Source organism: Genypterus blacodes, unplaced genomic scaffold (assembly GCF_046128005.1).
Source record: "Genypterus blacodes isolate CSIRO-AG114 ecotype Tasmania unplaced genomic scaffold, CSIRO-AGI_Gbla_v1 ptg000438l_1, whole genome shotgun sequence".
NCBI lineage: Eukaryota > Metazoa > Chordata > Actinopteri > Ophidiiformes > Ophidiidae > Genypterus > Genypterus blacodes.
The window spans coordinates 6397620-6534393 of record NW_027467208.1 but is presented as its reverse complement, the minus strand read 5'-3'; the positions used below and the strand labels follow the sequence as shown (position 1 = coordinate 6534393).

At 45.3% G+C, this 136774-nt stretch overlaps 15 protein-coding genes and 2 long non-coding RNA genes across 21 annotated transcripts in view; 13 read left to right on the top strand and 4 right to left on the bottom strand.

Moving 5' to 3' along the window:
• The first annotated feature begins 22606 nt into the window (after window positions 1-22606).
• Window positions 22607-48560, top strand: pard6gb (par-6 family cell polarity regulator gamma b). Of its 2 annotated transcripts, none has more exons than XM_076139375.1 (3): window positions 22607-22983; window positions 27326-27548; window positions 46889-48560. In XM_076139375.1, exons 1-3 carry the CDS (start codon window positions 22912-22914, stop codon window positions 47971-47973), a joined length of 1380 nt encoding a protein of 459 aa, XP_075995490.1. In that variant the 5' UTR covers window positions 22607-22911; the 3' UTR covers window positions 47974-48560. The 2 variants fall into 2 exon arrangements, with proteins under 2 accessions (XP_075995490.1, XP_075995489.1); XM_076139374.1 differs by having other exon boundaries at window positions 22608-22983; window positions 46886-48560.
• Window positions 48561-50748: 2188 nt separating this feature from the next.
• Window positions 50749-53761, top strand: bloc1s4 (biogenesis of lysosomal organelles complex-1, subunit 4, cappuccino). Its single transcript, XM_076139329.1, has 5 exons — window positions 50749-51140; window positions 51940-52011; window positions 52134-52235; window positions 52322-52456; window positions 52569-53761. The coding sequence occupies exons 1-5, from the start codon at window positions 50820-50822 to the stop codon at window positions 52665-52667; spliced, it is 729 nt and encodes a 242-aa protein (XP_075995444.1). The 5' UTR covers window positions 50749-50819; the 3' UTR covers window positions 52668-53761.
• Window positions 53762-54109: 348 nt separating this feature from the next.
• On the top strand, window positions 54110-55871 carry LOC142989689 (nuclear transport factor 2-like). Its single transcript, XM_076139330.1, has 6 exons — window positions 54110-54224; window positions 54680-54806; window positions 54951-55022; window positions 55108-55206; window positions 55367-55485; window positions 55575-55871. Exons 2-5 carry the CDS (start codon window positions 54702-54704, stop codon window positions 55481-55483), a joined length of 393 nt encoding a protein of 130 aa, XP_075995445.1. The 5' UTR covers window positions 54110-54224; window positions 54680-54701; the 3' UTR covers window positions 55484-55485; window positions 55575-55871.
• A 474-nt stretch (window positions 55872-56345) lies between these two features.
• Window positions 56346-60147, top strand: rrm2b (ribonucleotide reductase M2 b). The gene is made up of 9 exons (XM_076139328.1): window positions 56346-56565; window positions 57184-57348; window positions 57483-57599; window positions 57860-57993; window positions 58263-58357; window positions 58468-58601; window positions 59014-59118; window positions 59229-59342; window positions 59560-60147. Exons 1-9 carry the CDS (start codon window positions 56518-56520, stop codon window positions 59710-59712), a joined length of 1065 nt encoding a protein of 354 aa, XP_075995443.1. The 5' UTR covers window positions 56346-56517; the 3' UTR covers window positions 59713-60147.
• Window positions 60148-60331: 184 nt separating this feature from the next.
• Window positions 60332-66071, top strand: mtdha (metadherin a). Of its 3 annotated transcripts, none has more exons than XM_076139142.1 (12): window positions 60332-60722; window positions 61522-61617; window positions 61779-61890; window positions 62445-62594; window positions 62713-62763; window positions 62862-63035; window positions 63122-63202; window positions 63347-63418; window positions 63542-63669; window positions 63893-64003; window positions 64124-64208; window positions 64332-66071. In XM_076139142.1, exons 1-12 carry the CDS (start codon window positions 60375-60377, stop codon window positions 64397-64399), a joined length of 1476 nt encoding a protein of 491 aa, XP_075995257.1. In that variant the 5' UTR covers window positions 60332-60374; the 3' UTR covers window positions 64400-66071. The 3 variants fall into 3 exon arrangements, with proteins under 3 accessions (XP_075995257.1, XP_075995258.1, XP_075995256.1); XM_076139143.1 differs by having other exon boundaries at window positions 60333-60722; window positions 61519-61617; window positions 62445-62585; XM_076139141.1 differs by having other exon boundaries at window positions 60333-60722; window positions 61519-61617.
• Window positions 66072-66419: 348 nt separating this feature from the next.
• On the top strand, window positions 66420-77057 carry laptm4b (lysosomal protein transmembrane 4 beta). Its single transcript, XM_076139145.1, has 7 exons — window positions 66420-68109; window positions 69206-69323; window positions 70491-70564; window positions 70661-70783; window positions 70890-70988; window positions 72518-72613; window positions 74747-77057. Exons 1-7 carry the CDS (start codon window positions 68017-68019, stop codon window positions 74819-74821), a joined length of 678 nt encoding a protein of 225 aa, XP_075995260.1. The 5' UTR covers window positions 66420-68016; the 3' UTR covers window positions 74822-77057.
• A 2992-nt stretch (window positions 77058-80049) lies between these two features.
• Window positions 80050-82568, top strand: rida (reactive intermediate imine deaminase A). Of its 2 annotated transcripts, none has more exons than XM_076139519.1 (6): window positions 80050-80211; window positions 80746-80851; window positions 80987-81041; window positions 81127-81195; window positions 81872-81927; window positions 82035-82568. In XM_076139519.1, the coding sequence occupies exons 1-6, from the start codon at window positions 80144-80146 to the stop codon at window positions 82089-82091; spliced, it is 411 nt and encodes a 136-aa protein (XP_075995634.1). In that variant the 5' UTR covers window positions 80050-80143; the 3' UTR covers window positions 82092-82568. The 2 variants fall into 2 exon arrangements, with proteins under 2 accessions (XP_075995634.1, XP_075995635.1); XM_076139520.1 differs by lacking the exon at window positions 80050-80211 and adding an exon at window positions 80326-80480.
• Window positions 82569-89370: 6802 nt separating this feature from the next.
• Window positions 89371-91442, top strand: rpl30 (ribosomal protein L30). The gene is made up of 5 exons (XM_076139623.1): window positions 89371-89431; window positions 89546-89594; window positions 90075-90220; window positions 90638-90768; window positions 91352-91442. Exons 2-5 carry the CDS (start codon window positions 89574-89576, stop codon window positions 91402-91404), a joined length of 351 nt encoding a protein of 116 aa, XP_075995738.1. The 5' UTR covers window positions 89371-89431; window positions 89546-89573; the 3' UTR covers window positions 91405-91442.
• A 2223-nt stretch (window positions 91443-93665) lies between these two features.
• On the bottom strand, window positions 93666-97899 carry stk3 (serine/threonine kinase 3 (STE20 homolog, yeast)). The gene is made up of 11 exons (XM_076139140.1): window positions 97766-97899; window positions 97065-97145; window positions 96765-96893; window positions 96489-96603; window positions 96219-96383; window positions 95911-96078; window positions 95653-95790; window positions 95391-95516; window positions 95038-95239; window positions 94755-94948; window positions 93666-94623 (listed from the first exon to the last, which is right to left on the bottom strand). Exons 1-11 carry the CDS (start codon window positions 97786-97788, stop codon window positions 94465-94467), a joined length of 1500 nt encoding a protein of 499 aa, XP_075995255.1. The 5' UTR covers window positions 97789-97899; the 3' UTR covers window positions 93666-94464.
• LOC142989579 (uncharacterized) lies at window positions 95444-96044 on the top strand. The gene is made up of 2 exons (XR_012960703.1): window positions 95444-95535; window positions 95659-96044. It is a non-coding gene; the product is annotated as an uncharacterized LOC142989579 (long non-coding RNA).
• On the top strand, window positions 96223-96945 carry LOC142989578 (uncharacterized). The gene is made up of 3 exons (XR_012960702.1): window positions 96223-96326; window positions 96470-96629; window positions 96812-96945. It is a non-coding gene; the product is annotated as an uncharacterized LOC142989578 (long non-coding RNA).
• Window positions 97900-99888: 1989 nt separating the features above from the next.
• Window positions 99889-107013, top strand: cdcp1b (CUB domain containing protein 1b). Its single transcript, XM_076139139.1, has 13 exons — window positions 99889-100141; window positions 101743-101967; window positions 102088-102438; window positions 102534-102749; window positions 102832-103182; window positions 103261-103476; window positions 103598-103954; window positions 104109-104468; window positions 104574-104771; window positions 104852-105214; window positions 105493-105849; window positions 105946-106030; window positions 106150-107013. The coding sequence occupies exons 1-13, from the start codon at window positions 100075-100077 to the stop codon at window positions 106640-106642; spliced, it is 3639 nt and encodes a 1212-aa protein (XP_075995254.1). The 5' UTR covers window positions 99889-100074; the 3' UTR covers window positions 106643-107013.
• A 369-nt stretch (window positions 107014-107382) lies between these two features.
• clec3bb (C-type lectin domain family 3, member Bb) lies at window positions 107383-109267 on the bottom strand. Its single transcript, XM_076139442.1, has 3 exons — window positions 109128-109267; window positions 108933-109031; window positions 107383-108479 (listed from the first exon to the last, which is right to left on the bottom strand). Exons 1-3 carry the CDS (start codon window positions 109222-109224, stop codon window positions 108073-108075), a joined length of 603 nt encoding a protein of 200 aa, XP_075995557.1. The 5' UTR covers window positions 109225-109267; the 3' UTR covers window positions 107383-108072.
• Window positions 109268-110247: 980 nt separating this feature from the next.
• exosc7 (exosome component 7) lies at window positions 110248-112155 on the bottom strand. Its single transcript, XM_076139424.1, has 8 exons — window positions 112033-112155; window positions 111805-111906; window positions 111616-111710; window positions 111212-111377; window positions 111040-111110; window positions 110827-110950; window positions 110590-110745; window positions 110248-110403 (listed from the first exon to the last, which is right to left on the bottom strand). The coding sequence occupies exons 1-8, from the start codon at window positions 112087-112089 to the stop codon at window positions 110299-110301; spliced, it is 876 nt and encodes a 291-aa protein (XP_075995539.1). The 5' UTR covers window positions 112090-112155; the 3' UTR covers window positions 110248-110298.
• Window positions 112156-112881: 726 nt separating this feature from the next.
• On the top strand, window positions 112882-121054 carry zdhhc3b (zDHHC palmitoyltransferase 3b). The gene is made up of 7 exons (XM_076139423.1): window positions 112882-113289; window positions 115492-115823; window positions 116629-116753; window positions 117704-117800; window positions 118040-118121; window positions 118216-118346; window positions 119432-121054. The coding sequence occupies exons 2-7, from the start codon at window positions 115521-115523 to the stop codon at window positions 119588-119590; spliced, it is 897 nt and encodes a 298-aa protein (XP_075995538.1). The 5' UTR covers window positions 112882-113289; window positions 115492-115520; the 3' UTR covers window positions 119591-121054.
• Window positions 121055-121441: 387 nt separating this feature from the next.
• tmem42b (transmembrane protein 42b) lies at window positions 121442-125049 on the bottom strand. The gene is made up of 3 exons (XM_076139072.1): window positions 124745-125049; window positions 123926-124072; window positions 121442-123644 (listed from the first exon to the last, which is right to left on the bottom strand). The coding sequence occupies exons 1-3, from the start codon at window positions 124919-124921 to the stop codon at window positions 123498-123500; spliced, it is 471 nt and encodes a 156-aa protein (XP_075995187.1). The 5' UTR covers window positions 124922-125049; the 3' UTR covers window positions 121442-123497.
• Window positions 125050-132528: 7479 nt separating this feature from the next.
• The window catches only part of osbpl10a (oxysterol binding protein-like 10a), a 44201-nt gene continuing 39955 nt past the window's right edge, over window positions 132529-136774 (top strand). The window contains exon 1 of the mRNA XM_076139636.1: window positions 132529-133131. Coding sequence (XP_075995751.1) covers window positions 132848-133131 — 284 coding nt within the window. The 5' untranslated portion in view covers window positions 132529-132847. The remainder of the gene's footprint in view (window positions 133132-136774) is intronic.

The following is a 136774-nucleotide window of genomic DNA, read 5'->3' as shown; positions in this document are numbered from 1 at the left end:
GAAGTTGCCTGTCTGAAACACTTTATGCTGTTTAGACTTGCAGAAAAATAAAACATAACCTACTACCTGCCTGCTCACACTATGAAAAGTGAGCCAAACACAACAATTAGCCAGCGGAGGACTGCTATATATTAACATTATACTGTGTGTGTGTGTGGATACAGAGAAAACACACCACACACACACACACACACACACACACACACACACACACACACACACACACACACACACACACACACACACACACACATTTTCACTCCAAATAAATTCATAGTGTGTGTGTGTGGAAACAAGATGGCCTGACCTGAATAAATATTGGACCCGGGCAAAAATGGAAATCAAGCGATTGATTTCAGTGAGAGCTGCACGCATTTATTCAGAAAAAGGCTTTTATCAGTGCCACTGAACGTCACACAGAGAAATCTAATGTCTCTGCACTGTAAATAGAATCTGAAGGCGCAAAGCAACTTGGAATCTCTGAGAGCGGGCGCAGCGGCGGCGGCGGCGGCTCCAAAACACAATATGTAACACCATTAAACCAAATTAGAATCTGAGAAAATGTGCATCTCACTGTGGAGGATCATCCAACAACCACATTGAGAATCTTTCCGACAAATTATCCTGTAGATTGTTTCACCGCCGATAGCGTTCCTTCAAACAAATGATTCTCTAACTGCAAAATGGTGTGTGTGTGTGTGTGGGGGGGCTGTTTTACCTCAATTCATATGTGCCTTGGCTGTGTGATGAGGATATAAAACCTTTTGTCAAACTAAACACATTTTGGTTATTTGCCTTGACGGAGGAAGTCTTGTTCACAACATTTCTCCTCCATGCGGCCTCTCAGCGCTCCACTTTTCATCCAGGCCTTCTAGATTTAAGTGGCACAGTTTGATTGTTTTGTAGCTCAGTTGGTAGAATCCGGAAAGTTGACCGGAGCGATGTGGTTTTGAGTCCCTGCCTGGATAAAGTTCTACTCTCACACACTCCTATACAGTAGGTGGCGCCATTAAATACAAAGATGACGAATTACAGCACATGCCTGATCTGATGACTCACCTGCAAAGTAAACTGTTCCTGCATGAGGTCCATCCTGCTGCTGTGGAGAGCTGAACCCCACGGTCATGTTTCAGCTCAAATCCCATCAGGAATTCCTCCTTCATTCCGATCAAAATTTAAAAGTCAAGTCTGACGGTGTAGAAGATCAATCATCCTGCCTGGTTAGATGTATTCCAGGAAAGTGGGTGGAGCTTGGACTGATGAGGGCACAATCAGCGATGTAAGTGGAAACACCTGGGCGAGTCTCCGCACAAACAACAACTGCAGGTTGGTGTTGAAACATTTAACATTTGAACAAAGACAAATGTGTCAAATGAACAACAATGAACAAAGGGCGATCGAATAATTTGTAATCTTTCAGAAGCTTTTCAGACATTGTGCATATATTTTCTGTCCAAATCAAATTCTTTGGCGATGTGGCGTAATGTGGTTCAGCTCTGGTTGGTTGTTGGTTGGTCGTCGCTCAGCAGCTGCATCTCGTTGAGCGATGAGCAGCTCACCTTTACTCGTTGCTGTGGCAGCAACTGGAGCTGGTTTCTGTCTGCAGCACACAGACAGACACACCGACAACTGCCGGTGTTGTGCTGCCAGTGTTATGCACCGTTGCTTTTGTATAAGAAGGTTTAATGAAGTTTGTTGTGCCCCACCCCTGTATGTTTGTGTGTGAGTGTGTGTACCTGCGGCTCCAGTCCTCCTCAAACCCATCACATACATATTTGTTTAACTATTGTCACAATGGCCGCCGTGTTCCTTTATTCCGCCTTGTTTGCGGCTCTTTGGCGCACAGCTGCTGGGCCGCAGTGCTGTCAGTGGATCCAAGCTTCTGCCTGTGGCTGCTGGGTGGTCACACACAGCTGGCAGACAGCTGAATTGTGGCCACAGTGTCCTCGTGTGCACTCCATGCCGAGGAGACATGACCATGTGACTGATGTACAGTCATATAATATTGTGGATGATGTCATATTTACAGCTAAAGAAGATATGAAAGATGTTTTATGGTTGTATGGCGAAGAACATGACTTAGTTTGTTGGTTTACGTGTGTGCAGTATGAGATGAAATGCTCCAGAAGCTCTTTGTCTCCTTTCACGCTGTGTGCAGGTGTGTAGGATTCTTATTACATCTGTGGGCGGAGTGTGTGTGTGTGTGTGTGTGTGTGTGTGTGTGTGTTTTCAAAGCAAAGTGCTAAACCACAGGAATGTTCAAACAGATCCGTCGCAGTGCTTGACGATCGCCATCAGCCGCTCGGCCTGTTGAAGACGCACTCCATGCTCCCCCCAGCATCAAACAACAATCCCCAGTGTGAGGGCCTCTCCTTCTGTGTGTGTGTGTGTGTGTGTGTGAGAGAGAGATTCATCCATCATCTATCCATCCTATATCTGCCCTTTCATCTATCTATCTATCCATTAAGCCTCTTTTCATCTGCCAATCCTCCCCACACTGCGTTTCTTTTCTACTTTCCACTCCTTTCCTTCTCCCCCGCTACACAGGAAACCCCCTTCATCCACGCTAACCCCCTTTTATGCCAAGTTTGTATTGTTGATCATTAATACCAACATAAATGCCCGTAATGACACGCAAACATGCTTTAACACACTTCCACGTGTGTCAATACTCAATACTAAACTAGGTTTATTTAGCTGGAGCTGGGGGCTAAAGGTGAGCCGCTTCCATGTCTGCCGCACCCCCACTCGCCTCCAGGGTGCAAGTCCAATAAAGCTTACACGTGTCGTTATATTAAGTAGCCAGAGTTCCGCGGCGTAATATAGGGTGCATACATACATTTTACATGAGCTCGGCTGACCGGCGACTGCACGAAGTTGCCCGCGCTCATTTAACGCACGGACAGAATTAATTAGGTAAACGTCTCAGAGGTTAATCATTTCCCCCTCGCTTTCTCTTTAAGACACATGTAATTTGTTCTAACTCAGCTCTCGTAATTTCTTTCTGGTATGTAATCCTCTCTCTTTCTCTCTCTTAAATTACATCCATTAGGCAGGTTAATTTCTTTCTTTTTTAATTATTACTCCACACAAACACTGTCCAACACATGCAATACGTCTAAGAACAGTCTCCCACACACCCACACAGATGCCCCCGCTCTCTCTCCCCCTACCCCCCTCTCTCGCTCTGATTAGAGGGTCGTCTGTACAGCCTGGGGTTAAGTTGATTAATTAAAATTGATATAGATTAATTAGCCGTAATGACACTTTGATCTTTGAAATCGCCGGCGTCGGTGCATATATGTTTTCTAACCATTCCCTGCTGCGTTCACTTCTTTGTGATCCCGCCGCAATAATCCAGACTCGGAAGCAGGAAAGACAAAAAGAGCTCAACAGTAAGAGTGAGAAAGAGAGACGGAGAGAAAGAAACATTACCAATCTATCGTAACTGTTAACAATCAATCAAAACTTTGTTGTTTGTAGCCCCATTCGTTCCTGTATAGCAGCTCCATTATTATGGCTGGATCAGAACCAAATTAGCCTTGATGACGGATGAACACTTCACACCGAACCTTCAATTGCTCCCCCCTCTGCGAAGGGTGGTAATGTAATGTAAGTCGCTTTGGATAAAAGCGTCTGCCAAATGATCGTAATGTAATGTAATGTAATGCTGTCGCTAACCTCCCATTGTAGATGAAGGCCATGTAGCTTGTAGCATAGTTAGCGTGGCCCTGGCTTCCTTCTGTCAAACTTAAAAGCGCCAAGACCTCAACATGTCTCACAATTAATGGAAATGTGTGACTTTATTTCTAAAGTACACCGTGACCACGCTAACAGGTAGCTTCGTCTTGCTACCTTGCTAGGCCAGTGCAGAGCCACAGCAATGGCACTGTTTCGTTCCTAATGTGAAATTGTTGGCCTGAGTAGAAGAGGTGGTTGTTGACGGCCTGTGGAGATTCTCCATCCTCTCGCTCTCCTCCACAGCAGAGACGGACCTCCGCTGCCTGGCATCATTAAAAATCAATATGGCTGCTGTTTGAGTTTGAATTGTGAATCGGCAAGAGGGAACCCTGACAATTCCCCGGTGCTAAGCCCTCCAAGTCACATGCGGTTTGTCAAGCTTTGTCAGAGGACAAAAAGAGTGCGAGGGAGGGAGGGAGGGAGGGAGGTGTGTGTGTGTGTGTCTGCATGTGTCAGTTTACGTTCCTCCCCCTGTGTATGTCGAGTGTGTGTGTGTGTGTGTGTGTCGACACAGTAAGGGTGAGAGTGTGGAGGATGAGTGGGGAGGCATAGCTGCCGGGGTCTCCATGGCGATGATGCTAGTTAGCTAGCTAGTGCTCAGGGGCCCTGGAGAAAAGTGACAATACAAGGGACTTAGCAGCCGCCGTGGCTCAGCAGCCGCAGTGCATTAATGAGATTTTTCACACTTATTATACACACACACTCCCAGCTAGTGGTGTGTGTGTGTGTGTGTGTGTGTGTGTGTGTGTGTGTGTGTGTGTGTGTGTGTGTGTGTGTGTGTGTGTGTGTGAGAGAGAGTACCACGTGCACACTCGGGCTGCGTTTCCACGATTGTGTGTGTTTGATGACAAAATTAGGAGCGGCCTGTGATTGTTTACGCACAGAGCGAGCAAGCGTGTTATGTTCTCTCTCTCTCTCAATCTTTCTCCATCTAACTCTCTTTCAAACCGTTGTCTACACACACACGAAGGGAAAGAGAGAGAGAGAGAGACGGAGAGGGAGAGAGAGGGAGAGAGGAAACTAAACAAATGAACAAAGACTAAATTACAGACTTGCCTTCTAGGCTGTCATTCCAAACCATTATGCTCCTTCATTATATTGTGCTGCTCCGTCTCCTGTTTGGACAGTGACTCCTCTCCTGTTTGTCCTTGCTGTCCTCTTCCAACTGCTGCTAAAGGGTACTTGTGGAGGAAAAGTGCTGCACGTACTGTAGTAACGCAGCTCGTGTGTTCGTACAGAGCGTGTATTGTGTTGGTTTTTGTAGCTTAGCGTGCTAGCCTGGCCGCCGTGTTGCCGTGTAAACAATGGCAGCTAGCAGCTTATTGAATACGTCTTTCTGCTTTTCCGCTTAACAGCCTGACACATCTTCTTGTTGGGTAGTGACAAAAGAACTGAGTGTAAATTAAAACCAAATTTCACATCTTTATTTATTGTGTCATTTTAAATGTCTTTCTTTCTTGGATGGGTTTGTCTTCATTCTTCCAACTGGCAAAATTAAATTAGAATGTTTTTGCATAACAATGGTGACGGATCAGTTCTTCCCATGATGCATTTTTTCTCTTTCTTTCATGACTCTTCTGTTGACCGCGATGGCCTTTTTTAAAACAGATGCATGATCGTGTCTATGCGTTTGTAGGAGGGGTAGCCATCTGAGCAGCTTTCCCTCCGCTGTCATCGTGCATTCTCGATCACTGTAGATAAAGGATCAAAAAGACGGCAAATGAAAGTCTGACTTCACAAGTTTGCAGCTCCCATATTTAAGCTAAAATCTTGTTTCTTGTGTGATTTATCCTCAATCAGTGTGTAAGTAAATTAACTGTGAGAGTTAGTGAAAAGAGCAACAAACTGTTCATGACGCTCAGAACGACGAGCAGAAACATTCTGGAAGGAAAAACAAAGGAAATTAAAATCCCATTCTACAAAGGAAGTGTTCCGCTGCTGCCTGGCTGCACATTAAAGCAGCTGTCAGTGATCAAATATTTGCATTTTCCTTCCCTTTTTTATTGCACGCATCTGCAATTCTGTGTGCAAGGGATGCGTACACACAGAGACACCTACATTGGAAAACAAAGGCAGAAAAGAACATGCGTGCACAGACACACACACACACACACACACACACACACACACTCCATCCATCCATTTTCATTGGTCTCTCTTGACACGGTGAGCAGGGGGTCCTCTTTGCAGCGCTGACGGCACATGCCCCCTCAAGGGTAGCAAAGGCCAGAGGCCGGAGTGCAAAGGGCGAGCCCTTATCACCGTGGCAACATCGCTCTCAGGGGGAATATTCCCACCAGTGTTATCGGGGGGGGTTACTAAATCCAACTTGTTGTGATGCAATATTGATTGAAGTGTTACACGTTTCAAACACAATATATCTGCAGAAACTGTTTTTAAACGAATTACAGCTACAGAGTCGATGCTGTGTATCAATCAATGATCAATGACGACTGACTTTAATATGAATAGCCCACCATACATCACGTCTCTGAGATGCAGCGCTTTAGTGGAAATCAAATCGGTTTACTATAAATAAAGTCTGTCAAATCATATCAGATCATTTGGAAATTCTCCCCATAATGTCAAATGATCTAAAAGTAACTAAAAGCTTTCATGATGCATTTCAGCTCATGACTGACTGAGGAATTTCATCCTTTGTTAATAATTTACCAGCACATCTGAGGAATATTTAACCAGCGTGAAACCACAAGAAGGAAACTTAAATGACGTGAAAAGATCGCACAGATTTTTCATCCATCATGTGCAGTAAAGTCGGATATAAATAGACTCTTTATAGGTCAATATGAGTCATTGATAATATAACAATTACTAATTCATACCAGTTGGATTTCAGGTGAACTCTTTAATGATTAACATTTAAATTATCTTCTTAACCATGAGGACGACCTGTGACTCTTCATTACTGATATACACCAGCAAACTGCACCTCTTGATCATACTAGGAGCTTATTATTAACAAGTAAAGCATTATTAAAAGCTTTAATTGCATTAATGAAGTCACAAGTTACAGCTTATAAACCCTGGATTGTATAGAGCATATTGGAAATTGACACTCATGCTTAATGATTATAAAGATGACAGCAGTTCTTAGACAGCTTAAGTATTCAGAATTTGTAATATGACATTTATCACAGTCTCTCTCTTTCTGTGTGAGTGTGTGTGTGTCAGCAGAGTGTGTGTGTGTGTGTGTGTGCGTGTGTTACGGCTGCTGTAAGTGTTTGCGTGCCCGTGTATGCATGTCTCACCTCCTCCTCACCCTGCTCCTCTGAGAGATGAACAGATGGACACAGTGGGGGGGAGGAGGAGGAGGAGGAGGACAGAGTCTAGCGAGGCAGAGAGAAACAAAAGGAGGGAGGAAGGAGTCTCCTCGTCTACCTCGTCTCCTCCTCTCCTACGGTAAGGCGGGCGAGGCCCCCCCGCCGTGCCGCAGACGTGTCAGACTAACAGGTGATACAAAGGTGTCCTCTGGGATGCGTTCGGGTGACGCTGGGACGACGAATGGAGCAACTTCTGCTACGAAGGTGACACCGTGTTAGAGAGATGACACCGGAAAGGAGCGCAGGTGGCAGAGGTGTGATCTGCTGTGATCACAGGTGACACCAGGAGGAGGAAACTTCAGAGTTGATGTGTGTTTATGACCTGATATTTACTGTGTTTGTGAGTAATTATATTTGCCACACACACACACACACACACTCTGTATGCAGCACTGTGTTGTTCTTTATGCTCCGTCTCTGGAGAATGACTCATTTCCATCCATAATTGAGTCATAAAAGATTTATTTTCTCACAATAAGTGATAGCCGCAAATCTATCAGTGCCAATATTACAACATGTTTTCAAAGCAAGTCGACTGATTTCAACTATTTTCTCAAATCACGGCATTTTCTTCACTCTGGAGCAGCAATCTGCCTTAATCTGTTCCACATGCTGACAATCTGTATTTACACATAAACAGATCAAATGATTTTTTTAGATTTTTGCCATATTTCCTTGAATTTTGTAACATAATCATTTTTGGGAAAGAGATCAAACCTCACAAGTGAACTTCAACCAACACTGGGCCACAGATATTCAGCCTGCAGGTTGAAAGATGAAGTTATTGTTCTTCCTCCTCCTCCTCTTCCCCCTTGCTCATCCTCCATCTGACCTGCCCCGTATTTGGGAATGTTTAAACTGAATTTCCTCATATTAAGTGTGTTTCCTGGTATGATTTAAATAACAACATATAGTTATATCAGTGTGGCTGAATGTAACCGTATGAGCGTGGCTTTGGATTAGCCGTGTGTGTGTGTGTGTGTGTGAGTGTGTGTGCGTGTGTGTGCAGCACAGCATCGCCTGGTGATCATGTTCCAACCTAAACACAGTGGAGGCTTTAATGGTTTCATGCCTGCTGACAGAGTTGTTGGTCGGAAACCAACAAAAATCTGGAATAAAAACACGATTATGCTGCAAACCTCAAACAGATCTGTCACACGTCTCGGCCCAGACTTTCACTGTTGTGTTTTACACGTTTCTGCTTCCTTAAGTCCACCTGCCTCTGCTTACCTGCACGGCACACGTCATGGATAGGAGTCACACAGGCCTTATTTGTATTTGTTTGCATGTTTTGTCACCAAATATCCATTTAGTCATCAGCATCTGTGGTCAAACGTGATGACATGAAGTAATTTGATTAACTTGTCAAATAACCGGAAATGTTGGCTGATAAAATTAAAACCTGCACACCCTGTTGTTCGCTTTCTCTCTCGCCCTCTGTGTGTGTGTGTGTGTGTGTGTGTGTGTGTGCGGCATGGCACATTCAGCTGTGCTCTCCAGGCCTTTGCTCAGCGGTGATCTGCAGACCAAGCAAATTGAATAATTGCATGGAGCGTGAGCTATGAGGGAAGGTTATGTTTTCATGTAATTGACAGCACGTGTGTGTGTATGTGTGTTAGTGTGTGTGTTTTTGCATGTATTTGTCTCTCAAAGCGCCCTAACTTTCAAAATTAGCCGCAATTTGTATTTGTTAGTATCGACGCAGCTTATTGAATCGTGACTAAATGTGAGTGTGTGTGTGTGTGTGTGTTGTGCGTCAGTGTCAGCTTTGTTAAATGGACGGACAGATCTGCTTCCTCTCTCTGCGGGGAAAGTGGATCTGATGTGTTTTCCTTGCGAGTGTGTCGGCCCCGCTTTGCTCTGACACTCTCCTCAATCCAGGCAGGAATTAGATTTACTTCCCTCTGCCGGCCGCGGCCTTTCATCAACAAACACGACGCGGCGAGATGGCGTCTGACAAGTGCAGCATAGGTAATATAAGCTCAGATCCATCATTCTAAACTTTTTCGTCTTTACGTCTGGGAATGACAAGGCATAAATCCCGAAGGAGAGTAGTAACAGTGGGAGGAAGGAGCGTGGAGTTGAAGACGTCTGAGGGACGTTGAAGGACGAGGACTTGGCCGTGGTTCAATCACCGCTGTGCCGCGTGATGAAGCTGTTTTTGACGGTGAGTATACGCTCTGTGTTTGTACAGATAAAGACGTTTCGACTCTAAAACAACGGCCGAGTTTAGCTTCGCCTACTGAGCCGAGCAGGAGGGAGAGAAAGAATGAATAAAGAGTAAAAGACAAACAGATGGACTCTGGACTTTGCAAATTAACTCATCAAATAAAGTAGATTCTTAACACAATAAGGTCATTACAGCTTCTCACTGAATTCCTTCCTTTCTATCTATTTAGTAATGATGTAATTAAACAGTGAACAGAACTGATCAGCGCCTCCTTCTGAATGTAAACGTGCTGAACTTGACTATTTGAATACTGCATTATACAAGAAGTCGTTATATTTTGGCTCTGAAATGTCTCGAAAACTAAACCTGGCGTCGTAAAAGCGAGTTGTTGGAATGTTATTATTAATATCTGACACCGAACAAACGGCTCCGAGCAGCTTCTGCACGCATCAGCGGGAAGTCTTCCCCCCTGTGGTGAGGAAGAAAAATGCTCCTCTGGGTCGTTGCAGGAGGTTTTTAGCCGCCTGGGATGCTTTTAGCTTTCACTTGTTCCTCCCTCCACGCCGTTCCTTCATCAGGGCCCCCCCTGCTTGTATCTGGGGCTCTGAATTCTTTAGCTCAGCCCCTGCAGGTCGCTTATATATCACACACACACACACACACACACACAAGCCTCCCAGGAGCTGAGCCGGATGCATTAGCCGCATCATTTCATTGATGAGTCAAATAAAAGTTTATGCGTCGCAGCCTGTCCAAGAATGGATTCTACCTGCAGGTACAGACGCCAGCATGAACGCCCATAATCCATCTGATGGGGTGCTGGGACGAGGGGCGTGGCAGCGTCGCCCCAGGATCCCTGTGAGTGTGTGTGTCTGTGGGTGTGCATGTTTGCAAGGTGACAGAGAGAAGAACACACACCTCAGCATGGATTTCCCTTATGATTATAGTCATGTGTTAACCCGTGACAATACTACAAAGCTCTACAATACTATAAACTATACTATGGATTTAAGCCCCCTTAGGCTGTATTGTGTTGATCTGAACCCCAAATCCTCATTTAAGTTCCAAACAAATCACCAATAAGCAGTGTTTAGAACATAACTGCATAATGAAGCAGAGCAACAGGATGTATTGATTATATATTGTTATTAAGTGTCCCTGTGTGGGGCTAATAATGTATTTTATCTGAGTGAGTGTGTGTGTGTGTGTGTGTGTGTGTGTGTGTAAATGCTCAGATTTTAAGCCAAATTAACGTTCTAAAGCTGATTTACTGCTCCACACAATGTATGGTGATGTAATGTAAGACGTGAAATACAGTAATCAGGCTATCCTATGTACGTGTGTGTATGTGTGTGTGCGTGTGTGTGTGTGTGTGAGAGTGTGAACATGTGCTACATTTCATTAGGCTAAGATGGAGATGTTAATAAATGCTGCCCAGGAGGCAAACATCGATTGATCACAGTTTCCGTACCGCTGTTTTGCCCTGATTTTACACACACACACCAATACACGCACACAAACACACACGCACATTTTCCAGGAACCCAAACCACACCACAACACACACATATATTCTGCTTGGCATTTGAAATGAGCGCTCATGTCTCATTGCAGTGCGGGCAAGGCTTGTTTTGCATGTGGCTTACATGGCAGACACATCACCTAAAGGGCTCGCATGCATGCATGCGTGTGTGTGCCTGTGTGTGCATGTGTGTGTATCTCTGTGTCTCACCTCTCAGTTTATTGCCTTGTGCTTGTCAAATTTGCAGAGAAACATCTTTGGGTGAGACACCACAGTGGTGTGACATACATTCTCTTACCTCACATACACACACGTACACACGCACACACACACAAGCAGGATGTGAAGAGCAGTGTGTGTAACACCAAAGGTGTTTACTCGTGTTACACAAATTGTTGTCTCTGATGTGTGTGAACGTGCAGTTTGCATTTTGAGGAGTTTCTCGCCTTTGTTGACATCTTTGCCCGTATATGGACTCGTCTTTGTCTCAGCCATCTTCCCCCCCAACCCCCCTGCCCCCCTCAACGTATAGATTTACTGAGTCCTATATGGCTTCTCACACTGTTATCATACGCCGGTTTGAAATAGGATTCTTTTTTTAACGGGCGTATTAAACGGCTAATTGAAGTGTAATGCGCTCAGGTTTTATTTCCATTGTAAGTGATGATGACACGTGAGAGTATAAACCCACAGACCATTAAATGAGCTCAATGAATTAATTTTATGCCAGTGTGTGTGTGTGTGTGTGTGTGTGTGTGTGTGCGTGTGCGTGTGTGTGTGCGTATGTGTGTGTGTGTGTAAATGATTTAATCTTTTGAGGAGATGCGTTTGTCTTTCCCTATCGAACAAGAATCTGCAGGCACTCTCAAGTCTTTGCATGACTGTGCGAATATGTATTTATCTGAATGTGTGTGTGTGTGTGTGTGTGTGTGTGTGTGTGTATGAAAGTTGTACAGCAGCAGCACCATCCCACCGCCGGTTGCTGCCTCCCCATCATCAACCCTCTAATCACTGTGATTAGTGACTCATTTCATCATTACAGGTTTCATACCACACACTGCTTACCTCCTTCCTAGAGAGAACCTCACACACACACACACACACACACACACACACAAACACACACAGAGGCCTTGCTGTTGATCACACACTCCTCCACCTTCACCCCTGCAGTCTGCCATCCATCACTGCGCCACTGGAGAGAGAAGGGAGGAGAGAAAGAGAGAGAGAGAGCAGAAGGCCACATCAGTCTTTTACCTTGAGCTGGGCCTTTCCTAATCACACAAACACACACACACACAGCACAGCACACACACACTCGCACAAACAGATATGTGAAACCATAAAGCCTTAAAAGCAACCACTAACTTGAGTGGCAGCTGGTGTGTATGTGTGTGTGTGCATGAGGTCAGGTGTGTGACGGCGCGGCACCAACATGCAAACAGGGGCAAAAAAGCACACACACACACTTTAAAAACGATGTAAGTAATGAAGTAAAATGGTTTCAGGAAACATCTCAAGTGTGTTTCCACCACAAATTCTTGCATTTTACGAGTTCAAGGAGGCGTTGCATTGTCGCCGCAACAGCAGTGAGATTGAAAATAAGACTGATTGTTTCCTGAAGGGACACGTGTTGTTTATTTAGTTGTTTTTCCAAAGAAGCAGCTGGATTACCGCAGAGATGTTTAGACAACAGGCGTCCTACGGATCTGAGGAGAGACGTGAGAGACAAGAGAGACGAGAGAGTGCAGCAGGTCGTATCCAACTGGCTCTATATATGTGTACATGCTGCCTGTGCATCTGCAGATTGCCTTTGTAGTGCTTCCTTCACTTCATGTGGTGTGTGTGTGTCTGTGCGTGTGTGTGTGTGCGTGTGCATTGCAAGCTGCAAGCCAAAACACCTCTAGTTTGCAGCCTTTGACAGCCGGACGCTGCATCTGCATTTCCCATGGCGCCTTGTCTATTGTCTTTTTACAAGGTGCAGTACCGCCTGGGCTCCACACGGGGCAGAGTGGAGCTGTGCGACAAAAACACCACAAAGCATTTTTTCAGCATTTTTGTACGTTTTAAATTCTAACGGCGGCACAAAATCCTTCACCGAGTATCTGCTGTCCGCACGTGAAATCAAAAACGGGGTTCAAAAGGAAACGTAATCGTTGCAAAGTACGGAGAGAGAGCGACAAATCCAGAGGAGGAACAGGTGTGAAGGGACGATACGGAGACAAGCAAAGCCTCCACTGTTTGGGGGGATAAGGCTGCAGTGTGGTGTGCTAATCCTGACCAGGCCTGCCTCGTCTGTCTTCAGCCAGTGACACCTCATAACACTGTGCCCTGTGTGTGTGTGTGTATGTGTGTGTGTGTGTGTAGGACTGGTCTACATCATGTTCCAAGTCCTCAAAGGAGTCGACAGTTTTCTGCCGAGTCCGCAGCCTCTCAGCTTCACCGGTGCAAGGAGAGTGTGTGTGTGTGTTTGCAGATGTGTTTGGATTTGGTGTGTGTGTGTAGGTTGTGGAGCTGCCAGCCATATGGGCTGTTTTAGCAGGTGACCCAGCGGGGGCTGCATTAGTGGGTGACAGAGATGCACGGCGAAGCCTCGCATCCGTCTCCACATCTGCGAGGCGGACATGGGCGAGCATGTGTGTGTGTGTGTGTGTGTGTGTGCCCATTCTTTCATTTTCTCACTCATTCTTTCTTTTTCAGCTTAAAAAAACTGACTTGGCAACCTGCCAAACGACAAAAAATGCAAAATTTTCTCTTGTATTTTTTGAATGAGCATTAATTGTACTGCAGGGGAAAAACACACACACACACTTACACACACACACACACACAGCCCTCAAGAGCATTTCTCCTTCCTCTTCGCTCGTCTCTCCCACGCTTACTGTTCACTCTGTCAGACTCTCTGCTCTTCCACACTGCACAAACACACGCACACACACACACACACACACATGCACACACACAACGGCTTCTTCTTGTCTTTTCCGCTCTCTAGACTTAAAGTTCTGCATCGTATTTGACTGAGCGTTGCTTTGAAATCACTGCGAGGATGAAACGTTCCGTGTTTCCATCTCCGCTGTGCAACTTTTCCAAACGTTGACCCCTTGTGTTTTCTTAACCCCTGGTCTGGTCGAATCTCTCCATTTTGTCTGTCAGCTATTGTTGTTGTTCCTGCCTTTTGTTTCTGCCATGGCAGCCATTATCTATAAACCATTTCTTGCTTGTAAACATGTAAACATCCCCGCTCCCCTTCCCCCCACCCAGATGTTTCCCTTAATGTACAAAATGGAAGCGCAAGGCCTCTGAAATTCCTCAAAAGAAAGTCTAGTAAGCAAGAAAAAGGGGGAATGTGGGGGTGAGGAGAGGGGCCGAGAGAGGGGATAGAGGGTGTGTGTGTGTGTGTGTGTGTGTGTGTGAGGGGGGGGGTATGTTCACCTCCTGGGGGAGGGGAGCGGGGGTGGGTTCTTGCTGAATAGGTTGGTGGAGACGAGGATCAGGGAGGATTTGGAAAGTGCTGGAGAAGTTGGTACGTACACCTCCACCACCTCAACACACACTCACAGACGTGACGGAGTGTTAACCACGTGCTTCCACGTCAGCCTGGGATAACATGAAGAAGAACTTCCCCTCAGCTGGATCCATTTCAGAGGAAACCCTCGACAAAGTTATTTTCTTGTTATTCATCAAACAACAAACTTCTGAGCAAGAGCAAAGCCGAGGGGGTCGTTGTGGTAGAAAAAGGTTTGATTTTAGATCAAACACACACACTTCTAATCATCATGTGTGTGTGTATGTGTGTGTGTGTGTAAGTATAGACTCAGTGCTGTGCCGCGACGCCAAGAACAGGTACGGGCACATAGCAGAGGAGTGCAAAATAGGAACTGCCTCCATCCTGCACACACTTCTGATAACCGCCACCCCCCTCTCACACTCACACTCACACACTCACACACACACACACCATAGCGCCCCCACCCCTTCCCTGCCAATAAAGGGAGGGGGCAGCAGAGGGGCGAACGAGCCAAAGAAAGAGAGAAGAAGGAAAATGCACGCTTGACTAATTCCTGCATTCAGAAATCTGTGGTCCCCTTCCCCTCCATCTCCCTGCCCGGACCGAGGGTGTGTGTGTGTGTGTGTGTGTGTGTGTGTGTGTGTGTGTGTGTGTGTGTGTGTGTGTGTGTGTGTGTGTGTGTGTGTGTGTGTGTGTGTGTGTGTGTGTGTGTGTGTGTGTGTGTGTGTGTGTGTGTGAGAGAGAGAGAGAGAGAGAGAGAGAGAATTGGCACACTCTAACCTTGACATTTTAGCATCATGGGGGCGATGAATGAAAATGACCACAATACACTCGGGTGAGGGAGGAATAGGAGGAGGAGGAGGAAGAGGAGGGGAGGGAGCCGGGCTGATAAGAGGGCGAGTGAGGCCCAAGCGGTGACGGAGAATGCAGATACGTATATCTTAATATGTATATGCGTGTGTGTGTCTGTGTGTGTTTGTGTGTGTGTGTGTGTGTGTGTGTGTGTGTGTGTGGAATGGGCTCTTGGCTCTAAACAGCCTGCCGGTTATTTAAAGGCCTTGGGGCCTGCGTGAGATTGATGTTGTTTTCTTTCAATCAAGCAGCCGTGTGGGACGCGCTCACACTCCAGACTGCTGGCATAAACACTCTTTACTGCTGCTGGAGGGAGGGACGCAGGCCCAGACGCCATGTCTTCATCCCCTCTGTCTCCGTCTACGTCTTCCAAAGATGACGGGAACTTTTCGACTCACTGTAACTGTCGTCCACTCACTACAGGGATGGAAAACGCTGACATGTGCAAGATGCCGTGCGATTATGTTTAGGATAAAAATACACCAGAGCTCCTGCAATATATCACTTTAAGATGTAGATTAATGAGTGTGTGTGTGTGCTGCCTGAATTCCTTTACATCCTCCTTACAGGAAAATTCAAGATAATGTTTTTTTTCCACAAGTATTAAATTACAGATTTTCATTTATGCTCCCAACACCAAACACGCTTTATATCCATAAAGTTGTCCAGAGATTATGCTCGTCCCTGATTGGCTCACAGCTGCCCTTTAAAGAATATATAGCACAGCACCACAAACATGTTCTACATAGGAGCACGGGGTATTAAAATCCAAGTAACCATAGCAACAATACTTTTGCTTTATTCCACATACCAAGTACCTGTGAGTGTTGGAACGGAACTCAACGTGAGACCAAAAACTCAGATAGAGAAGACACGGAAACTCCTTAGAAACCTTCATTACAGGTACAACTAATAGAATAGAATAGATATACATTCAAGGTGTGTATATACAAATCACAGGAGATTAAAAACAGAACACGGGGCCGCAGTGTGTGTGACATAACAAAGTGTGTGAGGGTGAGAAATATCTCCAGGTCCTCTAGAAAATACGTTTTTAATTTCGCCTCCATCGCGTCCAACAGCAGCTCAGTACCACGAACGCAGCGTGAATTATATCTTTAATTTCCTCCTGCAGGAGCCGCGTAGTCAAACTCCAACACCAGTTGTGTGCGTGCGTGTGTGTACAGTATATTTATATATATCTTACCTTCAAGGTACAAAAAGTATAAAACTCTCCAGCTTCTCCCACGAGTGAGAGATGAATGTTCATGCTTCTGGATAAATATTAAATACGTGTTTACCATGCTGGTGTGATATTTTACACTAAAATACACCAAAGGGAGAAAAACATATAAAGAAACAGGAAATAGAAGATACAGTATATTCACAGTAAAAAACTAATCTCTTTATATTGATACTTGTTTGCTTTTTCCTTAAGTATCATTTGAAATACTTTCCTGCAGTATTTTGTCATGATTTTTATCTTTGTAAAGTATGTTTGTAGTATTTCAGTACATATTGTACAATCTGTATTTTGTATCTGTAGTCATCAATTTGTTCTGTTCCGAGAGGCTAAAACTGTAAGTAAGTCTTTACTGGATGTTCCATTATACCCACCATCCTTTGCATCTCCATGGCAACTACTCCAACACGCACACACAAAAATCACACACACAAACAAACACGCACACACACACACACACACACACACACACACACGCGCGCACACAAACACAGAGCTCTGAAGTGCAAAAAAGGAAGTGAGTAGAACGGCCTACCTGTGCTCTGTGTGTCCCAGATGTGTGTGTGTGTGTGTGTGTGTGGACACATTATGACTTCCTTAACCAATTAGGCAGCGACTGTGTGACTAAACGAGGAAGCCGAGTCAGACCTGTTGGTGTGAGAGAGACGCCAGCGTAAACACAGGAGCATATTATGGGATGTGACCCCAGGATGGAGGAGAATGCTGGCCGAGTGCTCAGATCCTTCGCTTCATTAGTAAGACTACAAATACTCTGTTACCAATAGAGACTATGAGGAAAAGTATTAGTATTGATAACACAGAGTATCGTGAGCAAAAGTATTCACTCTAAAACGGCAAAACAGAAACCATAATCAGTGTAAACAGTGATTGACACTAAAATCTCTCCTCATTTTCAGTTTGATTAAAGCATCAATAATGAAAATCCCAAATCTTGTTCATTTGCTTGTAACGATTTCTCCCACTGTGCTTTGTGTCTCTCTGCAGTACTTTGACATTCCACCTCTGCCTGCAGGCACACACAATCACAGGCTGCATCCACACACACACACACACACACACACACACACACACACACACACACACACACACACACACACACACATACCCCTCCATCACAGTGGCCTCGGAGCCTTTTTCTATCCCATCGACCAGCACCTATTGATGCACTGAATGTTGGAAGGCTGAGTCAATAAACAAGAGGAAAAGCTTTTTGAGGAACGAGTGACTGAGAGGAAGAGTGAGTCCTCCCGCGGTCAATCTCTCTCTCTCTCTCTCTCTCTCTCTCGCTCTCTCTCTCTCTCTCTCTCTCTCTATCTCTCTCTCTCTCTGCGTCTATATACCTGCATGCCTGTGTGAGTACACGTGTGTGTGTCGTCATCTCTCTTTCTCTCTCTCTCTCTCTCTCTCAAGTGACTTTGTCTGTCCGCTGTCTCTCTCCCTCTCCTCACATTTCCTGTCCTGTCTTTTCTCTCTCTCTCTCTCTCTCTCTCTCTCTGTCTCTCTCGAGTCTGACAGAGCAGCCTCGTTAATGTTTAATGCTCACTCAGGAAGCAGACACGGTCAGTCAGGCTCACACATACACACTCACACACACACACACACACACACCCCTCCTACATCCCCCTAGCGACGCCATCCTCATTACCAGCCTGAGATTTGACCCTTCACCCCTGGACCAGATGGCTGATGTTTTCATTCTAGAGGGAGAAGAAATGAACCAGGAGAGGCTCCACGTTGTGCCGCGTCATAAGAAAGGGAGGAGGACGAGTGAGGAAGACGAAGGAGGTGTAGTTTATCTGTCAACACGGGGGCAGATTGAGCTTTTTGCTGCAGCAGGTAGAGCGACTGAACATGATTCATTTGATTTACAAAGAAACTGACTGAAACTAGCTTCTTTGATCAGAGATAAAGTAAATACATGGAAAGCTGTCAGCACTGCAATCTGAGCGTTTATACAGCAAAAACCCTTTGATCCAAACCAAATCGTAGCCGAGTACTCATTTCCTCCCAAAGACGGCACCAAACCTCAGCGGAATATTGTTCTAGTCCCACAATCCCATTTGGTGAAGTGCTTCCATTCGTCTGCACAACGTCCGTGTTGGTTTGTGGGGTTTTTGCGACACAACAAGTAGATTTTTGGAGCATCAGCTGGCACAAACACACGCCATCCTGATAGAACTTCTATTTCGACTTCTGTGGTTCCTTCGGTTTGGTTCTTATCAACATGAAAACAAATCTCCTCTGGAACCCACAGAATCTTTCACATACTATATATAAAGTTACATTTTAAGTAACAAAAGGACATAATTCGTTTTGCAGACTGTATAGATGTTATGGAATGACATCACTCTATCATAGTAGGGAGATATGGCGATGATGATATGATCGAGTTCCATCAGAAACAGAAAGCTTCAGTTTGATTTGCTCATTGGAGGATTCAGTAGAAACATTTTTGCAACTTGACCCAACCTACAGATGTTATTGTGATTTCTTGATTTGCAGCTGAAACTGACACAAACACAACATTGATGTATTTTATTATGCAAATCACTCCAGGATTTTCTTTTGCTTTTTAAACTAAACGGCCCAAAAAGAATTCAGCGGCTGAAACTGAGCAGGCGTCCGGGAGGAAATGTGAGCTGGCATTGTGTGATGGTTTGTGTGTGTGTGTGTGTGGCAATGAGAGAGAGAGGAGAGAGAGAGAGAGAGAGAGAGAGAGAGAGAGAGAGAGAGAGAGATTTTACAAGTGTGTGTTCGAGCCAAAGCACATGTTCATGTGTGACCACCACTGTGGCAATGGCACCCTCAGGTGGTGATAGACATGCTGGGGCTGAAGATGGATCCACTGTAGGGATGAGTGTGTGCGTGTGTGTGTGTGTGTGTGCAGACAGTTATTTGATAATTATAATTAGACTAGGAACTACAATATGAGGAGACAGGTTAAGGTTCAGGTCGAGGCTGGAGATGTAGTTTTCTTTCAGCAGTTTAAAAATGTATGGAGTCTGCAGATCCATGTCTTTGGTTTGCATATTCTAAGGAATAAAAAATAGGCTTGCAGGAGAGCCTACAGTGTGTGTGTGTGTGTGTGTGTGTGTGTGTGTGTGTGTGTGTGTGTGTGTGTGTATATAGTGAGGCCTCAGAGGAGGATCAGATGGTGCGTCAGGGTTCAGCCTGAGCCGGATGATTGCGTTGTAACTCTGCTTATGTTAACGCACAGCCGCAGTGTCTGTTCTCTGTGACCCAGGCGCTGAGATCATGCAGAGAAATGTGTGTGTGTGTGTGTGTGTGTGTGTGTGTGTGTGCGTGTGTGTGTGTATGTGTGTGTGTGTGTCCTCTTTCTCTTTAATCAGAGAGTGAGTGGAGCAGAACAGAGCAGAGGGTGAATCGGCTCCTTTTCTGCCCGTCTGACTCGACTCCAGACTGGCACCACTGCCGTCTGAATTCCCTTTAAAAGGTTCCGGATGTCTCTCTCTCTCTCTCTCTCTCTCTCTCTCTCTCTCTCTCTCTCTCTCTCTCTCTCTCGCTCTACCCTCTGTGCCTAGGAAAGGATTATTGCGAGCATCTCTTCATCTCGACCGTAATCTTCTCCTCTCACATTACCGCTGGGGGGACCACCTGAAGTTCAGACATATGGAGCTGGATTAAACCCACACACCACCCTGAGGTCTGAGCCTGGAGTGGCTCTCCTGTCTGGCCCTCTCCTCGTTACACAGCATCCAGCAGGGGAGTCATCATTTGATTCCTCCTCCTCCTCTCCTCTTCTGCACAGCTTATCTCTCATCAACCTCAAGCCTCTTACAGTTCTTTATTCTTCTACTTCTTCTTCTTCTTCTTCTTCTTCTTTCCTTGTCCCCCTGGAATGATACAACATATTTTTGTGTGTGGCTTAATCAAAGTAAAAGCCTCTGTATCTCATCCGTATCAGCAGTTAATAATTAATTGGTGCTTATCCTAAACTAATGACTAAACTAAAACACATCTGCTCTATAACTCTTCTATAATCTCCTTCGTGTCTATTGTGCGTCTTGTATTGGTATGTGCAGCCCTCTGTTGGTCAAATATGGAACTACTTCAATATAGGAAACTGACTGTCTCTCTTTGAAGCTTCTGTATGTAACCATATGGCATTTGAGCTGCTGATTTTTTAAAGGTCAGTAGTTTAAAGTCATTAGAGAAGCATCGTTTATTAATGTTGTTACTCCGCCCAGGCTTTACTTCCTGTTTAGCGTGTTTCAAAATGTGGTCTGGGCCCGTAAATGTCCTTAAAGGAGATCTGAAAAAGAGCAAAACACACCCAAAATTGTGGAAGCATGCAGTTCAGTCTTTCTCTCTTCAATTCAAACTGGTTTAACATGGGAGCAGTTTGTCTGTCAAGTCATGCTATAAAATAATTACAAACGATTTAGAATGATACTGAATGAGACACTGGCTTCTTTCTTCTCTTCATCTCCTGTGATCTAATTACCTTTGGCCTATTTGCTGTAATGCAATTCCACTTGTATGACCTTTATTTCATTAGAATTCCATTAATTGGGTGCAAAACAAACAGAACTTTCCATTTTCGAAATATCAGTGGGTGGAAATCTTAAAGTAAAGTCAAGTGACGCTTATTTTCTGAGCAAAACAAATGTGCAATTCTAACTAGTGGCCTTAAGTGGGCACCATCTTTTCATCACTTGTCATATACACAAGTGATTAGTTTGATATTTTGATTTCTCATGTCAGAAAGAGTTTCAAATAACTTTAGTAGATTATGTTTAGTCTATTAATGACAATGATTTTGTGTTTTGGCAATTATGAGAATCATCACATCAATATCCTTACAATCTTTATCTGCCATAGGAATTGTGACAGAGAATAATCTATTAGTTCATTTTAATTTCCCCATTAAGGAAATTGAGACAACTAAACTAAAATAGTACTTCTTCTTTATAAAGCCAAGCAGGGAACACTGGTACACCCACAGCGTATTGCTAAAGTGAAACTAGTGCCTGGCAGTGTACCTTTGCTCAGTTTGTAAGCAGGCTCCCGCATTCCTGGAGTGTGTAAACAAGCAGTAGTTTCAGATGCTGGAAGGGGCTCGTCTCTCTGCAGCTGTTGTACACAGGCAGCTTCAAGGGGCTCAGGAATGTCGTAAAGCAGGAGACCACTCAGGAAAAGTCTGCATTAACCCTGTGCTGACGTCAATCTACAGTTGGCCACAGTTTGAGGTGGATGGGAAAAGCAACACCAACTCCATCTGGGTCTGTTTGTTGACCTGCACCAGGGGTCTCAATGTGTGTGCAAATATTGATAAAAAATACACCTAGTACCTTGGAAAGTAAGGTGTAAGCTGTACTTACGCTCATTGGGCCTAAATGGTATCAAATCTATCAGAAAATGTTTAAGAACCGCGGAAAATACAACTAACTGACTGTAAAAGAAGCACCCATGAAAATATGTGTGTTTCCTAAAATTGAGTTTCAGTGATGTGAAGTAACGGAAATAAGTTACAGCTACATGAACCATTAATTTAAACACACAAAATTTATAATAAACTGGGCTGGAAATAAATGGGCTGTCGCTTGGGGAAAAACTACGCCCTCTGTTGCACGGGAGGGGTAGTGTGCCTGATGCGTCCTTCACGGGCTGTTGGAAATCTTGCAACTCAAATTCAAGCGGTCTAGAACGACCCCAATACAGAACAAGTCTGAAGCCCCCCTCTTCTGCACAGACAGGATGCAGATACTCTTCAAAGTGAAATCACCTCTTCGTCCAAAATAATCAAAACAAAGAAAGAAGAAATTGCGTCAAATTTTTATGTCTTGGATTTTGGCTTTATGAGTTTTCAATCAAAGTTATTGTCTTTATAAGGCCTTGTGAAATTTCATTTCAACACTGTGACGCTCAGCCTTACATTACACATGTGTGGAAAAGTTTAATGTTGAAATGTCTAATGTGTATTTACCCATATGCATGCTGGTAATTCGTATTTACTTAATTAAAATCTTTCATTGGTGTGTTTTATTGTTCTGACTTAAAAATCTGCCTTTTTTTTAAATACATCTTGGTTGAATGTGAAATTTATCATCTTAACCTGAAAGCATTAATGGCGACAAATACGCTATGGCTATGATTTTGCGTTTTTGAGCGCAGTCTGTTGTGGTTGTGAAAAATTCCGAGCCGCGCGTGAATGCGCCAGGATCCCATTTTAGGAGGGCTGATGTCATTTCAAAACTTAACTCACTCCTCCAAGTCAACGCGGCGGGTTGTGCATTTCTTCTCTCCCTCAGCTTCCCCTGCACGCTAAAAAACAAGAGAAAAAGGAAAAGAAAGAAGAAGAAAACTGCAGGAGGAGAAACGGACGAAAGACTCTAACGAAAACTTCTCCGCTTGTGGGCGAAGAGGGAGGATTTTACGGCAGAATCCGGAGCAGATCCCGCTCTCTCTCCCCTCCTCTCTCTCTCCCTCTTTCTCTGTGGTGGACGAACACTTCTCAACTTGTTTCAAACTGCTGCAACCGCAACAAAAATGAATCGGAGCTTTAACAAGTCGCAGCCTCTGCGATATGCGGACAGCAACGCCGTGGAAGTCAAAAGCAAGGTGAGGCTTTCATCCCCGAAATTGGAAGGCAAAAGCGGGATGGGAATTTTTGGGGGGGATTGGGAGGAAAATTGAGGAGTTCACATGGTGCTCCTGTAACGGGAGTCCGTGTGTGTGTGTGTGTGTGTAGTCCTGCTGGCCGGGAAGGAAAAACTCCCAAAGGAGACCCAAACTAACTAACCAAACTACTAATTTGTACAGTTTAGCATCATTTTCCTTCCTTACCTTCCAAATGGTGAACGCGAGTTTGTTTCTACATGTTTCTGTACTGAATTTGCCTTTTAACTCTTACAAATCGTAACGATTTAACCCGTTAATACTTTATTAAAAACGATAATTCACCTTTTAAAGTTATCTTCAAGTATTCGGGTGTTTGTATACGTTGTTGTTCAGCGTCACAGCCTCGGTAAGCTTAGTCAGAGCTTGACAGTGTAATGGCAGCATAAATCAAGTCAACCAGAGAGTAAATCACCCTAATTATCCCACAATTTTATTCTTGTGTAACTTAATTCAGTCTCATTCAAAGGCAGCACGGTGTTTGTATCTTTCTTGAACTTTTCCTCCGAATAAATCCGCATAAAGCTTAGAATTAGACTCGTATGATGATGATGATACATGAATTTGCTCTAATTCCTCCATACGCGTGTGTAAATAGTGAAGCCCTGTAACAACCTTGGAAAACCAACAATCTGTACCATAATTCCACTGAATCATTCGTGTCTGTACGCAAGTAAACGTAGTTACAAGTACAATTCACCCATTTGAAAAAGAAAAACTGGATTAAAAGTCACCTAGCTGCTTGATTTTTGTATTGAAAGTAGAATGATTTCACTTTAACACAACCTCATTCTTGTAACAGTTTGACATTTTCCTCCAAACATCACATGGTTGGTCCTGATCCTCCGTCATAAGTTTCCACCAAACCAAGTGAAAGTGTATTGTTTGGGATGAGTCATGAGGTAAACTTAATTATGGATGTAATTGACTATAAATAGCTATACATACTTCACATACTCTTCTACACCTGAGTCACAACACTCACTCAGCCTGAAGCTCTCTGTCACTTTGAGTTTTGGTCGCCCCGCTTTCAGTGGGACCGCCTGTCAGGAGGATGACAGAGAGACGCTGATGCTGATGGCGGGCTGAGTGGACGAAACGCAGGCCCCGTGAGTGTGTGGGAGTGTGGGGGGCCCAATCTGAAGCCTCTTTGCACAACTGTCAGCAGTAAAAGCCCACCGTGGCGTTAAGCAGGGCGGTATGTTGCTGACGGTGACCCATTGGCAGGGCTTGAAAGGTCTATCTGTCTGTCCTGACCGGAGATAGAAGGGTTTGGACATGTATGCACACTGGGATCGCGTTGACCCCTCAGCTGATCAGGATTTCCCCCTCCCTGTGTCTGTTGTTGTCTCTCATCTTCTTCCTCCTGGCGTGTGAGTGATGTTTAGATGTGGACAGGGGGTCCGCAGACGCCGCGGCGGCTGCCAGGCATTGTTTGTGGGTTGGGACTGACAGGCCAGGAATTGCGTGGTTAGGCTGGGCAGGTTTAACACTGTCATCACATCACTGCGTATTGTTAGCAGTGCTGAGTCATTGTCACACGTTGTACCCTTGTTTCCTATTCAGGATCAGATAATACCTCATGGTTCTTATTGTGCAACTTCAGCGTGTCATCGTGTGCGTCTTCTGCGTGTGGAGGATCGGACACAGTGACGTCTGATTAGATTGATCTCGCCTTCTTGGTGTGAGAAATAAGAGGTGTGTGTGTGTGTGAGCAGGGAAGATGGATGACATAACAACATGCCAGAGGTCAGGTGTGTTTAGTCGAGTCAGAATAGGATTCTAGAACATTTGAGATAAAGGAGAAAGCAGAATTTTGACCTTTTTATTCTCTATAACGCACAGGTTTATGCATTGTTCAGTGATGTAAGCAAGTCTGAAAATGCACAAATCATAAAGGTTGAAGAAGAAAATCTATGAAACATTTTCTGTATTAGTTTGAAACGTACATTACATTTAACATCCAGTTCTTCAATTTCCTCTTTAATAACAAATTGAATCTACAGCTTCAGTCAACGTGGCAGCAGACCTATTGAACCACATTGCTGGGGCGTTCGGAGTCGGTTGGAAATAAGTGCTTCATGCTTGTGTCTTGTGAGGGGAAACTGTCTATGTGATAAGCTTATCTGGGATCACACTGGAGGTGTCTGGCTGTCTTGTCTGCTGAGCTGCGTTCTCTCACTCCAGGCCCTTATCAGAGACGGTGTGTGTGAGGGGAGGTTGGGTGAGATGATTTTTCCACTCCCCCTGACCTTTCTTGGCTTTCCCAGATTTCCTTATGTGTTGTAATTTTCCAGTCGTTCATCAGAACGTTCCCAGTCGTGGATGGAGAACTCTCTGGTGTGCGTTTTTCCGTCACCACGTAGATCGTATAGCTTATTTATCCTGAACCTTTCCCTCTTTTCGCCCGGTCTCAGAGTCTGTCAGGTGAGTTCTCCCAGACAGACGTGCAGCGAATCAGAGCGAGGAGGACAAAGCCGCCGTTGGCTGCAGATAGAAGTCAGTTAGCCTCATTCTCCAGCGTGTCACATTCAAGTGGATCTTGTGTCTCCGGACCTGTTTGAACCTGTTGACATCACTTCGCTCCCATTGGCCGGCGGGGCGGATGATGTCACGTTTCCAGCGATGTTGTGTATTCTTAGGTTTGGATTTAGTATTTTGGCCCGTGATTAATCATCCCATGTTGAGACTTGCTCTCACCCAAGGGCCCAGTTCAGCTGTGAAAACAGATTGTTCCAAACCGTTCGCTGCGTCAGAGTGCAAAGAGTCGCACTCAAAGCAGCCTCAGCTCGTGACTGAAACGACGTGCAGGAGTATGTTTATTATCTGTTGACACTGAGTGCGACGCGTTGAATCCACCTCGTAGCTCGTTTCTCGTTCACGCTCCAACCTCGCTGCACTTTCCCCAGAAGCTAATTACACCTCCTGCCTCACACCAGACCAACCTGTTCCTCGCCTTCTTTAAGTGTCCTCCTTTAATGTAGGCCTTAGTTTTGTTAGCTGCATCCTGGAATCCATGTTAGGTGTGTGTGTTTCTGTGTGTGCCCCCTGTGAACTATTACACCTGCCATGGTCTCTTAACACGGCGTTTTAATTCGTATCATAATCATCTTCTAATTGCAGGGCAGAGCCTCCTAATGTCTCCTCCACTCTTCTCCTCTATTCAGTAAACTCCTTCTCTCCTCTCCTCTCCCCTCGTCTCCTCTGTCAGCGTCCTCTCTCCTGTGAGCCGATGATTACAGTAACAAACAGCACGGCAGTCGACAAATTACCACCGTGATTCTCACACACACACACACACACACACACACACCGGGGCTGTTGTTGTGGTTCATAGGGACGATCTTTTGTGCCGCTCTCTCCCTCCCTCTCCCTCTCTCTCTCTCTGCCTTAATCTCTCCCTCCTCTTGCCCGCGCTTGTCTACGAGTCACATGACGACCCCGCCGTGACCCTTGGCTGTGCTCTCATTGGCGGTTCAGTGACCCGGCCGGGAAAGCTGTAGCGCGATTGTTCTGGTCCGTGACCTTGTGGGTAAATGGTGGGTGGGAGGTGGGGCTCCCTGCCACTGTCATCTCTGTACGCTCAGACAGTTTACTCAACCTCTCTGTCTCTCTCTCTCTCTCTCCGTCCGTTGTTGCTCTTTTCACCACAAACCTACAAGCGATGCGCGAGCTGAATGTAGTTTTTGTAGATTTGTGACCTCAAGCTGTTGTTTTTGTTCTTTAGGCCTTCCAGGACAGCACAGTATGCAAATTCGTCGGGGAAATGAGTGCGTTGAAACCGGTTTTGCAAACTATTGCAGAACACTTTGCTCAGTTATGTAGGTTACTCAAGGGCATCACTCTGGGGCCTAAACTTCGGAACGAAGCCAGAAACCGAAAGTACCAGCCGCTGGTCCCTGGCTCACATTCCCACCATGGTTCTAAGAAGCCCGGAGCTCTACAGTGCAGCTAGGACCAACACAAAACCTCCTGATGCCAATGAAACCTTCTAAGAACACAAGCATGCTATGTTCACATTAATCACAGTACAGGCAGATGATCAGTGTGTGTTTCCTTGGTGCAAAAAATTCCTGAAAAAGTCCCTGGGGTCAGAAAAGCGGCTGTAAAATGTTTACATAAGAGTCACAGTAGCATGTAAACAAAGACCAGGACAGACCTCAGCAGGATTCCACCCCGGTTTAATGTGCACCATTCCTGTCTGAAGACTCCAGGAAGGTTCCTCTTCCTGCTTCTTGTCGTCTCACGCTCTCCCTCCCTTTCATCTCTTCCCCTCTCGACGCAGTACGGCGCCGAGTTCCGCCGCTTCGCCGTGGACCGCGTCAAGCCGGGCAAGTTCGAGGAGTTCTACAAGCTCATCATGCACGTCCACCGCATCACCAACATGGAGGTGATGATCGGCTACGCTGACATCCACGGCGACCTGCTGCCCATCAACAACGACGACAACTTCTGCAAGGCGGTTTCCACGGCGCACCCGCTGCTCAGGGTCTTCATCCAGAGACAAGGTAGGCCGTGTGGATTTAAAGAATCCCTGACCTTATATTTATACCGCTTCTTAGCTCAGGTAAATATTGGACAGATATTTTGTCCCGTAATCAAATATTCTGCTCCTGCTACTTGCTGCCACCGGAATCAATCATCTCTCCTGTAAACAAACCGCTTCTATTGACTTAACTGTTCCTGAGGCCCGGATTATTGCACTGATTCAAATCAAAAACAGAAAATTTCCTCTCTGCCCGCTTTGTTTACTGTGTGTGTGTGTGTGTGTGTGTGTGTGTGTGTGTGTGTGTGTGTGTGTGTGTGTGTGTGTGTGTGTGTGTGTGTGTGTGTGTGTGTGTGTGTGTGTGTGTGTGTGTGTGTGTGTGTGTGTGTGTGTGTGTGTGTGTGTGTGTGTGTGTGTGTGTGTGTGTGTGTGTGTGTTTCCTGCCCTCTTATTGGCTGGATCTGTCCCCCGTCTGTGTCTGTCTGCCCGGCTAAGTCCTGTGCCTTATCCGAAAGGAAGGGCTTGCAGGCAGATGAATACACACACACACAGACACACACAGATGCATACACACACAGGCCAGTGCCGTAGCGGCCTCATTGAAATCAGGTCATTGAGCAGAGCCTGTATCCCGGCATACCAGACATTACTAAGAGACAAAAGAGCTGCATGAAAAGAGAGAGACTCCTCACTGAGCTGCCCTCCGTTTTTGTGTGTGTGTGTCTGTGTGTGTGTGTGTAGTTGTTCAAAGACAACACCACGGTACCCTGAATGGGAACCAGTCTCAGTCTTTCCCTCTGTTTCTGTCTCTCTCTCTCATTAATCCCAGCTCTTGAGTGGGTTTTGATTGCCAGCCAGCAAGTGAGTGGGCGAGCGAGCATATAAATGAATCTATCACCATTCACGTCTATTCTCTCACCATTCCTTCCTGGAATGTCCCTCTGCAGAATCACGTACACTCAAGGCTATTGTTTTGGAGGTTGTTTTTTTTTTTTTGTTTCTTGTCAGGCTACAAAAGTTGCCCACAATGCGGTGAATCATCTTGTCACAGATTCCAAGCTAGAAACAAGGTTTGGGTATTAAAGAGGCCCGGCTTAGGTTCTGCCATAGCGTGACGATGCGGGCGACGGCAGAATGAAGTCATTGTGCGCCGGCGAGATGTCTGCCAGAGATGTACAAGATGGAGATAGATTGTCGGGATGGTTTCAATACGTGTTGAACAAATTTAACTTCTCCCCGGATAAAAGTTTGCATTACCGTACTCATAAATTTCCGCAGGTGATGTATCTTAGGAACGCCCAGCCCTGGCAGTATGGTCGCCAACTTGCCGGTGATGAAATGTAACCTGTGCACTTCCTGCTCCTTCCCTTCCTTTTTTCTCACCTCCCCCGCCACCGTTCCAGGTTCCGCTTTCCAACACGGCACACAAAATCCACAAAGCCGCCAACGTGACCCGACTGGCGGTTGTGCGTACGGATTGCAATGTTCTCTTGTTATGGTGTAAACACAACGCTGACACGGTGATGCGATCGAGAGGAATGTACATTGTTGCGAGTCTTCCGTGGCTGCGGCAGTCTGAGCACGCTGAGCCCTTCACTGTAGTCTATTGTTAGTGGGCGGACAAAGAGGTGTATGTGTGTGGGTGTGTGTCAGTGTGCGTACCTCCATGTCTCAGAAGGGTGACCCTGCACCCGTTGGCTTACGTAGCTCTGAAACGGGCCGTACTAGGCGGGACCAGGGGGGAAACCAGCCTGCCAGCGCAGGTCATCAGCCGGGGCTTGGTGTCACCGTGTATCTTCACCGTCCTAGTGAACAGACCACCCGAGGAAAAGGCCTCACACACTCTCGCATAAAGACACTGTGACTCACCCCTCATTCTCACTGAGGACATTCTCGTCATCTTTAACTGGTTCTGTTCTTTCTCATGCATATCAGTGAGGTAGAAAACACATTTAATTGGACGTCTCAGCTCACTAAGTCTTTACGGGTTTTTCCTCTCCGCTTTTGTTTTCCACCTGGTAAAAAAAAATTTTATTTGAAAGGAAATGAATGAAACAAACCTTCATTGCCCAGAAGGAACAAAAACTGCAACCGTAGACGGAGTAAAATCCAATACAAGAAGAAAAAGAACAAAACTATAAACATTAATCGATCGATAAGTTAAACCTTCCAGCAGTACAGACGTACTGACGTAAACATAGACAAATCAGAAATCTAGGAATAAGGAGACTTCCGTGGGTGTGTGTGTGCTTGCATGAACTGAAAACGGTGATCAATCAAGGTGTGTGTTTTTATCATTCAGCCCAATAGATGCTAGGCTCCACTTGGTAAGATCAGAGAGATTTGTGTGTGTGTGTGTGTGTGTGTGTGTGTGTGTGTGTGTGTGTGTGTGTGTGTATGAGCACACACTCACAATTCGCACACCTTCTCTCCACAGAACAATAGCGTGTGTGTGTATCCGTGCCTTCTACCTGACACCACACACCCTTCCGGGCTTACATTGCCATTGTTGGTAAGATCACAGAGCACGTGCAGCAGTCGTGCGGTGATCCAACAGCGATCCTGCTGCTGCTTCCCGCTATTCCCTCTTTGGGAAACGATGACGGCTTATTTAACAACGACCTTCGCATGTGTTACATCTCAGCACCAGCTTAGAATACTGCACAGTATTTTATCAGAGCATCTATTTAATCCATCACAGGACTTTTTGTTATTATTCTGTGGTGTCAAAGTTGATTTCAGTTTGGTACGCTAGAGTGCAAACTGATGTAAAGTAAAGATTAACGAGAAGGGATTGGACGGAGAGGGAACTTATCTCAGGCCTTTTGAAGCTGCACATTAATGTTTAAACTCTTTCAGTTTGTTTGGTTATTGAGTGACCGCTTGGTGTGTGTGTGTGTGTGTGTGTGTGTGTGTGTCTGTATTTTCCGTCCTATGTGCCTATCTATTAAGTTTGAGTTAAACCAGGTTCTAGCAGGTTTACAAAGTCAGGCTTTGTCCCAGTGCTCCCCGTTAACCCTTAGCCTCCTCTTCAGTTTGGAGTGGTCCTGTGAAAATAGACTTTGGTGGGATACTGGTGGAACAACCAACACAAAATAACCAGAAGTTGCAGAGAAAGCAGCTTATACTGTAATTGAAAAGAGAGAGCGCTTGATAAGACGTAGCATGTAGGAGATGTAACTTTGTCCTCTAAGTTAAGCAAGAAGGCAGATGGAGCATTGCGGGACCGGGTCTCAACAAAGACCCTGAATCATGGCTTAGATGTCATCACAGCAGCGAAATATCCAATTTAAGGGGGAGGGGAGGGAGAACCCATCATCACAGAGGGATGGTGTATGTGTGTGTCACATCAGTTGGTGAGGGGAAGAAGAAACGGGGACGCATCAAAAGAGACGCAGTCCAAGGAGAAGTGGAGTCCTTGTCCGGTCTGACGAGTGTGTGGGAGCGTGATTGTAGTAGCTCAGTCGTGTGAAGTCAGCTGATGATTGATGGGAGATCGGGGTCAGAAAAAAACGCGCACGCACACACACACATAGACTCACGAACAATCCGGCTCTTGAAATTGCTCTGTGTGTGTGTGTGTCTTTATCTTTGCCCCATATTACAGTTCAGGCTCCCAAATGTGCCGTCATAAAGTTCTGTACTCAAAGGCATATTGCATATACTTAACTTATCAAGTTACTCTGACTATAAACATTTATGGTACGTTTTATCTCAGGGTAACGAGTAGGAGTACTGTCCATGCAAATTTAGAGAGATAAACTGGTTTTAAGCTATCCGGACTGTCCACGCAAGAAACAGGCCAACGGCTTATTATAACAAGGAAGACGAAATGTAAATGATCCCTTTGGTCTTATCGTACCACTTTCAAACCAGAATGGGACCTGTCCTTTTAAAGCGTTCTACTTCTATAGGACCCACTACAGTAATCTACACCAATGGTTCTCAATCCCGGACATTGGATTCTGAGACCAATGAGGTAGAACAGGGAAGAGGGAAATTAGAGGTGCCGCACTCCTAGAAGACCACGACTGACGACGTAGGGTTAAGACGAGAGACTTGTGCTTCCGTGTATAACGGAGGCAATCTTGGACGTTCAAATCAGGCCGCACCTGCAGTTACACTAATGGACGACGCATGCGGACAAAAGCCAAGCAAAACACAACGCTGACCTGCTTTCGCGAGCGTCATTTTCTGTTTGGGATTGAGTCGTTTTTTGCAGACCAAATTTCCATCAAAGAGAAGAGACCCCTGTTTGCCAAAGGCCTGGGACCTTAAACAAATACGGCGGCTTGAAGTAGGCCAAGGTCAAGGCCACCTGTGCAAACTAAAAAAGCCTGATATTGTTTTGTCATCATCCTCCGCCAAACTAAAGAGAGATGTGGAACCCCAGGACCGATTAAAAATGCAGATATCCAAACCAGCACCATTACTCAAGAATTTGGAGTTCAAAGAAACGCAGACCAGAGCACAAAGTAGAGTTTTTGTGTTTGTGTGCCTGCCGTGACTCCCCTGCAAGAATTGGACGTTAACGTTTGCACATTTCGCCGACCTTCCACTCTAGACTTTCTCGTTTGGTCTCGCACATCACCCAAATCATACATTTAAAGGAAAATGGTTTGGCAGGTTGTGAATAGAGAGAAGTGCCGTTCATAGCGAGAACTCGGCAGCACAGAGGGGAGCGTGAGTGGAAAGTTAATGCTTGCGGCCTGATGGAATTGTAGGGGAGAAGTTCGTTATTTGTTTCGGTGTGTCATCGCCCGGAGAAAGTGCTTCTGTTCATTTAGACGGTTGCTGCTGATGGCTCATTTGAACTAATGAAGAGAGATCTCAGCAGGAGCTTTAAATAGATTCTCCTCCTCCTTCCATGAGCAATTTGATTATAATCCCCTAAAAGAAGGTGTGTGTGTGTGTGTGTGTGTGTGTGTGTGTGTGTGTGTGTGTGTGTGTGTGTGTGTGTGTGTGTGTGTGTGTGTGTGTGTGTGTGTGTGTGTGTGTGTGTGTGTGTGTGTGTGTGTGTGTGTGTGTGTGTGTGTGTGTGTGTGTGTGTGTGTGTGTGTGTGTGTGTGTGTGTGTGTGTGTGTGTGTGTGTGTGTGTGTGTGTGTGTGTGCTTATTGCTAATTTGGAATCCTTCAGGAATGGGTGAACGCTTGACCCTGACCTCTCTGGCTGGTCATGTCTCACTCTGACCACCTACAAGTTGTCGAACAGTTTTTCATCCGAGTTCTTCACCACCACACAGCCTCTCTAAAAAAAGAAGAATTTAACCTTTGAACTCTCAACTCTTCAGTTTAAATTGCACCACCTCTACTCGATCAATAATAGCAAATGTGTCATGAGGGTAGAACGGAATATCAGCTGCTCACAATCGGTCGTTGCTTTTCATATCTGTAATTCCCTTTTTTCCCCTCTCGTCCCTGGAATTTCACTTAACATTTCGGACATTTAAATATGACTGTCAAATTAGATTTCATTATTTTTTTGGGGGGGGGCTTTTTCCCTTTCCCTTGGCTTTCTCTCCATATTTCATCTCACTGCCTGCTGTTCACTGACTCGTCCAAACATTGATTGATTTCCTTTTTGATCTCTGTGCTTTTTGTGCCGACATATTCTGTTTGCTTTCAGTCTGTCTGAGCGACGCAAATGTCAACAAGGGGACATCAGTCTCACTCACTGTAGCTTTACTTCAAAGCTTCAACCCCGGAGCATCTAATCCATGAAAACAAGAGTCAGCGCAGCAATTAGCGACGGCTATTTATCCCAGCTAGGCGGCAGAGATTTAGACTAGATTAGACTCGATCACTGCCATGCAAGCTTTTTTTATAGTGCCCGATTGGCTGTTTTGACTTTTTAGATGTCAGCAGACTTTAACCTTGCATGTCTGTGCAAACAATCCAGTACTTTAGTAGAATGCCTGCGATCTAAGCCGCTGCCTTCCAGCCTGGTTTGGCTCTTTGTGACTGACGTCCCTTCACATACACCGCATCAGAGCCTTTGAGAAGTGGCTCTGTTGTGCTGCTGGGACTCCTAGTACCTCTGGTCTTTGTGTTGGGCGTAAGAGAGGCCTCAGGCTGTGCTGTGAAGGAGCAGCTCGCCTGAGTGAGGGGGCTCTTTATGACACCGACATGCCCGCACACTGCTAGAGACACACTGGAAGACAACCAGCTGCCAGCAAAGTAAAAGGAATGCCGTCTTAGGCAGCCGCTCAGACCAAACCTCAATCTTCTATCAGAGGGGAGTGAAGAGGAAGGAGGGAGCAAGGAAGGCCCGTGCAGGTTCTGTCCACCTCCACCCCGCGCTCTGGCTCGTCTTCCTCTACTGTTTTTTCTGTCTCGTAGCAATCGGAACCAATAAAGTATCAGTGGAACATTCTGCAGAGGCGGTACAAGCAGTAGTGAATATTGTGTATGAGACAAAACGCTTCTATTTCATGTTTCTACATCTGGGTCACATTTAAAGGGCAGCGGCAGCAGCAGCAGCGTGCGGAAATGGTTTGAAAATGCCTCCTCTCAGGCAAGTGAGTCGTTAAATGCCTTGTCACTGTCAGAAGTGTGTGTGAGAGAGTGCGCGCGCATCACCGTGCCATACCAAATAAATCCACGCCTCTGCTGGGAAACGTTTCTGCGTCGTAAAACCCTTTGCTAGTGCGCGATTGTGTGTGTGGGCTTCTCTATAAAAACCTGTGTGTGGCCTTCTTCCCCCCGCGTCTTCAGACAATGCCGGCCATAGTTAAAGTGTGATGAAGATGCCTGGTTCCTGCCAAGGAGCGGGACGGCGCGGCAGCAGCCATGTCGGATGGGGACGGCCTCTCTTTGTGCCTCCAGCTTGCAAACCAGCTGGTGACGATGCTGTAAATCACGTCAGCGCTCAGTATAGGGACGGACACACACACACACACACACACACACACACACACACACACACACACACACACACACACACACACACACACACACACACAGACTTAGCTGATACACACTCGTAGATTCTTATTACCATTTCTTATCTGCTCTGTCTCTACCTTTGCGAAGTTTGAAGATGCATACTTGTTGATTCCTTTTCGACTCCTATACAGAAACACGCGCACGTTTAGTACTTACATCCCGACTTAACGCATCACAAATCACACAAACGTTGGCCCCCTTCTCTCTGATGTGAAGCTCCGAGGGAGGGAGGTTCTGTGTTTTAATTAAACTTGTAAGGGTCTGTCGTGTTTTGGCAAAGCCATGTTGATGTTTGTGTTTCCTTAAGTCCCATGCTTCATTTTGTTTTACGACCCTTCTTTGAACTGCGCTCCTGCTCCCCCACAATGAAGTTTCCAGACATATTGTCGGGGGCAGGAGTGTCTGCGTCGGGAGCTTTTAGACCGGGACACTTTTGTCATCAGTTTGTCTCTCAGCATTTCATTAAAACATTGAGTCAGCTTTGTGCTATCAAGCACCACCTGTTTTTCTTCGGAATACGTATCACACCAGTTGCCCGACAAGGCAGCGACCGCTTTCAAAGCAACCTCATCCTGTATCTAAATAAGCCCAGACACGGGCTCTGCAAATTGCATGTTGGATGCGATGAATATAGCCGGTCCCTCCAGGGACAAACAAACAACTTCCTAAGCCACCGCGGCCACTCCCTCAGCAGCATGAACCTTCAAAGAGAGAAAATCAGCTTCAGATACTTCAGCGCCTCCTGCTCTCGCTGCTTTGCCTTTGGTTTATAGCTGGAAAGAGAGTAGAGATAGTAGAGATCCCATGTGACGTGAGTGGACAGGAAGGCTTTTCAGTCAGTTGAGCCACCGCTGTTTTGTGCAACCTTCCCAGTCCAGTGTGGTTTGCTCCGGTGCCATGGACAGAGAGGTAGAGAGAGAGAAGCACACAGAAGTGACATTTTGCGTTAAAGAAGTAAAGAGATCGACTGTGTCATGTAGATTGATCCCAATAACAAACTGTCTATTTTCTTTATGCACCTAATGATACTTAACATTATGTAAATGGTGAAATGTACAAACCTGAAGTCGCTGCTGTCAAAATGAATCTTGGTGTCACTTTAAAGTTTCAGTTTTGATACTTGCCAGTACTTTGATCTTTGACAACCCTGCCTTCACCTACATCTAAAAAACGCAGTTGCAGCCGCTGGTGTTCGGAGACCGCTTCTGGGAAATGTCAGATGTTATTATAAATGAAGTTTACAAGGCGGGTTGAAGGAAAGCAGGTTCAGAAAACACGTGTCATCAGAAAACAACTCCTGGAATGCATTCAGCTATGCCGGTGATGTGTAGATGTACAACAGCGTTAAAGGAGGGGAATTTGTCCTCGGAACCAGAGCAGGAGATGATAACTGAGAGTGGGCTGGTGTTTCAGCGTTTCAGTGGAAAATTCCCAGGCCTGGTTTGGAAGCAAAAACATCAGCGCAACGAAGGAAGATGGTGAAGATTTGGGGTTAGAGAGAGCAGGGGAATATGGACGCTGGGTGGGTGTTAGTGGGTTTTTGGAGGGAGGAGTTGCTGGTTTGTGCAGAGGCAGCTCACTCTAGTTCCTCCTTAATTACAGCTCTTAGCAGAGGACAAGGCCAGACTTGCTGTGTGTGTGTGTGTGTGCGCGTGTGTGTAGCATGTCGAGCACTGGCAATCCTAATTCACAAGTGTAATGAACACAACGGCAAGCCTGACTGAGGGATTTGTCTCCTTTTGAGGAAATCCGAGTTCACACTTGGGGCCTGTAAAGAGCGAGCCCGGCTCTGAACGCGCCTTTTTGACGGGTTCAGATATTCCTCCTGGGATTTCGAGACCTTAAATAGAATTTCCGTGCAGCTTTTGTTGAGTGTGTTGGCATTTCTTGTAACGTTTTGAGCTTTGTCCACTCTAGAAAATTCCAAATAAAATGAGATCCTTTTGAAGGATCTGTTCCAAACCGCTCATATGAATCCTCATAAGCTTAATGTTTTAAGCAGCAGGACTTAACACACAAACACCGACACAACCTTCTGGCGTAAGCACGGTTGAGCCATGAGAAGCATTCAGCGGCCCGGCATTGCCTCTGCATGGGGTTATTTTTGGAGTCCGTAATTACAAAGGAGGGACTGAGTTTGGCTTCTCGACAGCACACACACACTTGCCACGAGCAAGGCTGACTCACTTAAGGTTAACTGTGTCGTGTGTGTTTGCATGTGTGTCGGGTTCTGTAAGTACAGTAAAGCACCTTCCTCATCACCTGAAACCAATCCCGTGTCCGGGTGTTTTCCCTGGTTGCATGTGAGGTCACTTATTCTCCTGATTAAATGAGGATTGCGCTCTGAAACTGCATCCACTTCACCTTAATGCCTGAGCAAACACGGCCGTGTGGCGGCTGCACGTCAGGGTCGTGTTGTGGACACCAGCTTGTGCCTTTTCGCCTGAAAGAAAGACTTGTTTACAAATCAGAATCCGGGAAGTAAAAGTTGTTGCTTTTTCCTTGAAAGGATTTTTCCTAGCCCGATCCGCTCGAGCTGCGGGGATTGGGCGCTGGGGGCGTTGACCATTTGGTTGTTTACTCTCCTCGTACCCTCATGACCGAGACACACCAACAACCGCTCTGTTGTCTCTTATGTTTTTAAGCAGAAAGGGTGCAGCAGTTCAGAGGTTCCAATCACCCGGGCTGTTATTTTTGTCCATCTTTTGACACGTGTTTGCGTATTTTCTGTTGCGTCTGTGTGTGTGTGTGCTTGTGGAATTAAATGGACTGTTAAGGCCGGCTCAAAGGCCTCATCCTGAGCGTGCATATGTAGGTCACGAGGCTAAAACAATGAGACAAGCTGTCGAGCCCCTCGCCGATCATCTGGCCATTGTTGGGCCATAACTGACGAATCTGCACGAGCGCGTTTGATGGGCTACAGTGGAGCCGAAGGCATTTCCGATCCTCATATACATTATAATGTGCAATAAAAGGCTCATAGTCGTTAAATACCAGTAATGCTTCATTCCTGCGTCTCGTGGTCATGAATTCTCAGTGTAGGGTTGAAAGTTTATCTCTTATGTCCTCAAGTAAACACAAACCACTCATCCCTCCCAGTTATAATCGCATTAGCTTCACCTGCCTTGTCTTTCTTTAATGAATGCAGCTTTGCCAGTTCAGATTGCATTTCGCTGTAAGATATGCTGCTTTATGAGCTCCTGAACTGACTCACAGATGCCTGGCAGGAGTAGACGGACAGCCTGTGAGAGACAGATACCTCCCTCCCCTCCCCTCCCCTCCCCTCCCCCCACCCTCGCCCCCCTCCTGAACCTATCCCCCCGCCCCCCTCCACCCTTCTCCAAACATGTGGGCCATGAGTTGGTGGTTGAATCAGGCCAACTCAGCAGTTCAGGATGGGAGAGGAAGGAAAAGCGCGGAGGAGGGGAGGAACGAGCGCTGACTTTTGTCCTGATATGAATTGCGTCCCAAAGACTGGCGGAGACAATGGGACACTGACAGCTCAAGTGGAAATACTGTGTGTGTGTGTGTGTGTGTGTGTGTGTGTGTGTGTGTGTGTGTGTGTGTGTGTGTGTGTGTGTGTGTGTGTGTGTGTGTGTGTGTGTGTGTGTGTGTGTGTGTGTGTGTGTGTGTGTGTGTGTGTGTGTGTGTGTGTGTGTGTGTGTGTGTGTGTGTGTGTGTGTGTGTGTGTGTGTGTGTGTGTGTGTGTGTGTGTCAGAGACTAGACAGCAGAGTCGCTGGAGCAGCACGTGAACAAGGAGAACCCAGGATGTGTGTCAGCACTCGCAGGAAGTGTGTGTGTGTGTGTCAGGTGCAGGCCTGTCTGAGCCTGCAGAGGATTTACCAGACCACATCCAGGGGAATGGGGGAGGGAGGGAGGGGGACTCACCTGGGGGGGCTGGGAGGAAGGGTCGCATCTTTAGATGGGGGGGGGGGGGTGGGTGACAAAGCTTTGAAGGAACCTGAGGGTGCTGGGAGAGCGGAGGGACCCCTAATCCTCTGGACCGGATTAAGAACGTTGACCCGAGTTGAACATCACCAAAACCAAAAAATGAGCAGAAGAAGAACGAGCAGAAGAAGCTCATCTTGACTCAGACGCCTGGTATTTATCTGTTGCTGGAGCTGCTCTTGTGTGTGTGTGTGTGTGTCGTGTGATTGATCTGGTGTGTGATTTTTTTTTTTTTTTTTTTAAAACGTATTTGGCTTCGGATCAGCTCCGGCTCTGAAGATGAAGTTGTTAAGCTCTGGGTTGTTATTCTAACCCGCAGTGTGAATGACATGAACGTCTCCGGAAAAACAGTCGGGAGAAGCTCGGATCGTCTTTCTCCCACCGCCGGCTTCACTCCCGTTCTCAGGATGTCTCGGCCTCTCTCTCTCTCTCTCTCTCTCTCTCTCTCTCTCTCTCTCTCTCTCTCTCTCTCTCTCTCTCTCTGTCTCTCTGTCTCTCTGTCTCTCTCTCTCTCTGTCTCACTGTGGTTTCTAGTTGGTAAATGAAAAACATTCGACTCCAAAGCCAGCAGGACTCAGCAGATAATTGTCAACAATCTGCTTTCCTGCCGTCATGAAGTCCAACAAGCAAACTGTACTCCTCTCCAAGTTTGATCTCATGCATTTTCTGCTCATTTATAAACTAAAACCCTCTATTTCACCACGACTGCTAGATTGAATGGTGCCGTTCATTCAGAATCACACAGGATTCATAAAACAATATTCCAGCAACGTGAAGGAAATCCACTGCGTTTGTGTCGGGAGGATTGTTAAACATTTAATGGCTAAGACGGAAGAAGTGTGTGTGTATTCCCTGTTATTCCAGTCCTAAAGTTTCACCTCTAATTGAATGCTGAGCCCGGCCGTTTTCCAATGTTGGATTTGGTTCCGTTCTTCGTCGTGGACACTCGACTCGGGTCATCTCACACTGGCACAGCGGCAGAATCCTTTTCTCTCCATCCTGTCTTTTTCAAACTGCTGGCACGGAGCTCACACATACACACACACAGACACACACACACAGCTTCCTGTAATGCGAAGTGATGAGACTAACTGAGGAAAGATGCTAACCAGTCGGCTTAATTACACACCGGAGTTCTTCAAAATAAATAAAACATGTTCCACAACATTCCGATTCAGTCTTCACACTCTGGCTGCGGAAAGGGGGGGGAGTGTGTGTGTGTGTGTGGGGGGGGGGGGGGGGGGGGGGGGGGGGGTCACTGGTTTGTTCCTGCAGACCAGATGGCAGCAGTGCACATGAAGGTTGCAGGATTCAAACCAGGAGCACTAGTTTGTTAAATTCATGAGAGAGAGGAGGCAGGAAGGTTAGTGATCCTCCCCCCCCCCCCCCCCCCCCCCCAGGAGCACCAGCAGCAGCACTGCTTCCTGGAGGGAGGGGGAAGGACACACACACGCGCACACACACACACACTTTATGGAGTGTAACTTAGTGAAAAGTTGTGGAGGAATGCAAGAACAGTCTACTTCATCGCTCTCATCTCCCTCCCTCTTTTGATGTTTGACCTCCCTTTGTCTGCCTTAGGTCACCACCCCACCCCATCCACACACACACAAGCACACCTTTGAGTCACCTCCCCTTATATGTGCACGCTCGCACCTCCTCCTACTTCCTCCTTCTTTAAATCCTCTTCCCTTTGTCCCATATCCCACTTGCAAATTGTGTTCCAAAACCTGCAGGAACTGTATGGGTGTGTCGGTGTGTGTGTGTTGCTGTGTGTGCACTTTGAAGGGGGTAGGCGCGATACCTGGAGCTAACCCTTAACCCCACCCCCCACCCCCTCACTCCTTACCCGCGCCTCTTTTCCCCACCCTCACCACGCAGGCCGAGCCGGAGCAGAGTCGAAGTTCCAGCTCCAGTTTAACTCGTCCCAGATGTTGGGCCGGGAGCCCCCCACACACACACACACACACACACATACACATACACCCCCCCTCCCGGTGCTCTGCTGTGCGGTGACTCGCGAGCGAAAGTAGCCAAGGAGTGAAAGTATGGCGGGGAGGGAGGGACGCGGCGTGTAAAGTGTCATCTACAATCTACGTCTTATCTTGTTTCTACGTCTTCATCTGTGATTCTCTTTGGGGTTCAAACTCCTAAAACTTCAATTATACTACGACTACATCAATACACCGGCTCTTTCAAACAAACCTTGCTTACTCTGAGTAACAGAACCTGATTATGTAATTGCAAATTGTGCATTGATTTAATCTCATTTCACCAATGGGCAGCAGTTTGTACGCATTTCTGTGTCCGGTCTCAAACTTCCAGTGAAGTTCAGACCCGAGCCGCCGCTGCAGATGTCGATCATGACCACGTACATTTTTGGGCTTCTCCAAATTTCCACCCCGGCCCTGCCTCAACCACCCCTTCAAGAATGTCAAATATGTTTGCTTGTATTAAAGAAAAAAAAAGAGAAAAGAAGTCCGTCTTTATTCTGTCTGGATTCTTTTTCCATGTTAGTGTTAGACAAGCGTCTTGGCAGCCGGCCGCTCCCAAACACACAGATAGACTTCCCGGCCATCTCCGATGGGGAATGGAGAGACGCCGTCCAACAGAACCTGTTGTTTTGGTTGGTTCCTTAGGTTTTGTCAGTCCGTCTAGCCACAGGAAGTCGTCCTCCACGTGCGTTTCTGTGACAGGCAGGTTGTTTATTGTGCAGCTTGTTTAGACGCTGCCACGCGACGCTGTTTCGGTGCTGGGGATGCGGTTTGTTGTAAAAGACTGGAGTTGGGTTGCGTTTGTGTCAACTGGCTTCAGATTCACAAGCTATTTTTGAACCCCACGCTACCAGGAGAAAGCTACGCACAAAGCTCTGCATTTCATTAACGCCAGGCCTTTCTAATGCAAACCGGGTGAAATACGCGAATGTCAGCAGAGGAAAGATGTTACCGACACAAACACTGCACACACACTCATGCTTACTGTACTGCATTGTGACGACCTGCCCCTTTTGTCCCGCGTGTTCTCAGCTCAGTCATGTGCTGTTTCATCCCGTTCTACTCTGTGCCATATTCTTGCTGGTTTTGAAAGTGGGAGGGGGGCGATCTAGCTGTGTGTGTGTGTGTGTGTGTGTGTGTGTGTGTGTGTGTGTGTGTGTGTGTGTGTGTGTGTGTGTGTGTGTGTGTGTGTGTGTGTGTGTGTGTGTGTGTGTGTGTGGGGGGGGGGGGGGGGGGGGGCCAGGAATGAAGCCCACTGCCACAGCATCCAGTGACCTAATGCAAAAGGCAGCAGGGTCGAGACTCGAGCGCTATTCTCCCTCTGTCTGCTCTCTCCACAGTGATTATGGTCTCTCCTGTCACTAAGCACTTTGTCACGCTTGGCTGAAAACCGCAGTGGGGGGGTGAATGATTGTTGGGGTGCAGGAATGTTACTCTCATAGATGTACTGTAACCAGAATATACCATGAGGAGAAACACGCCCTCGGTCATTGGCTGTAGCTTCACTGTGGCGTTTGGTTTGCTGAGTCTCGGCCGCGAGAGTCGGGGTCAAACCAAACGGGTAAAAATATACGACCCCCCTCCTAAGGGCGTCAGGGCCCTGAGGCACACCGCTTAACCTGTTGGGAGGGTCTCACGATGTCGACTCCACCCCAGTTATCACATTTGCGTGAGGCTCTCTGCTGACCACTAGTGGTTAGATTTGATTAAGCGACACAAACCTTTATTATCTTATATAAGGATATAAAACTAGCAAATGTTTGGGGATTTTTCATTATGAAATCTTTGAAACGATTGATTATTTTTCATTTCAAACACTAGCACTCTCACTCACACACAGCGAATGCGCCTCAGCCAATCACAGCTAAGCATATAGATTCAAGATGGATTCATAGACGCTGCACATTCACACACATTTACACCAAAGGACAGGCAGAAGCAGCGCAAACTCTAAACTTGAACCCTTTTCCAGCTCCTGGCTTCACTGTCAGAAGGTCGTTACGTCACCGCCCACCGCCCACATGACACCTCTGACGCCAGCGCAGGTGTACAAAGACGCATAACGTACTTGAGATGGAGCGCCGGCGTGAAATATCACACATGGAGCCAGAAGCCAGCCAGCGTTTCTCTCCTCATTACATCTTACAGTTTATACAGTCAGTGGGATCAGTGCTGCTGTTCCCCTCGTGCATTGTACATTACATGCATGTAAAGCAATTAAGCTTGTGTTTTTAAGTGTGTATGTTATCCCTTGTAGAGTGATACACACACACACACACACACACAGATGGGCCATGCAAATTCCCCATTTATAATCCTCGTTTATTTCCATGTGCCGCCAAAGTCTTCCAGAAGCATCACATTGCTTTTTAAACGACCCCAAAGTATAAAAATGAAATGAAATTAGAAACACTGGTTGGATGTGAAAGCCTGTTTTTGTTTTGCTTAATTTCCCCCTCATCTTTTCGGGTCTGTTTGTAGTTACGGCGGGCGGGTCAGACGGCGAGCGTAAGAAGACGTGCCAGAGCCCGGTCTGCAGAGCGGAGTGGCCCTAATGGGGCATCATAAAAGCTTTTTTCAGACTTTGTGGCTTTTATTGGAGATGGTGGAAAAGCAGTAGGACTTTAATGGAGCCTTCTTTTCACAGCTCCGCTTAACTAGAGGTGGGCTTCAAAGGAACAAAAAGCTGTTTTTACCCTCGCTGCAAAAACAAAATGAGGCTTTCAGGCGGAATCTAAGAAGCGGATACACACGTGTCGGCTTCTATTTCCACGGATTTCAGACATTCTGCATTCATAGTCTGGTCCTGAATGTAAATGACTCTGGGATTTGTCTTTTATAGGAGTTTAGGACTGAGTTGGTCCGGATTGTAGCCGAGCATAATGGCGAGCTGCTTTGACTTAAAGCAGTCCAGACTTGTCTTGTCTCTATATTTACCCCCTACATTCCATTATTCTAACACACACACACACACTAATGGAAGAGCAAAACGTAGTATAGTCATTCTGAGCCCTTCCTTTAACCTTTGACCCTTTTCCTCCTAAGCCTGACTGATGTTTAGTTTCAGGCTTCAGCCCTCTAAACTAAAGCACATTTGGACGATTCTCTTTTTTTCCATTAGCATTGCGTAATAATCAATGAATCCAGGTTAGCGACTGAGGAAGAAGACGTCCCACTGCCCCAAGCAACAGGCTATGATGTTTTGACCTTGAATCAAATGAATGTTTTCCATCTCCAGCTGGATTCCTCGTGGAAAGCTGCGACATTTGAGTTAAGTCGGGGGCTAAAACACAAACAGCTGCTGTCTGTTGTACACACAGAAACGGCTCCTAGATTGTGTGTCGCTTAAATTCTCAACTAAAGCCTCACGTTGTTCGATAGCTAAATTAGATTTCACAACAAATAACATAACACATGATCGTCCTCTTATACACGTGGAATCTGCCGGGCTTTGGTTTGACAGATTGACGTTGTCTGCACTGTCTTGCTTGAGTTTAGCAGGGATTAGGTTGCCAGATCTGTGCGTCCGTCTCACACGTGGGGAGACTCGGTAAGGACCATCGTTGGGGTACAGCAGCTCTCTCGTCCTCTGAGCTTCACCCAACGGAATTGCTGACCTTTGATGAGATTAGACCGGCCCAGGAAAGCTTAGGTGTCGTTTGATCTGAAGATTCAGCACAAGTGGTTTTCCTTTGTCTCTTTCCAGATTGAAATCCAGTGAATGTAGTTTCAATGGACACATGGAACTCTTTGTTTGGTCTAATATAGGTCATTTCATTGGGTCCTGACAGGTTCAGAACGGTATGTCCCGGGCTTACACAGACGGACATTGATTCAGCCTTTGTGTGTATACTTGAGTGTTCCGTCTGTATCATTTCTGTCTTGAAGTAATAGCAGGATCGTGTTTGCATCAGTCAATCAAAGTATCTGACTCAAAGTACACCTGCTCCAGGTGTGTGTTGCCTTTGTCGCTGGAATTTGTATGCTATCCGTCCCTGCGTATTCAGATTGGCTCACACTCGAATGCCTTCACGAACTATGTGACTCGATAAAGGGGCGTCCTCATTATACAGTGTGTGTGTTGCGTTCACACATCTAAAAATACAACAAGTTCCCTGTGAAGCAGCCACTCATTGGCTTACCGTGCTGCTTGTGCTGTTTCCATTCTCTAATACTTCTATTTAAAGGTGCCAAGTTTAATTTGTTGGTGTCAATCAAGTTACCAAACAATAGAGGTCATGGGTTTGTAGCTTCAGCACAGAGTGTTCCAAACATTCCTAACTCCACCCCACCTCAGCTTAGAGTCCAGTTCCTCCTTCTAAGATACCTATATCAAACACATGCTGCCGTCTTGTATCTGCGCATTTCTTGGCCACAAGTCACACACACGCACACACTCGCACGCACGCCTTCTTAGAGGAAATCAAGCTGAGAGTTTCTGCCTGCAACATGTACGCGGCGTGCTGCGTCACGCGGCGGTTTGAGACGGAGGTGAGGGTGTGGGAGGTGGGCGTTGCGAGCACAGACCTGTAATGAGACGCTGCTGTGATTCCCTCCAATATGGTTCCCATCAGGGAGACTTGCACTTGTGGCAGAAATTCCTGCCCTGTAGCGAAAGCTTCGTCTGGATTCAATCAAAACAACTTCTGCCACGACGTGCACAGAAAACTCTGAATCCCCGTGCTAAGAATACGCCGCTTTTTGGTTTGACGTTTCTCAGACCCTTTGGTGTGCGCTTGTTTTACAGCACTTAGCGTGTCTTACTCAGTGAAGCAGCAGTGCAGGTTAAGCCCATTGACTTTTGACAAACAGTTCCCCCATTTTCTTTCCAATTTACTCATAAATTCAGGGTTTCCCTCCTCCCCCACTGAGTTGGCTCCGTTGCTTTGCTTTTTTAGGACCCTTTTCTGCTTTTTTAGGACCCTGATTAACCAACCAGGCAGGTTACAGTATCTGGCGCCCTGACGTGGTCGTATGCCGAAGCTATTAGTCTGCAGTGTTCCTCCTCTGACACACATCAAGCTGCTACCTGACTCCTTTTAAACAATAATGATCAGTTTTGAGGGTTTGTTTTGACCTGTGAACTCTCCACCGTCTGCTTCTGGCCGTCCGTTGACCTTCTAACCACAAAAAGAAACACAACTCTAAACTAAAATAAAGCCGCCCGCTTAGTCATCAATTCGGTTCGGGAGTGGAGAGGAGCAGAAGGTTACGGCGGAGGACGAGGAGACACGGCGGAGGTGATGACTCAGCATTTGGAGTTGTGCGGCGGAGGTCCGCGCTCCCGCTGAGGACAAGAAGGGTCGACAAGCCAGCTGGCTGCAAAGGCTCCGTATCTGTTTCAGGCCGCCGCACGCTTTGAAGACGGCGGCCAAAAGAATTACAACACACACACACACACACACACACACACACACACACACTTATCGTTTGTAGAAAGCAGGTGTCCCAAACAGAAGGCCAGAGATGACTCATTGTTGTTGCCATGGAAGTGTAGATCTGATGGAGCCCTCCTTCCCGTCACATCGTGCTCCGCTTTGTCCCAATTTCCTGTCTGCCTGAGAGGCGGGAGGGGGGAGTTAGAGACCCATCTAGTCATTTATTCATCATGAAGCACAAATCTTCTCTCTCTCTCTGTCCAAAGCCACAATTAACTGAATGCCTCGTAAGCGTTTTTCCCTCTCGTGCGCGACTCCCCGGAGCACGCCGGCTCATCCCTCCACCCTTGCCCCAGACTTGGCTCTTCGCCTTTCCCCTCCTTCCTCTCTCAACAAACGAACCGGGCGGAGTAATTGCGTCTTGAAAAGAAGGCGGCTGTGTTGTTTTGGTAGGAAGCAGCGGTGATCTGCTCCTCCACAAAGCTCCTCATTGTTTCAGTGATTGTTGCAAATCTCAGGATGGGAACCGAGACGCCTTGTATCTCCCCCCCACAGCTCATTCTTTCCTTGCCGTCATCTGCGTCGTTAGTTGCTGATTAACCGAAATGACCACAAAGAGCTCAATCGGTGTATTTTAATCTCTCGACGTCCAGGGTTGTTGTGGGGCTTTGTGCGTGTACGTGCCTGCAAAGAAGTGTACGCCGGGATTCCCTACAGCTGCTGTCTGAGTAGCAAGGGGGGGGGGGGGGTTCTATGCACACTCAGCGTTTTGTATGTACACACACACACACACACCCGTCGCGGTTAAGCTCCGTTTACGTAACGCTCGCCGCAGCATGTAAATCAAGTTGATTTACGTGCATCATTTTTCATCTCAGGCTGGGCCGGGATGCACTCAGGCCTTGTTTATGCCTGTGGTGCTAACATTTGTGTTGATGTCGCAAAAGTCACATCTGTGCATGGTTTGGGCAGGTGGTTTAGTTTAGACTGGACTGTTCTCCTAAATGTTCTTTCTGAAGCCGGACAATAGATTCAATTAAAATGATGAAATTGTGATTGCTTACCACGTTTGTTTCTCTCCCTTTCTTCACAGAAGAGGTCGACTATGCAAACTTTGGCACCAACACCATAACGCGTAAGAAGAAGGCGGTGGTCGCCCTGCGCAACAACGACGTCAACCGGAAGCGGCCGCACATCCGCATCGGCATGCCGCAGGACTTCCGGCCCGTCTCCTCCATCATCGATGTTGACATCCTCCCCGAGTCTCACCGTCGCGTCCGGCTCTACCGCCACGGCTCGGACAAACCGCTGGGCTTTTACATCCGAGACGGGACCAGCGTGCGTGTGACTCCGCACGGGCTGGAGAAGGTCCCGGGCATCTTCATCTCCCGGCTGGTTCCCGGGGGGTTGGCAGAGAGCACCGGGCTGCTGGCGGTGAACGACGAGGTGCTGGAGGTGAACGGCATCGAAGTCACCGGAAAGTCCTTGGATCAAGTCACGGATATGATGATCGCCAACAGCCACAACCTGATCGTGACGGTCAAGCCGGTGAACCAGCGTAACAACGTGGTCCGCGGCAGCCGCATCTCCGGCAGCTCCGGCCAGTCGTCTGACAGCAGCGGCTCCACCGGTTACCCGTCTTTGTCCGTGGCCACTGCGGGGCTGGTGTCCCCCGGAGCACACGGCTACGCAGACGACCTGGAGAGCGACGAGGACGGAGACATCGTCATCGAGAACAGCATCAAGCGGCCTTCCACGAGGTCCAACGCCTCCGTGGCGTCCAGCGTTTCACGCACACACCCGCCAACTCCCACGACGGCGTCGGGTCCGGCAGCGCCGCCCAGCCCTCCCTCACGTCCCGCCTCAGTGGTCTCCACTGCCTCCTTCCATTCCCAGCAGAGCCTCAACGGGGGGTCCCATCACCACCAACACCACCACCACCACCACCACCAAAGCAGCCTCACCTACCAGCTCCACAGAGACCTGAACATTCAGCACAACCCACACCCACAGCACAGTCACAAGCACGCACTGCCCCAGCATCACACCAGCAACCCCGCCCTTCGCCACAGCAACGGCAGCCTGCACAAAATCCTCAGTTCCCTGAAAACGGACCCGCGACACAGCCTAGCTCTGCCCCGAGGAGGCGTGGAGGAGGACGGCACCGTCATCACCCTATAATACAAACATACTCATCACACACACACACACACACACATACACATACAGACAGAAACACCCTGACTGCTCAGAGACTAAAACTGGAACCTCCAGGCGGGTAAATAAGGAGCGTGAGCGTGTTTCTCCAGATACTCACTTTGTAACTTCTGTTTGTCTTTTTTATCTCAAAATTAAGATTGATAACAGGAAGTTGCAAGCCAGGAAACAAAAGATAATTGTATACGTTTCTTGTATTTTTTAATGGTTCTCTCTGTCTTACATGAAAAGATTTGTATGTATGTAGTAAACATCTGAACACGTAAGCGTTTATAGGCGAGTCCACCTGGAGTCTCCTGGAGTCCTGAATGTGCCTGAGCTCACCTGCTCTCCTCTTACTGACCACTTTTAATACCAATCTTTCATTCTTTTTACTGGGACCAACTTTGGGTTGCTTGTTGACATTTTAAAGAGTAAATCTATATTTCTTATATTCTGGTTAATGCTGCGTAGACTATGATTTTTTTTTTTTAACGGTTCTTTTATGCATTGATGATTGTGATGAATTTCTTTGTATCTGTTCGAATAAATTATTCTCTTAAGTCTCTAAATGTTTGAAATCTAAATTGTGATGTTCCAGATGTTACGTAATTATTAACTTAAGATCTCTGAGTCTTATCCACACTTCTTTTGATAGAGGACACTTATATTTAATAATGAGGTGATGGATGAAGGAGTTTATTTCAGGCAAGTAAAGTAGGAAAATAAGTATAAAGTCACCAATAACACTACTTTTATCATTCTACTGATTAAAATCATATTTTGCCCTTGTTGCTTTGGGGCAAAATATGACCAGTGTCTCATGACTTCAGACAAATGGCAACAATAATGAGGACACATTGTGGGAGACACTAAGCTCAAATGGGAAAAGTATTAGATTAACAGCAGGGAAATTACTTAATAAGTTGAATCTGAAATGTCCAGTCACAGATAAGTACATTAACTTCCTGTCTTGATTATACCGAAGCAAAGCCGTGTCCACCAACATACAGTAGCCGATGCTGGTTACATTGAAATGTCATATTATTGCAGCTCAAACTGTGTAACGTTGTGTCAAGATATTTCCAACACAGCTACCATGTTATTCCTGGAGGAAAGTGTTCACGCTGCAAAACAAAATAAATCCGATTTGGTGTCAAGTCACCCTGAATCAAAGATGGAGCTCGTTCGTCGACTCGCCACTTTGCACTGGCAGATAAACAAACATACTGTAACAGAAGAAGCAGCAGCCTCAGCAGACCAGAATGCACTGCAACCACAACTGTGGTGCAATTGAATGTTTTTACTCTCTCTCTAGAGATTGTGCTGTGAGTGCTGTGAACCGTTGCTTTCTCCTGCCACAGCAAACAGGCTACGAAGACGGAACTGGGAATTTGGTGGAATGTCCCTTTTCGACCTTCAAACCTAAGGCAGAAAAGACAAACCACAATGATTAATCCTGTAAGAATAATAAAAGTAAGAAGTTGTGTTTCCTCGTCATGTAAAAGTTACTACAATCACAGCTGAACCCAACAAGTTGGTGCTTGTGCCCTGGAGACATTCTGGGAAATTTAGGAAATGACTAACGTAAACTAGTCAGGTTCAGAGGAAGTGGGTGCAACTTAAAGATTAATTACAATGTAGCATTACAAACATTTCCCCTAACGGTAAACATTATAAAGTGAACACAAAGTATCAAGACTATTGACTGACTATTGCTTTAATCAGGCACAACTAGTCTGTGTTGTAGTGTTGCAGTTGGTCCTGATGTATCTGACCTATAAGAGCCCTCTGCATTCCTCTGGCTATGCAGGTCAGAGGCCCCAGATCGGCACCGACGTCTTTTCACCTCTCTGCTAATGAAGGCTTTATCTGCTGTGTTTGCTCAGGGTAACACACTGCTCAAACAGCTAATAGATCATTGACACCCACTTGATCTGTTTTGGTTGTAATCTGCTCCACTAACCAGCAGCGATCTCCTGGATTTGGGTTTGCCAGCAGACGCCAGCATTCAGTCAGTCCAATGAGGCTGTACACCAAGCAGTATTGTCTCATAATAGTACAAGACGTGCACATACAGCACATGCTTGGTTGTGTTTGGACATGTTAGCACACATGTGATATGTTTTTAAATGTTCCTATAGGTGGCTCAGCTGTAACTTTTGCTACCCACATGTGGAATGTGAGACTGATTAAAACTGACATCATCTTGTTAAAGGTTTGTTGTGCAAAACACATCGAACATTGTTTTAATTAAACACAGGTTTTACATGGAGATGTTTGTTAAATATTTTACCTTATGTCTGCCCTTTCATTTGTTTCTATAATGGAAAACATTTAATCTCTATAATGTTTCTCAAGTATTTGTTTCATTATCCACTCAGAATATATTCACTTTAAGTAGATATGAATCAGGAGCTTAGATATCTGTAGTTTAACAGATGTAATAAACAATAATCAGGCTCCAGTTTATCAATCTATATGATCGATTACAGCATTGTTCTGAATCACATCTATGCCATTAAAGAATAGGGCCAATTTGCGGTTCTGGCTGCCCTCTGCTGGCCATGAATGAAATTACATGGTTTGTGGACAAAATATAAAAAATGGTTTGTTGTTTTTGTCTTTGCCTCATTTGAATGTGGGATTTCGCCCTTTTCCCGAAAGCTCGTGGAAATTCCTAAATTTAATTTCTGTGTTTATTATGTATATATTTGCTTTGAAGTTGTTTTGACCCTTGTGAGCCACCGTCCGTTGTAGACAACACGTGACTGAGTCAGTTGACAGACTAAACACAACATAGTGTCAGACAGAGCAGATAGAAGGGTGACATGGACCTCCATCGCATGGACCGGGTGGGGCTCCTGTCCCCCCTGGAGGAGTCCAGTGCGGAGATAAGCAGAGACAGCGGCATCGTGTCCCAGAGTGCGAGCAGTCTGTCCATGGTGAGCGAGATCCTCAGCAGCGGCACCGTGTCGCAGAGCCCCAGCTTTGGCGCAGCGGCGGCGGCGAACGCTCTCTCTCAAAGTCCCAGCCTGAACGACGCAGCGCAGCCAGAGACCGCGGACCAGTACGACCCGGACCAGGAGGAGATCCTGAGATATACCGCCGAGAGCTACTCCTCCTACATCAGAACAACGGCGGGCGAAGAGGTTTGTGAGCGAAGCCGTAAAGGAAGCGGTGCCGCAGCTAGCTAGCTCATTTACGCAAAGGTGCACTGTATAGATGGGTTTCCTTGTTATCTGGTGACCGATGGTTGCTTTTAGCGGTGCCAGAAGGGTCCCAGTAAAAGTTGCCTATATATTTAATGAGTCAATGCCAGATACCAGAAACCGTTTACCTATCGTTTACATTTACGAAATATGCACGTATGACTTGAAATTTAGCGTGGACTAAAAGGCTGAAATCACCAGTTAACATGCTCACTCGTCAATCCATAACACAGGTTTGCAACAACCGCAGTCTGTGACAGTGAAACCTCAGCAACAACACTTTTAATTGGGTTCGTATTGATTAAAGACCGGTAGCCTTATTTGTAACTATCTTCCTTAAATGGAGTCTCTAAACTTTGTGTGCAGACGAGTTTTGTAAATAAAAATAAGGAACTTGTGAACCTGAACAGTGGCTAAACAGCGAGAACTCACTTCTCCATACACAGATACACACTACCGTCGTTGTTGTTGTGTTCTGTGTCTAATAACTTGAAACATAAACATAATTGCGGGCCTTTCCTAATTAAATGAATTGGACCTGCATGATACCAGGCACTTTATAAAGAGGTTGTGTGAGCTAATTGGCTCTGGAGGAAGACAAAGATCCCTGTGTGTGTTTGGTCTTGTGGCCCTCTGACACTGAGTGGAATGCAGTGGGAAGTATTCAAGTACCCACTGTGTTCCACATTTTTGGTGTATGTGAGTGTGTGAGATCCTTCATGTTCCCTCACTCTTCCAGATTCTGTGCTTGGAGAAGAGCTTGGAGGAAATGCTGACCAGAGTAGATGAGTTTGTGGGAATGCTGGACATGGTAAGATAGGTCAGGCCATGGAAATGTAAACGATCATCCACTCACTCTGTCACGTCTATGCCAAATTAAATGTTTATTTGTGCGGTGGCCATTCTGCCATTTCATTTTTTCGTTTTCTTCAGGTTCGCAATGACACCACTCAGATTGTGAACGAAAACCTACCTCAGATCCAGCAGAAGTCTAACGAAATGAGACAAATATACAGGAAAATCGACAAGTTAGAAGTAAGTACTCCTTTTTTTCTAAATCCTGGGATATTTTGTGGGGTTTTGTGTCTGGTCTTTTTTTCTAATGTGCATTTGATCTGCAGGCTTTTGTAAAGATGGTGGGAGCCAATGTGGGTGCCATGGAAGAGCAGGTCACACAGGCAGAGGGAGAGCTGGGACCCATACCGAGCGCTTTCAAGAAGATCTTCCGGACAGTGAGCGTCCCAAGCTTCTTAAACGTAAGGCCGCCTTTACATCCCAGTGGATTATGGGTAGTTTCTTTGTTATGTTACATGAAGATACTGCGCTATTGAATGACTCTGACTGATCTGTGTGTGTTTGATTTGGCAGAAACCAGCCAGCCCAAGGAGATCAACGCCACATCCGCGTCACGAGATTCCTGGTGTGTTCCGGACAGACGATTACTTCACATCACAGCCAGAACAGTGACGCATGAGTACGCTTTCACAGATGACACAGTTCTAACCTCAAGAGGCCTGCTGGTTGAAACGTTTTGAGACTATTTTTTACTGCCAATTCATCGCGAGAGGATCTGTGGACGACGTGGCCTCGACAAAGCAATAGCAGCCTTTCTGAACAAGTCAAGGAAGCGGGAAAGACATTCAGAATTTTTCAAACTAGTTCTCCTGGCAGAAGCACTGAACTGTAGCAAAATGATTTTTTTAAAGTGCCTAAATGGGTCCTATATCTGTCAGTGTTGATTTCACTCATTGTGAACAAAGAACTTTAAAAATAATGTGTTGGATTTCGTACGAATCAGAAGGACAAAGTTATTCGGCTTGCGAGTAGAACACTGTAAAGACGGTACAGTGGGAGGAGCTAAAGATCTGAAGATGTATCATGTGATGATGAACCCAGCTCTTTTTTTAAGATAATCTCTTCCTAGTGTTTGTTAAGAGCTGCACACTGTTATGAATCTGTATTTATCACGTCTCATCCCCAAGCAATAGCGATGCATCCAGTTTAGCACCCAGTGTCTTCCAACGCAAACTAGTCACTGTATCGCTGTCCCGAAGGAATTGACCGTGGATAACAGCTGCCCCACTGACATGAGGTATGGCACATCAAAGTCAAAGCACAATATAAACAAGCTTTACTGGTCTCACACCTCAGACGTTGTAACGGATGAGAGTCTGGGCCAGTGATGGAGCTGTGATTAAGTTGGGATTGAGTAAACTTCAATTTAATTCAATGTGATATGGCCCTTATACTTCTAACATTTAATCGGCGATGTTAGGGTAGGATTCATTTTTTGCCAAAATAGTAACAAATAAAGATGGAAGGTTCAGGATTTGGGTTGTCATGGTTTTGCATGCTTAGCATTTTATTGCAGACACAGACTGTCGACATTGACCTTCATAGTTTATAGATATAGATTCATTTTTCTTTCCCGCTCTTCGTGGTACAATGTCTTAGAATATCTATGTACCCGTCCCCTTTTTCTGGTAAAAAGATGCACAACTCCTAACTAACGATGTGTACTTCCTTATTATAAGTATCAACAAATAAACACATTAACTCTTCATTGAACATTATTCAGATCATAATCAAAGTAGAGTAAAACAAACTCAAAAGGGAATATTCACCATCATATAAAGACATTTGTTCAAACACTCCAGGGGTCTCTTAAGGCATGAAAAACTTCCAAATTAAAAAATGAGTCTTGCATATGAATGTGTAGACATTTTGGATATTTCGATTTTGTTCCAGAAGTATGAAAAATCTTTGTTTTGCGTGAAAACTTGAAATGATACATCCCTAATTGCAGACTAGCTCACACAGTTTCACAGGTTGACCTCTAGGGGCGGGACGCTGGTGCGAAATGCGCCTGAGAGGTCTGACTCGGGGCAAAGGAAACTCACAATATAAGCGTCCCCTATTGGTCAGAACCTACGCGACGTCACGTCACGATACGGAGGAAGCGGTAAACGTGTGAAACTGACGCTCATGCGGCTAACTGAACATTTAGCTTAACTTTGCCCCAAGGTAAATTCCTCTTTTCTTCACACTATAAAGAAAGAATGAGATTAGTTAGCGAATGTTCTATGGCCGAGCAGGATGCTTAATTAGTCTATATTCGCCGCTGCATTACTTTTCTTTACGTAAAAAGGGTTTTCATGCGTAAAGTGGAGCTTTTAGTAGAGTAGAGTAGAAGCGGAGACGTCAGTGAGCGGACGTAGTTCCTCTGCCAACAAACTATCTCTGATTTGTTTTCCATTTTCAGATGATCTTCATAATTATGCGTATTATTAGCGTTTTCTTCAAATGTTTTCGCGTAATGCTTTAAGCGCTACGCTCAAATGTTTATTTGACAATACTAATGCTTAATGTTTTACGTTTCACAACTAAATGTTTTAAGTATGCAGGCAGAACTTGCATTTCACAAACACTAGTTGAAATGACTCACTTACTCTCTGCTAATACACTCCTCTGCTTTACAGAGCCAAAGTTTCACTTCCAGACATGGCTGCTCCCAAAGAAATCTGGCAGAACATCGGTGAAAGCTTCGTGCAGCAGTATTACGCCGAGTTTGATACTACCAACAGGACGGGACTTGGTAATCTGTATGTAAGTTGATCCATTATACACAATAAAGTTGTTTATCGAGTTTAACCAGATTTTTTGCGATAACCAAACTATACCCGGGCATTTTTTTGATGTTACATTTCTGAAGGATTCTTTTCTTCAATCCACATTTCCTTTTCTTCTCAGTCCGCTGAAGCCTGCTTGACATGGGAGGGATCACCGTTCCAAGGGAAAGAGGCCATTGCAGGCAAACTAGCTGTAGGTGTCTTCTGTGTTCTGGGTTTTTCTGTGTATGTGAGATCATGTCAGCACTGTGATGACACGGTGTCCCTTTCATCCACAGAGTTTGCCCTTCAAGTCTATTAAGCACATCATCACTGGACAAGACATCCAACCCACATTAGACAATTGTATTTTCATTGCTGTGTTTGGACAGTTGAAGGTGAGGGCGTTATCAGTGTGTGTACAGTCTAAACACCATGTGTGTGATCTGCTCAACTTTACTTAGTTACAATAATGCAAACATTGAGTGTTTTACTCAATTTGTTCTGTCATCAGTGTCCTCAGTACTAACAGAAGCCTCTGAACCTTTTCTGCAACAGGCGGATGATGATCCACCAATGGCTTACCATCAGATGTTCTTGCTGAAGTGCGTAGGCAACGCGTGGGCTTGCACAAACGACGTGTTCCGGCTGGGTTTACACAACATTGCAGCGTAGAGGTGAGGGCATCTGCACAGTGGCTATACTGTTACAATTTAAATCACGTCGACGTCTTGACGTCTTATCAGTGTCCTCTCTACTTTAATAGGTTTGTCTCTCACAACCAAAGACACCAAACTGATCATTCCAACTGTCCTTCCATCATCCTGACCCGCACAGCTCAACAACCGCCAGCTCTTTTCCCAAACACAGCAATATTGAAATTATGCAGTGATTTAATCTGTCAAATGTAAATACTAAGATACGATGTAGATCAGTCAAATTTTAGTTTTTTCTTCATCCGTTTGAATGAATTATGTAAAAATGACATGACTTCATTTCAAAAGTGGTGGGAGGCAACGGTCCCAAACGCTTCACTCTGCAAATAAAGGCATGTGTTTCCACACATTTTCTTTCTTAAATATCAGCTATCAATTATGGTTTATGGTGGTTCATCCGACTTCAGTTCATTAAGCTTTTTATGTCAAAGGATTTGTTTTGTGTATTTCCTCCTTTGTTTTGTCATGATGTCACCTTTGTTTCTTACTGTATATTCATGTTGGTCTTGTGTCATAATATAAGATACTTTATTAATCGTAATTAATTAATCAAGGTACATATGTCCTTGGATGACAACTTAGTCCTGTCCAATACATATGCATTTCTCTAGAACTACTGTACTTGTGTTCTTTTTGTTTATCTCAGGAATTACCTATTTGCTTTTTTCTTCTCTTATTTTCTCCTTTACCAATATTCAAGGGAAACGCATTAAACAAAGGCTTCTGTCTTTATTATTGTATTTATGAAAGAACGTAACAGCGGGAAAGGTTAAGCATGGTTGGAATTACCTTTTTAGCTAGTTTAATGTTGCATTTATAACTTGAGAATTGAAACGTAAATCATGTCAGCCATGAAATAACACGTCTTACTCCTGGGTGACCACTAGGGGCGCAACACCTCAGTTCCAACCCTGCCGCTGTTATGGAACTGAACGGTGGAAGAAAATGATGTGTTGTGAATGACAACGACATATAAACGCTTCTCCTCAGAAAATGGACTTCGTAAACAGGAATGCTCAGTCCTCTAATTCAAAGGAGTCGGTAAGTAGTTTGCAGCTTCAAATTATAACGACGTTACATGTCGGTGTGAGGTTTAAGTCAGGCAGTGTGTTTGCTAGCTCATATGTTTGTGTTAAAGTCATTTGTGGTCTCTTCGGGTCAATGGAGGCTTTCGTTCCACTTTGTGAAGTCTCAACTGCACATAAGTCCTCCGTACAATTAAAGTTAAATGTCATAACTCTATTAAACCCACCGCGTGGTCGTCGCGTTAATGGCGCTATAGCTAACGTTAAAACAACATGGTTCGTCTGGCTGAAAATACTTCGTCGATGAAACGTTAATTAAATGTGCATATTTGTTGTCTGAAGAAGAAAACTTAAGTCAGTCTTTTAAACTCACCAATTCTATATCCCAGAAATGTTTTGTGTTTAAATGTCCTTTTGTTTTGATGTAACACGCATGCGCAGTAGCTGACCAAACTCGACAAGTATAGATAGATACGCCACAAAATTACACAAAACTATGTTGTCTGGTCTAACAGGTCAAGATTACCAAACTCTTTGTAATTAGTTAATTACTTAGCAAACCAGGTGGAACAGTATTTAAATGTTTTGAGACATGGAGAAGGCGTGTGAACCTCTGAACCCTGTTTCCTTGTAGAATGGCCTCAAAGATCCAGGTACAGATTCCCACAATGACCTTGAGAGCGTGGAAGAGCCTTTACTCAGTGAAAACGCCAGGCGCTTTGTCGTCTTCCCCATCCAATATCCTGACATCTGGAAAATGTACAAGCAGGCCCAGGCTTCATTCTGGACGGTGGAGGAGGTGGGTATCCATTTCTATTTACTGATAGACAAAGTGACAAAACTTACAGAATTATGTCGTTTGTAAACAAAAGTGACTGACATTTAAGTGGAATTATATGTGATAGCCGGTTTTTGTGTTTATTGATATTTTAGGTAGATCTATCCAAAGACCTGACCCACTGGGACAACCTGAAACCTGAGGAGAAACACTTCATCTCCCATGTCTTAGCCTTCTTTGCTGCCAGCGACGGTATCGTCAACGAGAACCTGGTAAGAGGGGCCAGAGACAAAACTGTCTCAAGGGTTCATAGATTCAGTAGAAGTCAGTTATGATATTTGCAGCCAAATCAGTTCAAAGTTACATCAAGTTTATCAAACTAAACTCCTGTAATACCTCCGCCTAGGATGCCCGAATAAAGATTTAGAATTTGTGTAAAATTGTGTAAAATGCTGTTCCCATGTTTGATGATTGTTTGATTAACTTGGTGCAAATATTCAGTCTCATTGTTGTATTTTTGTTTGTCAAACAGGTACAGAGGTTCAGCCAGGAAGTGCAGGTCGCTGAAGCGCGCGCCTTCTACAGCTTCCAGATGCTTATAGAGACCGTTCACTCTGAGATGTACAGCATGCTCATCAACACCTACATCAGAGACCTGAAGGAGAGGTCGGTCACTTCTTGGGAAAGTCTTTTATTATGATTTAGTGGCTCAGTGAACAGTAAGACCTGCACCTGTTTACATCAGACAAGGCCGCACCAGTTTATGGTCGTTTACAGTTACATTACCAAAATGTACAGACTTTGATGGTCATCCAGGTCCAGCAACAGACACATTTGTGGCTTCTGTATCATCAAGCCTTTTATTTGTTGAGAATATACTATGTGTTTAGCTCTAGGATTCAAAATCATTTTCAATAAATGTTTTGTGTTTGTAGGGATTATTTATTTAATGCCATCCAGACCATGCCATGTGTACGACGAAAAGCAGACTGGGCTCTCCAGTGGATAAATGACAGCGAATCCACCTTTGGTAAGAGTGGAATGACATTACAAATATGGTGCGGGTGAATGTTTACACAGTCTTTTCCTATTTACAGTATATGGAATGTTAAGTATATTCCAAATTGTTTTCCTCTCTAGGGGAAAGAATAGTGGCTTTTGCGGCCGTAGAGGGCATCTTCTTCTCTGGCTCATTTGCTGCCATCTATTGGCTAAAGAAGAGAGGCCTAATGCCCGGACTTACATACTCCAATGAGCTGATCAGCCGGGATGAGGTGAGATGAACACTCAGGTTGATTGTAGATGACAGATAGGGAACTTGTCTTTGAGCTTAGGTCATACACAATGTTAGTCATCACAGACTTCTTACCTGCTCTGAGGTGTGGATGTTCAGGTTTTTCCAGTTGTTGCATCTCACCACTGCACCACATTACTGTCCAAGCTTACCTCTCCATTTGCTTTATGCTCTCTCTGTCATTACTCTCATGGTGACTGCTTACCTGATAAGCGCATCGAGTCAATTTAGTAGAATGTGCTGCTGTTGTTGTCTAGGTGAATCAGTCATTAGGTGAATCCAGGTGTAAATCCAAATGTTTTTGTTTTGATAAATAAAGGCTATTGTTCCTTTGTTCCCGATTGGTTTTATATCAACTTTTGACATGTACTGAATATTGGTGTGCTTCTCAGGGCCTGCACTGTAACTTTGCCTGCCTGCTGTACAGCCACCTGCTGAAGAAGCCGTCCCAGGACAGAGTGAAGGACATCATCACCAAAGCTGTCAGCATTGAACAGGTCAGCTGGCAGAACACCGGAACATGATTCTGATGATGATTTCTGACTTTAAAAGACGACTCCATAGCGACTGCACAAACTGTAACAACATATTTTTTTTGCCGTTTCAGGAGTTCTTGACGGAAGCCTTGCCTGTGAATCTCATCGGAATCAACTGTTCTCTGATGAAGCAATACATTGAGTTTGTGGCTGATCGGCTTTTCGCTGACCTGGGACTCGCCAAGGTGATTCAGCTTAACCCTAAAATATGCGTAACAAAGGTCACAAGGGTATGCCTCATTAAAGCCCTTCACACTAGGAGCTGTCACATGCTTTACATATGCTCTGACTTTCACTGTTATTGTAACATCAATATGTGTTACTGCGATCAACATTAGCTGTTTAAAGCGTTATGGTAAATGTATTTAGGTGTAAGTAACGTTTTGTTTCTGTTATTCCCAGGTTTACCAAGCTGAAAACCCCTTTGACTTCATGGAGTCCATTTCATTAGAGGGGAAAACCAACTTCTTTGAGAAACGAGTGGCAGAGTATCAAAGATTTGGTGTGATGTCCAGCATGAAAGACTGTGAATTCACTCTTGATGCAGACTTCTGAGAGGGAGACGAACAATCTTCTGTTACACATTTTTTACGTTTGACTATTTATTTATGTGTTGCTGACTTCAACAAAATAACCTCGAGTTTACAACAGAATCTTGTTACACTTCTGTCGCGGTATTAAAAGGTAAACAACACCCACAATGTTTCATTTGGCCACTAAGGAATGAGAATTCCACCATGAGTTAATTAACAGACTGCATTGTTTGCTGTTAAGAACTGGTGAGGGTCTATTTTAAGCCTTGCTCATGGGTACTTGTGCCCAGGACACTGCTGCTCACTGGGTATTAAGTGTGATGAATTGTTTGTATTTTATTAGACGGTTTTAGTTTTAAGTGCAGAATTTTATCATGAAATAGTTTTATTGCGAATGATGTCGTAGCTGCAGCTGCAACATTTGAATGTACAATAAAATGTTGAGAATGAAAACATACTTATGTTTTGTAATCATGTTTTAATCATTTAGATGTTAACGATTTTTCCCCAAAAAATGTGTCATCAAGAGAGACAGAGCTGAATCCCGGTTATGGTATCGATTGATTATCAGATTTGTTTAAATATGATTGGTTGTAGTTTTCCAGATTTTTTTTCTTCGATTAGCCACTCCTCCGTTAGCACACAGCGGCTGGCTACGTTAGCTAGCTAGCAGTGTTAAGAAAGATGGCTGAGGATTTGCAGGGTTTCGCGTTGGAACAAGCAGATTTACTCTCCGGTCGTCTGAAAGATCTCCTGTCGTCCGGACAAGGGTATGTTCGGGCTCAGTTCGGGGTAGATTTGGGTCTGAAACCCGAAGTGTACCCGACGTGGGTCATCCTGTCCACGGCGGGTGCGGGGCTGATGCTGCTGCTCGCGGTGTCCTGGGCCGCCGTGTGTGGTGGACTGCTGGCCGGGAAAAAGCGCGGATCCCTGGTCAGCCAGGGCAGCGGAGAGCCCGAGCAGGCCCGGCACGCCACGACTACCAGAGCGGAGGAGCAGAGGAAGAAGAACAAAAAGAAACCGGTTGAAAAGGTGAGGAAGCCATAACGAGCCGTCTGACAGGAACACAAAGGTCTGAGTGAAGTGAACCCGGAGCTCCTCAGGTTCAGATAGAGAAGCTTTGTGTGGCTTTTATTGTTCTAATTGACCATTTAAATGAATATTTGTGACGTTAGCGAACTAAACACGCATATCGTCTAGTTAAATGTGTTTTATTTGGCTTAATATTTACACGAAGAGTCATGTAAGACGGGATAGAAACAAAGTGAAAGTGAATATGTTCTGGTAATGTAGCTCTTTATAAATGTGTGTGTGTGTGTAGCCCGGTTAGCATCATAAACTGTCACATGCTAGTGCGGTTAGCCGGTTTACACCTGAAGCGTTACATTTCTGACACACATACACACCCTTAATAAACTCTGCTCGAACACATTAGCTCGTTATTGATTTGTGGACAGGTTCAGCTGCTTATAGATGCGTTGTTGTTCACCTTACAACGTGTTTATCTGTAACTAATGTCTCAAAAAAGCAAGATAACTTTGATTTTGAGAGCAAAGGCCACAAACTTGAGAACAGATTACACTATTAAGCTTATAAATGTCGACTCCAAAACAAAAACAAAGGCAATACTGTACATTAATTTTATTACATATATTCATTTCGTTTTGTTTATTTATCCAGATATCATTACATTTTGCTGTGCCAAAAGTGATTATTGATTGACAGAAAAATAACTAGTAACCAATTAGGGTCAATGAACAATTCTGGTGATCATTAGTTGCAACTCTAAAAGTTTTGATATTATCTGGCATTTGTGTCCTTTTCCTAGAAGACTCAGTCCAATGGCCGACCAGTGAGCGCAGCACAGGAGGAGGTTAAAGAAAACGACGCAGCCCCCAAGCTGTCCCCCGACATCAGAGCGGACAAGGTGTGTGTGCTGGGACTCCAGGGTAAAGTGTGAGACCCCCTGGAGTTATGCTGCATCTCACGAGACCCATGTTATGACTGGAACAACCCCCAGCTGGCTTTCAGTAGGTCCTCTTCCTGTGTTCCTGTGTGATCTTAACTTGGACGTTTCTCTGTCTTAAGGTGAATGAGGTTCAGGCCGCGGCGCCGCTGAAAAAGAACAAGAAGAAACCCAAACCTGACATAAAAACGGTCCCGTCTGTATCCACGCATGATGGAAGGGAGCCAGAGGATGGTGAGACGACGTGAATATTTCATGAGGATGGATAATTATCATGTTATTATGTTTTATTAATATCCATCACATGCAGCCAAACCACAAGTTATTGATATTCAGGGTTTCGGGTTAATAGCAGTATTAACAGACTGTATTTTCCATTCTCCTCTCCTGTGTCTGTTGGTTAAAATGCAGCATAGAACTTTACAGACATTGAAAGTCATCAACCTGATGTCATGTTGTCAGGTTAATCAATTCAGTGTCGTTAAATAGAGACTGGACAAGATCACAGGCCTCCATTTGAATCTATTTAATCTATTATTTATAGTGTGTGTGTTGCTTCTGTTCTGGCACTTTCACCGAGTTACTAAGACCTTTGCTCCCCTCGATAGTAGCGACCTTGAAGGTATTACTTCATGTCAAGCAACAACATGATGAGTCAGATAGGTGAGAGGTGACACAACACCACACTGATCAGGCGCTGCGTAAAGTCCAGTCAATCGAAGTGGGTTGTAATGTCACTAAAGTGTAATTAGATAATTTGCCTCGTGCTTCTTCTTTGTGTCCACTAGGCGCCTGGGAGACAAAGGTCAGTAATCGAGAGAAGAAGCAACAGCGCAGGAAGGACAAGGGCCACGAGGAGAATGGTGGTAAAGGAGCGGCAGAGGCGTCTGTAGCCGCAGCACCGACCAACACCAAGAAGAACAGAGGAAGTCTGCATGGTATTCATCTCGTGATCATCTCACACTGATTCATCTACTGATCATCACACACCATGACCATGTGGGATGTGAATGAAGAGATTAAATCTCACACATAGCTGCTTTCATTCTGTTTCAGATTCCCAGCATTCAAGAAATACCGGAAAGAGCGATGCAGCCGTTGGAGCCGGTAAAGAAATGTTTTTTTGTGCCTGGTGTGAAAATGCTTCAACATGCTCCTCCCCGCTCTGATTCTCTGTCGTGTCTCTTGTGTGTCCGCCTCCTCAGTGTCCTCAAAGTGGAGAGAGGAGCCTTCAGTCAACGGTGGAGGTTGGGTTGACCGCTCCACGAAGCTCTCTGGTCAGATAGGCACTAATGAGGGAAACAAATGGACTCCCATGCCCACAGCTCCACATTACAGGGCCCAACCTGAGCCCAAAAGCTGGGTGCAAGACAAGCAAGGTACAAGGCCGTTTGTTGCTCCAGTAGAACAATGTGATTGCTATATAATATATTATATCAACAACTCTTCCTGTGCGTCCTTGTAGGGACATGGACCGGCATGGATGGCCGGATAAAGGCCGACCGCAAGCCCGTGTCCTTCGCCGGGCTGGGAATGAACAGCTCAGGTTGGTGCTGCGGCGGTGTGTGTGTGTTCAGTTCTGTGGCCTAGATGTGTTTATCCTGGTGTGCCCAGTCTGGTGTTTGGCTTCCAGGATTACAGAGCAGGTGTGGTTACTGTTTTGCTCTGACTCACCGTTTGTCCTTTCCAGAGCCAGCATCAAACTCAGTTGACCTGCAGTGGGTGAGCCGTCCTGAAGTCAGCGACGAATGGTCTGGATTCAGTGAGTGTTTCAACAATCCTACCACAAGCCACACCCTGCAAAATGACACACACTTACTTCTTAGGTATTTGTTAAGTATATAATTTGGACTTGAGGGTTTGGATCTATCTGTGACTTTTCTAGATGGGACAGCAGCAGTGGACGCCAGCTCGGACTGGAGCGCCCCTGCAGAGCATTGGGGAAATTATGAAGAAGCCCCTGTTCTGATGGCACCAGCCCCTCCACCAAAGGAGCAGCCAGCCCCTAACAAGGTCTCACTGACTCTGCCAACTCACAGGGGACAATGTTGTTTTAAATGTCTGTTTTTGTAACATTATAGAGGTAGAAGAACTGTAGACACACTAATCAGTCCCTGGTGGTTTTCAGAGTTTGTCAGTTACTTGAGTCAGAAACAGATTGCCCAATGCTCTTGTGTCAATTCCCGTGGACGTTTCTGTTACACTATTTTTAATAGAGTTTTTTTTGTTGCGTCAGGCATCAGAGGATGAAAAGGAGACCGAGGATCCTGCTGGGGGTGCAGCGAAGTCCAAGAAGAAGAAGAAAAAGAAGAAGAACGCCGAGGAGGAGGCTGCGTCTGTAGCTCAGGCAAGGAAAATAAACCTCATGGCTCTGAAATGTTGAAGACGCATGAATGCAGCTCATTGTGTTCATTTTGCACATTTGGTTTGCATAATTTTCACTTTGCATGTTCTTTGGTTCTTGTAGGTTGTGATCAACCCAGCACCCAAAGCCCAAGAGCTTCCCACGCCGCCGTCCAACAAACAGACTCCCGGCGTGCCCTCCTCTCAGAGTGGGTTTCAGGGCTGTTTAACCCCTCCCCCTTTTCCACAAATGTCTTGTGCATGGCAAAGCGTACATAAATTGTTCAAATTGCACTTAATTCTTCCTTCTTTTCATTCTTCTTGTCTTGCAGAGAGATCTGAGCAGATAGTGGAGCCTTCAAAGCCGACCCAGAAGAAAAAAGTCCGAAGAGAAACATGAAGTCACATCACAGGTCCATGCAACTCATATGCAAAATGGTTGTCAAGTGTCACATGCAATAATTACCAGGTATAGATTTTCTTTCTGAGATACATTAACACTTAATGAACTCTATAACAGAAACAAAAACAAAACAAGCAGTGAGCACCTGCTGCTTGGCTAAATGAAGTGATGAAATGTAGTCCTATGGACTGAAATCTTAACTAATTTGCACTATAGACTGCAAACAACAGAGATTCAGGTGTGGTGGACTTGCAGTGGAGGTACAGGTTGATGTAATTATTTTTTAATGGCATCAAAAGTTTGTTTTTCTCCAAGTGTGTATGTTTATTATTGTTCATCCAAAAGCACTAAAGGGCCTTTTTATTTTTAACCTGAGATAATTAAAGTTAAAGGGGATGCTGGTGGGTTGTTTTCTCCCCGATACGTTGCACTTCTTATAAATTGCCAGTGTGCGTCTCCTGTTTAGATTGAATATGTTGCAGTAATCGGTTTAACATATTTATTTTCAAAGGCTCAAGATTGAATTTGTTTTGCATAAACTGGTCCTGGATTTATACTGGAGGAGCTACTGAACAGAGGGCGCAGTAACTAATATGAACCACCAGGAGGCACTGTGGTGTCAAGAAGGAGCGGTGCTTTTGTCCCATTTTTTCAGCGTTCTGATACCGTTTGCGTCCCGTGAGTGTTTCCTCTCGGGCCTTGACTGCTTATTGGCTTTCTAGAGATTTCTGTGCTCCCTCGTGCACTCACTTGCAACTTTTTATTTTGAATTTTTCTTTTCTTTTCCGATCATTGTGCTAGAAAAGGCCGTGCCATATGTTCAGATTGTAAGGGCTTTTTCCGGTTCTGTGATTGCACTGTGCAAAAGGCTGTATTGAGTTCCTTTGATGTCAATACGTTATTTTTTACTACTTTTCTGCAGAATGTGAAATGTGTAACTTATGGTGTGTGACTGACTTCCAGGATTTATGATGAGGAAATGTTTTTATGGCGTAAAAACGGCGTGTGGAGGTTTTGGTCAGAGCGCAGATATAGAGCAGCTTTAATTCCACATCAAAGTCGGTTTTTGAAGTTATTATATATATCAGGAATTAAATTCCATTGCCTTAACTTGTAGTTTGCATAGAAAGTGCATTGGCGACCTTTTTTAATAGTTTTCGTCTAACTGCAAGTTTTGATGTCGGAACTAATTTCCTTTTGCATGACTTTGATAACAGTACTTGTGTACATGAAATGAAATGGATAGATCTTCTTGCTGTAACTGTTCGTACTTGCTCCTGAAGAACTCCTCAGTGTAGATAGTAGACTTTTCAAGAAGACAAAATTGCAGCTTTTCAGTGGATATACAGTTTAGTGGAAATGATCAGGGCCGTCTTGTTTGTAGGCTTTGGGTGTCAAACAACCGTAGTGCATTATGGCGTCGACCGGCTGGTGGTGGTACATGACTTTTACCTGTAATTGTTGGTAGATATGATAGATCACATTGATATGATGATGCGCCGCTGTGACTACAGACGCCCTTCCTTGATTCTTGTTATCCAACCTTTGTATTTATAGACTTCTGTCTCTAGGATATGATCTCAAACATGATTTTCTTTATTGAAGAAATACAGACAATATTTCTATGTTTGTTTGGTAAAGATTGAAATAAATGAGAAATGCTCTATCACCCTGTGAGTTTCTTTCTCTTTCGTTCATCTTTCAAGGAGATAACAGCAGGATCTATAATGTAAAGCCTAAATATGTATTGAATTAGGTTGTAAGTCTGATGAAGCACAACCTACTTCAATACATTTTCATACTAATATCTTTTACAGCTGAGCTCTTTGTCCACCGCCATATTGTGTCTGTAGTTTGCTGTCAGACAAATCTCACATCTGCGATTAATACGACGAGGATTCACTTTACGCAATGCAACAAATCTGTGTCAGTCGCCAGGACAGTGATAGGATGCTGGAGTGGTTGCCAGGGGCCTTCGTGAGACGAAACCGCTGCACCACTCAGTGTGGTCTAGTAGTCTCATGGCACGTTTACAGAGTCTGACCTCCTTTGCATCGTCGTCATCATCTCTCGCTCTCTCTCCCTCTAGCTCTCTGTCCCCCCATCTATCTGTTCATTTTGGATTTACTAGCATTTAATCTCTAAATCTCTCACTCATTCACATTTGTCTAGAAGTATGTTGTGTTCTTCATTCTCCTTTAAACCTGCCGCTGTTTTTTAATGAATGGGGGAGTAAAGGTCATCAGTAGGATGTTCTGCAATGCGTAACACATTAATTCACATTAAGTACCAAACCAAGGCAATATTTCATTTAGTACTCAAAATCACTGACTGCCTTTGTTAATACATGTCCCATCCCAAGGTATCAAGAGATTCAGCTTGCTGTCAAAAGTGTGACAACAAGGATTAATCATCTCTGTATTTCCTGTCCTGTCCTGCTCTTCAAACGTCCATCCTGCCTCAAATGCACTCCAACTAATTTCAACACTTAAACAGTCGGCTTTGAGCCTTCTGCAGATTCCATCACAACATTCAGAGGCTAACGTCTGTCAGCCTGGTCAGCATTTAGCCCTGGCAGGAGTGGAAAATCCCCTGATGTGACGATGATGCTCTCCACCCACCAGGGGCTTAACGCTGTGGTCACCGGCTCCATCTGTCAGGCTACAGACACTCTGAGACTACATCAAGGCTCCTTCTTATCAGGGCAGTATAACACTAAACATATCTACCATCAATAGTTTCATATTTATTTTTATAAATAAATCTATTTGTTTTTCCACCCCTTTAGGATTTCTGCCTCCCACACATAAACACTTGGAATTAGCTTGTTGTGTTGTTTATATGTACATAAATTACTACTGAATCTGCCCCAATGGTGCTCAGAAATGCAATAATTTTGTTTTTTGAGTGGCATGATTTAAAGGGGAAATCCATAATTGGTTAAAGATGTATTTACATCCCTATATAACTGTTGAGATTATGTTTCACACTATCTGCCTCTACATAAAGTATGTGTGTCTCAACCTTAAATGCATAATGTCAACACTCTTAACTCTCATTTTCTGTTATTGTCGAATGAGAAGACAACTCAACACACAGGCCTGCATTTAGATGGAGAAGAATTAAGTCACACGTCATTATGTTGTCCATCCTTAATTGTTCCACGAAAAGAAAATAAAGAAGTAAACTTTCCTGGACAAATGCGCCTATTTGGGCCTAATAATAGCTTTATAACATAACAGAAATCAATGTTGAGACATGAGGATATGTATATTTAATTAATTTTAACGATTTACGCCTAATAAATGTGCGTTTATCGTTGTTTCGTTATTATATTTTTTTTACCCACGGCCTCCATGCTGAAGCGGCCCCGTGATGCTGGTCACGTGACCCCGGGATGAGCCAGATTAGCAGGATCCGCTTCTTCTCCTCCTCCTCCTCCTCCCGAATGTGGCGCTCAGCACACACACATACTCTCACTCTCACAGACACGGTTTCGTTCCTACACACACCTTTGATTTTTGTTTCTTCCGGACGCGTATTGTTCTTCTCTTCCATGTTCCAGCTAGCCTCCATGAACTAGTGTTGACACCGTGAGCAGAAGAGCAGAGAGGATGATTTCGCCGTGGGACCGGTGGTACACGACGAGCTGCTGCCTGTGCTGCCATGTCCGGACGGGCACCATTATTCTGGGGATATGGTACATGGTAAGCGACGCTATACATTTAAAAAACCTGTATTCCAGATTTATATTCGTATAAATTAACATAGACCTGCTGAAAAGGCCATGTAACGTTCAGGTGACGTTGGTGTTTTGATGGCTAGCTATCGTTGTTTGTAGCTTGTCTTCGGTGAAGGACCTTCACATCCATACATATTAGTCCACATTTACGCATTTAACTAATTAAATCCAACATTCACAAGTGGTGTTAGATTTGTCCTACATTCGCACCCTAGTCCCGAGTTAAATATAGCGCGTCGCTTCTTTTTTTATCCGCAGGATAATATGAAGTTTTAAACATAGTTCATTAAGCTAAATCCTGCACCTTTAAGCTGTTTTCACGCTGCTGCCAACTACGTCAACAAGTGGAGGTTTCTAGAAAGGAGCTGAACATTGGAGTGATGGTGGTGACGACACTTTGCTCCACCATCAACCAGCTCAGCATCACTTTGCTTTGGAGTTGAGCTGCTGTACAACTACAAAAATATAAATAAATCCAATCTGATGGATATTTTGGTAGATATCAACAACCAGTGTATCAAAAACATATATATACATCAAAATATTTATGAAGAATATACGCAAAAATTAATTCATGACTTCAAAGGCAGTGTTTTGTAACGCTTAGGCTTATTTTTGTATTATTTTTTGTATTATTTAATGTATTATTTAATTTATTTCACTGTTCAAAATGTACTGTGGCTCTGTCCAGCAGTTGTCATAGCTTTTTAGTGACTAAATCTAACATATTGTTGGGAATAATCGCTGTTTATGTTGAAAACTAATATCCCTCTGTGTATTATTCTATTTTTTTTTTTTTATTCTAAGTTCTACAATATTGATATTACTATTTGGTTCAAAGTTGTTTCCAAAATCTGTCATTGTATCACAACAGTTAATTAAGCGTAAACCTTCCTTCACTTTGCCTTTTTAATTTGATGCTTAAGTGTATAAAACAAGAAGGAAAAGCTAGAACACTTCAAACTAGTTCCACAGTCAGGTGAACTCTGGGCTGAGAGTCCAAGAATCAACTAATATATTATACACACATTTCATATTAGATGTTTTGATTCTTCCCACAGCTCATCAATGCAGTGGTCCTACTCATCTTGTTGTCGGCCCTCAATGATCCGGTGCAGTACCGTTACCACCTCAGCAGCACTGAGCTGGGGACCGACATCGATGTTATGGACGACGCAAGTAAGTGTTGATCAGATCCCCCTCATTGCTACATGTTCAACCTGCTATGAATGACATCAGAGGAGGAAGCCATTTGTTATCTGACGTGAGGAAATCCTCCAACTGTCTTCTACTCCGTCAACTCTGCCTCTCAATACCTCTCAGTTCTGGGTTTCTGGCATTGTATATTGTAGCCAAGCAAGTAAAGGTGTCTGTTGTTATTTTAGCTTGAAAACCTTCAAAAGTTCATTAAGACTCATCACTTCACTGCAATACAGCCTTTAAGCCCGTTAAGAGACAACATTACATGAACTAACTGTTATTAAATACTAGGCATTACTAAAGACCTTACTCCTTTCCCTCCACTTGCTCCCAGAATGCTTCACGCAGAACATGCACAGCTGAGTAGGCAAGGTCGGAGTGCATGTGTATTTTCAGAAGGCGCCCCTCCAGCATCTCTCATCATCACGGTCGCCTCTAGAACGCCACAGAGCCCCGTCGCCGGCTGACTGTGATTAAAAACGACTGCTCTAATTCTCCGTCGGATTAAAGCGGCCATGTGGACCGTCTCCCGTTTGCCGTCGGCTCAGATTGCATTGTAAGCAGAGCAAAGATGGAGAGACTTGAGGGGAGGATGGAGGCAAACTAGTGTCACCGTTTTGTAAAAAGAATAATAAAGAATAACATCTGCATAGGAATTACTGAATTATTGCACTGCATATTCCTACAAAACAATAAAGTGTGTCGTCTCAGCGTGGCGTGATACCGACTGACCAATCACATACTTGGCGTCGGGTGAGATGGTGGCGGGGGGGGGGGGGAATATAACACGGCATTTTGTTTGTGCAGCAGGGGAGCGAACCCAAACGCTTCGGTGTTCATTTTCAGATATGACACACCGGGTGTCAAATTAGAGCTGAGCTGGGTGTCGGTGCATCCCTGCGAGTGCTACAGTGACATTGATCAGTCAGCCACACACTTTTCACAGCCATGATGCCAATATGAAGCAGTGTTAGACTTTGTCAAATTTAGTACCTCTTGTTAACAATTACCCACGAGTCGGTCGCTGCTTGTCCCAGACGGATCAAGTGGTAAAAATATGGAGTTTACTTTGACGCATTATGTCCCGTACAGGATCAGGGATTATAATCCTCTCTGTCCTCACACTGTGTTGTTTTCTCTCTTCAGACATCTGCATAGCCACTGCAATATCTTTACTCATGATTCTCATCTGTGGTATGGCGACATATGGTGCTTACAAGGTAACTAAACGCATGAAAATGGAAAGCTGTGGCTCGACCTTGTCCAGACATTGTGCCCCCTCTCACTCTGTTTTCTCTCCCTCTGTTCTACATCAGCAACACGCTGCTTGGATCATTCCGTTCTTCTGCTACCAAATCTTTGACTTTGCTCTTAACACACTGGTTGCCATCAGTGTGGTGGTTTATCCCAACACGGTGCAGGACTACCTCCAGCAGCTGGTGAGCAGCAGTTCAAACCCAGAACCTACTTCAGTGACGAGCATTTACTTCCACTCTGTCTTCAATGTTTGTCTTCTGTCTGAAATGTCTTTTGTCACCCTGCCAGCCGGGGACATTCCCATACAAAGAGGACATCATGTCCACCAACAACTTGTGCCTAGTCTTTGCAGTCCTCCTCTTCATCGGCTGCATCCTGTCCTTCAAGGTAAGGACCCCCAATCTCCGCAACATTGCAGTGTATCAGCATTGCAGATCTAAGAAATCTTGTGTATTCTAAATGCATCACAACCTGAATCAACACTTCTAAGTGCAGAAAAATACACTCTTACTAAATATAATTGCCTCATTTGTTCACTTGGAATCTCTGTGGAGCTACACAGACTTTTCCATTGCTCATCATCTTGTGATGTGATGATGACAGTTAAGTCACACGCTGTGCGCCTTTTCAGAGCAATACGGACCAGATGGCATATTTAATGATTCTGCCTATGTGAACATTGCCGTTACCAATGTTCTCCTAAAGATTATCACACAGTCAGAGAACAACAGGAAACCAACTCCTGTCAGGCTAATTCCACTTAATGCATGGATGACTCTGCGGGCACAGCCGCGTTCCGGGCCGCTGGGACGAGATGGGACACGGAGCTGCAGTCATCTGTACAATCGAATCAAAGTTATTTCCTCTCCGAGCTCGGATTGAAAATGTCCTCTGCGGAAATCCAAAGCCAGAGCCGCTCTCTCCAGCGATGACGGGCCTGGTGGGTCACTCCCCCCCGGATCGGCCTCACGTGAACCCTTAGGGAAGAGTCCAGCTCCCGGCAAAAGCCACAGCAGCCACCCGAGCTCGCACTGGAGCCAACATCCTGGGCACAAATCAGACAAACGGAGAGAGGGAGCACTGGTGGGATGAGAGCGAGAGAGTGAAAGGGATCCAGCAGATGGGGAGAGATGGATGAATAGACGGACGGATAAAGAGAACATGCTCACAAAGATGGCCAAGCACTAAACCTACTCACCCCAGACACACTAAATATATTTTGGATTCAAGGACAGAGAGTAATAATATAGAAAATGTGGTATCTTCAATCAAATCAGACCTTAACCTCAACATCTCCATTTAGCTCTTTGAAATCACGCTTATTTGCCCATATGAAGCTAATTATGCTGTCACATTTCCTCGCTGTATTCTCAACACTATCAGAGCTACAGATGTGGACACGTTGGTGTACAGTTCTATTAGTCCTGCGGCTTCTGATTCGCCGGCTCGCTGGCAGACCCGGCGGGTTTGTCCGCTGGCTCTCACCGCAGGCCTCAGCGGCTCAGCGAGGCTCCTCACACTCGCTCACAATGGACCTGCTGTTCTCCTGCCAAGTCGGATGAACCGAAACCTTCACCGCTTGCACAAAAACCCAGGGAGCACATGGCACACGGGCTGCCAAGGTCAGCGCGCCGGTTAAAGAAACGCCAGGGACGACCCGGGAAGTGTTTTCGGATGTTGGCATAAGGCGACGTCGTCCTGAAAAACAAATCGTACCTCACACAAACATTCTGTCAAATTTCACCATCGCCAGTTAACGTCCCAGCCGCTATCAGGTGTGATTCACGCCTGCGGGCTAGGTGCGTAACCTTGGCGATTGGATGAGATTATAGCGGGTGTGGTGAAATGTGTTGACGGTGCTGCTTAAAGGTCACGGCGTCTCCTCTGTTTCCTCTTTTCCTCCCCCCGGGGTGCAGGCCTACCTGATTGGCTGTGTGTGGAACTGCTACAGATACGTGAGCGGCAGGGGCACCACCGAGGTCCTGGTCTACGTCACCACCAACGACACCACGGTGAGAACCCCCCCCTCCCCTCCTCTCCTCTCCTCTCCCCTCCCCTCCCCCGCTGTCATCCACAAGGAGGACACAAAGTACCCTCTGATCAACAATATTGTGTACACATTTGCACGACGGAGTAAAGTCAACGCTTAACATGTCGGCGGCGAGGTCGTGTTTGGCGATGTTAAATCACAGACTCTCCGCTTTTGCATGTGATTGCAGTCGAATGAGTTGATACCGTTAACAGTGCAAGGTAAGGACGAAGCATCAACCAAGCCTTATACCCAAATGTTTCAGAACCTCTTTTACCTCAACCTCAAACTCTGAGGTTGACTGAATGATTAGGACGTGTAACAGGTTTATAGAGAAAGAGAAAGAGAAACTGTCACAGTTCTCAAATCAAACCGGTTGAGATGAATGAGGTTCTTGTGTCAAATAAACGTCTGGTGTGATTCCTCTCCATGTTACAGTCCATACATTTAGTTAAAGGTGCTATATGTGGTATTTTAAAACAAACTAAAACCTTTTTCCACTTACTAATATTCTTTCTTTCACGTTATTAAGCACTCCTGCTTATTGTGATGCTACACATACCACCTTAAGAGCTGTAGTGCAGATATCAATAGATCTGAGCCTCCTGAGTGTACGTACGTGTGTGTGTGTCTGTGTGCATGTTTGTGTTATGTACTGTAGCTCATCCCGCGCTGTGATTGGCTGTTCCGCTGGCTTCTCCTCGGCGTTGACTCAGACTTCCTGAGAGGCTTTGGGATCCTCACCTGTTTTCCATTTGTGTGTGTGCAGGAGCTATAATCCTCCACGCTGATACATAATACACTTATCTGAGTCATCTCAAGACGGCGAGCTTCATCTGTCCATTCGCCCTTGTGTGTAGTGTGTGTGTGTGTGTGTGTGTGTTGACAGGTTTCACCTTGTGTAACTGTATCTCAGTGTAGCGCTCAGTAGGGTTCAACCCTCTGATATCGTATTTTGTTTCATAGGGCCTTTTTTTTTTAAATTAAATATTAGTTTTGTCTCCCGCAACTAATTTTTGGCATTTTTGTTTGGCTCAGCATTTGGTGCATTTTAACGGTGTTATTTAATCCAGCTCTTTGTGGATATTAGTGAGAAACAGTGTGGATAAGATGAAGGTTTCATCAGATTCAGGTCAGACTGATGCTTGGATTTGTGGCTCGGGGTGGACGACAGGTTCAATGTGACCGTGTGTTTATATCCCAGGACTCCCTCACCCCCTCATCCCCTCACTCCCTCACTCCCTCACTTCAGGCCGGGTGCTGAATGAATAGAGCCCCCCTTCCCCCCCCTATTTTTACTATTAAAAGCCTGTGGTGTGTCTAAATGGCTTTTTACAGCCTCGGACATTAAGTACCCAGCTGCTTATCTGCATCCTTTTATATAAATGCTATTGAAATGCACATGGGCCTCTCTCTCTCTCCCTCTACCCCCTTCTCTCTCTCTCTCTCTCTCTCTCTCCCTCTACCCCCTTCTCTCTCTCTCTCTCTCTCTCTCTCTCTCTCTCTCTACCCCCTTCTCTCTCTCTCTCTCTCTCTCTCTCTCTCTCTCTCTCCCCCCCTCTCTCTCTCTCTCTCTCCCTCTCTCTCGTCCTCTATACGTCTCTAACCGCCCTCTCTTCTTGTTCAGTTCATGTTATATAATTGTCTGCTTGCCCACTTCATTTCTAAACCTCCCTATGATGCGTTCACAGGGCCTCCCTTCGCTGTTTCACAGCTCCATGTCCTCAGAGCATATTCCCTCCCTCCCTCCCTCCCTCCCTCCCTCCCTCCCTCCCTCCTTCCCTTCACGAGTTAGCAGCAGTGTCAATTTTTATAACGCCATTTAGAGGGAAATAGAAAGTGCGTTGATGGCATCCGGAGTGTCTCTATGGACACACTGCAGAAAATACTGGAAACTGTCTCCTATGCTTTTTATATCAAAGCAATATCTCATTGTTCTTTTTTTATTTTTGCTGATTTGAATCAATACCCAGATTTAAACTACCACTTGTGCTTGATGTGCTGTTTAATTACCCAGTCACCCTCCCACCCCCCCTCCCTCCCCCCAAGTGCTGGTGATATTTGATCCATGTCTGTTTGGGACTGAACTGTCCTCTCGTCCTCTGCTGGGTTTCAGGTTCTGCTGCCACCGTACGAGGAGGCCATCGCCCTCCCGCCTAAGGAGCCCCCTCCCCAGTACATGGAGGCGTGAGACCAACCCTCACCTGCCGGACCCCTACGCCCCACGCACTCCCCTGTCACCCTTCTCTCTTAACACCCACCGCATCTCTGTCTCACTCCAGGACCCTGACCGACGGCCAGCACACATTAGAGAAAAGAAAAAAGAGTGCAAATGTCTTTAAAGGGTGGATTTGTGATCCTGCGATTAGTTTTTTAGGGGCGACTCTGAGCCTCAATCACCGTCAACTCTGACCTCCTCTTCAAGGCTGTCAAGTGTTTGTCCCCCCCTCCTCCGGTCGCCTCTGTCCTCGTCCCGGGACAGAATCGCTCCAACCTTTGAGACTCCCCGTTGGCCGTTCAAACTCTTATCACACCCTGGACACCCTGGACACCCTGGACACCCTGGACACCCCGGACACCCCTGTCCCGACTTCATTTGCACTTTTTCCAGGACTGAAACGTGCGTCAGTCCGGCCACCAACTGTTAACCCCCTTATACTGTGAATCTCCCCCGTGGTCTTGTGTAGAAAACAAACTACCTGGGATTAAAAAAAATTAATAGATTTAAAAAAAAAGAGAGAGAGAGAAACAGAGAGAAGCAAAGTGACATCCATGATCAGTTATGCAAGAGCACTTTTTTTCAGAAATTGACAAATCCCCTCATTGAATGTAACGCCGGGGGTATTTTTGTATGACTTTTTTGTATAACAGTGAAAACGGAGAGAAAAAGAAAGGAGTAGTGACAGGACGCTCCGTTGTGATTAAGTATCGTCTGTGTTATCGTGTAGCTCGTCCTGCTGAAACTGTATCTGTATCAATAAGGGTCCTCGACCAACCAACAACCACTAACACGTCTTCCTTTTGTATCCACGTAACACGACGTCCGTGAAACCTGTAACCCATCGATCACCGGTGAGGGAGAACCCGACGCGTTCCCTTCATCTCAGTCTTTTCCAGTTTGCTCTGCAACCATTTCCAGACTGCTGCAAGATCTCGACAGAAACACAAGGACCGGGGCACTTAAATAGAAGCGGGCGGCAAAGCATTTCTAACACACGGTAACTGTTTTATAGCCATTTACACACTGCAAGATTGAAGATGCAAACACAATGAGGCAATGTGACTAAAGCGTAAGCGCCAAACGTCAAGTGTGTTAAATTGGATTCCGGGCCTCATCTGCAGCAGCGTCGCCTGCCTCTCTCAGATCTTCTCTCCCCCCGATGGCTCGCCGTGTTTAATCTGATCTTTATAGCTGAGCTCACTTAGCTGGACTGAGGGCATTTTCCTGTAAAGACAGTGTGACACGCTGCGGTATGTGCACAGGCTGCGTGTGTGTGTGTGTGTTAGTGTGTGTGTGAGGTTACTATGTTACTCCTGTGTGTCCTTTGTACCTAGTGACATTTCTTTTGCACATGCGGTGATATCATGTTCTATTTCCTGTGCTGGTGACCTGTTACATTAACAATCAATGGGAATCTAAAGCATTGATTAAGCATAGTAGCACAAAAAATAAGTATACAATATATGATGGTAGGTAAATAGTGCAATTTTAGGCAATAGATTTGAGCATTATGATGAATAACTATTGAACAAATATTAGATTTGCTGTTTTAGTTATTTCCACTAATCTCTAAGTATTTGCTATATACAGAAAAATATCAAATACCTTTTATCAGACTATGCAACAGTGCATTCAAGATACTTTAGATTGTGAGTATTATGAAAAGTAATATTCTGTTTGATACTAATGCTGTAGTTGAATATTGTAGCACCTTTGTTTTCCCCTCCATCCGTGTCCCTGTGAGTTACCATCACTGCTTTTCTAAGTACAACCATGTTTGAACAAAATTGAAAATGAAATTGCACTTTAAGTCAATGTGAGCGCTCATCGTGTTTGGATTCGTTCTTACGGTGTTCCTCAGGCCATGTAAGCGGTTCTAAGGCGATTCCGTCGGCCTCCCTGTCTCGGTCGATGCGAGCTTCAAACAGAAAAACGACTCTCCCAGTGTTTGTGTTTGTATTTGTTGTGTGTGAAGTGACGGAAATTCCGGAGGTAAAGTTCAGCCGTGACTGAAACTCCCTTGTCGGATGTTTTGAAGCAGGGACCTGAATCTGAACCAGGGATGGCCCAGCGCCTCGAGTTATTAGAATCTCTCCAGACTGATCTGTATCTCACGTCCGGTCATTCTCGACTGTCACACATCCTTTTGTTGGATCTGCATGGCCTCATCTTCTTCAAATCTGAATAATAAAAGCCTCAATCGCTACCTGCTGGATTGCTTGATTGAGTTTGTTTGTTGGTATGTACATGTGAAGAGGTGGACACAGGTAATCTGATGGGGTTCTGATCCCTTTTATAGGATTAAATTCTTGATAGCCAGAGTTACAGTGTGTGTCTATTCTGGCTCTGACTCCAACCGTCTCTTATCACCGAGCAGGCAGAGCAGCGAGGATCTACCCGCTGCTTCAAAATGGAGGCTGTGGCTTTGCCTCTGCCAGGCACACTCACCTACTTTCCACCACTCACTGGGACGAGGTGATGGAACGAAACAAGTAGGTCACACTCACCAACACACAGGAGGAGGAGAGGTATTTCTAGAACGGGACACAATAAGGCCGATGTGTACTTCTGCACAATCTGTTAGTAGACTTTGATTGGCCTGGATAGAAGAAGCAGAGAGGTTGTAGTCATAAATGTGCTCCATAGTGAGACTGCATGGTGATACAGACACGGCCTGTACTGACCTGCAGCTTGTAATCAATACTCAGCATGTGTGAGGACATGAATTGCAAAGCATCCAGTAAATATTGACTTCGGAATAATCAATATCCATTCAGGTTACAGTTATGCAGGGAAGTGTCCATTGCTTTGTTTAAAGACCAATAGGTCAGGGACATAAAGTTGCCAGGTTCTGTTTTTTGTAAATCCGCAACAATAAAATAGAAATATGTACTAAATATTTGTGCACCAACGGCCATTATTCGAAGCAAACATTTGTAGCTACATATGCGCTGATGACAACACATCATTGTCAAGCGCGAGTTAGGTGTATCCGTGTGAAGTTATATAATAACTCCTTTATATTGGCACACACACACACACACACTGTCGCTGTCATGCCATTCACTCCACACGCAGGCCGCGAGCCAGCAACTCGTCGGGATGAACAGATGCTGCGAGATGTTACACAACTGCCTGCGGTGACCAAATCTGATACCTGCAGATATACGGGGATCTAAGTGGGTACATGAGCCTCTTAAATATCTCTGCAGAACACAGAACACACTGCAGCTATTGTTGCCAGTCTCACTGCCAGCTTTAGAGTCTGGGTTGGAAACTGGAGTCGCATCGTGTAACTGATATAAAATAATGCAAATATACCCCATTACATTTTGGAACTGCAAGTAATTTGAAGAAAACATTCGAAAAGTATCAAATCCAAAGTAAGACACCGTTCCAGTAGCTTCAAGTTGACTATTGAATACTGGGTCAATATTAATATCTTCTTCCCTATTTACAAAAGAAAGAAAAGGTTGTTGGTTTTAGACATAACACTTTGCCCTTCATGTGGCATCAGCCAGTAAAGCTTTTAATACCTCTGAGAGGAGCCCGTCCTTACTCGATTACAGCCTCCACACTGCGGCTAATACGACACACGGACAGCCCAAGGTTTATGTAAGTGAGACAAACGTTCACAAGTTGCGTAATTTTCAATCAACATGTTTGTTTAAGGAGTTGGCTGGCTGATCCGTGACCGTTTTCAAATCAAGCGATAGGCCTGATATCCCCATATTACACCAGGGGGCTTACAGGGGGCTCCTGAAACACCAAGCAAAAACGTGTTGTCCTTGATCTCGCGGCATCGTCACCGGCAAGTGTTTCTATCAGTCGGTCGCTCGGTTGGAGGGGGGGGGGGGGGATGGAAAAACTTCTGATCTTTAAAAGGGGGGCGCGAAAGAAAAAGTTTGAGAACCACTGCTCTAATTGATGTATCCTTCAACCAAAGCTACACTTCATTTTAACAGCTGCCGTTTTTCCACTTGGAAAAGATTCTTAATATTTATAATTAGATATCAAGACGTCACATGACCTTTTTACCTTCTGAAATGTGAAAGCATTGTGTTAAAGCCTAAATATTTGATGTACTTCTTGTACATGAACTCACTGCTGCCAATAGAGTATTCTCCAATATCATTGTGTGTGGATCAGCACAGTCACTTTATGATGGCCAGTCTGCAGAGGTTTGGTGGCCATGTTTGTGGTGGTTCCCTCATCAATAAGGAGTGGGTGACATCTGCTGCTCACTGCTGGTTGAAGGATACATACGTCAATAATGACGTATGTATCACACTTGCTGGTGCCGATGCCACCGGCCACGGGAACCCTCAGTGTTTCAGGGGCTATAATGGGGATAGGCCGGCGATAACAGTATGTTTCTTTGTGTGTTGTTGGCTGAGTGCGTAACGCCATGCTCCTGCCATGAAGGTTGTGGGTTCTATTCTGACTCTAGCCCCATGTGACCCTACACAGGATGGGTGTGAGAGGCTTGTTTCTGTTTCATTTTGTCTTTTGTTCATATATTGTTCCCAAATTCCAAGCCTGACACATGTGACCTCATTTTGAAAAACGGAATGTGACACTGGCGCCCTCTTGTGGACAGGACACACAAACACAAAGTCTCATGCCAGTGCTCATGGTCGTGATATGGGGGCTCTGCTTTATTCTCAACTGATATTAGATGGGATTTGGAATGCTGAATTTCTCCTTCTTACAGTAGAAACAGACTCTGGTGTTCACAGATTCAAAATATACAAATAAATAGGATAGAATATTAACAAAAACAAGTTGCTAAGATAAGAATTACTTTAAAATTAAGTTGGGTTTATTTCAAATCAAACCAAACGCAAACAGAACTAATGTCTAACTGTGTCTAACTAACGTGTCACGAAACACATTCCTAGGTGAACTTTGAAGCTAAAAGCCGTCGTGCAAGACTTTACTGCAGGAGAACATCCAGTAAAAAGGGAGACACCTGTTTTAACGTAATTATTCTACTATAGACGCAATCATATTTAGTACGCAAACTACCTGCTCGTCTTATAAAGAAAGTGATTCGCTGCTAATCACATCAAACTGCCATGTTGTATTTTAAAGCTCATTCATGGGGAAACGCGCTCTTTTAGTTTTACCCTGATTCATCCCACTTTTAAGAATATTGTTGTTTACAGACATTACGGTAGTTGGCAGCAGCTGCGCTTCCTCTCTAACGGTAACAGAAGAAGAAGAAGGAGAAGAAGAAGTAGTGGCTTTTCTCTTTCACTCACACCCTCAGAGGAACACAGTGCAAGAGACATGATGGCTGCAATCACAAGGAAAGCGATCCACACGGCTTTGGCCCCCGCGGCCATCGGCCCGTACAGGTACACGGAGAGTTATTGTGTTGTGTTATTATGTGGCGTTTACGAGTGCAGAAACTGAATGACTGGGGATGGAAGTCATAGTCCGGTGTGATCGTGGGCGGATCTAAGAGTGCAGTGAACTCTCGGCTTTGACCTTCAACCTGTGGAAAGTTAGGAAACGCCACAGTGAGTTTAGGTGCTAGAAGGTTTTCAGCTCTGACAGACATGGCAGCTCTTCCTCGCTTCTTCCCCCAGACTCCAAAGGCGCCCGTCAGAAAGGGGATCTACAGGTAGAGTGTGATAGGCTAGAAGTTAAGAACGTGATCAGAAATGGATCGGATTATTAGTTTTCCCTCGTGCATTTCGCAACCATGCTTCTTGCAACAGAAAGTGAACGGGGGAAGGGGGCGTGTTCCTGCTTACAGCCAATCAGAGTTTGAGTTACACTTTCGGATTGACTGATGAAAGAAGTTGCCTTAAATGATCATGGGTGGATAGTGTGTACTTCAAATATTGACTCTATTTTGTGTGTGTCCCTTCTCTCTCCTCCTTCAGTCAGGCGGTGGTTGCTGACAGGACGATGTACATCTCTGGTCAGTTGGGTCTGGACGTGGCCTCTGGTCAGCTGGTGGAAGGAGGCGTTCAGGCTCAGACCAAACAGGTCCACATTATCCTCACATTTATATTCTATTCTAATAACAAAAGTTCCATCTAAAAATAAACCTTACACAACACTTATATGAATATTAGAATTTAAAAAAGTGATGTTAATCATTGTGTGGTGGTTTCTTCACAGGCTCTGGTCAATATGGGGGAGATCCTGAAGGCTGCTGGTTGTAACTATACAAACGGTGAGGTCGCCATCATGCAAAAGTTTCATGCGTTGTCATGGTTGCCCTCTGACCCACACTGACCGTAGCGCTCTTGGTGTTTCAGTGGTGAAGACGACCGTGCTGCTTGCAGACATAAACGACTTCAACAACGTCAACGAGATCTACAAGACATGTAAGCTGCTTTGGTTTCATGCTGTGACGTTGCCTTATATTTCTCGTCTCCTTAAAAGTGTATCCTTGTTCCGCTCTTTCTCTTCCCCGGAGTATAATAGCAGCCACATGGGGGCAGCGTTACCCACATGACTTTACAGCTCAGACTCTTTGAGAGGCTCTTGTAGTTGAATGATTCATCCAAACTCATTTATCTATCCATGTATTTGAATAAAATGAATTGAACCCAATCCATATCAGGTTGGTTAAGAGTCAGCTCATTCTGCACTCTGACACCCTGAGAAATAGAACAGCAGACGGGTGCAGCGTCCCGTTTCCTGCTGCGTATGGACACAAAAGTCCTGGCGTTTCCTCTTGGATCGAGTGTAATGGAAGCTGCAGCGCCCACTGAGTTGTAAATGGACACCAACAAGCAGGCACTAAAATGTAATCCAACTCCCCTCAGCCAGGCCAGTGTTGTGTGAGCCAGTGACTCGGGTACAGGGTCTGGACTGGAACCTTCTGCCCACCCCCCTCAACCAATTACTCAAGCACAGGCAGAGAACTTTCCCTGACCCAGTGTTGTCAATTCTGACTGCCCAGGATGCTGCACACTCTTATTTTGAAATGAATTTCAGTATTTGTTTGGAACCTTTCTGTTTCAAGCCTCAAGTGTAATGATCATGTCTGTCCTCTAGTTTTCACCAGCAACTTCCCGGCTAGAGCTGCCTATCAAGTCGCTGCTCTCCCAAGAGTGAGTAAACAAACCCCTCCAGTATGCATCACTACAAATGGGAAGGTGATAAATCTCCCTGTGTGTGTCCATATTTGCGTTGTAATTTGTGTCCTTCCTCTTTTCAGGGCGGTCTTGTGGAAATCGAGGCTGTTGCCGTTCTGGGCCCACTGGCAGAGTCCTGACTAGCCGGCCCCGTCACACACAAGCTGTAGTTTAATCATCTACACGCTCTAACGTTGCCAGTGGAAACATTATTCCAATGCTTTTAAGCTTCTTGTACTAAGTGCCACTTCCAAGCAAAACAAAACATCAAAGTGCCTCCTCACCCGCAAGAAAAATCACTGAAAAGTACTGATCTGCTAATAAATCAATATAAAATAACAATTGCCACAGATTTGTTTTCATTCTCTGCAAAAGCAAATTTCCCTGAGTCGTGTTGCACCTCTTGAGAACCACCACCTTATTCCATATCTATGCCCTAAAGTCTACAAAAGGATCTTGACCTCTGACCTCAAAGCAGCACTGAATTCACCATATACCCCAACAGATTTGTAGGACAGAGATGATGCAGGAGTTTGCTCTGAGGGATCAATCCAACACTCCGTGGCCACAGTGGCAACATGCAGAACCGTAAACTTCAAATAAACCTCATGTTTGTACTCTGTAGTCTGTCTTCTCTATATGATGATATCACATCAACTAACTATACTGTAGTCGTTTAAGAAAATACATTTACTAGTTGTGATGTATAAGATGGGACTTTTAATGTTTTGAAAACATATTACAGATTTTGGTTTCCAAAGAGAAATAACAACAGATCACAAACGAATAAGTGCTCTCACTCACATGTTGTCTTTTTATCTCATGCATGCTCATCGCAAATTCATGTAAGTGTTTAGATCAGTTGGACAATCCTCAAAATATGCATAGTTGTATAGACATATAGTGGACTCCGCTCCTTATAACCTCTTCTGTTCCTTATAAACGTGGTTATAAAATCAAAGCCAGTCTCAAACAGGATATCATTATTATGATCAATGATATTTTGGCGTTGCTATTTTTAGAAATGTAACTATATAGAAAAGTAGAGAAGGAGCTCATGATTGAAGCGAGACATACCCTGCATAATGCTGAAAGACTGCAATATTGATTCTCTGTGTATCATAAATAAATTGCTCAATAAAGTTATCTTAAATGTGTTATCTGAAAATAAGTGCTGTAGCTCTCTCTCTATATATATATACAGTTTGCAAGCGGATATTGCAGCCATACACCATCAGGAGGAGAAGAAGGCACAGTGATGACAGGGACCCCGACTGAACGTGGTTATCACAGGGATCTGCATCTTGGCAACGAGGCAATGACTTTCACACACACACATACAGCTACACAGGCTTTTCACACACTTTCATGCACGTACACAGACACAGTAGGACACTTTGATGCAGCGCCATGTGCAGGAATTCACATTAGTTGCATTTCACTGACTGGGATCTGAAACCACAAAAGGAGGAGAAGACTTTTAGTGCTGAGCAGATAAAGGGATGTGACTACATGCAGTATATGGAAGCAGAACCTGGTCTCACCTGCTGTCTCCTCTGTTTGGGGTGCCGACTCTTCAGCTGTGGCCTCAGCACTTCCTGTTTACAAAGAGAGGCAGTGACGTATCAATGTCAGTATCGAACCGTTTTCCCTCAAAGACTTGCGATTACGTCACTATTTTAAAGAGGCTTATCCAACCCCAACACCTTGCGGATCCAAAAGTGGAAGAGTTGCCATGTCCGCGTGCTAATGTGTCACTGTATCCTCTGTCTTTACTGGCTGTGAAAGGGAGTCGGGGAGGCTCCGCGGGCCCCCGGCAGTGGAAGCCCTATATGTGCTGCCGTGCTCTAGTTTCTCTGTGGACTCAGATTGCACCTTGGTGACACCACGCTGACAACAAAGTGCACACACAGTGAATGCAGGTTGTGTAAAAGCAGGGCCGGGGTCAGCGCCGACAACAAAGGGGGTTCCAGATCACGTAAAGACAAAGATAGAGACTCGGCAGTTCCTCCGCACTTTGCATGATAGCAAAATACGGCTATATACTCGTAAAAACTGATCTGAGCTGATCTGCAGGGTACTTAAACTGTTCAATATGTTGAACTATAACTAGAAACTATCATGATTATCCAATGATGCAAACTGTTGCATCATATCTAACACACCTGCTCCAACTATCTTAAATAGTGCTCAATGTGCTGTTCAGACATGTTTCATTGGATGAAGAGGACAACGAAGAGTTATAAGAGATATAAAGGCCAGAACTGCCAGTCATTTGCATGGATGAGGCCATGATAAGTGGACCGATGAAGTGAAAGTAGTCCTGTACCGTGACGGGCGGCTCCCTGGTGATCATTTCCATGTATAGTGTGGCCATGTGAGGCTGTGGGTGCGGGGATGAGATAATTTCCCTTTGTAATTAAATTAATTTGTGGGTAAGACCTTGCCTCCTGCTGCTAGTGGGTCAGGAGTGGTGGCAGGAAGGAGATCGGTATCATAGATGCCATGTGATGAAAACTTTCACCCAGAATGCTTTGTGTGTATCCTGGATACATTGTGTGTGTAGCTTAGACAGACAGAATGGTCCTGACACCTGTTAATGATCATACAGCGTGTGTGTGTATCTGTGTGTGTTTGTGCACTATTCCCCCAAAGACTAAAGAACTTAACTTTCGCTGACTCCTATTCTAACAGATCCATCCTCAATCCTCAAACCTGTTAAATAAGATTATATATGTTACAATTTGATGCTGTAAGTGAGAAACATTTGAGGAAGATTTGCTGACTAATTGGCCGTGTGATAGACAGTAAACACATTCCTGTGGCCACCCCGGTGTGTTCATTAAAAGCCATAGTCATGTCTGTGTGTTGGATACCGCTTGGTTACTGTCATTGTAATGGGTCTGGGGAGGGTCTATGGGAAGACAGAAGGGACATTATTCACCTGTGACAGCCTGTGTTCAATGGGCCACCAGGCTGGAGGTAAAGGTGCTCAGGTTACTGTTGGTCAATGGAAGCATTTTACATCATGTCCCTAATTTAGCTCCCCTCACGTATCTGTTATATTCGTATTGCGGTAACAGAGTTATACCGAGCTGTTTCAGACACACACACACACACACAGACTGTAACATTAAGAGTCTGATCCTGGTGAAGGAAAACAAAGATATAAGCAGGGCCGGCCAGAGCATTTTAAGGGCCCTAACACTGGATCCCACTGGACCTGCACACAGGTTTGCAGGTCTGTCCTCATCACCTGAACAGCATGAAGTAGTTGCGTGTCTGATTCAGTCGTAAAGTAAGTTTATCATAGTAAAGTTTTAAATGTGAGCACAAGAGACACAAGTGTCATTTGCATAGAATATAGCCCAGGAGTAGATGGGGCTTAGAGCCTCGTAAAAGCTTTCAATATTTTCTGAGGTCGATGTGAGCTGATTTGAATGAATTTGTCTTGAAGGGAAAATTAAATTGTATCATACTGTCACAGCGACTCTTCTCTCTGTCCTACCTGTCTCAGGAGCTGCAGCTGCATCAGCAGGGCTTTCTGCTGCTGCCTCTGCCTCTGCAGGTGCTGCTTCCTCTGCAGGTGCTGCTTCATCTGCGGGTGCTGCTGCTGCCTCTGCGGGTGCTGCTTCATCTGCGGGTGCTGCTTCCTCTGCGGGTGCTGCTGCATCTGCGGGTGCTGCTTCCTCTGCGGGTGCTGCTGCATCTGCGGGTGCTGCTCCATCTGCGGGTGCTGCTACATCTGCGGGTGCTGCTTCATCTGCGGGTGCGGCTGCATCCTCTGCGGCTGGAGGAGCTGCCGAGGTGCCCTCTGCTTGAGTCTGATCAGGAATGGTTTCGCTGTCTTGACCATTCTCACTGGCTGCCCCTGTCGGTAAAACAAACATTCACACAGATAATAAGTAAGGTTCAGGCTCTGTAGGTCTAATAGCAGTGAAGTAACCAGTCTGTTTACAACCTGCTGTATAGTTCCACAACTAATAAGCCTAGCCTAGCATCTGTTTCATTAAGCTCTTTTGTTTTGTTGTAATGAAATGAATGACATATTGTAATACATAGACTGTGATATTACAGTGACACATGTGCTCTCAGATTGCTGTCACCTGTCTCTCACATCAGGCAGGTACATCCTGTCTCCTGTGTAGATGCAAAGGTAAATCTTTTCCTGAACACCAAACGCAAAAAAGGACTAGATCCGATTTGAATATGTTTAGATAAACAAATGTAATGGACTATAGTGTTTATTGTCCTGCTTTGGGTAATAACCTTTACAGAGTTTACATAATCCATAGCCATGCAGAATTCCAAGGTATCATACACCAAAACGAAGAAATATAAATGAAGGGACTTTTATCTTGTCTCCTGTTCCGTCATGTTTCTGAATGGAGTCTGTGTTAACATAAGAGGCCTGGGCAGGCAAAACACAGCCAGCTCAGGGACCAAACTTCAGACTCTGACCACTGGACCATGCACAGCTACGACATTCCCCTAACCCTAACCCAACAGAAGAGCAACAGGAATATGTGACAATAGAGTTGATCAGCTGTAACTCTGAAGTAAGAGGCAAATTGTGTCTAGATACAGAATCATTGTTGTGGAAAGAGAACTAGAAATGTTGAATTAAAGTAATTTCAGTAGACATTATTGAAAACGCAAATGGTTAATGTGTACATGAATTCCTGTTAATAAACACTTTGCAGCGTCCTATCCCACACCTCCAGGTGCAGGTGTGTGTGTGCAGGTGTGTGAGTGCAGGTGTGTGTTTGTGTGTGAGTTTTGGGGTATGGTATCACTTCCTTTTAGACAAATTCTCTCTTGTCATTTGCACGCATTTGCCTAGAACGCTGGCGTCTTGACTGTAAAATATCTTTGTGCTCCAAGTGCATTGCTTCACCCAGAGCTAATAATGGATGCTGGAAACAGAGATGCTGCCGGTGGGATCAACTGACACCAAAAGTAATAGTGAAAGGGGTGAAATTCAGGAAGGTGGGCCGACATCTGCTATTGTATGTTACTGTACACCACATACAAAATGCCTATAGATAAAGGTCCTCACCCCAACAGATTCAGTTTGAATTATGCAGCCTGTGACACACAAAACATTGTATTCTATAAACGACTCTTGGTAAACATTGTTCTTATAGCTTCCTGTAGTTTCAACTTTAAATTATAAGTGGAACTGCACCGGTCTGGAATTTGTGACAAACAGCATCTGGAGAAAGAAATGAGCTTTATGCAAAATATACAAATCCGTCCTTGCATAAATTTTCCTCTGACCTCTGAGATCACGACAACACAAATAACCCCAAGGTCAATATCACTGGAATGGACCTTGAAAAACAACTTTGTAATATATTACATAGGGGGAAGATGTTTCTGAGCTTTCTGGATCACCATACGTCTGTGGATCTCACCTTACTTTGTCTGTGTGCGTATAACATTAAATGAGCGTATAGATAGAATGAGAGCGGGACATGGAATGTGTAAAAAGGCGACCACTCTGATTGTCACTGTTTCACTTAAATGATGCCTTAGAATACTTCGCATTAACTGTAAACACCACTGTGAGCGGCAGTGTTGTTGTTCTTTTGGAACGTTTGCACCAGAGACGGCTATTTATGACCCAGTGCAACAAAGCTAGTGTGCAAAGTGGCTTCTCCGTTTCCCATTGAAACCATAGACTGTCACCAAATCCACCACTGTCTCTCTCAGGCAGGGCAGAACCAGAGGCCAGTGTTAAACAATGACAGTGGACTTTCACATGCTGTCACTCTGGTTTGTCAACATAAAGACCCCAATATGTATGAAAGCACAAAATTGACTTAACAAGGAAATATCCTATAGTAATATGTGTTTAAACTACTATTGTCGCTATAGTGTTTGCTATAATTAAATGGATGATGCAACACTGTATAGAGGACGGCAGTGAATATCTAGTAAGATCTTTATCAATAACACAATACTTACTTACAACTAACCCAACACCATGGGTGTCCGATGTATGTTTCTATACATTATATGTCGATATTCCGGTTCTGCACATTCTGTACTTTTGTACTTTTTTGACAACAGTTGTACCTTAGAGGTGTATTCTGTATTCCTTACTTGTACTGTAACTGTTGCACAACAATAAATAAATAAATACTATAATAAAAGTATTACTAAAATAAATATTATTATCAATACCTTTTCCGCGACTTTTTTGTACCTTTTTTCAGATTCTTAATCTCTTATGAAACATGATAACTTCTAAACAAAGCTCAAATTCACTGATACATTTGATAGTGATAAGGATAAAAACATCTTATTCTGTATAGATCTAAATAGTTTCTTTACCACTGACATACTTGGATTGCATAGTGACAGTGTAAGTATGTGTTGGCCCCACCTGTGGTACTGGCTCCGTTGCTCTCGTCAGGCTTGGCGCTGGGTCTAGTCGTGTCCACGGCTGAGGTTTGGGAACTAGTGGAGCATCCCATCCTGCCTCGTACACATATGACTGGGTGGCAAAGCTTCAGGGTGAGAGGTGATGATCAGAAGCGCCGGTGAGCTCCCGTATTAAACAACCTCTCTGCAAATGCAAAGCACTCCGAATGTGCTCAGTGCTCAGAGGAGATCCTGGAGGAGCAAAGGAGAGAACATCCGCTTGTAAAATTCCTCCAGTCCCGTGCGTAATTGCGCAGTTGGGTACTTCCTCAAAAAGCGTTCATGTGTTGCACCTTGAGTCGTCACTTGCAGTTCCTAAACAGTTTCACACACAGGTGAAACGTATAGGGTGTTGTTGTGTGATGTTTCCAAGAGGCTGGCACAGGGACAGAAATACATTATTCAGGCGGTGAGCAGCGGCCACGTATTGGGGCGGGGAAAGTGATGAACCTCGTCACCCCCACAGCCATGAAACAGCCTACATAACTTATCTAATATACAAACAGTGAAGGGGAATTGTTTATGGTTATTATTGATTTAGTCATAGGATGTCGAAATAATGTTTATCTTATTCTATCATTTATTTATCAAAGGAATTTATTGTTAATGCTGTTGTCACAATTACTTTATTATCTTTGTAGTAAATATAATATAATGCCCACAATCCGTAACGTTTATTAAGGTCAATAATCCTACTAGTGGTTCCAAACAATACATACCTTTCTCCTGTAACATATAACACAACACACCACACACAAAGTAAGAAGAGGAAAAACAGAACATTGATGCAAAACTAAAGAAAGCGTGTATATTTAATACATGTAGAACAGGGTGGTTAACGTGTTAGATGTTGTAGAATATAACCCAAATTCGTGAACATCAAAAACAATATTTTATTTGTTTCTTCATTCTTTTACATTTTTAGATCTACAAATCATCTGCAATCAGATTCCGCGCTGCCCTCGTCCGCGCATGTCCGCTCGCGCACATAGCCCCGCAATGCACCACGGTACTTCCTTTCTCTCCGAGGCCATATTGGCGATAACTCACAGTAAGATGGGCTCTGGCTTTTCTGATTAAAACTCACTGGAAATTGCTCGTTTTTGCATTTTCGTCTTGTAGAAACATTAACGGCAACTTTCTCCCCCTCTCCTCTAACCTACAGGTTGGTCGGACCGGACTAAACCGCAAAAATGGTGGCCGCAAAGAAAACGGTGAGTGCGACTCGCTGGGCCCGTAGCGCACGAGCCTTAGCTTTAGCTTCGGGGCTAGGCTGCTGCTTCACGTGGAGCCGTTTCTGTGCGGGGCCTATTAACTGGCTAACAAATGAGCTTTCTATACAAATCAGTCGTCAACCTTAAACATTTACAGGCTGACAATGGGCTGTCACTGCTCTTAAATGCGGTCAAATAAGGCCCATGTCACTGTTGCGTCCCTGTACGTATTTATGTCTGCATGCGGTGACGAGGGTTTTCGCTTGTAGCCAGCATTGCGGCTAACACTGGCTAGCTACTTTACTGGGAGAATGGACAATATGAGCAGGACGTATGAATGTTTCAATTAATATTGTGGTTAACGAGTAAATTGCGCAGTTTTCGTCTTTCCCTTGGTTGAATTTACACTCCGCGTCCCGGGGAATGCAGCTAACTTGCTCTGGTTTGCGCCACACACTTAAAATGTCTCTTTCCCCTCAGAAAAAGTCCATGGAGTCCATCAACTCCCGGCTCCAGCTGGTTATGAAGAGTGGGAAGTACGTGCTGGGCTACAAACAGTCCCAGAAGATGATCCGCCAGGGAAAAGCCAAGCTGGTCATCCTGGCCAACAACTGCCCAGCCCTCAGGTACACACACTCAGGCTAACAGGCTCACATGTGCACCATGGAGGCCGTTTAACACACATTTTATAGGTCAGGTTCGTCTGATTATGCACATAAACAACTGTCCGAGTGTAATATTACCTCTGCTTGTAAACAATTGAAGATGATGACGACGTGCTATATAGATGCATAAACATTTATAGGAAAATGTGTTTGATGTAATTTTCTCACTGGAACTGATGGTAGATGAAAATAGAAATGTTTAATTACAGAAAGATGAGCTGAATGGGCTGTTGTACAGTTTGTGTTGGAGAGGTTGTTGTTTCTGACTCATTGAGTTGAATAAATGCCTTTAGAAGCATTTGTCTCGATTGAATAGATGGATTGTTGTGGCCCAGTTTGTTGTGCTGATTTCTGACACTTTTCCTTTGTCCTGCTTAGGAAATCTGAGATTGAGTACTACGCCATGCTGGCCAAGACCGGCGTTCACCACTACAGTGGAAACAACATTGAGCTTGGCACAGCCTGCGGTAAATACTACAGGGTGTGCACACTGGCCATCATCGATCCTGGTAAGTACCTCCATGATTTCATCTTGTGCACATCTACTTATGACACTGTCAGATCCCAAACAGCCCAACAAACCATGAGCATGTTGTATACAAATGATAACAAGCCACAACACAAGAGACATGTACAGACACTACATTTTTGTACAACATAGCCTTTGCTTTTTTCAGAGTATTATGTAATGTAAGTGTTGATTTCACAGTAACCCTCTGGATTGCTGGGATTAGGATCTAGATCAAAGTCAGAGGTTAAATGAAATCTGTCTGAATTTGCCCTTAAACTCAAAGAAAAGTTGTCTATCTCTGATTACACTCTGCTTACAGCATTGTATCAAATAATCCCTTGTCCTGTTTGCCTTGGTGTGTATTGTCGTTCAAAGTCATCCAGTGACAGGACAAGAGGTTCACTAGATAAAACTCCGTTTGGGTGCCCGACTGAACTCATTCCAGTTCACGATTGCTGTCCATCACCATCAGTCTACATTTTCAATGAATTGACTGACAATTTCGGACTGGATGTCGGCTTTTGTAGCACTGATTTGTTTGAATCAAGCTGACTTTTCTCAACTTTTCTTGTTTTCACCAGGCGATTCTGACATCATCAGGAGCATGCCAGATCAGCAGCAGCCGCCTCAGTAGAGCTGTTCATTGTTATAAATAAAATTGGTTTAACAATACACCGTTCTGTAGTTGCTTCTTTCATCAGATGGGGTTCATACACCTTTTCAGGGTCAAACTCAAGCACTTCTAACTTCTGTGTGGAATTAAATATTTCTATGCATTATATTTTGAAAATGATTATTTCAGTTCATGCAATGAAATCAAGTCTTGTGCTATTTACCAAAATGTGTAGTGAGAGCATTCTACAGACGGGTGATAAATTAAAGGCTACGTTTTAATGTTCCTAAATGTGTCCTGTCTTTAGACTTGGAGCAAATGTAAAACAATCACCAGACAAAAAGCTAAAGTTTTAATCAAATCCTGCACATTTAAATGTAGGAGAGAACAATGGGCAGTCAATTAAATGTATGCAAAATATGGTGCAAATCAACTTGAATTGACGCAAGTGCCCTTCATCTCCTCTATTGGTCTTTGCAACCACAACAGGGCGTCTCTAGCCAAACACTTCTGTTTGATCTGTCTGTAGCAGTTTTTCATACCTAATATCTGTTTGCATGTGTTTTTGACTGGAAATGAGGTTTTTGGCACTTCTGCTTGTCTTTCTCTCCAGACTAGATCTTTGCCTGTGTCTCATACGTACAACGCTCTGAATGGTGATCGCAGATTTGGACATATAACTTAAGTTAAACCGTCAAATCACCAGTGTAACCATGGAGCATGTGTTTCTGTGTATTGCCCATATCGTGGCCAAGGAGAGAGCGAGAGCTAGAAGGGGTGGAGACAGATGCATCACGTGTTACATCCTGGTCGTTGATTGGATAATGCTGTTGCCTGAAAACAGGAAGTCAGGTGTTCGTCATCCACCGCGGAAAAGGTGAGCTGCTGAATTTATCGTTTTTGTCGCTTTTAAGATAAAATATCGCCCAAACGCTAAAATAAAACCATTGCAGCACAGTTTTGATTAACTATAGGCAACCTTTATTATCTCTTAAACCCTCTGAAAACTTAGTGAAGTGTTACAGACCAAAAACATAATAAATTAAAGGGAACAAAGATTCATAAAACGCGTACATTCCACTCCTCAACCGCAGTTGTTACATTATATCGTGGAAATAAGGGAAATAAAATAATAGTGATACTTCAAAGATATTTTTCAGATAATTTTACATAACGTGACAGATTCTCACCAATGGTACAGACGGGGCACGCAGTTTTTAATGCTTCCCGATTGACATTGCTAGTAAAAACGTTCCTTAATACAATAGAATTAATAAACATGCATAGTCACTTTTACACAAGCATAAATCAAGACATGTATGACAAAAAGCAAAAGTATAAAATCAGCTTTCATGCTACAACCGAAGTGACAGGAGGAAGAAAAAAAGTTTAAATTTAATAAATAAGTGTGGATGCTTGTATGCAGGTTGCCAATGCAGTAAAAAGCAGTAAAGCGTGTGTGAGGCGAAATTAAAACACTATTGATCAGTTTGAAAGACAAAAACGGTGTTATTTGTGTAACAGATCTATTTTTAAGCCCAAAGTGTCATTAAAATGTCAGTTAAAATGCAAAACCTACAGGCAGAACCACCATCAGAACTCCGTATCAACATTCATAGTGGTCCGACAGCTTGCAGGCATACAGTACATTTATGTATTTAAGATAGGAATCATCTGATGGGGTCATTCTTCGTCAAACATGATCATTCTCAATATTCGTAATGCTGCACTTTATTAATGTCAAACATTATCTGGTACTTGCTTGTTTTCAGTGGCACATAAACAACTGGGAAACTTCATGATTGGTTGGAACTTTAACACATTTAAGCTGTCAAAATGAGTCTAAAACACACACACGACTACAGCCATTTCAAATCCTTCATTAGTGGAAATTTGACAGTAGAAAAGAACATTAGATTATTAGTGCCATGAAAAATGAGAACATGGAAGGTTTGTCTGTACATGCATTTGATTCAGAATCCTTGTAAACCACTGCAATCATTACCAACATGATGCTTTAAGAAGTATTCACAGCTGTTATGGAATGTTTTTGATTGTATGGAAATTCAGAGATTTCCTTTTGAGGAATGAGTGTCTGTCTGTCTGCGTGTGTGTGTGTGTTGATTCAAGGGTCACAGCGGTTGAATTTATCAAACGTGATTTTAATTGGTTTCTAAAGGTGTGTCGAGGCACTAAAATGAATCGAGTCTGTGTGAAGGAGCCGAAACACCGCACTGGAAAAGCCCAAAAACAACTAAATAAATGATTTCTTTATGCTCCACAAGTATTTAATATGCATGATCCATTCTTTAACCGTCCAAATTGTCATTTCCGTCCCACCTGCAGCTTTAACCATCTGACATCACCGCCTTTCCGAGTGAGGAAACAGACTTAACCGTCGGAAAACTTGGCCATTCTATTACATTGCTCGTTTTGAAATCCAGGTTTCAAATGTTTTAAGGCATTCTCAACTTAAATCAAAAAAAGTCCCCTTGATTGTCTTTGGTCATGGATGAAACCGCCACAGCTTCGTTTCAGGTATTCCTATATTATATTTACATTAAAGTAGACAGACCACTGGTTAGTGGTGCTGTCAGGAGCGAGGAGAAATGTTGGCCCAGGTACTCTGCTTGTAGTTGATATCTGTCCTTCAGTGAGTTAGTGAGGGAAGGGAGATGAATTTCCTAAACTTTTAGTTGAATAATTGTTTGCTTCTTTTATTTGACCGCAGTCCTGAGCATCACGGGACTTCACAGCAACTGTAGCAGTGGGGACGTTACTCTCCTTTAGCGTCGTGAAAGGGGACAAAATGGCACAGGAACCCGTCCTGCGAGTGTGGATTTTTGTAGGAGCAGCCGAGAATAGACGTCACCCTGAAAAAAAAAAGAACCATCTGCTCTCAGAGACAGACCTGAAGACCAACTGCCCTCTCCTCCTCTGCTGTCAGAACACAGTAAGCAGTCACTCCGCACCGGGCTTCCAACATTAGTTCACCTGAGTCAGCAGGGACACAGATTTGGGGTTTTGTTTTAGTGGTTTGGGGAAACCCAGGCTTTAGCAAGGGGGGGTGGGGGAGGGCGCTCAGAAGTTCTGTTGCCGACGTTTCTTGGCGTCCATGGCGTCCAGGATGGGCTGCCGCTTGGCCGTGTAGCGCTGCCGGAGCTCCTCGATCTCTCGCTCCATCATGGGGTCCAAGGCGCTGAGACGCATCTGCAGCTCCTCGAAGTCCAGGTTCTTTAACTGGACGATAGAAAGGAAAGTTCACAATTACAGAGCGTATGCATAACAACAGAATAAGTAGAGTGCCGATCCTCATAAGTAAATCAATCTCTGTTAAAAAAAACGGCCAGGTCATTTTAGAGGCTACTCACAAAGTCAAAGTCTCCGTCCTGGGGAACCTTCCAGTTGTCGGGGAATACGTTCTTGGACTGGATGTGGTACCCAGGTTGCTCCTGCGGCTGGTTGTGGTTGTAGTTCTCCTGCTGCTGAGCTGCTTTGTTCGAGTCCTGCTTGTCAAAGTAGTCCATGAAGGACGGACGGATGGGCTGCTGAGGGGTTGCGTGTCCTGCAGAGGAGGAAGGTTCAGATTGTAAGATTGTGACGCTCCTCACTGTCTGACCGTCGCAGCTGAATGTAAGTATACAGTGCGCTCACTCCGCATGGATCCCTGGTCTTCCTCCTCCTCTTCGTCATCGCTGTTGATGACCATGGTGCCCAGGTCCGACTCCAGCATGGTGCTGCCGTGCTCGATCATGGTCTGGGCCCCGTCACTCATGGTGCTGGTGGCCCGCATGGTTCCTGCACCCTCTGAGCCTGACTTCACCATGGTGTGAGAGTCTACCTCCGTCTCCTCATCCTGCAAGCCACAAGACATTTAGCCACAACATGCTGCCTCTGGTGGACGCTTTTATTATTACAACAAAAAACACATTTACCCTTAAGAGGTATTTAAGCACATAGATGTTTTAACTAATTAACTAAGTGTGAAGGTCTCAGCATGTACTCACCGAGTTGTCGTCTTCCTCCTCCTGCTCTCTCTGCTGCTCCTGCTGCCTTTTGGCCTTCATCTCCATTGCCTCGGTGATCAGGTCCCTCAGGATTGAGACCGGCTTGGCCTGACTGATGAACGGGTGCTGGAGGTTCACAACAGTGGTAAGAAAAAAAAATTGTTCATTAATGGCTGTTGAAACTTAAATTTTGAGATTTACTTGATTTTCTGTTCCTGCATCTTCATGTTTGTGTGTGTCTGTGTTGTGTTGCTCCTCCAACCTGTAGCAGCTGCGTGGCCGTCGCTCTCTGCTCCGGGTTCTTCACCAGACATTTCTTGACAAAGTCTGTAAAGTCGTCCGTCCAAAGCTCGGGCTTCCTGAATGTTGGAGGAGGGTTGGTGGGGATCATGAAGATGGCCTGCAGGGACGCAGAAAGGAAGAGTTTGAGTTTTTAGATAACTGGTATTCCAGACTTTCCACCCAATCCACCACCTAGGAACAGAGCAGGGCCCTGGGGCCTGTCCAGGTTTACACTCACCCTCATGGGGTGGATGTCAGCATAGGGGGGCTTTCCCTCAGCCATCTCGATGGAAGTGATGCCCAGGGACCAGATGTCGGCCACACAGTTGTAGCCGATCTCCTGGATCACCTCGGGGGCCATCCAGAACGGAGTCCCGATCACTGTGTTTCTCTTTGCCATAGTGTCCTTCAGAGGGAGAAAATATTCTTTACAACCGCTCTTATGGATCGAACCAGGTAAGATCTTAAACTTTACAAATCTTCTATTGATTTAGTTTCTGCACGTCCCCATCTGATCATCATTGTAAACAGCAGCTGTGTTCTTACCGTTAGTTGTCCAGCAACTCCAAAGTCGGCCAGTTTGGCATGTCCCTCCGTGTTCAGCAGGATGTTGCCTGCCTTGATGTCTCGATGGATCTTCCTCATGAAGTGAAGGTATTCCAAGCCCTTCAGCGTCGACTTAAGGATGGTGGCGATCTCATCCTCAGTCAGCTGAAGTGAAAAGACGAGAATAAACCGAGAATCATGAACATACTCTGAATGAAATACATTCTAACGGCTCTAAACTCTGTCCACAGCTCCTGCCCTCTGACCCACCGTCTTGTTGCGCAGCCTGATGATGTCAGAGACGGAGCCGGCGCCACAGTACTCCATGACGATCCACAGGTCCGTGTTCTTGAAGTAGCTGCCATAGTACTTCACCACATAAGGACTGAGAGGAAACGCAACACAATGTCGGTATGAAAACGAGAAGACAAAGTTCCATTTGGCACAAAAATAGCAGAAGTGAAAAAAACACTAGTCAAGATGTCCCAGACTTGTCTATGCTGCACCAGTTAAGCTTTAATGAAAAATTATGTGTTCACTGCCAACCTGTCACACTGCTGCATGATGGAGATCTCCTTTATGATCTCCTGCAGGTCAGACTCCACAGGGACCTGCTTGATGGCCACCACCTGGCCAGACTCCTTATGGATGGCCTTGAAAACGCTGCCATACGAACTAAACGGGCAAAAATCAACAATACACAAATATTCAACAGGTTTTTGCAACATACAGCCGGAAAATTGACGATTGCCGTGTCTGTTTTTTTGGTGACGGAAGGCAATGCAACATAGAATAATAGATCTGTTGTGAAAATGAAGATAAGTCATCTAAAAATAACCTTCTTACCCTTCACCCAGCTTCTCCAACACATCAAACACTTCCTCTGGTTGCTTGGTCAAACTGTCTTCACTCAGCTTTTTCAGCTTGCTGCGGAAAAGGGAACAAATCACAACGCTACAGAACCAAATCACTTCAGAACCAATACAATTAAAAATCAATCAACTTTGCAAGGTATGTTACAAATCTCTGAGAACCAAATCTGAGAGATTCTTGCAACAAACTGTTAACGTGACATGTTTACTGTAGAATATTGGTACATCAACCAGGTTTTAGATGCTTTAAATGTAAAAATGCAACACTGTCAAGTCTCTTCAGTTTGAGTTATTGTAAGTTTATAATATGGCTGAGCTGATGACCTCATAATAGACACCACGGTGGTTGATATGCGCTTCCAACCTCAGTTTATTACAATCAGATAAGAAACTATCAAATCGTAAAACTCTCGTTAAACATCGACCCTATGAGGAAAGTTGCCATAATAGACGACACAGTTACCCAACGACCTGTTTGCAATATGGTAGACGTTACGCTTGTTGATAAAGTCAGAAGGGGGACACTTAAAAGAGAGAACTTCACTGGAAAGAGGCGTTGAGGCTAACTAGCACGGGCTAACTAGCACTGACTAACTGGGCGACGCGGTTCCACCTACGTTAGCCGTTTTGCTAGCAAATCGTTAGCCCGTAAGCATGTCTCACGCGCACACGCACCTTTTGGGCGCAGAAGGTTCCATGGCTCCGGATCGTGACGAGACAAAAATCAGCGGGCTAGAAAAGAAGTTGTGAAAGTTTTAGGTCGATAGCAGCGATGTGGACATTATCGACACGACCGTTGTTGTCAAATTAGCGGCAAGGCAGCTGAGTTTTCGTCAGATGATGGACATATCTGCGGACTGATGTTATTACACTGCCCTCCACCGGCCCGGAGTATACAGCAGGCTATCAATACTAGAGCAGATAATAGTCATTTTTATTTTAAATTATGTCACAATGTATCTATCAATGTATTTAAATTCACTGCAATGTTTCGATCTCACATGAAAGGCTCCAATTGTTATCAACTGAAATCGGCCCCAATTTCTCCTTACACAGACACTAACACACTTGATTTATAAATGTATTATCATAATAATGGATCAGAGTCATGAATCGTCATTTTAATCATAAATGGCATCGAGACTTGATGCCATGATACCCAGCTGTATACTGCCCTCATGTGGACAGTTCAGGCGCTGATGACCTAGAATGAATCTGGCTCAGTTTCAAGTAAATGTTCCTTCATAACCTCATGCTTCAAACATGCTTGCCAAGTTTAATGTATAAATCTCTTGCGACCTCTGTTTTGATAACATGTTTATTCAAGTTTGACCCCTCCGCCGTCAAAATCAAACCTCAGATAAGCGTTTGTGTTTGACCTCTAATGCACTCTTGGCCCTCCACATGCTGGCCTGTCCCTCTTCTACTGTAACGTGGCAGGGGAAGAATCCTGACAGCTGCCGGTTCTTCACAAGAAGTCCCTTGTTTTGAGATCACGGAGTTTAAATACACCACAACGCCCACTCTGCAGGCTGCCAGACTGGTTTAACCAAAAGCCTCAGCGATGCATGTGTGTCATGTGTGTGCTTAGCATGTGTGTGTCTGTGAACGTCTCTATTAAGGATCAGAAAGTGCTCACAAGGAGTAACAAACCCTGACAATCTCACATTCTTATATCTTTGTTATCTTCAATCCGTTTGAGATTAGGATTGTGATTATACCCTGTTTTAAAAAACTGCAAAACTTTAAAGTGTTTGTTAAAGCAGGAGTTTTAGTTTTAGTGTAGATGACACTCTAATAGCAGTTCTACATGAAAAGCTCCTCCATTTAAAATCAGTCAAACTTCATGACTTAGAGTGAGAGATTAATGATTTGGTTTGTTTTGAATTTGTGAAACCTTTATTGTTCCTGTGAAAGAATGGACAAACAGTTAATGTGTCTCTGTCTCTGTTCAGATCTGGTCAAATTACACTCGTGTTAGGCTAGTCCAACCCCGGGATTGCCCAAAGCGCTGGTTAAACCCAGATTTGTGAAACCGTTCTCTCTTTCTGTGAAATCGGAAACGTAAATCAGAAGCTGTGAATCAGAAGTCTTGTGGCTTGCGGCTTGTCTAGAGTTTTGGTTTCGGATAAAGAAAAGAGTTAAAGGACGAAGAGGGATATCAAATATTTGTTGTGTTGTTTGATAGTGCATGTGTGTGTGAGAGTGTGAGAGACAGAGGGAGAGAGAGAGCTCAGTGGTCTTGCCCTTAGGGATTCTGTTGTTCAGGAATGTCTGCGTCATGTGGCATGTGGAGGCAGGAGGGATCCTCAACAACACTGGGAATATTAGTCAAAGTATGGACACACTGTCAGCTCCACAACCAATCACATTACGATCACTCATTTACTGAGAAATACTGCTTGATTGTGTTTGATCTCTGTAAAATTCTTATTGTTTTGTTTATGAGGTCTGTGTCAATAAGTGAGTGAAAGCAGGCAGAATATTAGGTCTTTTATTAGATGTTAGTTATATTGACTTTTGGGTGTCATGAACTTTCCCTGTGGGAACCTGCCCTTGTTTCTCTTCCTCTGACTCGTTTTTGGGGGGATACTCATGATGCCAACAATCTTTGGCATGTGTCCGTGTGTATAAATAGGGCAGCCAGCCATTGTGAGGAAAGCGGGGGGAAGTCATATAAGGTCCCGGGTTTGTCATTACTCTGCATCTACCAGCTCTGCGCCTCAGCTCAAGGGTACAACGGCAGGCCTTCTGCTCGCCCGTCAAGTTTGGGCAGGTAACTGCAACCTTCCTTTGCGCGCCACGCCCTCCTCCGCTGCCGCCGCACAGGTTACTCGCACGTAAAATCAGGAAGTCGCACGACTGTGTCAACGCCGCCGGGACCCGACAGAAAATGCAGAAAGGACACTTTATTTTTTAGGGGAAAAACGTCTTCATGTTGTTTTAATTTTGGGAATTCCTCCTCTGTCTCCGTGTCCGTGAACATGCCGCGCTGTTCGTCCCGCGCGCTCCTGTTGGCACTTTGCTCCCTGACAGTGTTCGACCCAGCAGGTGAGATCATTGTCCCTCTGTCAGCCACACATTCAAGCGCATTTGTTACTTTACCGAAGCGTTGTTATTCTCTGGCGTGTTGTGCTTGGAGAAACCTGTTGAAAATGTCACCGAAACATCCCGATATGCAACGTATTACAGGTGCAGTTTTGGCATTTACAAGCAGGTGCGCTAATGATCAAGCGATGGATTTGTCATAAACGGGCGTTGGTCCTTCAGATAACACCGCCAAACCTGCTGTGTTTATGTGTGTAAAGCGTCATATAAACACAAACAAAACATGTTGACATGGCGTTGCATGTAACTGAGTGATTTGACTGAGCGTGAGTGTGGAGGAAGCAGCTCTTAGTTGTATCTCTCCATTTTCAAATGTTTATGAGGCGTTTATGGTTCACCTAGAGGCGTGAATTCACCATGACTTCATTAATGATTTACCAACAATCTGCTGTACTATGAATCTGGAGGGCACGAGCAGAGTTTCGCCTCATTCAAACTCTGTCCCTTCTGCCCGTTTGACTTCAAGTGTTGTGAAGAAGCCAAAGGGGGGTTGCATTGTCCTTAACCTGTAAACAACCCCCTTGTTATTCTGCTGAATTTCACTCTTGCACCTTGTGAAATGTCCCTGACACACCCTTTGTTTTAGGTCTAAAGAAGGCCCCAAAGGCAGACCTGTATTTTGTGTAAATGCTGGAATATTCAGTGTCAATTTCGAGTCCTTGCAGGTCGAGAACTTCTTGTTTGTTGTTTTGAATAAAGCCTTAATGAAGTGACCCAGCAGATAATGCATCTGACACATAAAACAAACAAAGAACAGACAAATACAGGATACAAACAAGGATATTGTTTGTGCCCTGAAACAGATGTCTGATGTGTGAAATGGCAGTTAGAACTATGCTTTAACTGGTTCATGATAAGATCATTCTGTGCTCAGGTGACTCATTGTAATGACAAATCAATGAACGTGCTTTAGTTTGGCACCGCAGGACCCGGTGGAAGGTGTGCCATGACCCGCTGTGTGTCCTCAAGTGTCCATCTGGAGGATGTTTCTGTGTGTTTTGTTACGATGTTAACAATCTGATAACTGCTGAAGTGTAGAGTCGATAATTGGAAGTCCCTGCAAAGGACAGATGGACAATGTTTAGCTCAGTGTGTCCATTCATCTGTCTCCTTCCTCCTTTCTGTTCATTTCAATATCACATTTCCACTATGAAGACAGAATTTCACGAGGATATACCTGAAATCATTCACAGCTAATAATAACTAGAACATTCATTCATTCATTCATCAATTTCTTTATTCCTTCATTCCCTCCTTTCAGTCTTTATCCCCTTTTCTGTTATTTATTTTATTTTATTTTAGCGATCATTGTTTGCAGCCCTTGTTTCTTGTAAGTGCTTTGGGAATGTGTCTAAGCACGCTCATTCACATATTACAGCAGTCCAAACGGCGGTTATTGGCAATGACAGAAGTTTATCTGAATACTTTGGTATGTGTTGGTTTTCCAAAAACAAAAATCATTACCTGAGATAACTGACAGGCTCATGTCCTCTGATCTGTCCTCTGATCTGTCCCCTGATTTGTCCCCTGATTTGTCCCCTCAGAGGGCCTGCAGACGACGGTGCGACCTAACAAAGGCTCGACTGTGTCCGTGTCGGCCGTGCTGCCTTCGGATCAGTGCGCTGTGTGTACGGTCAGCGGGGTGAATGACACACAGACCTCCTGCCACACGTCTCTGTCTCTGGCACCTGATGAAGAGGTGAAACTGCTGTTTAACTGCTCCACGGCCATCGAGCAAGCTTTCACTGTGACAGTCACTCAGCCCATCGGTAAGTTTAGAGATGATCTCTTCTTAAGTTGCATACAGAATCTATATGTAATGTGGATTTGAAGTAGATCTTGAATTGTCAAACCAACATGTGCGTCCTCTTTCTTTCATTGTAATCCAGTATGCACAACGGACAAATGCAGCCCCACAGTGGGAGAAACGCAGCCCTCCGTCCTCCCAGAGCTCCCAAGGACCTTCATCTGGGACCTGAAGGCCCCTGAAAAGACAGTTGTGGGTCTGGACGTGCTGGGAGAAGGGCTCGTGGAGACGTCACAAACGGGGCCGTGCTCAGATGGCTTTCAGTACTCTGTCAGCACGACCAAATCCACAGGCCAAGTGCAAACTCAAGCCTACTGCCCAGGTGGATCTGTGACTCATTTAGACCTGCCTAATGAAGCCACGGTGTCTCTGAAGGTCCAACCAAAAGCACAAGTGATCCCTGTGTTGTTCCAGGCCTCTGCCGGACCACTAAGTAAGGGGATATTATTGAATAGAGTCATTATTCATTAAAGTATGTTCCAAGTTTTCTGACTTCTGTCTCGCTGTCTCCTCACCCTGTCTCCTCAGAGGGCAGAACGATGGTGGTCACCGTCGATGCTGACACGACTGTGATCCTGAGCAGAGACCCCACGGGAGCAGAGTGTCAGGTGTGCTTGGTCGGTGGAGCCGTTCCCAACTGCAGCCCAACAAGCGGTACGCTGCCTAAAGCTCAAACCACCACCCTGGAGTTCAGCTGCCCCAAACCCCAGGATGTGTACAGTGTGACGATGGAGAAGAAGATTGGTGAGTCCCCAGTGTCTTCAGTCAGTAGGACTCTATCAATAAATGCATCAAACTCAATCATGTCTTCATTTCCTTTACCCAGGATGCACCCAGAGCTCCTGCACTCCAGCCACAGGAGAAGCGGATCCAAACCTCTTCAAGGAGTTCAAACGATCCCTAACCTGGGACATAAGTGTACCGGAGAGGACCGTGCTAGCTTTGGACTTCCCTGGCGTGGGACTGAAGGAGATATTTGGAGTGGACAAATGCCAAGACAGCCACCAGTACTCGCTGAGCACCACGAACGGCGAAGGAAAGGTGAAAACCAAGAAGTACTGCAAGAGTGGGCCAGCGTCTCGCCTGGAGCTGCTGGGACAGACCACGGTCGCAGCAGAAGTCCCCAAAGACGGAGACGTGGGCCCGACCGCGTTCACCGCCAACGCATCGCCAAGAAGCAAGTGCAGCAGGATATTTGATTTTTGATTTAATGTTTGATTTGATCCTCATCTTATTTTGCTGCTTTTCTCCGCAGAGGGCAAAATTATGTTCGTGACCCCCGACCCCGACACCAACATTATGATCGATAGAGACGCGGTGGAGCCAGATTGCAGCGTGTGTGTGGACAAAGCACAGAAGAAGATATGCAACCCCAGACATGTGACACTGCGCGACGCCCTCAACACCTCAGTGGACTTCACCTGCGCTCAACCTCAGGATTACTACAAAGTGGAGATTAACAGAGAAATTGGTACAAAACTTCAGCTTACCTATGGATTGCTTGTTATCAGGGTTGATTGATATTGACGTTGACCGACATTGTGCTGAATTAACCATCCTCGTGCATATTTTGATATCTGCTCGTTATCCAGACTGCACAGAGACTTCCTGTGCCGGTGACATCGTCCAGCCCGAGTCCTCCCTGTTCCCCGACTTCAACAGGACCTTCACCTGGGACCTGAAAGTTCCTCCCACTCGGGTGTTTCAGCTCGATTTCCCCGAAGCGGGAATGCGACAGATTCCCAACGGGGAGTCCTGTCCGGACGAGCACACGTACTCCGTCATCACCTACCTGCGCACGGGTCCGGCTGTCATCGGCACTTTCTGCAGGGGCGGCAGCGTGACCACAGTCCAGGCGCTGTACAAAGGCAGGATGCTGCTCCAGGTGGCCGGGAACAGGAAGCTGGAGCCCTTAGACATCAAAGTCAGTGTCGGGCCTGAAACCACCAGTAAGTATTCTTGGGAAAATGACTTCCTGAGAACAAGTTTGCATTGTGTGTGTGTGTGTGTGTGTGTGTGGTGTCACAGGGGCTGAAATAACTGTCATGTCCCTGTACCTGCTCATTTGCATATCATTTGCATATTCCCTCCCTCTCTCACCAGTGGTGGCCACAGTGAAAGTCAACCTCCCTCGAGGCGTATCGGACACAGACTTCACCTCCGCCAGCTATCCCAACCATTTCCCCGACAACCAGCAGATGGCGTGGGACTTCGTGGTGCCCGGCATGCACAACTACACGGTGCTCTTTCGTGATCACGTCGCCCCCGAGTGCCTGAAGAAGGAAGTGCAGGTGGAGTACCACAAAGAGGACAAGAAGGTGACCAAAGCCACCCTGACGGATCCTCAGCCGGCGCACCAGCAGGGCAACTTCAACATGTTGCTGTCCAACTGTGAGACCAACAGGACCCTGCAAGGACTCAGCTTGAGGTTCACAGTCTCTGTAATGAGGAGTGGCCACCCAGGTATAGTGAAGGCCAATGTTTAGATACTAAATCAATAAAAGAATCAATAAGAAATGACAAGAAATGCACCCATATCATCCTCTGTCTGTTTTATGTTCCTCTTAGTTCTGTGCACAGTGGATCTCAAGGCACAGGATGGAGTCTCGGTGCAGATTGAGAAAGTGGGTTCTGATCCACACTGTGAGATGACCCTGAACTCTGACCTGAAAAAGAAGATTAATGTGGCGACGGGCACAAAGGCGAAGCTCTCCTTCCTGGACTGTCCCAACGAAGATGTCCGTCTGACCGCCAGTAAAGTCATCGGTAAGTTTAATGACCTGAAGCCACTCCGTTAAAGGTGCATTAGATTGTTGGTTGACTCGTCATGCGCTTTCTCGTAACAGGGTGTCAAAATCTGAACTCGTGCTCCGTGGTCGACACTCAACTCACCGTCCCCAAATTGGTTTCCTGCCTGCCGATGCCCCTCCATAGCTTCACCTGGCACCTGAACATCCCTGAGGACGGCACAGTGGGTCTGGAGTTGCCCGTGGGACGTCTCCGCCAGTCCATGCCTGGTCAGGAGTGTAACGACTCTCTGTCCCTGCGCGTGGCCAAGGGCGACGGGTCTGCTCTCGGGGATTTCTGCGACGGCGGGATCATCCAAAAGGTCGAGATACGCTCCAATGCCTCCGTCACAGCTACGGCGCAGGACTTCATCACCAGCAGCGGGCCGTTTCTCAATGTCTCCTTCACAAAGGAGATCTCAGGTAGGACATGGTTATACTGTTATTGACATTTAGAATTCACTCCCTACAGAATACCAATAAGCACTTTCATATCTCTATTAGTAACCACAGATAGGACCAGAGTCTGGTTGGAGCTGAGAAAGAAACGTTATAACATTTGGTTGGTTGATTCAATAAGGAAATCCAACCCTCCAGCATTGTTTGTGCTGTTAGATTCCACACAGGGGCACTCTTGTTCTACAAATATTCACAGCATGTCTTCGCTTTGTACACTCAGCACCACTTTCCTCCTTTCCCAGAAAGCATCATTTACCGAGTCAGCCCCACCGAGTCCTCTGTGGGCCTGCTGGCCACCCCAAACTGGCCGAAAGGCATGAACCCTTTCTCCACCGTGTCCTGGATCGTCACCGTGCCCAGCCAGTACCAGGCAGCCCTCCAGTTTGTCAACGTCAGCCAGCCCAAATGTGACAAGGGGCACACCCAAATCAAGGTGCAGACCCTGGGGGCGGAGGAGGAGATATTAAGCCGCCGGGAGGATGAGGAGCCGCAGTGTGAATTAGTGGTGCCGTACAGCTTCGACCTCAGCATGTCCAACTGTTTACCACAGGAGGGAGACTTTGGAGCGGTGACCAAAGTCGTCCTGCAGAGGAATAAGAGTAAGAGGACACCAACTTGGGCTTTTGATGAAGTTTCAGTATAATCAGTTTGGGGAATTTTCAAAATAAATTTTCTACCATCTTTTCCCTCCCTAGATCTCCTCGCCATCATCATCGGAATAGTCTGCGCTCTTCTTCTTCTTCTGCTCATTGTGCTGGCTGTTGCATGCGTGCTCATCAAGTGAGTAAACCTGTCCTAACGTTTGATATCTGGTCTCTTTGCAGGTTCATTCTCTCTTTGGAGTGATGTCACAGTGTAATGCAGCAGCAGTATTTGTAAAGTGATTTATCTGTGTTCAGGAAAAAGAAAAAAGCAAGGAGTGACGCGTCCATCTACATGGGCAAAGGGAACATCTTCCTCCCCGGGGACGCGCACTTCTCCAAAACTCGCACTGACAACGAGTCCCACGTCTACGCCTCTATAGAAGACACGATGATCTACGGCCACATGCTGGACGGCCAGGAAGGCTCGGACGGCGTCCAAGACGGCTACAAGGGCATACAGATGGACTCCTACCAGACCTTCACGGGGCCCAGGGAAGGGCCGCTCCCGGTGATGGAAGAGCCAGAATCCAACCCCCGCACGGCATTCCTGGACCCCTCGGAGAGCTTCATGCCGGCGCGACCCCGCACTCCCATCGACCGGCAGGACAGCCTGGGCTTCCAGGATCGCAGGATGGTGGACAACGAACTGTTCACCTTCAAGAGCACGGGGGACATGAACACTATTCGTCTCTCCGCTGCAGATATTGAACCAGAGCCACCGATTTACATGATAACGGAGGAGTTGTAGTGCGTCGAGTAACTTCTGTTACTCGATTGTCGTCAGTTTACTGACGGGGAGACGTGCGCCTCAGCCACTCAGGGAATCTGGGTTCAGCGAGCTCCTGAATGTGATCGGGTCTGGACGGCGTCTCCCTCCGACAGAAATCTGCCAGAAATGACTCCACTCAGCCATTTCCAAGGCTTCGACAGTAGAAGCTGTGATCTTTTTATTCCATGGTACTGTTTTATGTAAATACACATCATGTGGTACAAAGCGCTTCAGGCGAAGGTTCACTGAAAACAATGCAAGTACTTCTGGTGTTTTTATGTGTTTTTATATTGATTCTGTTTGACCTTTTTATGTAAATACAGTTTGGCAGTTTTTGCAATAAATGTTATCAAAATGTCTCTGTGGATGAAGTCCTTCTGGTGAGATAGAGATAGTGGCTCTCATCACACGCTGAGTCACAACATTTACCCCCCCACCCCACCCCTCAGCTGAAGCATTGACCTTTCGTATTTTGGATGGTGAAACCAGTTTGAACCACAGGAACTCCAGACGCGGAAAACAGTGTGAAGGGTGTGTCCGAGTCGCAGCCACTGTTTACCAGAGGAGAAGAAGTGTGGTTACCGGAGGCAACAAGGTTTCCTCACATTCCTGGCAGCTGTGAGTATCGCCGTTTTCTGCATTTCTGGTTTTAACCCTCCACCATCCAGTGTTTGATATGTAAACAGGGATAAATAACGCAATGATAATAGAGGCACAACAGGAGTTTCGTAGTTTATTGACGGTTACATAAGGCCAGACGTTACAGGAAATGAGCAGTCTGAAGCAGATTTAATTCAATCCAGTTTAATATCAGCTATGAAGTTGGTTTCTTATTAAATGCAGTAGTCTAATGGGATGCATCGGCTTAAACCAGTGGTTCTCAAATGGTGAGTTGTGGAACACTACATTTGTAGATCTCAGCAAATAAAAACATCCAGTTTTACGTTTGTGAGAGATGCCAGCACCTGAGCATTGTGTATCATAAACATTCAATATCTATGTTTGGAAAACTGATCATGTTCTATTTATTTTCAGAATATGTACATTAGTATGAAATGAACACAGAAGTCCCCGATACCTGGAAGAGATCCTATCCCACAATCCCTTTTCCCTTTTCTCTTTTACTGTGACCATGCAGAAAGCTACTTATGATACGAAAAGGTAACTTGTCGAATAATTTAACTTCAACCTTACTCCCAGTTAGCATCAGGACATGACACAGGCCTGTGGACAGAAGACATTTTGGAGGGTTTTAAAAACACAAAATTCAAAATGGGAATTTGATGTAAAACGCTAAACCAGTTGAGAACCACCGGAGTAAAACGTGGATAGCAGGAAAAGTGGCATTGCAGCAAGATTACATATGGGAAAGCAGCTATAACAGAGTCTGCCACTACACGTGTGTGTGCTCAGACAATATTGAACTGGCAGACGGAGGACCTTTCGTCCCGACAGTTCTCGTCAGACCACTTCCCTCCTGCAGCAGAGGACATGGCCACACAGTTCTGGGACTTGCCACCGTCTGGCTGAGGGGACCGCTGGTTGGATGTGTCCCAGTTTTTGTAGGTAACGCTGGACCCGGTCTGGTCATTCCAAACGCCCTCGGCCACCATGTCGTTGATGCCCAACCAGACCTGCTCGTTCGTGCCGATGCTTTGGCGGATGTAGTCTCTGAACTGGTCGTTCTCGTCTTGGGACAAGGGCGAGCCCAGGACGCCGCCCATGGAGTTGCAGTCCTCACTGGCGGCGTGGTAGCGTTTCCTCACAGGGTCGGCCAGGAAACATTTGCTGCTGATCTTAACGCCTTTCAGACAGACTGGAGAGGACGAGAGGGACAAGAAGGTTCAACAGGTGAAAACACCCAGAGTCAGAATTAATAATAATAATAATCTTAATCACTTCTTTCTGAACTGGTGTGAATTTATAGACAACTGGATATCATTTTGTGTTCTGTACATGAGGCCAGACTGTGAAGTGCCATGTGTTCTCCATTTCACAGTTGCAGGTTCAAAAGTCTACCAATTATCCCATCTGCCTTTTATTGACGTTTAAGAGAAACAGACTTCTGTCAGGCTGTGAAGTCCAGCTTGAATTCCTGTTGTGCGTCCAACTTTAAAATGTTTGTCTGATTCCTCCTCATCAGCAGTGTGATAACTGAGGGTCAGATATGCTCCAGATGCATAATAACGTGCTGAGAAGTGTTAGTCTTACTCAAGGGCACTTCAACAGGGGAGAACTTGACAGATAAAGTTTGTTAAAGATCTTTCACCTGTCTGCAGGGCCTGTTGCTCCTTCAGCAGGTTGAGGTCGTCGACGATGTCATCAATCTGTTTCTGCAGTTGCTGGATGGCAGCGTCATGCGTCGTCTCTGAGTCCAGCAGACACCGAAGACACGGGACAGTCGTGTTTACATCAAAGACAGGAGGAAACGTGCCGTTATCTTAATCAGATGTTTAGCATTTACCTTTTTTTTGTGGCTTCTTCCTAGTTGGAGTCTGCTGAAACGAGCAGGTCACCGCGAGCAGCACTCCCAGCAGCACACACATTCTTTTGAACGCCATGGTGAAAGCTGTGTAATGAGGCTGCTCCAACGTGGATGCTTGCAATTTATCTCCTCCCTCCCTCCCTCCCTCTCTCTCTCTCCCTCCCTCTCTTGCCCTCCCTCTCATCCCTCAAAACAGTATTGCAGCAATAACAATCCAACCTCAGGAGCCCCAAAGGTGGTGTGTGTGTGTGTGGCTCGTCTGGCTCCAAATGCCTTACTAACCAGAACCAGAGGCCTGTGGAGCAGGTGGAGACTGGAAGACGAGGTGTAGCATGTGTGTATGTGTGTGTACCTCCACTTGGCCATGATGACATAACCTACTGCTGCTTCCATTACGGCGGGTGGAAAAAGGACTACACAAACACTGACTCATCACTTGCCTGGGTTCCATCTTATTTCTCGGCTCAAAAAAACAGTTAAAATCTTAAATAAACGCCAGTGGAAGAAGACGTTTCTTTCCTGGAACGCGTCCAAAGGTGGAGCTGTCTAACTACCTGTTAGGTTTGTTTTCCGAACTTTTCTCTAAGCGTCTGAGTTTTTATTCATTTCAAAAGGAGAGTGAGAGCACCGGGCCACAAATAACTTTGTTTTGGACACACACACTCTCACATCCTACAGGGGAAGGGGGAGGAGTGGAAATGCTCCCAGAGTAACATCTGGTACTTCAGTCAGGCCTCAACACTTTAACAGCATCCGCAGCTGACACGTTGCGAAGAGGACGCCAAACGCAGAGTGAGCCGCTCCTCCCACTACACAGGCCTCCAAATATTTAGATTTTAGTTTTTTTATATATAACGCTTTGAAAAAAATGAATTAAGTTTTGCAAGCAAGAAGCAAAAACAGATTTTCACTACAGGGCTTTGTTTACATTCTTCATTTGATAAAGGAAGTGTTCCAATATTCTTAATACATAATCAAAGTTACCATTCCAGCCGAGGACACTGTCAGAGAAACTACAGCAGACCTTCACTTGGTGCCTTTTTCTTACATTTCTTACACACACACCTTAAGTATCAGCAAACAAACACGAGTCAGGCTGTACAAATTATAAACGTTTATTACAAAACTGTGCATACATATGTTTTTGACCCTAACCAAGGAATCCCACTTTCTGTCTCATCTGTCCCAGGCTCTCCTCCTGCTGCAGCAACGTCATGAGTGGAGCGTGGAGGGCCTTCCCCACCCGTTTACCTGTCTGGAGACGACAGAGAAACACTTCACTTCCTGTTTCCAGTACGCATAATTCATATTTATCATCTTATTCTAACAAGACACAAGATGCTGTTTGTCTCATGGTCGACTTTCCTCTCTTTCTCGTTATGCTAAACTCCCAGCTGAGGGCACAGATGGCCTTGGTGGGGACGGAGACCTGCGCTCTCACCTCTGTCATTTCAAAGATGCTCTCCGGGTCCAGGCTGCCGCCGCCCGCCTTCCTCACGCAGGTCACGGTGCCTCTGTGAGTGACGGAGATGACCAGGCTGGCCAGGGAGCAGGCCTTCTCCTGCAGCGTGGCGTCCACCACGTGCCGATGGCCCACCTGCGTGAAACAACAGGCCGCGTCAGAAGACCCAGACACTCTCTCGTGTGCTCGCCTCTCAGGACCAGCAGGTAAACTCACCTTGCACAAGGTCACGATGCACGGAACGTTCTCCACGTTGAGTCTCATGCAGTCGTAGGGGTCGTCGGACAGCTCGATTTCCTTCCCTCCCTCTTCGTCGGCTGATATGTGCACTTTGGGAATTCTGTTATTAAGAGTTAACAGAAAATCACCGGACTATCCCCGTCTCACAGACTTACATGCCGCGTCATAACTATTCAATTTACTACTTACTTGGTGTTAAAGAGCGCTGCCTTGATCGCGATTGAGATGGCATCATACAGGTTTCCGTCACACTGCAGCAGCTGTGGAAACATCAGGGCGAGTGTGTGTCTCACATACACTTCTATCATTTACTGACATCATTTACTTGCTAGCTGTGAAGGTTGGTTACGTCGACTCTTACCAGCACGTCCACATACAGGACCCAGCAATGCTCCCCTGCACTGATGCATAGGCTCTTCAGGTCCACGCTGTGCTGGTTGTTGAAGACTTTGTAAAGGGTGTTGCTCAGCTCCATCCCCAAGTCCTCGCCGCCCCGACCCTCAAACTGCGGGGTTGCGTTGGCCGAACTAGTGACAGAACGACAAAGAACATTTTTCCCTTCTGTGTCTGCCTCATCGTTGCTGTGTCTATGTGTCTATAGGTGTGATTGTCTGATCCAACTGTCAATCTCCAGACAGTGTTTTGAGGGACAGATGATGCAACACTACCTCCTGGTGGCAGTGAGAGCCTCCATCAAAACATTACCAGAAAGTCTCCAGGAGCACCTCAATAATTGGATACTCATGAAGTGTGAGAGAGACCCACCAATCAACAAAGAACTCCAAGTAGCCTTCATCTGGAACCATCGGCCTGGGTTTTCCGATCTCTGCCTTGATCCCAACGAGAACTGCTGTGAACCCCTAGAAGAGACCAGACAGAAGAAGAAGACAACACAAATTCATTCATACACGAGCAAGAGACAAAGACAGAGACAGACAGGTAATGGATATTTACCAGTGTGACTTTGGCCGATCCGTCTGTGTTGGACACCACATCAGTCTCTATGTCCATGTGTCTGTAGTCCTCGCATCCTCTTCCGTCCACCCGCAGATCATCCTGGAGATGGAGAGACAGGCATGAACACATTCGGGGCTAACGCTACCTAACACACACAGCTTTACGTTCGTAGTTCAACATGGAGGTTAATTGCAGCCGTAGCCGCTTTGTGCCGCGCAGACTTACCCGTATTCCGTGTAGTATGTACACCTTTTCAGCCTCGCTTACTTGTGCTGTTGCCATAGCGTAGAGACTTTCGGTAGCATGTGAGTATGTCGCGTCTGTGAGGTCATTAAAAAGCGCTGGGTGGGTGCGCGCGATTTGTTCATCCGGGTATCCCGTTTGAGGGAGCGTTTGTTCCCAATTTCAACAAACAAATAGACATTAACTTTGTGTCGAACATGACACATTAAGTGATTTACGCCGAGCCTGTGCGATAAAGATAAGTAATAGTTAAATTAATAAACAACAACAATTAAATTAAAATTGATAAATAAAACAATACAATGAAAACATGAAAATTGAAAAAATAATTAAATTCAAAATCTGGGACTATCAATGGAACCTAAGTAAGCTAAATTGTAATGTAATGTAATCGGTCTAGAATGGCACGTTTTCACTCAGATTGCAGAGCAGTGATGGAGAGTAGGAGTCTTTTTTTGCGTTGTTTTTAGAAATGCTTCCAAACAGACCCTTAATGAAAAAAACTAAAACAGAATTATGTGTAGGACCAATATTTTATAGTTATATAGGTTAGTTACTTTTGGTGTGTAAATGTAGTTTGTGTTAGTGTGGGCAAAACAGCACTTTAATTGCACATTTACAGAAAGTTCCTGCAGTATCCAGAAGTTTTATTATAACCGACTTACATGCAGAGAAATTGTTTCCTGTAATTTAGAGAAACTTTCATTTGTATTAATATTTTCCTCGTTACAAACATGGAGTGGGAATGTGACTCCATGTATAAACGATAGCGTGGAGGTGGGCGGGGCTACAGCTAAAACAAGCATTTGATTGGTGGGATTTATTAGGTAGTAAAGATGCCTGACAGACTGCGCCCAGGGTGAACCAAAATGCCTTTTTCTACTGAGTGTGACTTCCTGGTTGAGTGTTCGATTTGTTACGCTGCCTTCTGGATCCGCGAATGAACGAAACAACGGGGTATTGACGCAACGACTCGTCTTTCGGGGTTAACCACCACACGACCACCCCATTTAGCAACCCATCGAAACCAGGGCGGTGGTGAAAGTGCAAGCCGAGCCGAAACGCAGGAGCTTCCCGTACCCGCAAGTCAAGAGAAGGTTAGCCCGGACTGAGCCTTACACGGGGCGGCGGAGGAGGACACTCTCAGCTTTCCCCTCGGTGTGTCTGGACTTGTCGAGGCTCGGAACCACTGTGTGGACCCACCTAGAAGTGTTTGTTGACAAGCCAGTGGAGTGCGAGGTAAGACGGCGGAACAACCGTAAGGCGAGTCAAAAATACGGGACGCACATTGTATACCTTTTAATCAGGTACACACCCATCGGAAACCCGTGTGTCCACTTACTTCCTGGTTTACTGGAAGATTGTATTTATATTCCCGCATATTGCCACAGTAACTAACACAATTATCTGCGTGTGTATCGATATCAGAAAGCACCTGGGCTTCAAAAACCAAAAACAGGCGCCATGAAGCTGGCAGGGTTTCGTTGTTTTGCTCGAGGGCACTTCAGCAGATGACCTCAACTCAAACACTTGACTTACCTGCTTGGTGTGCAGTGCATGTTAATGTATGTGTGTCTTCTACTTAATTCAGTTCAGGCTGACACACACAGACAGACAGACAGTTATTAGCCCACAGACCTCTGGGTAAGAGGTGGAGTTGTAAGCTGAGACTCACATTAGAGTGCCAATTATTGTTTATCTCACCAGGGGGTCCCATCAATCTGCCTCTCACCCCTCCATGCCTCCCTCTTCCTCTCCCTCTCCCCTGCTCCCACCAACTGCCATCACCAATAACTCCTCATCAATCACTGCCAAGCACCTTCGAGCAAGGCATCAAATGCAGATATTGTGGCGCGATCACACACTAAACAGAACTGCGAGGGCACTTCATTCAGGTAGAGATCATTGGCCGTCTCTTAGTAGACGTAGTGTCTCAGTCAGTGGCTCTCATTGTAACATCAGCCACTCACAGGGGAAACTCTATAGATCCATTCATCCGCCTACCACAACAGAGAGCATTGATTTCGTCTCATTCTGTGGCTTTCAGCAGTCTCTTATCTCTTCAGTTCATTTCCGTTTTTATTGTACAGTTAGCGACGCTTTGAGTAGGCTTTTTTTTTTTTCCCTACGGTTGACTGATTCTTATCATCTCCGGAGCCCTTTTACAGCTTATTGTGAAATGCAATGGAAGGCGAAGGATAATGAAGGAATGTTTCCACTCACAGCGTTTAACACACAGGAGCAAAGAGCCTTGATAAGATTTGGTCTTGGAGGTCAATTTCCTATCATGGTGTGAGAGGAATCCACACAGGTATGACTCTGCTGGTGGTTATCTCTGTGTTTGGGCGCCTTGTCGAGGGAAATTAGCCCCAATGAAAGCCGTAAGCGTGGTAAGCCCCATTAGGAGCAGCTTGCATGGGTTCGGGACAGATGGCGATCCTTGGCCTCTGGTGAAAGCGATAGCTGCAGACAACACCACGCTTTCCAACGTGACCCCCGCCGCTCTGCTGACTCCTGCTGTGTGAGGACCGGCGCGGTTAAATGGGGTCAAGGCGCTTCTGCAGCAGGGTGGACTTCCTCCCTGGCCTGCTGACTTCCAAAGATAGGTTTCTGTTTCACGACTTTGTAATGAATTCCCTTGGGAGTCGATACTCGGATCAGTGTGATGTCGAAGGAACCCATTGGAGTCGGTTTAATAGATTTATAAGGATATAATAGTCCACAAGGTGCTTTAGTTTAATCCACAGATGTCTTTGATCTTTCATCCTCCAAATGTGCTGTGGAAAGCAACACTACCACTCTTGATTCACGTCCTGTCCTTAGGGTTACTCACTGGACCGCCCGGATTCTAATTAATAGCCATAAAATGTGGATTATGATGGATTGAGATCGATTCTGTGGGCTTGACCCCGACAGTAAACTATTTTTAATGGGGCGAAGGTGCCAGGCTCACTGAACGATCCTTTGTTATTCCAGTCTGTGCTATTAAAAGGTCCATTATTTGATTACTTCTGACATTTTGCCTCTTGTAAAATGACAGTGTCCTCATCCACACACACACACACACACACACTCAGACCTTTTCAAAGCCAAGTCCTTATTGTCTCCACACTGAGCTGAGCACGAACACTCGGTCTCCAGGGCAGCTGAGGGCAACTGTGTAGGCTCCTTTGTTGGTTGTCATTTTGTTACACACATGGAGAATTAGAGTCTCTAAAGCCACCAACAGCTTCCTCCCATTGTTTGCTTTTGAGAGGAATTAGGGTGGTTTGTTTGTGCCTCTTGTGTTTGTGTTGCGTTCCACCTTCTGTTGATGTTTCCTCTCCGGCCGTGTCCTTCGAGTGCTGACCTCACTTTATAATCAAGGACAGTGTAGTGATGTTTGCTCACCTACTTCCCTAATTCTTCCGTCTTACCTCTTTTGTCCTCCTCCCCCGACAGCATGCGGCCGCAGCCAGGCGCGTTGTAGGATGAAGAGCCCTGCGCCCCGCACCAGGGACATCGAGCGGCTCGCCGGCTACCTGAAGCCAGAGCACTGCGCACCCCCACCCCCCCGCACCGGCTCCGGCGCCATGTGGTTCATCCGCGACAGCTGCGGCATCGTGTGCGGCATCATCACCTGGATGCTGGTGTTCTACGCCGAGTTCGTGGTGGTGTTCGTCATGCTGCTGCCCTCCAAGAACCTGGCCTACAGCTTCATCAACGGGGTGGTCTTCAACGGCCTGGCCTTCCTCGCCCTCGCCTCCCACGCCAGGGCCATGTGCACAGACCCGGTCAGTCAGGGGACTCACACACACACACACACACGCTCTCTCCTCTAGCAGAAATGTTGCTACCTAATTAGCTCATGGGCTTATTCAGCGGTAAAGAACCCTCGCCCTTATTAAGATAATGATATCATAACAGTATATAAACATCTGGCTTATAATTGCTTCATTGTTGTTGTTTTTAAGTTTAGCTGGCTGAGCAACAAAGTCAGGTAATTTTTCATGGCATTTGCATTTTTTCTAGCTGTGGGGGTGAATTAGCGTTTACAGAGCCCCTGCAGGGTTGTTGAATAAACAACTTAAGCCACGGAAGGAGAAATAATACTTTTACACCGTCTGTATACTACAGTAATAAATCTAAACATTGGCAGAGACGTCTCGCTTTAGCAGCCAAAAAAACGAGACTGAAGCTGGAGCTGAAACACAAACCTCATTACTCACATTTGTCACCATAAAGTTACATTTGTGGAAGTCTCAGTCGTTTCTAAAGGCAGCATCCAGCACAGACCAAACCTCCAGCACTGTTTACCGCTGATCTGCTGTGTTCATGCAGACTTTGAAGCTTTATTTGCGGGTAAGAGGCCCTGGCTTCTCCCCTGACAGCTGTATGAAACTACCTCCACGTTTGCGGGCCGGAACCTAGAATTCCCCTTAATCATTTATACTTTAAACCCATTAAAAATGTACTTAAAGGTCAGTAGTGGGTCCACTCTGGCTTAAGTGGCGAGTGTAAAGGTACGGCTGCAGTAATTGAAACTACAGTTTGATTAAATTCCTGGGTTTGCGACCTCTTTGTGTTGCTGTGTTTCAGGGAGCCGTGCCTAAAGGGAACGCCACCAAGGAATTCATCGAAAGCTTGCAGCTCAAACCAGGCCAGGTGGTGTACAAGTGCCCCAAGTGCTGCAGCATCAAGCCTGACAGAGCTCACCACTGCAGGTACAACACTGGCGCTCTCTCTCTCTCACTCTCTCTCTCTCTCTCTCTCTCTCTGTGTGTGTGTGTGTGTGTTTAGAGTGCCGTTATTGCTGAAAGTTGCACCTTACAGGGGGAGGAAGACCTGCTGCTGTCTCCTTCTCCTGCTGCTCCTGGCCCATGTTTGCTCCAGCTCGGCTCCTCTTCCTCCTCTTCCTCCTGTGTGTTGTATTGCAGCCGTGTGTTGCGTGTTCCCCACAGAGTTTTGCGGCTTCTTAATGAGGAGTTCCCTCTGCGGCCGCTCGCTGGGAGCTGGAGGCCTGCGAAGCGCGAAAACAATGTGCCGTAATTTAATTGTTGGCTTCATTCACTGCCTCAAAGTTACAAATGGAGCAAAGTCGATTGTTTTTTAAATGAAATGGGATTTTTAAGGCACAAATGGTCTTTGTGGGAGGTTTGTTCCTGCTTAAGATTCCTGTATAAAAACCAGGCAGGCAGTGTGCTAAACAGCAGGTCAGCAAGATGATTGTTATCTTATTATGGGTTGTCAAGCCTTCCATCAGCTGTCAGCCAGTGGTAATTAGCAGATAAACATACTCCCCCCCCACACACACACACACACACACACACACACACCAGCCAGCATGATTCATAGCACAGACGAGCTCTACATGCTGCTCCAGTCCTTCACATCTATAACTGTTGACACGTCATAAATTAAGGTGTGTGTGTGTGTGTGTGTGTGTGTGTGTGTGTGTGTGTGTGTGTGTGTGTGTGTGTGTGTGTGTGTGTGTGTGTGTGTGTGTGTGTGTGTGTGTGTGTGTGTGTGTGTGTGTGTGTGTGTGTGTGTGTGTGTGTGTGTGTGTGTGTGTGTGTGTGGCTCCTCAAGGTCGTAGTTTTCCCGACATATTTGATCCTAACTGCATTTCTTTGAATTTACTCACCTGTATTTGTGTGTGTGTGTGCCCCTACAGTGTGTGTAAACGCTGCATCAAAAAGATGGATCACCACTGTCCCTGGGTCAACAACTGTGTCGGAGAGAGCAACCAGAAGTACTTTGTGCTCTTCACGGTGAGTTTGTTACTCTACACAAAAATGATGTCACCCTTCACTTCCTTTCAAGTTCATTTCCATTTCCTGTTGTTTTGTTGTCACAGTCACACACAGTCAGAAGTATCAATTGAATCTTAATTATATGTTAACATGTTTACTTGTCCCAACAGGAGAAGTTTGTCCAAATAATTTAATCTTAGTTATGTTCTTTTGTTATTATGACATTGTTGATCCATATTACTCCGTTTTCTTTCCAGATGTACATTGCATTGATTTCCCTCCATTCACTCGTCATGGTGGCCTTCCATTTTGTATTCTGCTTTGAAGCGGACTGGACGAGTAAGTATTGATCCTGTCCGTCGGTCTGGCTGATGCATGAATTCTACCTCTACTAATTCTCCTACTAATTCTCTTCCTCTCCCTCCTCGCGCAGAGTGCAGCTCCTTCTCTCCACCAGCAACTGTCATCCTCCTCATCCTCCTGTGCTTCGAAGGCCTCCTCTTCCTGATCTTCACCGCCGTCATGTTTGGCACACAGGTCCACTCCATCTGCTCCGACGAGACGGTAAGTGACGGTAACCCGATCCGCGGTTTAATTTGTGGGGCGGCCACGAGCGACCGGGTGCGGTGGAAATCATTGCATACGGGAGCGTCGGCATCCGAGCCTCCGTTTTTGGCAACCTTTCCGCCGTGCACTTAAGTGAGACATTAGCCTCGCATTTGCTTCTACTCCGACCTCACTGTAAAGAGGAGAACACGCTGCAGGGATCCATAAAGCTGGACAATAATAGTTCAGAGTCTAAAGCAATGGTGCTTCAAATTTCACTCCGTCTCCTCGGGGCTGTGAAGTTGCGTCCTGCAATAACACACACACACACACACACACACACACACACACACACACACAGACGGTAAAGTTTAATGTAAAGGTTCTGCCGCTGACTTGCTTTTACAAAAGAAGACACTCGGCAAGAAATGCATCCGATGATATCCGAAATGGAATAAGACCGGGAGAGATAAATAACTATAAATAGATGGCGACGATATGCACTGGTTGAGCAGCTTTAACTGGAGTGAATGGACCATCTGGGCCCAGTTGATGTTCCTCTCCTCTCTCCTCTCCTTCCTGGGGGGAATCTGGAGACGTTCCCAGGGCCCCAGATGGGATATGTAATCCCTCCAGTGTACAGTATTCCGGTGGCCTTCTCACTAGTTAGAAGTCCCTGGAAAAACCTCCTCAGGGTGTTTGACCGGGAGGCAGAAACTCCTACAATGATGCGGAGCGTCTAGATCCTAATGATGAAGTTATGAAAGTTAAGAGCTGTGAACTTTCTTAGCAAAAGAGTAGGAGGTAATCCACTTAGTTTAGTTTCCACGTAGCTTGAAATAAGAGGATTTTCTTGTCCTGTCGCTAATCAAGCCGCCCGCGAGGATGACTCATGCTGCGTGATGTTATAATCATCACGACGAAGATCTATTCTATTCTTATCTGTGTGACTGTAACCGGTGGGGTCCTGCGGTTCTGCGACCTTTCGTTGCATCCCGCTCTAATTACAAATCAAGAAAAGCCACAAACTAAAGCCTGAGCGGAAGGAAGGAAAGAATGAACACAACACACTCTCACACTCACGTCTCTCCTCCTGTTCTCAGGGCATCGAGCAGCTGAAAAAGGAGGAGAGACGATGGGCGAAAAGGTCCAAATGGATGAACATGAAGGTGGTGTTCGGCCATCCCTTCTCCATCACCTGGCTGAGCCCGTTTGCAACACCTGACCACGGCAAAGCAGACATATACCAGTACATCGTGTGAACCTGGGAAGCCAGGCTCTGCTCTGTGTACTCACCCACACACACACACACACACACACTACCGCTCACACACACACACACACACACACAGCCGGCCGGGCTTACTGCTCTGGACGCAGACTGACACATCACCAGTGGCTGGACTCCAACGAGCATCAGTTCCTCTTTTAACCAGTTTCCGATTTTATTTCGTGCTTTGTATCTCGTCTTTTGTTTTTGTTTTATTCTCCTCCGTGATGCTGACATCTGAAATGTGTGTCACAAGGCTGTTCTGCTTCCACTGGAGACCAAACGTCTACAAAGGAACACACACACACAGCCTCGGATTAAGGACTGGACTGGACCGGAGCACTCAATGAGGCTCAGTGAAAAGGAGAGGAGGGTTCTGCCTTCTCCTCTCCGTAACGCGTCCGATCATTTCCTGCTTCCAAGACTTTGCGGCGCTACAACATGAACTGAAATCCAGAATGTTCTTCGTCTTCCCTTCGGTTCTTCCTGCTGTATTTACGTCATGGCAACACTCTCTGAGCGAAGGAATATCCGTCATTCTGCCTCAACGCGACGGCTAAGACGAGATCAGACTTATTTAAAATCCATCTGGAGTTCTTTTGAGAGTTCATCCCACTTGAATGCCAGAGAAGTGGATTTGTTCCAGGCGTCACAGGAATGTTTAATGAGAGGACATTTTTTGGTTTTCTACTGAAGTTTCTCTGTCCTTGCCTCAGACCAGGACAGGTCCACTGTGAAGGACATGCAGGACACGGAGCATTTACAAGCCAACAGCCTCCTTTCAGTTCCAGCAGACTGCCAGGGGAGGAGTGTGTACGAGCATAGGAAAAGTCGGGGAATAAAGCAATACACACTGCTTTGAGATGGTGCACTGACCCCACTTTGACATAGAGTCTAATTATGAGCCTTACAGGGTGAGTCGTCTGTAAATTCAGGATATCAGAAGATGAAGAAGAAGACACCACATATTTGTGCATTTCAGCAACGTGAGGCCTCCCGGGACAGTGAACGCACCTCCGGAATCTAACATTGCCTTTGTCCGGACATGTTCAAAAGCCTTACTGGAGTTAAAAGCTTACATCTAATGAAGATGATGATGATGGAGGATGGTCATTGGACTATAACGTTGCCAAATTAGTTGTTTTTAAGAAGGACAGGCGACGAAAGAAGCCCTATGCATGCTTAGAGTAGAGCATCGTCGAGCGTTATCCGGGACATTTCCTCCTGCTTCTAAAGTCACTGCAGTTTTTAAAAGCTATTGCGTCACCTCGGACACGCACATGTTGCTCTCCAGTTTACACGTACACACCAGCTTTCTCCCAGAATCCTCTTTGTTTGTTCTTTCCTAGGCGGTCAGATTTGTCGTACATTTGACCACATGTATGATTTTTGTGATTAATTTTTTTTGTGTTTTACGTTTTTAAAAGGAAAACGAAATAAAATCGTACGGATGTGACGTTGATTGATTTTTGGGCCTGAGCCGCCATCAATATTTTAGCGGCTCAGGCCATCAGTTGATTGAAACACAACTCGTAGCACTTTAATCTGATTGGTGCATCGCTGGCAGAGGTAACTGAGGGAAGAGAGCGGCCTAATGGAGTGTAAGTAGATGACAGTTATGGTAGCGTGCGTGCGTGCGTGCGTGCGTGCGTGCGTGCGTGCGTGCGTGCGTGCGTGCGTGCGTGCGTGCGTGCGTGCGTGCGTGCGTGCGTGCGTGCGTGTGTGTGTGTGTGTGAGAGATTAAGCTAAATGAGTATTTCTCAGTAGCAAAGTACAAAACCCAGTCACACCTCGTCAGTCAACAAAGGAGAAGAAGTCGGTGTAGATTCAGTGTAGATGTTTATTTAATCACATGTGACTCTAGTCTACACACCCTTATTACATCCTCATACTAATAAAACATATTTACACTGACATTTACAAGGTCGCTTCACAACATCCGTTAGACTTGTTTAGGTTTATTGTTTATATCGGAGCAAACGTGCCGTCCTTCCAAACGTACCGGCTCAATCTGGTTTGAACTTTAAGGTTACATCACGGTCCAGCAGCTTTCCAAGTGAAGATATATATACCACTTACACATACATCAGGACTCAGGAGGACTACAGCCTATACCAACACTTTATTAACTCCTTCTTAACTCCCGCTACTTTACTCCAAAGCTTTGCTGTTCATAGATCCTGGTCAAGATCATCAACAGTTATCTAATCTGTGTACAACCTCATCTCCAGTTTATGTGTACACTCACACACTGTACATACATCACAACCCGAGGTCATGCTGCCATCACAGAGCTATAACTGTGGCTACTACGATGCTGTTACTGTTTGTCTTACAGTGCGAGTGGGTTCACAGGTAGATGGTTTACCTTCATAATCATGGACAAGAGAAACGCAGGCACCAAACAAATCGGGAGTCGAAAGCACAGATTACATAGATATTCATTAGGTATTAAAGGTGGGTTAAGCGATGCAACGGGCCAATTGGCTTCATCACACGCTGGAACCAGTCTTCAATATGAGAGAGAGAGAGAGAGAGCTGTATGATCACATTGTCACTGCAGTCACATTAAACAGGGATGCATGTTCAAATCACAAATCCTGCAGCGTCGGCAGCAGTTGGAAAGACATCTGATATTTGTGCATTGGGATCTTACAGACATTTAATATATAGCTACCGTTATGCATTTATATAGTATGAGGCTTGATATGTATCAACACAGCAAAGTGTGACTTTAAGGTATCATGTTCAGGCAAAGTCCTGTTCACTACAGTATGCTGACTGAAACGCCCACATCGTAACAAGTATTGCCATTTTTAATATTTAACTATTAATGCTTGAAGCCCCGTTGTACACATCACAGTGTTATGAGATTTAAAGAAAGTGTGTTATTGCACTCCACTGATGTAGAGGGATGTGAATGCGTTACCCAATGGATGATGACTGACAGGTGATGATGATGTGTAAATGCAGGTGGTCAAACAGCCAATCAGGAGGCCAGTTTGTTGTGAATGAAGCGGCTTATAGGACAGGAACATGCACGCATCTGTCATGAAATGGAAGACCAGCTGCCTCTGAATCATGTGCCATGCTCATATCTTGAGGTTAAGGTTGAAGCCGTGTTTGTGTGAGATAGAGCGAGAGAGAGCTTCTCAGTGCTACTATTGGTCGGATGCATTATTGGTGAGAGTACGAGCGAGCGTCTCTCAAAAGCTAAGTGCTCTCGTCTTCATCGATCGTGCGTGTGGTGTGACGTGGGTGTGGGATGTTTACAGTGAGTGGTGTTTAAAAAAAATGCGAGGATGAAAACGGGACGGGCGGATTAGTGCACAGGCTGATAATTGGCGACATCATAAACAAAAGCCCCAAAACTGTAAGCCTTTAAGCTTCAGATGAGTCAATAAGCAGGCATTCATATTGATTTGTCTTGCCTCTCCTTTGCATCGACACTTAACTACGTGGTTTCCCAAAAGTAACATGAGTCTAGTTTAATTTTTGCAGCATTGTGGAAACCGTGAGATGCTTTTCAGAGCTTGTGGGGAAACATCCTGTACCTCGTCTCCACCGGCCTTGAGCTGTAGCTGTGCCACACCCGCTCTGGCTTACCGCCAACGTCCCAACTAATTTTAGAAATGGACAAACCCAGGCTGCACCACGGCTCAGCCGGCAGCGTTTCTGGGGCTTGTGATGAATGAGCGCCCATTTAGAAAACAACACAGAGAACACTCTTGCTTCATAAAATAGAGAATGAACAACACAAACAGGGTTTCTACTTGTTCTTTCACCATAATGCTGGAGGCTACTGTTTTCAATGTTCTTTAGCTAAATGCAAATTCGGACGAGGCGCAAGCCAAAATGTACCGTGCCGGGCTGAGCAAAGCTAGTGGAGACGAGCCGTGTTACTCATCATGCTTGGCGACTCTGTTGTGGTGTCCGTCCTGTGGTGACACCCTCTGTAACACCAGCAGGCCAGAGAAGGTCAGCGAGATCCCGACCCACCACAAGGTGATCTGGGCCTCTCCGAAGATCAGCTGACCCAAGAAAGCCTGCAGGGTGTAAATGTTAAACTGAATATCAGATATTGTATTTCTAGCTGAAACAGTGAGAAGTTTAAACAAAAGTCAAACAAGGACATTGGCTGAAACAAGTTATTTCTGGATCAAGCCTGGCCCAGTTTCTTAAAAAGAAAGAGGTGAAAGGAAGGTCACTGAGATGAGACCATGCTGCCACGTGGCCCTGAAGCGGTTTGGCTTGAGGCCTTGTGAGTATAGAACACAGAATACTGCCAACAGATGACAAATACTGCTGAGACGCTACTGCTACTTACGGAAGAGACGAAGTTGGAGGCGGTGGTGGTCACAGTGGCTCGGGTGGAGGAAGAGGAGTACCTGAGCGCTTTGGAGAGGAAGGTCCACATCACAGCATTGCAGGTGAAGAGCAGCCCGCCACACAGCAGCCTTAGAGGGATGTGGAGCTAAGCAACAAACACACACACACACATGCACCAACAACAATATCACTAAGATTCATAATCAGGATTGAATGTAGTTTTAATGTCAACGTGTTCTGTGACCTTCTTCCTGTGTATTAAGTAAACAATTAACACATAAATAAATCAAATGATGCTGTTGTGACATATATGAATATTCTGTATGCAAGACTAAATACGCTTTTATTGTTAATGGTTAAATCAGGTCACAGTGTTCAGGCAGTGTGAAGGTCAAAGAAGAAGCGTGACCCGTCTAGAAACCGTCATCCTCCTCCTCCTCCTCAGGTAAGATGACATCAACACACACAACAGCGCATGTTGCTTGGTTATAAAATATCGCGATAACACGTTCGGATACAGCTGCAATGTCATCCGCGGCACGCGCGAGCAGCTGCACGGGCTCCCCCGCGCCGCCGGTGCTGATGCAGCTGATGCTAATGCTGCTGATGGTGCTGATGCTGAGGAGGCTGGAGTCAGGAGAAGCGAGGGAAGAGGAAGAGGGGGAGGAGGGAGGGGGGGCAGGCATGCAGGCAATCCCAACTTCCCACCCAGAAACCACCCCGCTCGCAGGGACGCACGGCGCCGCTGCATTATTAACCTCTCGTTCCTATACCTGCTTAATAATTCACGCAACTTTAAACCGCGGCGGTGGCTCACCCGGTCACAGGCGGTAGTTTCGTCCGCTTGTCTAAATTTCCGTTGCTCTCCCCACGTCCGGAGTCCGGTTTCGCAGACTCCCTTCAGATAGTCGGCTCCGAGAGACAGCTTCGCCGAGGACGACGCCACGGCGCCGAGGAAACCCGCCAGCAGTGCATAGAAAACTCCGGGGAACATGTTGATAGCAGCCGAGGCACATAATGCTCGTGCCGGTCTTTACATCTCTGCGGCTGCCGCTCCGGTTTGAGCCGCCTGCGCGCTGCGTGTCACGGAGACGCGTTGGGCTGCACTTACTACCGACAGCCGTCCGGTGGCACTCAAACCAGGATCACCCGCACCTCAACCCGGAGCTGGGAGGGGGTTGGACTAACAGGCCCGCGTGGCATTATGGGAAGTGTAGTTTCTCTCGGATTTCATAACCACACTGAAGGTCGAACGTGAACAACCGCAACATGTTTATGTCTTAAATATTTGATTTCGATTTGATATTGAATCATAAATATTTTAAAATTATTCACATATAACCATGAAAAATGTTGTCTTGTGTAATGAAAACTGCTTATTGTAAACAGAGTAGAAATTAAATAGCTTCAATAACTTAAATGTTAATGTCAAATATAATTTAAGGTTGATAGAATAAGACTTATATCACATTCAAAGAAAGTCTACTCAAAATTCAATATTTCAATATCAACAAAAAATAACCAAAATTAAACTTAAGTGAAGAAAAATAAGTGTTAAATATGCAAAGAAATTACTGATTTATTTTTTTCCATCAAATTGTCCTTAGCAGAAACTCCCAACACTCGTGACTTCAAGCTGAGTAGACAAGGAGGCACTATATTATGCCAAGTTGCCATCTCACAGGAGAGATCTCTGATGCATGAGCGGGTCCTCAGAAGGTTTACTTAGCGCAGGGGCTTCCTCTGTGCAGGAGGGACGAGCATCAGGCACGTCCCAAGCATGAAGTAGTTGTATCTCCAACTTGGCAGCAGACAGGCACACGGTCGCTAATCTCAACAAATAGCTTTGATGTCCAGTGTGTACTATAGGGGGAAGGTATGAGAGGTCATTGGCAGTGGTGCAGCATAAACATCTGAGGCTTGGTCAAAATAATAATAATGACAATAATAAAGTATGGTAGTTATACTTTGATTGTCTATTGAGTAAAAGAATGTACCAAGATAGACCACTAGAGGGCCACAGACCACTGAAGGAGTAGAGGACAATCAATGCTAATGTAATGTCCTTGAGTGGAGGAAGAGAACAGCCCACAGTGCATCAGACTGAGTGAAGTATGACTCCACTTGATCCAGACTGCTTGAACCCAGAAGATGAGCTTCTGGTCCCTGCAGCATACTGATAAGCTTCATTATAGAGGCTCATTACGCTAAAACACATAGGCTAATAAGCGGGATGGATGGAAGGAGCGAGTGTGTGCTTGTGTGTGGAGGGATAGATTAGGTCGGGCTGGGATGGGATGGGCGAGCCATCACACGCATGTACACACAGCCGCGATGACGTGTGCTCCTCATTTCATCACCATCTTATCCGTCCCCTTTTTGATGAGGCTGTCTGCGTGGCGGAACCAGAACAAAACTGAAATTTTCTTCTAATTATGAGCAGAAAGGCGAGCCGTCGTCGTGAATATATGGGAGAATGATAACTGTAATAATTGGACTGTTGTAATAAGATGGATCAATGTCTTTCCAATGACACGCGTCTTCATCAGACTTGACAGCTGAGCATTTGGCGTTTGTAGATGATGAGAGGATGATAAAGGGAAAAATTACAGCCTGTCCAAATCTGCACAAATCAAGAGGCTAAATCAATATACTGTACAAATATATAAAGGTCCCTGGCAAATATCCCATTCACAAGCAAAAATGTCCATTAAGTTATAGTGATAGGGACAATACAGTTGCAAATTGATACTACTGATATGGAGATTTGTCTTGATGTACATACACACATCATTTTGTCTTTGTGTGGTACATGGCTGAAATGTGTAGTTGTGTGCGTGAGTGTGAGCGTGAGTGTGAGTGTGTGTGTGTGTGTGTGTGTGTGTGTGTGTGTGTGTGTGTGTGTGTGTGTGTGTGTGTGTGTGTGTGCGTGTGTGCGCGTGCGCGCGTGTGTGTGTATGTAGTTTGCTTTATTAAGCTGGCCAGTCAATAAGCCTCAGTGTGTCCGGTGCCTTGGAGTATACGAGCAGACAATAATGCCTGGTGGAGCTGCGGTGCTGCATTCAAGGGCTGTGGTGTTTTTACTGTTTTGACAGTCACATTGAACGACAGTGGCAGGATCCTGTTTCACTCACTAAAGCATCTCCCATGAGCAAAAGAAGTGCTGACTAAATGCCAGGGTGTGTGTTGCGGATTTGTTCAACCTTTGGTTTTCATTCATTCTGTCTTTGTATGGAACAAGTATAACTGTGGTGTCTTTCCTCTTCACAATGTTCTAACAATTCACAACTGCTGACTGTGATGTCACTCGGCTAGGCTGAGAATATTGACCACCAGCCGCCGCTGCTCGTATGACTCATTCCATCTCGCTGTGCCAGTGAGCCAACACTCACAGTACCAGGGCTCTGACACTGGCAGGCCTAAATGGAATACAGCCATTCGTTTTTAGTTACACTTTTGCTTTTCCTTCTAAACTAAAGTGAACATTCTCAGGTTTATGAATATGATATACTGCAGAACAATTTGTCATGACATCAGAGAGGATTTTTCTCCACCCTTGTATGAATCTTCCGCATTGTAATATAAACCCAGATGTATTTTCTGGCCAGTAGATGTCTCTAATGTTCTTTAGGGAAACAGCACATCCTCCGTACCTCATATCTCACTATCTCTCATAAATCACCCACATGTATAACACGAGTGACATGTAACACCACAGCAGTGTGAAACATCATCAGCTTCGCCCGATTGAAGCTCTTGATGACTTAGTAGCATAACTTCACAATTACTCTCCATCTTGGCATTTGTGAGCAATAAAATCTAAATTAGGCTATAAAGACGCAATTATGGCCTTACTGCTTTAAATACGCCTGCACGTTAAATGAAAATGGAACAGAATTTGGACCAAGACAGCAATCTAAGTACTTTAAAGACAATTAGGGGTGCAAAAACAGAAAGGAAAGGGGGGTAATTAAACAAGGAGTCAAACTCTCACTGTGTGTGTGTGTGTGTGTGTGTGTGTGTGTGTGTGTGTGTGTGTGTGTGTGTGTGTGTGTGTGTGTGTGTGTGTGTGTGTGTGTGTGTGTGCGTGTGTGTGCGTGTGTGTGTGTGTATGTGTGTATGTGTGTGTGTGTGTATGTGTGTGTGTGTGTCTGTGGCATACTTCACGTGCCTACTTTCTGTACACAATCCCTTATAATGAGGAAGATTCCAGTCCATTCCATGACAAATGTAAGAAAAAGGCACCAAGTGAAGGTCTGCTGTAGTTTCTCTGACAGTGTCCTCGGCACTGATCTGAAACAAGCTTCAGGGGAATGACCTTCTGCCGCCTGTCACATCATCTGCTCGGTAGGAAAGGTCTGGAACCTGGAAACCGAGCCATTAGTTGTTATCTTCTCACTTGGAGATTCCAGCCTGAAGCGCCTTTTGACAAACACAAGTGTCAAGTTAGAGAGATAATTGGGGTTCTTTAACTCCTGTTCATTTGGCAATAATTGAGCCTAAAGAGAGCAAGTGATTTGTTGGCTGAAGGCCAAGCCTTTCACAGCCTTTCTGTGTCTTTGTCCACTTCTTCATTCATTAGTACAAATGGTTTCTAACTGAAGCTATAATTATGTGCCGGCCAAACACATTATTACCACACGGAGCAGTTAGTTAGAGAACGGCTTGTGAAACACTCATACCGTTACTTTCCTCTTTTGAGGTTAAGCTTCAGTTTGTGGTTGGAGGGTTCTTTGACTGTAGCTGATGAGACCTTTCACCATTCTCATTAGCACACACACCATTGCCATCTCATAACACTGCAACGGAGACGTAGTGTAAGAAGTTTTTCCCAAACTAAACTTTTTCCCATGAGAGGATTCTGGACACGAATGTGTGCTTTAAGAGTTGTGTGCAGCTGATTTTCATGTTCCTGTGGACACTCACCATGCTGGAGTGCTTTTTTTGTTGCTTAATCCTCCGTCTTTCACGGCGCTCCGGCCTTCAAAGCGGCGGCTGGCTGAGAGTACTTGACTCACAAAAATCTAGGAATATGAATCGTTGGTTTCCATATTAATCTGCGTCCATCACAAACCCTTTATTCGTAAGCTGCTGCGATTAATATGTATGACTTCATCTTTCTGCTTGGTAGGCAGCCACAGAGGCAGCAAATCAAATCAAATATTCACTCACAAGCTGCATCCTCTTGGACTGTAATATTCCTCTCGCTTTCTCTGCTGTCACACACACACACACACACACACACACACACACACACACACACACAGAGTAACCTTGTCAGTGTACATGGTCAGATAGCCCCTCTTCAGTCCATTAAGTGGTTATTGGAGAGGCTGCTGGTTACTTTGAATAACTCAGACTGTTCAAACACAGGGAAGCCTTTGGTAAATCATAAATCACCACACGCAAATCGCTCAGAACCATTAATTACTGATACACGATTACACTCCATTTGACCTTAAAGTGCAGCTCTGAGAATACATTACGTTCTAACCAAAACAAAAAGGGTTAAGCTTATTTCACGCATCGAATGTCGTTCTTTCCTCAGAGCAAAGCGAGCGACTGAAGGAGTCACTGTGGCTGGCAGGACAGAAAGCAAAGAGCAGATTAAATGTTCCCGAAAAACAAACCGACTCAAGATAATCGCCGTGGTTGCCAAGAACAATTAGAGCAGGTGACATGCTAATCTGATCCAGCTGTTCTTTGCAAATGCGTCGTCAGCAAAACAGAGAAACAAGCCAAGGTCAGTCATGTCTGTGTCTGTGCTCTCTCGCCCCCTCTCTCTCTCTCTCTCTCTCTCTCTCTCTCTGTGTTTGGATGGAGAGAGAGGTGTGTTTTGTGTGCATATATACAGATATATACAGTATTTTGTGCTGAAGCTGATGGTGAGTGTGTGTTTTTCCCCCCACGCAGTGCTGCAGTCTGGCAGATTTCTGGCAGGAACAAGGACACGAAGGCTCTCGCAGCTAAACACTGATAAGACGTCCGATGAAATATGGCCGTCCTTATTAGAATTCTGACGGGCTGAATCCTGCGACTCAGGGTTTTTTTCCCCTGTAACCTTTCAAAATGCGCTGTGACTAAGCACTGACAGTTTGTCCTGAAAGAGAGTATTAAGTAACAAAATGGAGCGCTCCCTGCCCTGCCACTTAGCACAAGGTTAGCTCCTAGGTGCCAGCATCTATTAAAAAGCTGTATGTTGTGTGCATGGAGTGTTATTACATTCAGAGATCATCAGTGTGCTGAAAGAAGATTTCCACACATCACTTGATCTTTAAAGCTGAGTCTTGAGCTTTGTCTTTGCTGACTCTGGCGATCAATCACTAATTATTTTCTCAGAGGCTCTTGGACATCTAAAAAAGCCAAATCAGCTGGACCGCACTGTATTTACTTCACTAAGTCTAATTTTCTCTACTTAAGGTGTCGACGCTTCCCAACATATTTATTTAACTCATTTAGTTCTAAAGTCTTAGGATCATAATAAATCAAGATTAACATTAAGTAGGTCCTTTTATATACAGATTCACCTGTTCTTATTTCCTTTTAGGATTTTGAAAGATCTACTTTCGCAGGCTGCAGCTTGCGTGTGCACAGTGAGTGAAAACAGGCCATTTTAGGTACAGTTGCTTTAAGACAGTGGTTCTCAAACTTTTTCTTTCGCGTCCCCCTTTTATAGATCAGAAGTTTTCAGCGGCCAGCTTCATCTGAAACACACACATTAGCGAAACAAATGAAGAAATGAAAACACATCTGAATGGATGAATTTATGAGAGTTGAATCAGATTGGGGGATTTGCTGTAATCCGATTGGTTGAACTGTTACTTGCATTGGATGTCTTAATATTGTTGCTCTTATTTTGAAGTTTTGCTGGTTTCCATGTTTGAAACCTGATGCATGCTCCCCTACCAGATGACACATTACTTATTAGATATACTGGATATAAAACCTTTTCAATAGCCTGCTTATTGTCGAGCTTTACAACCAGGCCCGTGTCAGTTCCTTGAAAGCAGACCTGGTTGGAGATGTGTGCTTCTAAAGTCTCTCCTGCCGTGCTGTAACATCGCTGCTGCAGGGAGTACTACAGTCGCAATGGAAGATGAGTCGCTGCTTCAGGCACTCACAGCCCCCCATAAATCTGCCCTGGCTAACTCTGAGCTGTAATGCCATAGACTGGTGTGGCGTCAGTGTAGCGGGAGGATACACACACACGTTGAGTCACAGCTTTGAGGAGTGAGTTCCCCTCATGGTTTACAGCGGCGAGGTGAAGCAAAGGGCCTCTTCTCCGTCTCCGCAGCAGCAGTTTGTTCAGTTTGGGCCATAGTGCTGATGAAACTATGGAGGAAAGAGGATAGATGATGAAGAGGAGGAGAAGCCGTAATGATAATGATGATGATGATGATGTTCATTTTAAATGTGATGATTCTGGAGAAAACTCACACTCTCATTTGCTTTATATTGGGAATGTTATACAATATATTACTAATTCGATAAACTGTTTAATGAGAGTTAATGACAAACGTCCCAGAGTCAAAGTGGTGTGACGTCTCATCATAACACGCTGCTGACCTGAGCTTGACCCTCTGCATCAGCCTTTAACAATCCATTGACTCTCTCTTGTCCAGTTTTACTCGGTCGTATTGATCTCTGCTTTGTGGCTGCGGCAGCTGACAAGCAGTAAGGGATCTATCTGTGCTCCATTAAGTGTCCTGTGTGTAGATTCATTGAGGTGTACGCTCGGTGGCTCAGCGTAATATCTGCCTCAGCTTAAGAGCCAGAAACCTCCGGCTGGTTTTCATTAACATGCCCTCTTCATCAGTGTCACAACAGAAGGGCAGTACAGTAGGAAAATGCCACTGGTAGTATTTGTGCTACAGTTTGAGAACCACTGATCTAGATACACAGTCTAGATGTCCTTATTGAACTGGAAACTAAATCTGTATCGAGTTTAAATGTCTGTATAGCCAATATAGTTCATGTCTCCTGTGGGAGAACAATCCTGAAAAGTTGTTAGATGTAGATGTGGAAGTGATGCGCCTTTGATTCACAGGCAGATCAGCTGCCTAACAGAGAGAACAGAAGCCTTTCATGCTGCTTTCATGTTCAGGCAGTTGTTTCTTCATTTAATTGAGTTTTCTGTTGAGTTGTTGAGTCAAAAAACCTCTTTGCTTTTCAAGAAACAAGACAATTCCCTCAGCTTCTTATTAGACAATCTATAAACCTTAGACATGACATACCTGCAGCATGTTATAGGTTTTTGTAAGAATTGTAATCTGATATCCATTTACTGTGTATTGTCTCACTAAAGTCACGTGACTAATCAGCGTTGATCTCCACCTGTGGAAACAAACTCTCCCTGATTTGAAACTTATGGAATTTCTATCACCTTCTCTCTTTTTCTTTGCTGTTCTTCCTTGTGTTTGTGTTTTTTTAGTAAAAAAAAAAAAAAAAAAAATGTAAATAATGTTAATGTGTGTGTGTGTTCCTTTTGGCTTTGGTGCTGATGTGTACTATAATGAGATGGCTCTGTAATATCCGGGGGGGAGGTCCAGAGCGGAGTGGGAGGTTCTGCTCTGCTGTGCCGCGCTGCTCTGTGCTGCTCTGGCTTCCTGGCAGGAGGAGGACGCTGCTGCTGCTGCTGCTGGAGGAGCCTCAGCACGGAGCACCGCAGCGGAGCGAACGGGACGCGAACACGCAGGAATATGCGGCTTTCTCCCGCATTCACGGACGCTTCAATCTGCGGCGCGACACGCTCCACGCACACACACACCGCCTCTGATTGAGTTGTGCACACACACCGCTGTGTTTACCACTTATGCTCTGGTGAAATCTTCTCTGCTGCGGGTCCATCCCTCCTCTCCTCCTCCTCCTCCTCCCCCCTCTCTTCTTCATCATCATCCTCCTCCTCCGTCCCGTCGCTAGGATGGACAAGACGCTCTGCAGTCCGCATCCCGTGAGCAACACGCCGAATACCGGCCTGCTTCCCACTCCAGACCGGGGGAACTCCACCAGGAAGCCCGGGTGGAGCGGGTCGCACAGCCCCGGCTCGGGCTCGGGCTGCAGCCCCGGGCCGGCTGGAGGAGCAGGCAGCCGGGGAGCTTTGCTGGGGAACAGCGTGAGTGTGCAGCAGCAGCAGCAGACACGCAAGCGACAACTGGAAGGAGTGTTGAGCAAATACACCAACCTGATCCAAGGCTGGCAGAACAGGTGAGCAGCGTGTGTGTGTGTGTGTGTGTGCGTGTGTGTGTGTGTGAGAGAGAGAGGGAGACATATAACATGGTTAGGTTTAAATGTCAGATGCTTCGTGTTGTTGTTTGGCACGTCCACGTTGCACTTAAACGCACCACGTCACAGTGAGGGCAGATGTGCAAAGTAACTCTGTGTATTTGTGTGCTTAAGTACAATTTTAAGGTATTTTAACTTTACATGGACGTTCCCACTTGCAAATTTAGAATTGGGCAACTATTTTCTTAACATGTCTCTACCTGGTAGTGTTCTAAAAGATTGGATGAGAAACTTGATCCAGTTTTGTGAGTCAGTATTTTTCATTTCACTTTCATTATTAACTAAACTGTGTTGATGTGAAATATCTCAGATGTCCAATCTGGAGATTTTCATTATACATACATCAATCACGTGCTATAGACCTTTCTGCAGATCCCTAAATGTACTTTGGGAACAGTGAATGTTGCAAGGCAGCATAAACACGAATGACACAAAAACTGAATTTAAGTCCCTGTACTTGATTTTTCAGTTTATGTTAATGATGAAAAATGGGGTGTTTTTGTGTGTTACACCCTTAAATCATGGTTTCTGCTGCAGTTAGAGGCCCTTACAATTCCAGTGCTGAAACTTTATGATTTATTAGGTCGTCCATGAAAGGGCCAGTGCAGTCTGTGAGTGTATTCTTGGCTTGGCTGAGTGTGTTTGCTGCACACATGTTCATGCTTTTTAGCTGATGCATTTGCTGATAAGGCCTTATTCCTTATTCTGCCTGCTTCGTCTTGTAATGAAGAACAGATTAGCTCAGCGATGACTCTTGAGATCACAGCTGTGTGCGTTATTGCGCAACCCTACTGACATTGCCAGGAGGATCTCGACCCGTCCGCTCGGATTTCTCCCCTTGGACGACGATGAATAGCTGGAGTTAGTTAGTTTTGAGCCACGTGTTAAACATCTGCAAGTGGTTCTGTGTGGTTTAGAATCGTTTTAGAGGAATCAAAAGCCTTTGGTCACCACCTAAAAGCTGTTAAGTTATTATTAATTGTTTATCTCTTACTCAGGTTGCCTGGTGAAAAAGTAACTGACTTATATCATCATGTTGTTGCACTGCAGCAGAGAAGATGGATGTGGAGAATCAGCAGCATATAGGGATATACTGTAGAGTGTATGATCTGGGCTTCAAGCCAGAGTGTGAGAGGGAGAGAGAGAGAGAGAGAGAGAAGGGAGGGGGGAGGCAGAGTGATGGCAGTCGTGAGAAAGAATGGCTGCTCCCTGCTCTCCCATTAAACTGACAAACGGGCAAAGCACTATACCCGCGTGCACACTTCATACACACCCGGAGGAATGCACGCATGTAAGGATGGATGCAGATTCCTCGTGAATTGAGGAAGCTACTTAAATGATTTAAATTTATTCATAGGACATTTAAATAGACCCTGACGTTCAGGTGAGTTTACGCTTCTGCCTCTCTGCATGAGTGGAGGAAGGAGAACTCAAGGATGCAAGTAAATATACTAATACCATATAGGAAAAGGCTCCATCATAAGTAAAACTGCTGCAGACAAAATGATCCTTAAAGTGGACATGTATAGATTTACATATTCTTATTTCTTATGAGGATGTTCAACATGTACCTATATTGAAACTGTTGCAATGCCTTAAAGTGCAAGCGACCCACCGATCCGCTGTGCACACAGTAAACACACTCTGTGACACACGCTGTTTTAAAGACGACGAAATAGGGATGTTGCCGAGACGCTTGGTCACCGGCCTTTGTAATTGTGGTCAGTGTGTGTGTGTGTGTGTTTCAACAGGCATGAACCTACATCTGTACAACTTCCACAATGTTAAACAAACTCTATTACTAGAGAACAAAACCAAAAGCTTAATACATCTGCATGAAAATAAAGTCAATATTACTCATGGTGATGAATGTTGCCTGTCGGAGCATTAAATTATGAAACAACATTGTAATGCATCACTAATGGAAATCACCAAAACAGGAGCTAAACATTAGTCTACTTCATATCTACAGTTCTGGATTTGTTCGGAATTAGTCTGCAGGTCGTTCCTATTTTGAAAGTGGGGATGTGTTTCTTTTTAATATGACCTGCAAGCCCAAGCGAGCAAAGATTCAACCTGATCCCTGATACCCGGAGTCGCGTTTGTGTGTCACTGGGAAGCTGCAAAGAAATGTTCCAATATGTTTTTGGATGGTGTTCACTTTCCAGAGGTGTTTCTGTCCTCGTCATTCGTGTGAACCGAGGTGGAGAAAACATTCCAGACGTGGTTTCGGTGTCGCAGTGTCTGGATTTCATGAGACTGAACCCGGCAAACGTTCCCCAAAGCAGATTTTGCGAAATAATCTCCATGTATTTGCTGCTTCCTCTGTCAGTTTTGAACACGGAACTCCCGCTGGTGTGTATGTTTGGATCTTGCCGTTCCTTTAAAAGTGGGAGAATTTGTGATATAAATCCTGTTTTTTCCCATTAACTTCACAGCAGCCTTTTTATGAAAACACAAATGATAAAAGCTCATAGAGTGGAATTGCATTTTTGGGGAATTAAGGCCTTTGGCACCCTGAGGTCTGATTTCCTGCCTCTGATTTAGCTGAACTCATTAGCAGAAGGATGAAGATTGTGTAACGGCTGAGGGAGGAAAAGCCCTGGTTTGGTTCGGAGACGTCGTTGGAGTAATTGTAGGATTTGTCGGACACCTTCCAACATTTACATCCTGGAATAACAGAAACGTTGCTGCTGTGTGCGTTTGGCAGATTGTGTCACAGTGGGCTCACCTAAGTGGAGCTAAATCTGCCTGTGTGTGGGTGGCCATGTGTCAGTACAGAGCGCGCTTATGGTTGTGTGTAGGTGCTCTTTGCGTTTGAGATGCCGCAAATGTGTGTTTACTCCAAACACACACACACACGTACACTTAGATTGACCTGTGTGAGTGCTCATCGTGCTTCCAATCAATCAGGATGCAGCAGCTCAATACACACACACACACACACACACACACACACACACACACACACAGATACACAGATACACGGATCCAGACACTGAGAAGATCATGTGTTGAACGAGGTTGATGCACGACTGGCCTGTGGGACTTTGAGTGAATATCGTGCTGCATTGTAGCCGGTGTGTGCTTTCGTATTCCACCCAATCACTCCCCTTTCTTAAAGTTGATCAGCTTGGTAAACGTTTGTGCATCACAGGCAGACCTTCCGGCATTTGCATGTGGCACACAGAATGCTAAAAGTCTGAACGCCCTCCATTGTTTCTCACCTGTCCCTGGGTCTTTGACAGGGGGGGGGATCCGCATGGTTGCTCTGTGCTCCGTGTGGAGACGTGCGTGTATTTCTGTCTGGCTAAGCAGTCAGCCGGTGTGGGGGAATGCACTGTGCGGGATGAATCATCTCTTTGCAGATGTACCCGGTGGAAAGGAGCGGCGCCGTGCTCCTTTGATCAAAGCTGCGAGTCGGGGTAATGTGCTCAGGTGGGTGTTTCTTTGGCAGGAAAGCGCCGAGGCTGAGCTGCAGATTTGTTCTTGCCCCCATTTCACGTCCAGGTTCTCAGTTGCCAATAACGTGGGATAATACAGCACAAAAAAGGAATTCTAGAAC

Excerpts from the sequence above, each read along its gene's own strand:
- pard6gb (XM_076139374.1), top strand. The coding sequence starts at position 22,912 with ATGAATCGGAGCTTTAACAAGTCGCAGCCTCTGCGATATGCGGACAGC. Across the intron at positions 22,984-27,325 it reads CCGTGGAAGTCAAAAGCAAG|TACGGCGCCGAGTTCCGCCG; the intron begins GTGAGGCTTTCA and ends CTCTCGACGCAG. Across the intron at positions 27,549-46,885 it reads GGTCTTCATCCAGAGACAAG|AAGAGGTCGACTATGCAAAC; the intron begins GTAGGCCGTGTG and ends CTTTCTTCACAG.
- bloc1s4 (XM_076139329.1), top strand. The coding sequence starts at position 50,820 with ATGGACCTCCATCGCATGGACCGGGTGGGGCTCCTGTCCCCCCTGGAG. Across the intron at positions 51,141-51,939 it reads GAACAACGGCGGGCGAAGAG|ATTCTGTGCTTGGAGAAGAG; the intron begins GTTTGTGAGCGA and ends TCACTCTTCCAG. Across the intron at positions 52,457-52,568 it reads GCGTCCCAAGCTTCTTAAAC|AAACCAGCCAGCCCAAGGAG; the intron begins GTAAGGCCGCCT and ends TTGATTTGGCAG.
- LOC142989689 (XM_076139330.1), top strand. The coding sequence starts at position 54,702 with ATGGCTGCTCCCAAAGAAATCTGGCAGAACATCGGTGAAAGCTTCGTG. Across the intron at positions 54,807-54,950 it reads CGGGACTTGGTAATCTGTAT|TCCGCTGAAGCCTGCTTGAC; the intron begins GTAAGTTGATCC and ends TTTTCTTCTCAG. Across the intron at positions 55,023-55,107 it reads CCATTGCAGGCAAACTAGCT|AGTTTGCCCTTCAAGTCTAT; the intron begins GTAGGTGTCTTC and ends TTTCATCCACAG.
- rrm2b (XM_076139328.1), top strand. The coding sequence starts at position 56,518 with ATGGACTTCGTAAACAGGAATGCTCAGTCCTCTAATTCAAAGGAGTCG. Across the intron at positions 57,994-58,262 it reads ATCAGAGACCTGAAGGAGAG|GGATTATTTATTTAATGCCA; the intron begins GTCGGTCACTTC and ends TTGTGTTTGTAG. Across the intron at positions 59,343-59,559 it reads CTGACCTGGGACTCGCCAAG|GTTTACCAAGCTGAAAACCC; the intron begins GTGATTCAGCTT and ends TGTTATTCCCAG.
- mtdha (XM_076139141.1), top strand. The coding sequence starts at position 60,375 with ATGGCTGAGGATTTGCAGGGTTTCGCGTTGGAACAAGCAGATTTACTC. Across the intron at positions 61,618-61,778 it reads CCGACATCAGAGCGGACAAG|GTGAATGAGGTTCAGGCCGC; the intron begins GTGTGTGTGCTG and ends CTCTGTCTTAAG. Across the intron at positions 62,595-62,712 it reads GAACAGAGGAAGTCTGCATG|ATTCCCAGCATTCAAGAAAT; the intron begins GTATTCATCTCG and ends ATTCTGTTTCAG.
- laptm4b (XM_076139145.1), top strand. The coding sequence starts at position 68,017 with ATGATTTCGCCGTGGGACCGGTGGTACACGACGAGCTGCTGCCTGTGC. Across the intron at positions 68,110-69,205 it reads TTCTGGGGATATGGTACATG|CTCATCAATGCAGTGGTCCT; the intron begins GTAAGCGACGCT and ends TTCTTCCCACAG. Across the intron at positions 72,614-74,746 it reads TCACCACCAACGACACCACG|GTTCTGCTGCCACCGTACGA; the intron begins GTGAGAACCCCC and ends GCTGGGTTTCAG.
- rida (XM_076139519.1), top strand. The coding sequence starts at position 80,144 with ATGATGGCTGCAATCACAAGGAAAGCGATCCACACGGCTTTGGCCCCC. Across the intron at positions 80,212-80,745 it reads GCGGCCATCGGCCCGTACAG|TCAGGCGGTGGTTGCTGACA; the intron begins GTACACGGAGAG and ends CTCCTCCTTCAG. Across the intron at positions 81,928-82,034 it reads AAGTCGCTGCTCTCCCAAGA|GGCGGTCTTGTGGAAATCGA; the intron begins GTGAGTAAACAA and ends TCCTCTTTTCAG.
- rpl30 (XM_076139623.1), top strand. The coding sequence starts at position 89,574 with ATGGTGGCCGCAAAGAAAACG. Across the intron at positions 89,595-90,074 it reads TGGTGGCCGCAAAGAAAACG|AAAAAGTCCATGGAGTCCAT; the intron begins GTGAGTGCGACT and ends CTTTCCCCTCAG. Across the intron at positions 90,221-90,637 it reads AACAACTGCCCAGCCCTCAG|GAAATCTGAGATTGAGTACT; the intron begins GTACACACACTC and ends TGTCCTGCTTAG.
- stk3 (XM_076139140.1), bottom strand. The coding sequence starts at position 97,788 with ATGGAACCTTCTGCGCCCAAAAG. Across the intron at positions 96,384-96,488 it reads TCAGGCTGCGCAACAAGACG|CTGACTGAGGATGAGATCGC; the intron begins GTGGGTCAGAGG and ends TTTTCACTTCAG. Across the intron at positions 96,079-96,218 it reads GAGTTGCTGGACAACTAACG|GACACTATGGCAAAGAGAAA; the intron begins GTAAGAACACAG and ends CTCCCTCTGAAG.
- cdcp1b (XM_076139139.1), top strand. The coding sequence starts at position 100,075 with ATGCCGCGCTGTTCGTCCCGCGCGCTCCTGTTGGCACTTTGCTCCCTG. Across the intron at positions 101,968-102,087 it reads GACAGTCACTCAGCCCATCG|TATGCACAACGGACAAATGC; the intron begins GTAAGTTTAGAG and ends ATTGTAATCCAG. Across the intron at positions 106,031-106,149 it reads GTTGCATGCGTGCTCATCAA|GAAAAAGAAAAAAGCAAGGA; the intron begins GTGAGTAAACCT and ends ATCTGTGTTCAG.
- clec3bb (XM_076139442.1), bottom strand. The coding sequence starts at position 109,224 with ATGGCGTTCAAAAGAATGTGTGTGCTGCTGGGAGTGCTGCTCGCGGTG. Across the intron at positions 109,032-109,127 it reads GAAGAAGCCACAAAAAAAAG|AGACGACGCATGACGCTGCC; the intron begins GTAAATGCTAAA and ends TGCTGGACTCAG. Across the intron at positions 108,480-108,932 it reads GCAACAGGCCCTGCAGACAG|TCTGTCTGAAAGGCGTTAAG; the intron begins GTGAAAGATCTT and ends CGTCCTCTCCAG.
- exosc7 (XM_076139424.1), bottom strand. The coding sequence starts at position 112,089 with ATGGCAACAGCACAAGTAAGCGAGGCTGAAAAGGTGTACATACTACAC. Across the intron at positions 111,711-111,804 it reads GATCGGCCAAAGTCACACTG|GGGTTCACAGCAGTTCTCGT; the intron begins GTAAATATCCAT and ends GGTCTCTTCTAG. Across the intron at positions 110,746-110,826 it reads GCATCGTGACCTTGTGCAAG|GTGGGCCATCGGCACGTGGT; the intron begins GTGAGTTTACCT and ends TGTTTCACGCAG.
- zdhhc3b (XM_076139423.1), top strand. The coding sequence starts at position 115,521 with ATGAAGAGCCCTGCGCCCCGCACCAGGGACATCGAGCGGCTCGCCGGC. Across the intron at positions 117,801-118,039 it reads AGTACTTTGTGCTCTTCACG|ATGTACATTGCATTGATTTC; the intron begins GTGAGTTTGTTA and ends TTTTCTTTCCAG. Across the intron at positions 118,347-119,431 it reads CCATCTGCTCCGACGAGACG|GGCATCGAGCAGCTGAAAAA; the intron begins GTAAGTGACGGT and ends TCCTGTTCTCAG.
- tmem42b (XM_076139072.1), bottom strand. The coding sequence starts at position 124,921 with ATGTTCCCCGGAGTTTTCTATGCACTGCTGGCGGGTTTCCTCGGCGCC. Across the intron at positions 124,073-124,744 it reads AAACTACCGCCTGTGACCGG|CTCCACATCCCTCTAAGGCT; the intron begins GTGAGCCACCGC and ends TTTGTTGCTTAG. Across the intron at positions 123,645-123,925 it reads CCTCCAACTTCGTCTCTTCC|GCTTTCTTGGGTCAGCTGAT; the intron begins GTAAGTAGCAGT and ends TACACCCTGCAG.